Below are 121,128 nucleotides of genomic sequence, written 5' to 3' on the forward strand. Positions count from 1 at the left end.
AATCGATGCCGGAGAAATAACAGATAGAGGAATTTCAAATACCTCTAAGAAACCGTGAGTTAATATATCAGAGATATATAGGGTGTCTTTAGAGTCCTTTTACAATTTTTTAAAATTGCAAAAGATAATTTATTGATACCATATATTGTTTCGGCCCTCACAGTTGTATTGAATGAAGTAAAAATACTTGAACAATTACTGATTAAAAAACAACAAACCTGGTTAAGATATATTGAGAACTGACTTCATAACAAAATTAAAATTGTGAAAGAACTTTATGTACACCCGCATAGTTCCATTACATGATAGTAAAATAATATAACTTCAATATTCAAATTTAATTTTTTTTTAAATATTCTCCAGGTTAATTTCCTCAAGGCAACGTCAAAGAAATTCCAGATAGTGAAATTGAAAGCGATCATCAAGGTACTATAATCATTGTTTTCCAACCTATGAGTCGCGACCCAAAACTGGATCGCCTGGAGATCTTTTTTTTTTTTCATTAATTGATATCTATACTGTCGTCGCAGTTTAATTGTCAAACACCACGCTGTTTATTTTACCCGGAGTGTGATAATCGAACTCAGGATTTTCATTGTAATAAAACCAAATCAATAAAAAATATGTAAATTGATGTTGATATTCAAATTTAAAGACTTATTAACTTTTTTTCAGGTTGGTTTGAACAAAGTGACGACGGAGAACGACAGATGAGAATGAATTTCAAACAACTCTGATAAACTGTGAGTTATTATAACAGATATATATAGCTATAAAACATGATAGTAACATAATGTAACTTTGATATTAAAATTTATTTTTTTATAATATTTTCCAGATTATTTTACTCATTGCTACCATTGAGTTAAACAACCAAGTGTTTTTTCAAGTGGGTGGCGACCCAAAACTGGGTTGGTGGAGAAGTAATCCTCAACGTTTTGTGAAGTAATAATCAATCAAATATAAATAAAGCAATAATAATGACGTTGTAAATATCATCTTACATATAATATACTCTTCTGAATATATACTCTTCTGAAATTGTTACAAAATCTTCTTGTTCTTTATTTTAAAGCAAGCCTGTGTCTGTGGAATTCTCAACTTTTTCACTTTGAACAAGACCCTGAACACCAGTGTTCAGCGAATATTGACAAACTGGTTAGCGAAAAACAGAACCAACATTCACAGTTAAATATCTACGTGTACTGTACTTTATCTTCGTTTTTTTTATTGTTCTTATTGTCGAGAAAGTTTGGTGCAAGGGTTTTGTTTGTTTTTTCATTAACTTTTAGTCAGTGTAGCAAAACTAGAAAATAATTACCATGTTAGGTGGCCCGCGCAATCATTAGTAAACTAAACTTGGCCCGTCGGCCAAAAAGGTTGGCCGACCCTGGTGTACACTAACATGTGAGAAACTACAATATTTTTGAAACTTTTTCGAAACAACTCTAGAATAAATCCAATAGAAATACAGTAATATTTACGTTTTTTTTTTATCTTAATCCGATCCTGTAAAAAAATATATTTTATTAAGTAAAATTAAATTTGGTTCTCTTATTTTTTCAGGCAAGTTTATTCTAAGCGCAACTACAAATGGGAGAATTCGCATGTAACCAGTGAGAAGCTGAAAGCAATGTATTTGATATTCTTCCGTAAGAAACTCTAGTATAGTGATTGACCGAGGGCCAAAATAAGAAGCGGAAGAATATTCGCGGGCCGGTAGAGGGCGCCCGCAAGGGACCAATGCCGGAACCGGTACGTATAATTAAGATACCGATATAATTGAATTATTAGAAATATACACACGTGCTTAAACTGTAATAATGACGTAACAATTGGCGGTATTTAGACCGCAAAAGGTAAACATAAAATGCTAAAACATTTCACTCAAGTTCGGCGGGCCATATTGAATTGTCACACGGGCCATAATTGTCCGCGGGCCGCGGTTTGGGAACCACTGCTCTATTAGATAGAATTTTGTGCTCTTCATTTCAACACAAGTCTGTAGCAGCATTATTGATTAATCAAATTAACTTTAGGCGGTGGTGGGATTCAAATTTTTTGTCAGCCGGTTCCTTCACACAAGTTATATTTTCAGACGGTTCTGTTACAAACAGAACATTGACAGTAACCAGTAAAGCTAACCGGCTCGCTGATCTAATAAAATTCCGTGAGACGGTTCTATATAACCGGTGCAAACCGGTTGAATCCCACCACTGACTTTAGGTAAGTTTCCTCAAAGCATAGCCGAAGTAATTGCAGATAGAAACAAATTGCAAATATGCACGGACGTGGGGTTTGGACCCGAAATCCGTAATCTGGGATAGCAACTTAGTGGGGCTCCCGAAGTATGCGAACCAAGATGGCGGACATCGGAATGTAATATGTGTACTAGGTTAGGGTTAGGCCATAATTTTAGGTATAAATACTACGGGAGGCTCTTGGCTAGTCTTCGAACTGATAATAGGACTAAAATAGGGAAAATTGGAAAAAAATTATCGCCTAACCCTAACCTGTTACCCATGTTACGTTCCGATGTCCGCCATCTTGGTTCGCATACTTCAGGAGCACCGACTTAGTTAATTAAGTCTAACGCTCTAACATCAAGTCATCGTGCCCATGAAACTCATTAAAAATAATTAAAGGTAAATATCTCTTATTTTTCAGACAAATTTGCACAAAGAAGGACAGATAGAGGACTTGCTGAAAAACCGTGAGCTATGTATAATAGAGGTGTAAAATTTCATTACATATTCCTTTCAGATCGGATTCAAAAAAGTTAATGAATAAGAGATGGATTTTGAAAATAATTTCGCGACAATCCAGTAAAAATGTAACAAGCGATCTATTTGTATTTTTTTTATATCCAAAAACAGAGTGGTCCGAACCCAGGCCCACGAACCACATGTGGCCCGCGCTTCATTATCTGTGGCCCGCGTCACATTCGGAGAGTAATCAAAAAATCGCATTTTGTGTTGTTTTGTCATAAAATTAATCAGAAAATTTTTTTTGACATATCGTCATCACTATTGTCACTGAATTGAATAGTGTTATGGATAGCTGGGGAAACTAGCGAAGTTGAATGATGTGCTTGGCAGTCTAAATTGTTATCTGGCTTTCTAACTTTTTGGTCGGATTATATGCAAACAATATAGGCATCATAGAAAACTAAAAATCGAATGCGGATTCTATTAGCCTAGAATGGCTATGCCTGATAACTATGTGTTTGCACAATGAGGGTGTTTGTTTTGTATTGCACTGTTTACCTATTCTTGGCACTATTGTGGCCCGCAAACAATGCAAAAATAATTTTGTGGCCCGCGGAGCCGACAACCTTGGACCACCCTGTTCTAAAGCAAGCATGTATTAGTGAATTTATTTACCTGACAGGTAAATTTTAAATCTGAATATATTTTTCAGGTTAATCGGGGACATTACAGGAGATATCCTCTCTCCCCAAATTATTTCACCTTGAGTATATACAGTTATACAGTATAGATAGGCAAACAAAATGATTTTGAAGTCTAATAATAGTGGCATATTTAATATTTATTTGATTATATTTAAAAAGTATACATGTATTATCATTGTATTAAAAGATAAATAAACTATTGTACAGGTGTTACTCAGGCCTTGGGAATGTTTCATTAAACTCCCGTTTTATCAAAAAGTTTAAAAACCGCGGGTCCAGAGACTTGCTCGAAGGTATTTAAGAGAGATCACCAAATGAACGAGGCCAATCCGTTACCAAAAAGAAACCTCCATAATTTCGGGTCTAATATATTGTTGTACTACAAGTACTTCCAGTGGGCGTAGCATAACGAATTGCATATGTTATTACTAACTCCCACCTGGTTATGCCATCCAAACATTACGTCATTACGACGTCACAATCGCGTCATATAGCTTGTTAAAGTATAGCTATGATTGCCCAAAAAATGATGTAATTTTTTTGTGACGTAGTCAGGTGGGGGTTAGTTATGACATATGTAAAAATTGTTGAGCCATTTCAACTAGAAGTGCATGTGGTACTAAACTATACCAGACCCTACCATTTCAGACTGCCTACGTCAAACATGCAGTCGGTTTGGGTTGTCAGTTTTATTATAAATAAGTTCTATTTGACAGATTTAGAAATAAGAGGCCCGTAAGTATGAGGCCATTAGTTATTTGTCTTTTATCTTGCCTTCTTTTTGGCCACATAATTCGCGCTCAAGATGAAAATGGCGGCGACAGCAAGGACGCCACAAGTGACAGTGGCGTTGAAGAATCTGAGAATGGAGAAGGCGCCACGGAAAACGAAGAAAATGCCACAGAAAATGCCACTCAATATGAAGACGATGACGACTGGTACTATTATGATTACGATGTTGAAAACAGAGCAGGAAGATACAAAAATAGAAATAAAACTAAAAACAATAAAAACAGCGAATCTAATAATGACACCGAAAGTGGCGATGGTGCCACCGAAAGTGGCGCCACCGAAAGCAGTGGAGATGTCACCGAAGGTGAAGGCGAGGCCTCCGAAAGTAGTGGAGATGTCACCGAAAGTAGTGGAGGTGACGCGGAAATGAGTGTAGATGTCACCGAAAGTAGTGGAGATGTAACCGAAAGTAGTGGAGATGTCACCGAAAGCAGTGGAGATGTCACCGAAGGTGATGGGGATGTCACCGAAAGTGATGGAGACGCCACAGAGGGTGACTATGGTGACGCTGAAAGTTCGACTCAGGGCACTGAAAATGGAGACGATAATGGCGAATCTGCGAGTGAAGACGATAACGCAGAAAGTGACAGCGAAGACGATGCTGGAAGTGATGCGGGAGATAGTGCCGAAGATAGCAGCGAAGAAGCGGCCGGCGACGGTCAAAACGACGAATCTGATGCTTCAGACAGCGCTGGGAGTGATAATTCGGGCGGAGATGCCCAAAGTGCCAACGATGCCCAAAATCAATACGACGGGGCAGAAAACTATGGCGCATCGGACAGAGGCGGAGATGATTATAGATATGAAGATGGTAATGGATATACAGATGGCAGCGGTGAAGGGGAAAGAGGAGGTGAAAGTAATTTGGACGATACCGCAAGAAGTGGCGATGCTTCTTATGATAGCATGCAGTTTGAAGGCGGAGAGTATTTCGACGACCTTTCATATGATGCTGACGGGCAATGGTATGGCAGCGGTGAAGAGCAAAGAGGAAGTGAAAGTAATTTGGACGATACCGCAAGAAGTGGCGATGCTCCTCACGGTAGCAAGCACTTCAGAGGCAAAGAATATTTCGACGATCCTCTAGCTAATGTCGACGGGCAATGGTATTACGCTAGAGACGGTGATTATTACCAGAGCGATTATTATGATGAATTAGATGTGAATGAGCTATATGAATACTTTGGAGCCGGCGAACACGGCTATGCACGTATAGATTCTCCGCGTGCGCCTAAAAGCTTTCACGGGCCCGGGAGCGAGAAACAAGAAAGGCGTGAAAAGCACGACAAAGATGACAAAAAAGCTGACTTGCCAGTTGGCCCCCGTGCTGTCCCCCCACGAAGTCGAAACCAGCGCCCCAAGTCTGTAAGACCCAAGCCAGATGGTGACTCTTACGACTTTGCTTATGACTATATTGTAGCGGCTGCAAAGGCAGGATTAATTGGGAGCCAATTAGAGGCAACAGTTAAAAAAAATTTGAAAGCCGATAACTACTACCCTGTTTTTGTGAAAAATAGTGGCCAAGAAGGAAAAAGATATGATGGCAGTAGATATTATGGTGGCGATGGAAAATATGGCGATGGCGGATATGCCGGGGAGAGATCGGGTGGTGGCGGGGCGTACAATGATTACGGAGCACGGAATTACTATGGTGACAACGGGGGTTACAACAATAATGGCGGCGGCGAGAAAGGTGCTGGCAATAACTATGGCGGCTATGCCAATAATTATGGCCGTAATGCCAATAATTATGGCGGCAATGCAAATAACTATGGCGGCAATGCAAATAACTATGGCGGTGATGCTAATAACTATGGCGGTGATGCCAATAACTATGGCGGTGATGCCAATAACTATGGCGGTGATGCCAATAACTATGGCGGTGATGCCAATACCCATGGCGGCGATGCAAATGGTGAGGGTCAAAATGCAGCAAATGACGGCAATGGTGGCGGTCGAAGTGGAGAGTACGGTGCCTACGACTGGGCAGACGCAGAAAGTGACGCTGCAGACGCAGAAAGTGACGCATCAGACGGAGAAGGTGACGCAGCAGACGCAGAAAGTGACGAATCAGACGCAGAAGGTGACGCTGCAGAAGCAGAAGGTGACGCTACAGAAGCAGAAGATGACGCAGCCGAAGCAGGAGATGACGCTGAAGACGCACAAAGTGACGCGGCAGACGCAGAAGGTGACGCAGCCGACGCAGAAGATGCAGAAAATGACGTAGCAGATGATGCAAGTAACGATGGTAATGCCGAAAGCAGTGACGTGGCTGATGACGACAGCAGTGACGCAGAATACGAGGGCAGAGAAGGACAGTCAGATTCTGGTGACGACGCCACGCAATCAGACGACATTCTCGCAGCTTTAGAAGGTAAAGTACTATTCTAGCAAACTCATTTTTATTAACACTTCACCCCGTGCAGAGAAATTTAAATTTACTACAGTACACTGTAGTACTACAGTACCACAGTACACAGTACAGTACATGTATATGACGTCGTAATATACTTCGATTCTCAAATTGTTTAGCTTCCAGTCCTCAACAAAGCATGGAAATTTGTTTACAAAAGAGTTAAAATAAACGCAAAGTATTGAGTTAACTTGCGCTAATGATTTGGTTTCTGCGAGACAAACTACTTATCCTTCTTCTATGTTTTTGTGTCGGCGGATCCGTATGCATATAGTGCAAGGATGCTGTAGCAAAAGTAAAGATAACTATCCTAAGTGATTCAATAGTCTTGCTGCACACTAACACAAATGCATTTCTGTAATGTTTTGTCTGACTGGCCACACGAAATGTTACACAAATACATTCATTTGTGTTAGTGTGCAGCAAGACTCTTGAATCAAAAAACATTGAGCTAATGTCGTAATTATTAACTCAACTTGTCCTAATCCAAACAAAGAGAATCAAGAATTCTTGATGAGGTATAACATGATATCACTCAGATTGGTAAAAATTTCAATTCTATTTCTCAGGTATACAAAGTACGCTGGAACAACACAGCACAAAATTAGAAGCCCTGAGCAGCAGAATCGAAGGTAAATTTATGTAAATTGTCGCCCTGAACATATTTTTAGACATGCAAAGTATATTGATATTTTTGGCGCCACTATGTCATGAAAGTGCAATTACTATTTGGCGTTTGGCTCAATCATCTGATACACCCCGAAAAAGGCGCTCCAGAAATGTGTGTGCCAATATGGAGATACTAATTTTGTCCGCCTACTTTACATCAAGTTGTGTAAAGAGACCTATAAGCAGGGGGTATATTCACTTGGCGGTGCTCCAAAAGAATGTGCACCAAGATGACACACAACCTGAAGCCTAACCTGGTACGCATACCATGTTCAGGTTGTGCGCCATCTTTGTACACATACTTCGGGAGCACCGACTTGGCTAACAATTGATAACGATAACGATAACCCGAACCTGATAACCTAACGTCTTGGTGCACATACTTCGGGAGCATTAAAGCCTCTACTTATGCTCCTTCTCTACTTAAGGTTTTATTAAGGCGTATAATTTAGGCCTATTTTTCTATCATGTTCTAAAATTATAATATCAGTTGGCAACCAAATTTGTTACACAATGGTTGAGGTATTTTGCACAACTTTTTCTGGTTTGAACTGGTGTGAACCGGTTTAAGCTGGTATTTTTTACAGGCTCGAAACGGTATTTGACAAACAATAAAATCGCACTCGAAATCTTTAATCTATGGTGTGATAATTTATCATTATAAAATGACTGAATTTGCTTTTTTGTGTTCAGCTCTCAATGACGAATTCACCAGTCAGTATTTCAGTTTGAAGGTTGTGCTGGACATCGTGGAAGAAGAAATTGGACGTAAGTGAATTTACCAGTGTTATGGAGTCAAAAATGATTATATCCGGATCCGAATCACTTAAGAAAAACAAAAATTATGAATTAGCTATCCGCTATGGGCTTTAAACTACTCAAAACCGCCTACAGCCGCCCACGGCTTTTTAGTATAGGTTGACTTATGCATTTGAGTCCCGAGTAAGTAGTCATGTAACCTGGAATATGTTTAACGAATGATCGATTCTAACACCTGGCACGTTAGGAGTTATCGTATTCTAAGAAGTGCCGGAATGCTAACCCAATATAATTTGACTTACCAAAATTATTGCTCCCTTGGTGAGTGTTGTGAGCAATGTTTAAATCAATGTTGTAAAGAAGTCGTAAAACTTCGAGTCATGTCGAGTCATCCCGATCCTGAATTAATCCCGAACTCGTAAAAATCAACGAGCTTAGTTTCACTGCTGGTTAGTTGACGACGAGTTCGAGTCATTTCATTTAGATCAGTGGCACCCAAAGTTGATTGGCCGGGGTCCAAAATTAACAGCGCAGGGATATTCGCGGGCGGGTGAAGCGAGCGCCTTCTAGGGGCCATTACCAGTATCGTCATGTGAAAATAAAAATGCCGGTGTAATTGAATTGTTACGACTTTACACGTGCTACTGCGACGATGACGTAACAATTGGTATCTAGAACGTAACAAAAGAAAAAAGTAAAGTGTTAAACTATTTCACTATTAGTTCGGCGGGCCATATTAAATCGTTACGGAGCCGTAATTGGCCCGCGGGAAACACTGATTTAAATAATCCAAGTCATTTCGAGTCTATGATGAATAGTGACTAGTGTTCAACACGATTCGGAGCAATGACTCAAGCTTGCCTAAAACCCGCGCGATCTTAACTTAAACGTACTTTTGTGTCAGCAATGAAATAAATCCCTTTTTACTTTCAGATTTTGCGTATCCAACTGGCTGTAATTCCGTGCAATCGAATAATTTGCAAGACTTCGATGGGCGCGGAGGAATTGCCACAGTCTATGACGAACTTTTGATGGGGACCTATCAAGTGTTTTGTGACATCACAAGTGATGGAGGCGGATGGACCGTGAGCATTGAAGTTTTTATAAACGGGGTTTTCCGGTTTGGACTGGTCTAAACTGGTTATAACCGAGTACCGACTGGTTTGGCTTGGGCGAAAAACGATTTAATTTTCTTCTCTTAAAATATTTTACATACTCTCATGATGAAATATAGTTACTGATTACACCAGTGGTTCTCAAACTTTTTATTTTTAATTAGCTTCTGGCCCCCTCAAAAAATTGCCTACTCCCCTTATGTGGGGCGCACGCCAGCGTTTGAGAGCCACTGAATTAAACAAGATGAATATTACTGTTAAAACTTTTATTTCAGCAGGCTTTTCAATTAATGATAAAAACTTTCCAGGTATTCCAAAGACGTCTAGATGGCTCGGTCAATTTCACAAAATCTTGGGATGAATATGTTTCCGGATTCGGGGATTTGACGGGAGAGTTTTGGCTTGGTAAGAAGATTTATTTTATTATTTTTTTCTGGGGATAGCAAAACTCTGATCATATATGACGACCAGAGGGGGTTCGCTTGCGGGTCGCTAGCTGTTGCCGTCCAACTTGGCAGGGAGCAATCGGAATTTTCACCATTGTGTAAATACACCTTCTACAAACAAAATAAACAACAACGCAAAAATGGCATCTCAGGGTTAGGGGAGGCGCAAAAACTAATACCGGTTATCATGAAGCGACACCCAATCCAAAATTTCACCCCCCCCTCCCCCCTCTCATTGAAAATTCATGATTACGCCCCTTATGACGACTCGGATCAAATTTTGATATTTTCTTGATGACTCGAATTAGAAAACTTGACTCGAAACATACGCGGGAGATGTAAAATTTGACTCGACCATCTTTGAGAAAACTCGGATTAACTCGACTCGGATCAGACATGACGACTCGATGTTAGCCGAGTCAATTTTTCAACTTTTCAAATAACTTATTTAGTATTTCCAAAAAAATTTGCTCAAAGCAAAGTCACGCACACTCAAGGTAATTGTTCTCTGGGTGATTTATATATTTGAAATGTAGGCGACCTCAAAAGTGTCATATGCTAATAAGAGTCTGAGTTTAGTTCGATGACGAGCACTGAACATGTTTTTATTGACCCGTGTCTCGATCAAAGTGCGGGGTTTAAACCTAAGATATTAGCCTATAACACCAGTGTCACAAATCGGACCTCCTGAAGTATGCGCACCAAGATGGCGCACAACCTGAACTCAGGTAGTGTATTAGGTTAGGGTTCAGGTTGTGCGACATCTTGGTGCGCATACTTCAGGCGTACCCACAAATCTAACTATCGGTAGAGGTTGCGCGAGACCAACTCCCAATTCAAAGGTATTTATAAACAGTATGATCGTTCTTTTCTTGTCATTGTTGCAACTGTTTGTTTGAGGAAGTCTGATTTTGGTCGGACGAATCGTTACAAAAACACATTTTGTGTTAGTGTGCAGCAGGACTCTTGAATTGGATAGGACCAGCGGTGGGATTCAATTTATTTGTCAGCCGGTTCCATCACAAAAGTCATATTTTTCAGCCGGTTCTGTTACAAAAAGTCATTGAGAGTAACCAGTAATGCTAACCGGTTCGCTGATCTCATATAATTACGTGAGACGGTTAAAAAAAACGGTGCAATACGGCTGAATCCCACCACTGGATAGGACATGTCACGAAGCTGTGAATTCGGCTGCCCCATCAAGTTTCTGAACAAATCGTTTCAAAATAGCTTTATATTGCTCACAGGATTAGAAAAGCTTCATTTACTGACCGAAAACGGAGAATATGAGTTGATGGTCGAGATGTCAGATTGGAATGATACCGTTTCATATGCTTATTATGGGTAAGTCAACTCATCACTCCATGGGATGACTCGGCGTAGGGCTAATACTCCTACCGGCGAATTCGACTCGAAATTGAAATAAATAAGCAGTGAAATTTGGGTAGGCTCGACTCATTTATATCAATACCAACGACTAAAAATAGAGAAATATAGAATATGACCCGGTTTTGCTTGATTTAATTTTTGACCGAGTGAGACTTGATTTAATATTTTGTATCTACTGGTTCAATTCGACTTGGAGAATGATTTGAAGCATGTCTCGGCATGAGAGTGATTATTGATAGATTCCGCTTATTTTAGGGTAGAAAAACATGGTCCTTTTTTAAAGAATCTTCTTCGAATAAAATACAAGAACATAAATCGGAAACAAATTACTTGTTAACTATCACGATACCCGACATCGTTAACCTATTTACGATTAGTCGTTGTTACGAGTAAAACAAAAAGGATGATGCTCATTTAAACGACCATTATGCTTACTAGTTAATCCCTTGATCGTTGTGGATTAGTTCTCTGACGAGAGGCCGTGGTTTGCCACATGATTGAGCCGCTTTATCGACTCTGCTCTCTCGGGTCGAATATAAATCTCATTTTAAATTTAACTCAACTATGGACTACAGTTTCACTCTGGTTCAACCAGTATGAGTAAAATTCTATAAACTCGACGTCGAGTAATCCGGAGTCACAAAAATTTGATCCCTAAGTCAAATCAAGTCACTGCACTCTTGAGTCACAAGTCAAGTCGAGTCATAATTGGAAAGTCTAATTCCTTACTTTTTCTCGTTTTAGAATCTTCAATGTTGGATCAGAAGACGAACAATACGAGCTTCGAGTTGACGGCTACGATGGCGACGCTGGAGATTCATTGTCAACGCATAATGGAATGAAATTCACTACTTATGACGTAGACAATGATGCGAACGAAGACGATAACTGCGCTTCCTTAGTGTTTGGTGGATTCTGGTTCAGCGATTGCCAGCAAGCAAATCCCAATGGTGTTTATATTTGGGGGGGAATACCCGAGCAAGCTGGTCAAGGAGTGACGTGGGATTCGTCTGCGGAGGATTCAACATCTCTGAAGAAGATAGAAATGAAATTTAGACAAAAAAATTAATTTTGTTCGTTCATGCGGTGGCGTATTTACATTTGACATTGAGTATTCAAAAAGATAGACGACGTCATAAATGCTGATGTCACGAACATTGATCCCCTTACTAAAAAAAATTTTAAAATTTTTTGCTGTCTTTTTATTGCATTTTCAAAATTCAACCGCATCCTGGCTATTTTACTTTAATATTATGAAGCTACGATTCATTAACATTTAGAATTTATTGTCAAAAAATACATGACGTCATATATCATGACGTCACGAATCTTGAATAACCCCTTAAAAACGATAATTGAATACGTTACCGCTATATGGACTTAATATTTTACGATGACGGACTGATGGAAACGTATAGACGACGAATACTCGACGCAATTTTCAGATGCATTTTGTTACGTCACAATTTTTTGACGACCCCATTATGTGCCAAGCATTTTGAAAATTGTTCTTTTTATTTATTAAACTGCATGCATGACACTATACATTTGATTCGACTTTTCGTTTTTGGGTGGGGGTGGCGGATGGAAATATAGAGTCAGAGCCGAAATTGTTTGGGAACAATTTTTTAATAATCGTTTTCGCATTCGGTATTAATTTTTCTTCTATTTCAAAGCACTAATTAGAGTAGCACGATAGGAAAAGGTATCATTTTATCACTGAGCCTGGGGTAGATAGGCGGCGACTAGCGGTGGCCTTCATACAGAGTCTTTACGTTGCGAAGATATGCGACGCCATATAACCAAGGTAAAAGAAACAGTTCCGCCAAATATATGGAACTTTTTAGAATTCCCCGAGCTCAGAGTAGGTGCAGTTATAAGCAAACTATAATCATCAGCAAAGGTTACGCGAGACTAACTCCCAATCCTTAATGCCTTTGCGTTAGTGTACCGCAGGATCCTTCAATTGCATAGTATAAAGCGAAATGTTCGAACTAAAGCACAGTTCAAGTTACTTATAAATAAAAAAAATTAGTAACACTACGGCAAATAAAACATAAAATTCTACCCCAAGAACACCCTCCTCTCTTTCTTTCCGGTTGGGAAACGTGGGTTCAAAGTTGAAAGATTTTCGCCACATCGACCCAAAACAATTCTCTTTGTGTCGCGTATTTCAAACCAGTTGATTTCAGATTTAGCAAATATACATGAATCGTTTGACCCATTTCGTGAGTCATATTTCAATGTTAAAAACGAAAAATCATGTTTTAGGTATTTTCATATCCTTTATGACTTGCTTCTTCGGAAACAAAGAAAATTTCATGTGCCGTTCTCCGACTGGCTTTGTCAGATCATTTGTTCTTTCACTTTGGTTAGGCGTAGACAGATTTAGCCGACGGCGATTTCAAGCAAAACTTTTGATATTCTACGATACCAGATACACGGTAAAATGTTAAATGTTTATTTTTAAATATTATAGCGATTTATGGACACGGTAAAATGGTAAAATCTTTATTTTACAATATAGTGTACCATAGAAACGGTAAAATGAAAAATTGTTTATTTTTCTAAATATGGTGTTTAATAGACACGGTAAACTGTTAAAATGCTTATTTTTAAATATAATGAATTAATGGACAGCACGGTTAATCGTTGAATATTTATTTTTAAATACAATGGTTTTTAGAGACGGTAAAATGGCAAAATAATTTATAACCTTATCAAGTAACGAAACTAGGGAGAATGGACAATTATATTATAAAGAGAAAAGTGAAATCAATTTTTGCGCTCAGCATAGTGCCCCCCCCCCTCTAACTGCCATGTGGTCCTTTAGGGCGTACCTTCGCCGTACCTTCGCTCGGAGATCGTTTAAAAAAATACTAACCCGAACATAAAATTTTTTTTATTTCCAATTCCAGGCAGATTCAATATGAAGTCTCTCATAATCTTGATTTATTTCTGCCTGTTGGCGACCTTCGTTGCTTCCCAAGATGACGTAGTTGATAACGAAGATGGAGTGCCAGAGAAAGAGGATGGAACAACTGATGATGCCGCCACCGAAGAGGTAAAATATGATTTATTGGATGATATTTTGTCCTCGTAAAATGGAGAAGAGGGCCGATGCCGATGCCGATGAAAAGGCATAATAATAGGGATGCTTCCGTAGTATTCGTACCAAGATGGCGCACAACCTGAACATTGTATGTGTACCAGGTCAAGGTCAGAAGGTTGTGCGCCATCTTAGTTCGAATACTTATGAGCGCCGCCTTACGTGCCCTAGTGGGGTGATTTGATTTATCACAACCTGAAATGGCGGGAATAGGATTTGAACAAGGAATCTCTGAACTGTGGTGCCAATATCGTTAAATCAAGTACATTAACTGCTAGGCCAGCGCGCCCACTAAAATAGATCTCTTTTACAAAGCCATCGTCACTAATGCAAAAATGGGAATTTGAGAAAAACGAACCTTGTTTTAAAATACCAAATTAGTAATTATCTAGATAAGGTTCAGATTAGGAATGATTCGGAAATTTGAATTTCCAGTGCAATCTGCATTCCTAACCGTAACTGGATATTTACTATTTTTTTTTTTGAGCGGAGGTTGGGTGCTTTTTTTGGCGGAAGCTCTAAACAAAAGATTCAGGGATTTTTCCATGATTTCGTATCTCCACTCCTAAAGCACGTACAATCTCTACTCTTTCCATAATAAATATAAAAAAATTTAGGGGCTCCCGAAGTATGCGAACCAAGATGGCGGACATCGGAATGTAATATGTGTACTAGGTTAGGGTTAGGCCATAATTTTAGGTATAAATACTACGGGAGGCTCTTGGCTAGTCTTCGAACTAATAATAGGACTAAAATAAAGAAAATTGGAAAAAAATTATCGTCTAACCCTGACCTGTTACCCATGTTACGTTCCGATGTCCGCCATCTTGGTTCGCATACTTCGGGAGCACCAAAATTTATCTTATTAAATTAGATTTGTAAGTTTGTGAAAGCATATCTGAACTATGAATATAAAATCGATGGCATGTACATTAACAACAGGATACTTACTAATTGTCACAAATAAAGTTATTTCATGTGATTATACCGTGTTAACGGCATTTCTGTTGCAAAAATAAGTCTTTAATTCTCGTACTTTTATCAGCTTCCTCTCTCGGATGAGGACACAGACACAGACACCGTATTCACAAAGACAAAAGACGAACCAGAGGAGGAAGGAGGTATTTTTGAATGATATATATGTTTTTTGAATCGCAAGAAATTTACAGAATCGATGGCGCTCTAGAACATAGGTTCTCAAAGTGCTCCGTACGGAGCCCCAGGGCTCCGCGAGAGAAACCCAGGGGCTCCGCGAGCTATTCGATTGCTCTTCAAAATACTGACTCAAAATTTTGTAACTGATCAAAGAAGCAATAACAGCTTTGATAACATCTGACAACAATATAGCCTCGAAATATGGTAAAGGGCCGGAATTAAAAAATGACATTATTTATGAGCAGTAGCGCAGCCGGGATTCTTAAGAGGGAGGTGGTTCAAAATTGGAATCGGAAATTTCTGCGCAACATTTTTCGCGATTAAAAAAACGGATAACGAGATTTCTGTTGCGTAAAATATTCAATCCAAGACCGATGGAGCATTTGACGTGTCTCGTCGGTATAATGTAGTTGTGCTCATCGTTACTCACGTTTGATTCGAGATTACTATTAGGATTACTAAAATGAAAGAATACTATTCTAAGATAACATAAAATATGTGATAAACTGCCAACTATAAATAAATTGGTGTCGTATTTTTGCGATTTGTCAAACTTGATTTGTTCTTTCGCACTTGAGATTATTTTTAAGCAAGATATCGCTGTTTAAAAAATCACAATGTCTGGGGAAAATACGAACAAATGAAAATTATTTTATTGCATTCAGCTCCGTCGGTAGTTTCAGAATGAAAAAAGGTACATCGCGGATCGCGCGCACCATTGATTGCGTGCGGCTGCGTCGGTAGCTTCAGAATGAAAAAAAAAGGTAAATCGCGCGCACAATTGACTGTGTTTCGATTTCGCAGCTACTACGATGAAAACCTAACATAACACCAAATTTTGTGATTTACAATGTCTATAGAAGCGTTTTCAATCTGAGGTGAGTCTGCTGAAACCAAAGTGTGATCTTCCATTTTAAGTTTCAGTTTATAAATACTTTAGAATGCCGCTTTTCAATCAAGAAATTTGAGTTGTGGATTTACCTTTTATCGATTATTATTTTTAGCATTTCGTCGCCGATGACTATAATATGGTAACATGTTTTTCACATTGAACTCATAATTCCCCACGAGAACAAAAAAGCAATTAACGTCGTCATTGTGTAACAATACATGTATATGCCGAGGGAAATTTTTGATTTAGGGAGAATAAACAGCGGCGTAAAGATGTTTAAAACACGCCATGCTGACGGAAAAGAATCGGCGATTGTAACAAAATGAAATAGCGCACGTTACTAACGGCCTTTTAATTAAGTCTTCCAAAAATGTCAAAAAAGAAAAGATTCGATCCCTAATTTATTAATATGTTCGTCAAGTGTCAAATTTACAGCTTTAGTATAAAATTTAGATTTATTTATGACTTGTGTTAACCCTATTAAAAAAGGTTCAGCATTTAGAATAAATAAAGTACTTTTAACTTGCTCGGGAATAATAATCTGAAAGTAACAATTTTAACATTTATTTTGGGGCTCCGCGAATAATATTCAACCTTTCAAGGGCTCCGCAACACCAAAAGTTTGAGAACCCCTGCTCTAGAAGTATGTGTACCAATATGGAGGTAACTAATTCTGTTCGCCTACTTTTCATTAAGTTGTGTGAAGGGACTGAACCTAGGGGCAGGGTGTATATTCACTTGGCTAACACAGACAGTCCCCGAATAAATAATCGTAATAAAACTAAAGTAAAGAAAATCGGAATGAAATTATGGCCTAACCTGGTACACACACTACGGGAGTACCGTTTTTACAGCATAATCAAGAAGGCATTGAAAATGATAAGTTTCTCGTTATTGTTTTGTAATCGGTAGATGTATACGGAGTCTATTTTTATTCAAATCCGGAGCATGGATCCATTGAATTGTTTTTTATTCTCCACAATCTTAGAACGGTCCAATCAAACCTACAATATAGATCGTTTTGCCGAGTTGCTGTGTTGTTAGGGGAAAAAAATGATTTTTGCCTAATTCAAATTCGAATTTTCAATTCCTAAATATACAGGGTGTCTATAAAGTCTCTTTACAGTTTCAATTTTATTATGAAGTCATTTCTCAATATATCTTAACCACGTTTGATGTTTTTTAATCAGTAATTGTTCAATTATTTTTACTTCATTTAATACATCTGTGAGGGTCAAAACCATATATGGTATCGATAAATTCCCTTTGCAATTCCATATATTTTTAAAACGCCATGGTGATCATTTATAAGAAATCACTAGAAAGCTATTACTTTTATATTTTTTTCCGTATTTTTTCTTATGTAGTTTAATGAGGCCTAATGTTTCTTAAATCCCTTAATTTTGCAGTTTCCTTTTTATATTTGGGAACATTTTTTATATATTTAGGGGAACACCCCATTACGTCACATTCTCTCATCGATCTTATTAGCAAACTTGATGCTCAGTAAAGGCTTTACTAGTAACAATACTCAAACACCGTAATAGTATATTTCAGAATTTTGCTTTCGTTCGTTTTCTCGTAGATGGGCGTGCTGAACGCTAGGAACGTGCACCTTCACGGGTACTATGGGGGGGGGGGGGGTGATTATGTGCGAGAGGCTAACTGGGGGCTTGATCGTCGGTGGTTTAAACCAAAGGCGAAGTCATCAAAGGGAAGGGGAATTTTCAATTACGAAGTTAGTTAGATCGTAATAGCTAGCGAGAAAACGATGGGTTGCGAGAGTTCAGGGTCTAAGAAGCGTTCCAAGCTAAGAAAATTGCTATATATGATACAGAAAAAGGCTCTTTTTTACATTTCAAAAGGGGGCGGTCCGACTCCAAAACAGGTACGCCTCTATCCGCGGGTTTGAACCGAAAACTTCAACGTCCAATGCCTATATAAATATCTCATGGTAATCAATTTTGCATGGGTATATTATATATTAATATATTATATGTATCACAGTGTAGCTTCCATTTACCTTATCTACACGACATACCGTTGCGAAACCTTGGTGTATTTATATTTAAACATTATCTTTTTTTTTCGCAGATGACGTCACAAATTTTGATGAATCGGAGAAACACCCAAAAAACAAAAAAACACCCAAAGCTAAAAGCGATAGCAAGAAGGCCGGAGACGATACGAAAGCGCGGCATTATTTCGGTTCTGGCTCAGGGTACAGCGGTTCTGGAGACGGTCATCATCATCATAAACACCATAAGCACGACAAACATCATCACGGTCACCATTATGAGCACAATCACCATTGCAGTAGCTGTTCCTATTATGACGACCATCATTACTATGACTACCACCATAGACGTCATGGACATCGTCATCACCATCACCATCACCATGATCATGATCATTCAGGATCAGGATCTGGCTCGGAAGCACCCAGCCGATTCAGAAGGGCTGCAAACAAAGGTAATTTATTTTGGTTCTAAAAAAATTCGCCGCAGGAAATTTCAGGCGATTTTCCACGCTATCACAAATACTTGTTTTACAACAAAATGTTCTTGCGGCGATTGTTCATGCGGCGATTTTCCTATGCGGCGAAATTATCTGCGGCGAAATTTCCTGCGCGAAATTTTTGGACACTTTTCAATTTTAGTCCGCATCATTTTATGTTCAGAGTCGCAACCATTCTCATCAATCATTTCCATTTGGGCTCTCTCGTAGTATGTGAACTAAGATGGTGGACACCGAAACGTAGTTTGTGTACCAGGTTAGGGTTAGGCCATAATTTCATCCGAATTTTTCTTATTTTAGTTTTATTACGAGTTCGGAGATTCGCCGTTGTATTTGTATCTGAAATCATGACCTAACCCTAACCTGGTACCCATGCTATGTTACGGTATCCGCCATCTTGGTTCACATACTTCGAGAGTATTCTTATTTGTTTCAACTATAATCTCTAATTATATGTTTTTGTGACAGGGGCTGACAAAGGAAAGAAAGATGCAAAAAGTAAGTACGAATTATGTCTTAATAATCTCTATATATAATTCTCCTTACAGCCAGAAGTTTTTTATTGAATCTCTGGAATTGACATGGGTAAAGAACATCCAACGGGCCAAATCCGGCCCGTTTTGTAAATTGATCTGATCTGCCTGATGCTGCCACAACCAAACTAAAACCAAATTTTGATGTTTAGCTAAAAAATAGCTTAAAAAATTTGTTGAGATGGCAATGAATTTAGTTTTGTCACAAGGCTTCTGCTTTTGTAACACTGTAAATATTGTTCATAAAATGTAACTTCAACGTCATACTTACATACCAGTATAGGTGGGCAAAATTCTTGGCCCCCGGAGTTCTTGAAGTATGTGCCCCTAGATAGCGCATAACCTGAACCTATTAAGTGTACCAGGTTAGGTTTCAGGTTGTGCACCATCTTGGTGCACGTACTTCGGGAGCACCACAAAAACCTTGACCTCCTCTCCTATGCAATGGTTCTGATCCCCCAGAAAGAATAAAAAATAACGCTGAAATATTCCTCACTGACTAAAAATATGAAAAACATAATCTCTTCCCACGAAATAGTAAGTTTATTTATGAGCTTTCGTTAAATTCGCTTTATATTAAGCCATATCATGTTTTGTCTGAAGAAGTAAGAGTATGATCTAACGAAAGCTCATAAATATACTTGGTATTTCGTGGAAAGAAATTATGTTATTTATCTTTATAATACTATCTCGCTCAAGCATTCTCGTGGCTACTGACACATACGGATTCGCAATAGAAAGTAAACAAGGAGGAAGGACTTTTGCGTGGATCATTTTGACATTATCCATTTTTGCTTTTGAACCCAGGCTGCTCTGATATCGACCAAAGCACCGTCACCGGATTTGATGGAGTGGGCGGAGTCGCAGAAATCACTATTCCTAAATCAAAGGAGACGATGAATGTCTACTGCGATGTTACAACTGATAATGGAGGATGGACGGTTAGTGTTGACTTGACAGAGTTTGCGTCGCCTGAAAATTAGGATTTACATATTTATCCCGAGAAGAAGAAAGCCGATAAGACGGCTTAGCCACATGGCGAACCATGACCTCTCATCCGGTTACCATTCCATGTCGGAAATGGGATTAGTTAGCCAGGTATTTGTTTTGAAAGGATGGACTTGATGGTGGAGGAAGCCGTAACCGACCAGCGGTTACGTGAACCACCCTACGGCGGCGAGGAGTCCCGCAATCCTCTCGCACATAATCATCCTCGCATGGGATTCGAACCTGCGAACCCACGCAGAGTAATTAGAGGTGCGGTGGCGAGCGTATTCTTAACGCTTGGCACGATGAGCCACACCGCCGCGGTGGTTTTCTTGGATCGCATGTTTTTTCAGCAAACCCAAAAGTTACTGATTTTATTTTCTTATTTTATATCTGAGTTTAATTGTTTATTTTATATTTGCTATTGAAGTGTTACTCAAAAGTAGTTGTATACGTGGAAGCAACAAATTGAAAACCACGGTATCATGAAAAATGAAAATATAGCAAAATTTCGGATGATATTAATGAATGAGAACGACGATTTTTTAAACATCAACTTAATAACAAAATAAACCATAAGTTCAGTTCGTCCGTAAAAATGTGCAAACCTAGGGTGGCCAACACGTCCATCGCCAGGTCTCGGGGTAATCTACTCTATCGCATTTGATGATGAGTAGGTAGGCTTCATTAAATATCCTAAAAAATGCCCTGAATCAGTTCCATTTGATCTGAATGAAATGATTCGAATAAATCTCTAATAAAAGATGAAGATTTACTCCGGGTACATTTACGTAATCAAATTAGCAAATTAAAGAGAACATAAAAAATGTGTAAAGAAACATAAAAGATTTCAGTCGATCGCGGTCAAAAGCGGGTTGGCCACCTCTGGCATAGAGAAACAAAAACTCTCATAAAAATACAGCAGCAGTCAATTTACTTATTACCATTTCTCTTTTAGGTTTTCCAAAGACGAATGTTTAATAGCACTATGAGTTTCACCAAAACATGGAATGAATATAAGGAAGGATTCGGTGAATTTGACGAAAGTTTCTGGCTAGGTAACCTTTGACTTTTGACAGTTGACCAAAAGGTTTGCTTTGAAAAAAATAAATAAACATGCAGCGCCAGAAAAAAAAATTAACGCAACTGATCCGCCTCAACTGATTCGAATATTTAATATTCGATTCGATTCGAAATCACTCAGGGGTAAGAAGCTGTCGTGTTTCTTAGAAAACCGATAATATTATAAGTTCAAAATAACTTCCTAGATTCATAACAGTTAAATAATAGGGCTAAGAACGGCGTTTAAACTTGAGAATTTTTACTTACGACATCTACAGAATTAGGTATGACCAGTGGTGTGATTCAGCCGGTTCGCACCGGTTCTATAGAACCGTCTCCTGGAATTTTATGAGATCAGCGAACCGGTTAGCATTACTGGTTACTGTGAATGTTATGTTTGTAACAGAACCGGCTGAAAAATATGACTTTTGTGAAAGAACGTTCTGAAAAAAAATTTGAATCCCACCAATGGATATGACTATTGGTGAGGGATAGACATGTGTTTCGAAGCCTATACATTAAATCTACAACACATATTGTTAGTTTCCTCTAGACTATGATTAAAAAAAGAAAATGGAAATGGTCATCGCACACAAAAAAAACGAATCCCTCAATTAAGAGCTCATGAAATGTTTAAAACAAAAGAAAGTAATAGCGAAACTTTAACCACTGAAAATTCCAAAACAATTGGTCCATTAGTTGGTACTCCCGAAGTGTGTGTACCAGGTTAGGGTAAGACCATAATTTTATTCTGAATTTCCTTATTTTAGTTCTATTACGAGCTCGGGGACTGTCTGTGTTAGCCAAGTAAATATACCCCCTGCCCATAGGTTTCAGTCCCTTTACACAACTTGTGTAAATTAGGCGAACAAGTTAGTTACCTCCATATTGGCACACACACTTTTGGAGCACCCATTAGTGAGTGATAAAACAGATTTTTTTCATAAAACAAGAAAAAGAATTCTAACAACAAAACGATTCATTTGTACACCTCGTGTTCAATAATCATTTTTTCTTCCGTCATAGGTCTAGAAAACATGTTCAAACTGACTCGCAAGGAAAAATGCGAGTTAAGAGTCGACATGACTGATTGGGACGGTGTGAAGACATACGCCACGTACAAGTAAGTAAATGTTTGGTGTTTAACGGTTCTAGGAAAATTTGCGGCAGGAAATCTCGCCGCAGGAAATTGTGCCGCGTAGGAAAAATCGCCGCATGAAATAACCTAACTGTTTTTATTACAAATACTTCTCCTATGCGGCGAAATGTCCTACGGCGAAATTACATGTGGCGAAATGTCCTATGGCAAAATTTCCTGTGGCGAAATGTCCTACGGCGAAATTACCTGTGGCGAAATTTCCGGACACGGTTTATAGAAAGCTAGTGCTTAGTGTTGATTGCCATATTTAGGGTTTATTTCAAGCACGGAGCTAGAGTCATATCGACAGTTTGGATCTTTTGTACAAAGCCACTAATGCAAAAATGTGAGATTTGAGAGAAATACCCTCGCCACGTTTTAAAATAACAAATTAGTAATTATCCAGTTTAGGTTCGGGTAATGAATGATCTAAGAATTTGAATTTACCAGCGCAATCTGCATTCCTAACCCTAACTAGACAATTACTACTTTTCTTATTTTAAGCGTTGGCAAGAGCGTTTTTTTTTTTTTTTGGCGGACTTTATATAAAATCTCCTCCAGTTTATACCAGAACTCATTACCGTAGTCGGACGATGGTCTGGGTTAAAGTCGCATAGAAGTCGTCCTCGGTAGATTGTAGTTGAGTACCGGCAATTATTAAAGGAAGGCTGGATCTAAACTCGCTGGATCTAACTCGTCCGACTCGCTCGCTCAATGCCATTTATACAGGGGCATATTCGGGAATTTTAAAATTGAAGGGGGGGGGGGATTTCTAATTGCCATGTTAGACCGTAACTCGACTTGACCTTTGACCCCAAAATAACCAAATTTTTTGTTTCATCAAACAGGGATTTCAAAATAGGCAACGAGGACAGCAAATACCAGTTACAAATCGGAGAATACAAGGGAACGGCAGGAGACGCATTAGTCGACCAAAACGGAATGAAATTCAGCACGCATGATTCGGACAACGACCTGAGTTCCATAAATTGCGCTCAAGTTACTAACGGGGGCTTTTGGTTTAACGATTGTTTCGATTCAAACCCAAACGGTGTCTGGGTGAAAGATGGCGGCCCGCTCAACCCAGGAGAAGGCATAGTGTGGGAAGTAATTGAAGGATACGCTGAGGCGTTGAAGACTATAGAAATGAAATTTAGATTGAACAAGTAAAAAGCGTATTGTTTGCATTAAGTTTTAGGTAGAAATGTAGGACTTCCAGAAGTATGTGCACCAAGGTGGCGCACAACCTGAACATAGTTGTTGTACCAGGTTGGGGTTCAGGTTGTGCGACAATTTGGTGCGCATACTTCTGGAGCACCATTATATGTATATTTTAAATATTAGTTTTGTTATGTATTAAAAAATTTCAAATTGCAAAGGGAATTTATCGATACCATATATTGTTTTGGTCCTCACAGATGTATTATATGAAGTAAAAATACTTAAACAATTACTGATTAAAAAAAAACTGGTTAAGATATATTGAGAACTGACTTCACAACAAAATTGAAATTGTAAAGGGACTTTATATACATCCCGTATTATTATAATTATTATTTTCTCTAAATATTAGGTTTGCTTTTATATATATTTGTAGTTTATACAACTCATCTAACAGCCTGACAAGTATTACTCAAGGGTTCTTTGAACCTTTGGAATGTTTCATTAAGGTCCGCTTCACCAAGAAGATTAAAAACCACTGGCAAGGCGGGCCGAAGTCTTTACTATACCCATATGTACAAGGTGTCCATAAAGTCTCTTTACAATTTCAATTTTGTTGTGAAGTCAGTTCTCAATAAATCTTAACCAGGTTGAGGACCCTGTATATCATTTCATATTTAAATTTAAAATGGATTGAAAACAATTTATTCTGTTCTTTCTGTCTTAAAACTTAATGCTTTTAATATTCCATTGCTTATATTGATGACGGACGGTCGACAGCCACAAAGTTTATGACTTTTTCAAACACAATGTATTTATTAGTTGGTGTTTGAAATCTTTTCTATTTCTCAAATATAACCCGCATGTCAAGATGTTCTTTTGTAATGTTTTGATTGGTGAAAATAGCGGAAGACTATATATAATTTGAAGTGTTAAATAAGGGGTCAGGAAAACGGCAAGCAATAGTGTGACTAGAATAAGTATCCAGTAGGCATAGTTTAAATTTCGGCGAAGTCAAAAATACACGACACACTTGTACTTAAATCGGATTTAATGACATGTTCTGCTGTTATAGTAGGTATAGAATTGTAAGCAAATGGACTTTAAGATTTATGACAAAATCGCGGTCGCGCATCATACTTTCTTTTTTAGCGGACAAAAATATAGAATAATTCCCTTTTTATAATATTCGAGCAGGTCATAAATTGGTACTACCGTAGTATGTGTACCAGATTAGGGTTAGGCCATAATTTCATTCCGATTTTCCTTATTTTAGTTCCATTACGAGTTCGGGAACTGTCTGTGTTAGCCAAGTGAATATCCCCTTGTCCATAGGTTTCAGTCCATTTACACAACTTGATATAAAGTAGGCGAACAAAATTAGTTATCTCCATATTGGTACACATACTTCTGAAGCGCTCATAAATTTTAGGGTAACATAATATGTAAAAACTAGGTGCTCCCGAAGTATGCGAACCAAGATAGCGGACATCGGAACGTAACATGGGTAACAGGTTAGGGTTAGGCGATAATTTTTTTCCAGTTTTCCTTATTTTAGTCCTATTATAAGTTCGAAGACTAGCCAAGAGCCTCCCGTAGTATTTATACCTAAAATTATGGCCTAACCCTAACCTAGTACACATATTACATTCCGATGTCCGCCATTTTGGTTCGCATACTTCGGGAGCCCCAAAAACTATATATACAAACATATAAGACTATAACACATATAGTTTTATATACACGCACACAAACTGATAAATCAATTAGACATTTTCAATTTCAGTCGTCTCTTTAGTGTCTTTATTTTTTTTCTTCTTCTTATTTTTCTGCAATTCTTTCGCTTTTTTCCTTATTTCGAAAGTATAAGTTATTTTCGGCTTTTTCTTTTTGACGTGCCGTACTTTCTTACATTCGTATTTTTTGCAGCATGTGCATAAGCTCGTTACTGCAACTGAAATACCGATGATAGATAAGAGCGCGACCCCGAATCCTTCTGCAAATCCAGTCCTAAAAATATAATTTGAAGAAAATATTGATAGAAGAATTAAAATTGCTTTAGTTACTTAGTGCTGTTTGTGGTATACTATATTATGGCTCTCATTGTTAGATACATGAGTGGGCGTTCCCGTAGTATGTGCACCAAGATGGCGGACACCGGAACGTAGTGTTTGTATCAGGTTAGGGGTAATGCCATAATTTTATTCCGATTTCCCTTATTTTAATTATATTGCGAGTTTAGGGACTATAGCCAAAGGTATATGTGTTATGGCCGAACCCTAATCTGGTACACACACTACGTTCGGTGTCGGGCATCTTGGTTTACCTACTTCGGGAGTACTGACTAGTTTTAGAAAATTTTACTTAGGTGGTCGTGAGAATGATCGTTCAGTATTGTTTGTTGCAACCAATTACGACAGACAGTTTTACTAGCACTGATAGAAAACAATGATACTTAGCCACTGGCTACTGAAACCGACATCAGGGGATATAAATTGCTTCCCTAAAATCCTCAAAATAAAATCAATCGAGAACCATATTCTGTTCTAAAAAAGGAGCGTATTTATCTCCATTACATTTCTCCATACATTACGATAGTAGATCCATAAATATCGAAAAGGTCGAGCTAGCATGTTAATTAAGGTTTAAATAAGGATTGCAACTAACTTTAGTAGCATTTATAGCGTAGTTTTATGGTGTGTTGTTGAATTAAACAGGCGTGATATATATCGTCCATTACGATCTTTCCGTTGCCATTACGGAGCGTAGCCCGTTCGGTTGCTCGTTACGAACCCACTTCTGACCCCTGACCCCATACGAGCGCAAACACGACACAGCAGCTACGTGAACATCGGGCGGATCGAGTTAGTTTTGCAATAGGGCTGGATATTTTCGAATACATGAAAATTTGAGAATCGAATCAAATATTTTTTCTAGAAGACTCAAAAAAAAATTCAATTGTACTCCAGATGCATAAATTACTGGAAACTGGAAACAATCACTCAGGAAGTTCGCTGAGTGTTCGCACACAATAAGCACAATTGTTTCATCAATAACCAACTAAAGGAAAGAGTCATATGTCGGAATGACATTACAAAATTATTGCTTCATAACATAAAATTTGGCAGCAAAATATAAAAAAGATGGCGGCGTATCGAAATTTTTGTTTGTTAATTTACTATTCGATTCGGTTCGAATATTCAATTCGAAGTGCCAACCCCATTTTGTAATAAATTGTAATTGGAGCCAACTTCACTACTGATATAATAAAATTACTTACGCCATTGGATAAATGTGGTTATATTCAGCCAAACTGCAACAAGTGCTCCCACAATAGTACATAGGACAACTGCAATCTAAAGTGAAAATATACATTCACGTAATTTAGACTTCAATGAAACAGAAATTGGTACTCCTGTAGTATGTGAACCAAGATGGCGGACACCGGGACGTCGTATGTGTACTAGGTTAGAGTTAGGCCATAATTTTAGGTACAAATACTACGGGAGTCACTTGGCTAGTCTCCGAACTCGTAATAGATCTAAAATAAGGAAAATTGGAATGGAATTATAGCCCTAACCTGGTACGCATACTACGTTCTGGTGTCGGCCATCCTGGTTCACATACTTCGGGAGTACCCAGAAATTCAAAGGAATAGCTGCTATTGTTACAGCGCATTTACAATATTCTCATACAGATCAACCAGTGCATAGATTTAATACTTTTTTCAATCACAGGTCCATTGGAAAACTCGGTAATGATCTCTGACATACTATGAAGTCATGTCCGGGGACGTCACTTTTACCAAATTATTTTAAATTCCTTGATAATCCAAATTAATTAGTTCAGAGGGGGGGGGGGGTATTTCCGACCACTTTTGGAAACACCTCCTTAGAGAAAGGATGCTGGTTAATTATTCACGTGTACAGCACAAATGTTATTAAGTGGCACAGTCACTAGTTTGCGAAGACCTACAGTTTTTGGGAGAACCGGGACCTTTCCAGCTAGGTTTCATGTACTTTATTTATTACACTTTGGGCGAGGGGATAGCAACATATTCACTCTATATCAGCGGCTCCCAAACTTTTTTTTCGTGCGGCGCAAATTATCAGGAAAAAAGCTTACGCCGCACTTGCACGAAAAAGGAATTTGCTGCTTTTACATAAAACTCAATTTTTTTATCGTTAATGTGTATTATCGTTAATTAGTCACGTGTATAGCACCAATGTTATTAAGTGGGGTTTTCGTACAACAGTCACTAGTTTGCGAAGACCTACAATTTTTGGGAGAACTGGGACCTTTCCAGCTAGGTTTCATGTACTTTATTTATTAGACTTTGGGTGAGGGCATAAGTATCAGGTTAGCTTCAGAGATCTTTAAGATACGACACAAACACAGTTAGGTCAATGGTAGGCAAGAAGTTTCCAGACTAGCAACATATTTACTCCATATCAGCGGTTCCCAAACTCTTTGTTCGTGCGGCGCAAATTATCAGGAAAAAAGCTTACGCACTTACACGAAAAAGAAATTGCTGCTTTTAAATAAAACTCAATTTTGTGGTCGTTAATTTGTACTTTATCCCCTTTAAAGGGTGCTCCCGAAGTATGCGAACCAAGATGGCGGACATCGGAACGTAACATGGGTAACAGGTTAGGGTTAAGCGATAATTTTTTTCCAATTTTCCTTATTTTAGTCCTATTATCAGTTCGAATACTAGCAAAGAGCCTCCCGTACTATTTATACCTAAAATTATGGCCTAACCCTAACCTAGTACACATATTACATTCCGATGTCCGCCATCTTGGTTCGCATACTTCGGGAGCCCCTTTTAAAGTTTGTAAACATGCAGGCCTGAGTAATAAAGGCAAAAGGTCAACTCTCCTTCCTCATCTCTGTCTGATTTTTCTTTAAAATTTCTTGTATTCGCGCACATAAATGAGTATAATACTACTGACTGTCCGATATAACCAGTCGTATTTTTTTCTCAAAGTTGGTCTGAAAATTTTAGATCAAGTTCCAAACGCATATTAATATACTTACTTGTTGCAAAAATCGTCGGAAGAAGTAGGAAAGATAGAAGCACAATGGAGTGCGTTTTTCTCAGCATCTTTAGGCAAGCGACAGTCCGATGCTATTCATAAACGCTAAATAACTATAAAAAATAACCAAAAAAGGATGTGAGACATTTAATATGGATTTATTATTTTAATCCATGATAGATATTAGAACTAACACGAGGAAATTGCGGAAATTGTGGCCACTTGTAACTAACTCTTTGATATGTGCTATCTTTAAACTGTGACGTCATATTACAACCAGGTTATTATGTTCTGATACAAAACCCAATAACTTGTCTCAAATAGCTTTTCTACCCAGCTTGTGCGGATCTGCCAACTTTTGTATGTACACGACGTCAATAATAATATGCTAGTCATAGATTTTTAGTCACAAACGACCCGGTAATTTCCAAGCCGAAAAGAATTCTTTACCTCAGAGACCAACAGAGACAAATGAGTTCATATCACGTACGCTCAGCTACTGACAATCCAATATTTTTAATCCAAACACTAATCGAAACCGGGACTTCTCTCTTATGGAGGTACTCACAGATAGGGTTGCCACATTTTCAGCTTCAATTAGGATTTTTGTATGAGAATAGTCTGTTTTTTCGAAAGACTGTTTTGGGAATTAAGTTAAATTTTTACCCAAGATTTTAGTAATTTTCGTGTAACGGTGTTTTATGATTGAAAACGTTTAAGTTTGTCCTATATAAACAAAATTCGAAAATAAAGTCATAAAAAAAACTGGCAACGCTGGTTCTCAGCCCAAATAAATTCCGTGTTGAAGTTTGACTCATCATCGTTTGTGAGATATTTCCTCGGCGAGACGATTCTTTTGTTTCTCATTTTAATAAAAACAGGATATTTTGTTTTCACTTTATACAACTTTCTAGTCGATAAGTTCGAGTATTTAAAATAGAGAATTCAAAAATTAAATGGCATATCACAGTAACTTGTGAAGTATGTTCATTTTGGTGATGCTTACTTTATTGTTATCCGGGTGCCCATAATGTCCTAAAAAAATTTAAAATTGTAAAGGAAATTTATTGATATCATATATTGCTTTGACCCTCACAAATGTACTAAATGAAGTAAAAATACTTGAACAATTACTGATTAAAAAACAACAAATCTGATTAAGATATATTGAGTATGACTTCATAACAAAATTGGAAATGTAAACGGACTTTATGGACACCCTATATATCGATTACCCACTGTTCGGAAACTTTTCGATTTAGTATTTCAAGTTATTACATCCGCCGTGGAGTGATGTACATGCGCATTCAACGAGACTAGATCTTCAGCTTACATTGCCAACGGGGCTGGGATCGACGCTCTAACTACGGATCCTATGAAGAGGTTAGTTACGGAATTAATCAAATAATTACACAATGAATAAAAACAACTTACTTAGCAATTAATGTTTCTGATTAAATTTAAATTACTTCATTTCTTGACCCATATGCGTTTATTGCTTCTTTGGACAGTTACAAAATTAGATAATTGTCAGTATTTTAATAGGTAAACGAATTAACTCACGGAGCCCCTGGGATTCTCTCACGGAGTCAGGGGCTTGAATGCCTATGCGACTAATTAATAGATCTTCGCTTAGTAGGGACATTAAAAAGCGCTCAATTTCATACCGTCGTTAATAGCGATGATTGTAGCATTAATATGAATCAGTGGCTACCAATCTTTCAGCTCTCGTGGCCCGCTTCCGGAGGGTTTCAGCACCCATGATCCCGATGTATATTATTCCAGTTGTATTTATATTGTTATTATGATCGTATGATTCCAAATTCCATTATGTTCAAACAATTCGTGCTCAAAAATGTGAAAACTCATTGTGAAATAACCTTATAAAGCAATGAAACTGGAAAAAACGGGGAGTTAAAAGTAAATCAGTTTTGCGCCTAGCATTGAGGCCCCCTTTAAAAATGCTTTTTAGTCCCTTTGGGGGTCACGGGTCCCAGGTTGGGAACCGCTGATATAAAGCTCACAAGTTTTTTTTAACAGTATAAACCAAAGGCTAGAGTTTCTTTTCATCGTGGTGTCGAAAGAGAACACAAAGAGACTAACAATTCAGTGGTTTGGGGATTTGAACTGTGTTTGGATCGTTTTACTTCTGTCGCACAAGAATAATTCTGTTCCTTCATATCATACATGAGCAAACTACGCCCGCGGGTCAAATCCGGCCCGTTGGGTAATTCAATCTGACCCACCTGATGCTGCCACAACCAAACTAAAACCAAATTTTGATGTTTTAGCTTAAAATAACTCAAGGAATTTGTTGAAATTGCGTATGAATTTAGTTTGGACACGAGGTTTATTGTTTTCCACTTTTCATATTGTTCATAAAATGTAACTTTTAAATTCATACTTACATGGCCCGCCAGTCTAGATGGGCAAACTTTTTGGCCCCCGGTCCGGAAACTTTGCCCACCCCCACTTTATACGGTCATCTCTTGTAGAAGTAAGTACAAGATGTTTTTCACACTTTCAACAAAGATTGTACGAGCGCCACTAATACGTAGGAAGCGACGAGTTTTTAGAGGAAATGGGATTTTATAGTTTTGTATCGATTTATGACGGACTGTAAAATTAATATCAAACTTACAGGTTTTCTTAACAGCGTAAATCTATATCTGAGATACCATTTCATATGTGTATTACACGTTTCCCCAAACAGGGCTTCAGATAAGCATTCCCTGACATGGGCGTAGAGCCAGAGGACGGCTGAGCCCCTAACCCCCATTTTTCAACATTTTTTTAGATGCAATTTTGCGACATTTGCAGTGATACATAAATTATACGGGATTTTTGTTTTCCATTTTTGTAACACTGTTAGTGTTGTTCATAAAATATAACTTTTTACGACACACCACTTACATGGCCCGCCAGACTAGGTGGGCAAAATTTTTGGCCCCTGGTAAAAAAATATTGCCCATCTCTGCGGTCTAACCACTAAGGCAACGTTTACATCGCCATGTAAACAAAATTTAAAAATTATTTTATTTTATCGATAGATGCGATGACTGTAAAATTGATATAAAGTTTTCAAAACAACATACCAAAGGCTGACGTTCCTTTTCATCGTGATGTCGAAAGTGAACACAAACAGAATGACAATCCAGCGGTGTGGTGAGTAGAACCACTTCTTTCACTTCTGTCGCAAGAATAATTTTGTTCTTTCATACCAGACACGGGCAAAATACGGCCCGGTGGGTAATCTAATCTGGCCCACCTGATGCTGCCACAACCAACTAAATCCAAATTTTGATATTTTAGCTTAAAATAGCTCAAGGAATTTGTTGAAATTGCGATTAAATTTAGTTTTAGCACGAGGCTTATTGTTTCCCACCTTTGCTTTGTAACACTACAAATATTGTTCATAAAATATAATCTTGTACGTCACACTTGCATATCCCGCCGATCTAGTTTGGCAAAACTTTTGACCCCTTGTCCAGAAACATTGCCCATCCTTGCGATTCCAACCACCAAGGAGGCATCGCTTACATCGCCAAGTAAACAAAAGTTAAAAATCATTTTATTTCGTCGGTGGAAGCGATGTCTGTAAAATTTATATAAAGCTTTCTAAACATTATAAACTAAAGGCTAGCGTTCCTTTTCATCGTAATGTCAAAAGTGAACACAAACAGAATGACAATTCAGCGGTGTGGTGAGTAGAACCACTGTGTTTGAATTGTTTCACTTCTGTCGCAAGGAAACACCTGTCTATATTATTTCCTATAGCTTTCAGACGCCTAGCTGAGTTTTATTTAGTTTTTCTGTGTACACAACGAAAAAAAAAATTAGCGAAAACCAGAGCGCCGCGGGAAAGGCATGAGAAGAGTTATAAAGGCACCGGGCAATACAGCTAGAGATTTAACAACGACAATAGTTAAGATAAAAACGCAGGTCAGAAATCCGGGAAAAGGGTCAAAATGAGACATAAAAGGGCGCTCCAGAGATGTGTTTGTACTAATATGGAGGTAACTAATTTTATTCGCCTACTCTACATCAAGTTGTGTAAAGGGACTAAAGCCTGTGGGCAAGGGGTATATCCAGTTGGCTATCACAGGCAGTCCCGAACTAAAATAAGGAAAATCGAAATAAAATTATGGCCTAACCCTAACCTGGTACACATACTACGGGAGTGCCCATAAAAGCATTATGCGTGTTCTGCCAATAGTATTTAATAAATGATTACCAAAAGAAGGTGGCGAGGCCTCAACTTAAAGTGGAAAGAGGACTGATACATAAGTTGCACGCGAACACGCCAAGAGCTGTGTATGACTTATAGATAGCTGAAGCAATTTATGCCAATACGGGCCATGAAGGATAGAACTTTATATCGAAGGTCTCACGGTAAAAACAATGCGTGATTTACCATTAGGCAAGGTGGGATGAACATTATACGAGCCATGTAGAATATGATTTTAAATTGATTCCGACACATCGGCAGGCTACTTTTGCAAGCATAGGTTCCTATTAGAGGTAAGATCATGCCCAAAAATTCCAGGCCTACCCGGGCCCGTGAATATTAAACCCGACCCGAGCCCGACTAAACAACTGGATTTGCAGGCCCTAGTCCGGAGAAAACCCGAAATTTCATATTTTATTTAGGAGTTCTTCGAATTCCACACATAGATTTAGTATATATTTTTTATAAACATATATTTATTTTTAAAAAAAAGTCAGCGATAGAGAAGCCCGACCTGACCCGAACGTAATGATTGACATTTCAGAACCAAATTTCGGGTCGGGTCGGGTCGGGCTCGGCTTCGGATCTTAGTTCTAGTTCCTATATGCGCTATCAGCGGAGCATCTGAGGACCAGGTGAGACGAAGGGGGTAGCCATTATTCAAAAAGTGTATATGAGGCTGACCGTAACACGTGACGTCATGATACTCATTTAAAAAAAGGCGTGTCGCACTTCTCACCAATATCACAACAGTGAATATGAACATGATAGATATAATATGCTGCACAATGACTTTTGAATTGCATATCGTCACGCTAATAACCGAATTGCGTAAGTCATTTTTAGCAGTTTTGAGAAAAACGTGAAAAACTTCCTAATGATATTGCTATGCCATTGAGAGTCAATAATTTGCCATAGTTCAATTTTTTGAATGTAGCCGGATTTAAGTTAATTTGTATGACGCAGTCATATGACCTCATAATGGCGCAATGTGACTTAGGCAGAAATGTGATTTGGGAACATACGCATTTTGCAACTTGACTATGTGCACCAGTCCTGAAAACCAAACAATCCAAAAACGAATGTAATTCTTAGTATCTACGATGTCTAATCCTCAAAATAGCTAATCTGTTTCAATTACATTATTTTTTATGTTTAAAAATATATATTTCATCACTATACCACGCTCTGCACACCCATCGAAATAAGACTAAGATTAAATTTAAAGAATAAAACATCAATGTACCCTTATGTAGTAGCCAACCAAGGTGAATTGGACGCAGACAGTGAATATTACAAGTGCACGCCTTCCTATACTGTAGTATATATTCAAATTTATAAGCGCTAAACTAGAATCTGAGATGCAAAAACTCGAAAATCCTTCGCCGAGGTTATTTTGTCTTTGTGACGTCACAATAGTTCTGCGTTAACAATGATAATTCATTATGACGAAACAATTGAACAAATTTGCATGTCATACAAAATCTCAATTTTTATGGGTTTCGGAATTCCTAAAATAAAATCTGAGTTAACAGACAGGTGCGCAGCATTACATAAATACCTATTTTATTAAAAAATCGAAACCGACAAAAATGACTTACGCAATTCGATTATTAGCGTGACGATAAGGTGGTACGTTTATTCCTGTTACAGCATCCTTGCAATATACGCATACGTATCGAATAACGCAAAGACATTAGGGAAGGGTTGAGAGTTAGTCTCGCGTTGCCTCTACTGATAATGATAGATTTCTATGTCGAAATGATGCCATAATATATCTGCCTTTTTTCTAGATATCAGTATAAATTAGTGTTGTTAAAAGTTGTAAATTCGGTACTTACAAACGGAAGAAATTTCATTTCCATTTATGACGGAAGAGATGCAGCTCTACTCATCGACAGTAGTACTGATTTTCCTGATTACTCAAACAATATCTGGTAAGTGTAATCCTATCAAAATATCGGAATCCTATCAAAATATCGGAATCTAATGGTTTTCAACTAAATCGGAAAAGATTGGTCAATTGAACCTGTTTTGTAGTCCAAACTTCTTAAAATACCTTTGCCAGGATCTATCAAGAATAGAATACAATTTACATATTTATCCCGGGGGAGAAGAAAGCCGATAAGACGACTTTGATCGTATGGCGAACCACGGCCTCTCGTCCGGCTACCAGTCAATGCCGGGTATGGGATTAGTCAGCCAGTTACTTGTTTTCAGATGCATGGACTCGATGGCAGAGAAAGCCGCAACCGACCAGCGGTCACGTGAAACACCCTATGCCATATGGTGACGAGGAATCCAGCAATTCTCTCGCACATACCCATCCCCGCATGTGATTCGAACCTGCGAACCCACGCAAAGTAATCAGAGGTGCGGAGGCAAGCGTATTCCTGATATATATACATAACACGATGCGCCACACCGCAGAGCCTCAAGAACGTGCCTTTGGTTGAACGAGTGTGATTTTAAAATGGGCCGGATTTGTTCATTCAAAAATAAAACATGTATAGGGTGTCCATAAAGTCTTAAAATTTTACAAAATTGCAAAGGAAATTTATCGATACCATAAACTGTTTTGGCCCTCACAGATGTATTAAATAAAGTAAAAATACAATTACTGATTAAAAAACAATAAACCCGGTTAAGATAGGCAATGAGAACTGACTTCATAACAAAATTGAAATTGTAAAGGGACTTTATGGACACACACTTCTTATATATATATATATATAAGAAATGTCATAAAAAAATTTCTTTTCTGTCAATTTAGAATGATTTTAAGATAATTTTGAGGAAGCAAACATATGAGTTCCGCATTTGACCGCATGTGTCGAGTTCTTGTTTTGAGCGAATGTGTAGGACATCGTATTGAAAGACATATTTAATAAGCGGAATAAAAGTTTACTATTAAAGTCAATCAAACAGACAGAGCACATGCTCAACATATCAGACAGTTCCTTTACAGCTGAATGAACAGTATTTATACTAGTGAATATTGGGGCATGCAATGAAATAATGACATGATAATAATGATTACCGTAAACAAAAACATAAAATTCATGGAAAACTATTGAACTACTAATATACTATATATATTTTTTTTCACAGCTCATGGATGCTTCTACGACACAGATCGGGGGTGAGTTGTTCAATAATTTCAACAAATAATAAAGTATGCCTTGTAAGGTTAAGTAACTGCGACTTATTACTTATCGATTTTATTATCACTTATCGACTTTAATAAGTATGTTGATAGGTATTTGTCTGTTAGATGCACGCGATATCTCACGAAAGTGAGATTGGATCTGCTGCAAATTTTGCATGTGCATTCATCATATTTCGGACCAGAAGCATATTGATTTTTGGCGAATTATGTCGTATAGTTAGCGAGTTATTAATTAATCAATGAGGAGACACAAGGTGTCACTATAGAGTAATAGCGCTGTTTTGGGGATCACCTAACTTTTGATCGATAAGTCTTCGGCCTCTGACCGATATTCTCGTTTTATTCTTTTGATTGAAACGCATTGAAAGCGTAACTAGGTATTCTTAGAGAAAACCGGGACCTTTAAAGTTACATCAATAATCCTCTCCCATCACTAATATACGAATACTCACACTCACTAATGAAAGTATTTTGTTTATGAGTCCCATTCATCTTTATCCATACATTCACCATCATTTGTTTTTTGCTTGCTGTGTTGTTTTGGACTGCGTAAAACCCTTCGAAATTACAAATTAAAACAACTCTAACATCCAAAACAAAAAGGGTTTCGCTGATTAAAACGAACTAGTTCGCGTGAATCCGCCGAATACCACCACCTTTTTCTTCATCTTACAGACAAGGGCAGATAGGAGGTGGCTCACTTGCGCTGATCCTGACGGTCATTGCGATAATCATCGGGACTGCATACTACTACAAACAATGTTGTTTTGCTCCACCAATCAAAGTCGATCCTCATGACGTCATCACTTAAATGACGTAAAATGTAGATGACGAAGTGTGTTTAATTTTTTTCATTTTTGAGTGTACTAATCAAATATCTTGACGTCATCAGTTAAGCGACGTAATGTGTAATGACAGTGTGTTCTTTTTTTTCATTTTTGAGTATACTAATTAAAATATCATGCCGTGACGTCATAAGTAAATGACACAGTGTGAAAATTTTCTTCATTTTTTTCTTCTCTCTTAGTAATTTTGTATACTAATGAATTATCAGTTTGTTTTCAATTCCATTCTTGTTCCGTGTTTCTCCTTTCCCCCAATGAATACGAAAATCTTATTCTATCTAGCATTCGTTTATTCTAACATACCCAACGAACCCTAGATGATTTCTGGTGAAACACAATATATTTTTATATATTTATATGTATCGAACAAAAATATACAAATTATACCAAATAGTTGAAATAAGTGCCTGCTTAATATTAAAATACAAATGAAGAAATGTCAGTAAACTGGTGTGCATAAAAGTTAAGCTTTACTAGAGGGAACTTTGTATCCAAAAAATTTAGAAAAGTAATAAATGTTTAGGCTGGATAGTTAGTCACCTACACTTGGGTTTGGGTTCACTCACTGTGCTAAGAGTTAGGTATGCACTATGCCAGGGGTGGGCAGGTTTCTGGACCAGAAGACAAAAATTTTGCCCATCAAGACAGACGGGCCGTGTAAGTGTTATTTTATGAAGAATAGTTACAGTGTTACAAAAGCAAAATTGGAAAACAATGAGCCTCATGCCAAAACTAAATTTAATCGCTATTTCAATAAATCCTTGTGCTATTTTTCCAGATGAAATATTAAAATTTGGTTGTGGCTGCATCAGGCGGGCCCGATTGAGTTATCCGTAGTTTGCATATAATAAAACTATGGCTATCCATACAAAACAAAAACACCAGAGAGTTAAAATATAGTACCCAGAGGGAAGGGTGCTTAATAGTAACTCTTTTAAAAAAAAGTTAAATGTAGCGCTGTGCTAGTAGTTTGAATCCCCTGTGTGAAGTTAATATATACAAAACAATGCCACCATATCAAAAACCAAGTTCATCAGAATTCTGAACTCCATAATGCAGGTACTGAGTAAGGGGTAAGTTTTTACACTCAACCATATATGGTTATACAGGTGTCCATGAAGTCATTTTACAGTTTCAATTTTGTTATGAAGTCAGTCCTCGATATATAACCAAGGTTGAATACATCAAGGGGCCAAAACAATATATGGATAGTATTGATGTACGGTGAGTCCTCGACTTACGACGCAGTTCCGTTCCTGAGACTCGGTGTAGCCCGAATTTCAGTGTAAGTCGGAACATTATACTGTACAGTGCATGAATTATATCTCCTTTGACATTTTGAAAAATTTCAAGAATTTATGGACACCATATACAACAGAAATCTTAATATTAGAAAGAGGTAGGAAGTAACTGACAGGGGGTTGCTAATATGGTTACTATTAGGCCATTGATCACTCTGTTAGGCTGTGCAGGTCATGAGCCCCATGTTAATTATGTAAAAATCAGCAAAAAAAAATATCGGAAAAAAGAGGTTTTGCATAATATGTATAATGTGAAGGCTCAAAACTCTTACATTTAACTTTACCAATTTTATTTTGTAACACTTCGCTCGATTAACGCCAGCCATTTCAAGATTTGATGTGACTTTCCAGATTTCAGTTTTGGATAATGAATTTGAATCCGAAGCTACCGCTTCAAGGTTGAAATCACAAAATGCCTCAAACCTAATTGAAGTGTAATAATAAATGAACAGTCTCTGAGCTGAACCAGAGAGATCAAGTTGTCTAAACATTAAACAATGTTTGTCAAAAGCAGGGGTGAGCAAGGTTTTTGGATCGGGGGCCAAAAATTTCGCCCACCTAGGCTGCCGGGCTATATGTAAGTGTGTGTAAAACGTTACAATTATGAATAATATTTACATTGTTACAAAAGCATAGGTGAAAAACAATAATCCTTGTGCCAAAATGAATTTAATTGCAATCTCAACAATTTCCTTGAGGTATTTTTAGCTAAAACATCAAAATTTGATTTTAGTTTGCTTATGGCAGCATCAGGCGGGCCAGAATGAATTACCCAACAGGCCGTAGTTTGCTCATGTCAGGGTGAGAGCCTTCAAATAAAAAAATTTGAACTTGTAAAATTTTGAACTTGTACAAGTACATACATATTAAAAACAAAAACGCACAATAACGGTTTTTCACTGTTTTTAAGCGTTTTAGCAGGGTTATTGGTGTTTTTTGACGGGTTTTCACTGTTTTTAAGCGTTTTAGCAGGGTTCTTGGTGTTTTTTGACAGTTTTTCACTGTTTTTAACCGTTTTAGCAGGGTTCTTGGTGTTTTTTGACGGTTTTTCACTGTTTTTAGTCGTTTTAGCAAGGTTATTGGTGTTTTTTGAAGGTTTTTCACTGTATTTGGGCATTTTAGCAGGGTTATTGGTGTTTTTTGACGGTTTTTCACTGTTTTTAAGCGTTTTAGCGGGGTTATTGGTGTTTTTTGACGGTTTTTCACTGTTTTTAAGCGTTTTAGCAGGGTTCTTGGTGTTTTTTGACGATTTTTCACTGTTTTTGGGCGTTTTAGCAGGGTTATTGGTGTTTTTTGACGATTTTTCACTTAGCGAAGAAGGTAGTTGGCATACTACGGGTCGAATATTCCACAGACAAGGTTGGCTGGAACAGCTTTATCTGAGAAAACAAGAAAGCATTGCTTGAATAGGATAGGATTTTACATATTTATCCCGGGGGAGAGGAAAGACGATAAGACGGCTTAATCATATGGCGAACCATGGCCTCTCAGGCGGTTACCAGTCCAGGAGGGTATGAGATTAGTTCGTCAGGTATTTGTTTTCGGAAGCATGGAATATATGGGTCAAATTTCAGTATCAAATTAAAACAGCAAATTATGAAGCCTAGGTTGAAGCCTGTGAAGCTTATAAAAGTAAATCAAATGAAAGCATCTTGGTCATCTTGTGCATGTGCAACTTCGATTGCTAAGAATTATAATTCATCCTATCGGTTTGGATCCTGTAGGGCAGCAGTTCTCATCCTGGGGCCCTCGGCCCCCTAGGGGGGCCACAGAGCAGTTGGAGGGGGGGGTCACAATGCTGGGCCCAAATCTGATTCCACTTTTCATGTTACAAGAAATTTCCCTGTTCTTCCCAGTTTACTGCTCGACAAGGTTATTTCACAAGATGTTTTTCGCTTTTTCATGCGTGGATTGATTGAACATAATCTCATAATCTCTCCTTTATCCAGTAAAAATATGAAAATCTTCAGCTCAGCAGTGTGACTCATTGTGCTAAGCGTTAGGAATACGCTCGCCGCCACACCTCTGATTACCCTGCGTGGGTTCGCAGGTCCTAATCCCATGTAGGGTTAATTATGTGCGAGAGGATTGCTGGACTCCTCGCCGCCGTAGGGTGGTTCACGTAACCGCTGGTCGGTTACGGCTTCATCCACCATCAAGTCCATGCATCCGAAAACAAATAACTGGCTAACTAATCCCATACATGACATGTACTGGTAACCGAATGAGAGGCCGTGGTTCGTCATATGATTAGGCTGTTTTATCGGCTTTTCTCTCCCCCAGGATAGATTTGATACATCGACTCACCAATAAACTTGGGAGGAGAGAGATTAAGATTGTTCATTATTTCAACAAATTTTTCTTTTGTTTGTGTTAAACGTGGATTAAACTTCTTCTCTTCTTCAACTGTGGTTAACGTACGACCTGAGAAAGAGGGACATTAATTACGGTAAGTATAGATTCCAACAAAATTTGATAGTACATTGTTTTAATTACTGATTTTAACATTCCGGTCTATTTTGAGCAGTGGGTCCTAACCTTTTATGGGTAATAGTCCCTTTCTGAGACTTTTAGCTCTCATGGCCTTCCCCCCTGTTTATTATTCCAGTGGAATTTATAGAGTAATTTTGATTGGTAGATTCCAAATCCAAATATGATCAAACACTTCATGCTCAACAGAGTATGAACACATTGTGAAATCAACTTATCATGCAATGAAACTGACTAGAAACTGACTTTTCTTGTCAAGGGGAAAAGCGAAATCAGTTTTCCACCTAGCACTATGGCCCTCTTCCAACTGCTTTATGGCCCCCCATGCCCTCAGTAACCGCTGACCTAAAGGTTTTTGGAACTCCTTTTTCAGCATGAAGTCATGAAATTACCTTATAAGAATAAGACTTGAATCTAGAAGACAGAGTCAAACTCAATCCGCGGCAAGATCTGGCCCGTTGGGCAAATCAATCTGGCCCGACTAACGCTGCTACAACTGGACTAAAACCAAATTTCGATGTTTTAGCTAACAATAGCTTAAGGAATTTGTTGATATTTCGATTAAATTTAGTTTTGGCACAAGGCTTATTGTTCTCATCTTTTGCTTTTGTAACACTGTGTTCCAGGAACCCTTAGATCAGCAGTTCCCAACCGGGGCCGCCTGGGGGGCCACAAAGCAATTGGGAGAGGGCCACAGTGCTAGTGTTCATGAAATGTAACTTTTAACGTCACACTTACATGGCCCGCCAGTCTAAGTCGGCCAAATTTGGCTCCTGGTCCTAAAACTTTGTCCACTCCTCATTTAGAATATCCAAAATATACAAACAACTGTGATGATAATCACTCCCACAAAATATTATTTCAAAAATTTTACCTTTATAATCATGAGCTGTGTACAATTTGAAATTGTCTGGCATAGTGAATATTTGTGAATGGACAGAATCATACAGACGAGATGCATTTCCTGTGAAAAGGGTCAAAGGTCATTTGAACAGCTTGATTGGAAAATCGCATCATTTTGGGTTTGACAAAAATGAGCAAGTTGACTGTATTTGATTTTTATTCATTTTGATACAAATATACCGCGGAAAAACTTGGGGGGTGCCTTTCATAGCGGTTAGGAAGGCAAAAATTAGTAATTAAACAATCCATTATTGTTGAAGAAATAACAAGCAAGCGGCATCTTGCAACATAAGAAATGGTACTAGGAGTGTGATACAAAATACCTAAGCAATTGTCCAAAATATAGGTAGAGTGTAGTTTAGTACCAGTACTTACAGTGGTCAAGACATGATCATTTTTGCATATGTTATTCCTAACCCACACCTGACTACACCATTCAAAAATTAAGTCACTACAACGTCACAATAGTGTCATAAAGCTAGCCAAAATTTAGCTACAATCTGTCTAAAATGGTATTTGCGCTAACGATAACGAACTCACTAACGCCAAAGATCTCTCTCATATCGGGATCGTCACGACGAGAAATAGCTTGCTTGACTTCGATCAATCGCCTGCTCGTTTTGGACAACCATCCGTATGTATACTTTGGCGGGCTTTGTTACGTCACTGTGAGGTGGGGGTTAGGTGCAGGTTGTTGCGCCGCCCCCATTGGAAGTTATTGTGGTACGAAACTACACGAAACCCCAAAATACCTTGCTGGAAGTCAGTCCTCCCACATCCTCTAATCATGAGAGCATCCCCTGTAAAAGCCATCTCGTGTTCATAGCAAACATATGTCATACATCCGTGTGTGTGTCCAGGAGTGCTGCGGCCTTCGAGGGTCTGAGAAATGAGTATAATATAATGAGGAACAAGGGTGCCAGTATTAGTTTTCGGCGTCTCCATTCACCCTGGAATGCGATTTATTATATATCCTCCAATTTGTGTATATTATAGTTCGTATTTTAAGCATGGTGAAAAATAAATTACTGATTACTGAATATGCGTGTGTTTGAGCATGTGTGTGCCCAGTGTGAGCGTATGTATGCATGTTTATGTGTATGCATGTGAGTTTATACAAAAATGTATGTATGTATGTATTGCTTGTGTGTGTGTGTGCTTCTGCCTTTGAGAGTGTGAAAAATGGTAATCTGGGAGGTTTATACACGGAATTATGTATGTGTGAGTGTATGTATGTGTGTGGTTGTAACTTGTAAGTGTATCTATGTGTGTGTGTGTGTGGGGGGAGGGGTTTATACAGAAATGTATGTAAATATGTGTTGCTTGTGTGTGTGTGTGTTTATTTGTATGTTAGTGTATGTATGTTATGTATGTGTTTGAAAGTGTGAGTGTGTATCACTGTGTATTTATGTTTGAGAGTTTCAAGATAGGCGAAGAAAGGAATGTATCAAAAATGTGGCAAAACTATTCGAGCTATTTAGAATTTAGTCCGGTTTAGAACGGTGTGTGTATGCATATGTATTTGTGTATGTATGTGTAAGTGTTTGCATGTGTATCTATGTGTGTGTGTGTGTGTGCTTTAGCCTTTGAGTGTATGAAAAATGGCAATCCTGGGAGTTTTATACACAGATTTATGTGTGTGTGTATGTATATATATGTGTGATTGTATGAATGTGTGTGGTTGTATGTGTATCTATGTGTGTGGGTGTATGTATGTTTGAGAGTTTCAAGATAGGCGAAGAAAGGAATGTATTAAAAAATGTGACAAAACTATTCGAACTATTCCAGAATTTAGTCCGGTTTAAAACGGTGTGTGTATGCATATGTATTTGTGTATGTATGTGTAAGTGTTTGCATGTGTATCTATGTGTGTGTGTGTTTATTCAGAAATGTATGTATACATGTGTTGCTTGTGTGTGTGTGTGCTTCAGCTATTAGGTGTATGAAAAATGGTAATCCTGGGAGTGTTTTACACGGAATTATGTATGTGTGTATGTATACATATGTGTGAGTGAATGAATGTGTGTGGTTGTATGTGTATCTATGTGTGTGGGTGTATGTATGTTATTTATGTGTTTGAAAGTGTGAGTGTGTATTTATGTTTGAGAGTTTCAAGATAGGCGAAGAAAGGAATGTATTAAAAATGTGGCAAAACTATTCGAACTATTCCAGAATTTAGTCCGGTTTAGAACGGTGTGTGTATGCATATGTATTTGTGTATGTATGTGTGGATGTGAGTATATGTATGCATGTTCATATGCGTGTTTGTATGTATATCTATGTGTGCATGTGTGAGTTTATACAGAAATGGGCACTCCAGAATGCTCCAGTATGTGCACCAATATGGAGGGAACTAATTTAGCTTGACTACTTCAAATCAAGAGTTGTATAAAGGGACTGAAACCTATGGGCAGGGGTACATCCGTGTGACTAACACTTGTCAAGTAATAGAACTAAAATAGAGAAAATCGGAATAAAATTATGCCCTAACCCACTACAACAGTACCGTGTGTATGTATGTTTGTGAGTGTATGTACATAGTAAGTGCCCAATGGAGAGTTTCAAAATAGACAGAGGAAGGAATGTGTCAGAAATGTGACAAAACTATTTCAGAATTCAGTCCAAATCAAACTTTTCAAACCTGATTTCCAAATGTTAATTTATCTCCATGATCCATACAAACATCAGCTTTCCCTCCAGAATGTTTCCCAAGGACAGATTTACATCCAGGAAAGTTTTCTTTTAATTTTCCAGTTCCAGTGATATGGTCAGCATGTACATGTGTATTCACTGAAACAAGATAGAAAATGATTTATTTTCAAATATTTCATTACATATAAGTGCATATTGCAGTGAGAATAAATAAACAAACAATAGTCATAAAATATAGTCGGAAGGAGGCGAGCAATACTTCAAGGTCAAGAAGGTCAACCGCTCAAATGCTCAAATATATGAAAGTCTTCAGCAAACCCCTCACACCTAATTATCCCAAACGATACTTAGAACTGTTTATCCAAGAAGGTGTGATGAAGAGCATGTTCCTGACGCCTGGTATGATGCGAGAATCGCTGGGAAAAGATATGCATCATCCAAAAACAAGAGAGCAATTCTCAAATATACGAGCACAACAGTCGCACACTGATATGGTACTGAGAAGCCATAGAGCAGAGGCTCCCAAACTTTATTGGTCGCGGGCCAACATTTGAATCAGAGGGATGTTTGCAGGCCGGATGAGTGTAGCACACGAAAGTGCGTGACAATGACATGTCTAAGCTCTTATGGTTCATAACTAAAAAACTGCCCTTTGTAATCCGCTTTAATTGAATTGTTACGATAAACACATCTTAAAGTGTAATAATGGCGTAACACTTGGCGCTATCTAGAATGCAAAAAGGTGAAACAAAATCTGTTGCACACTATTTCACTCAAGCTAGGCGGGCCATTTTAAATTGTTATGTGGGTCGGATTGGCCCACGGGCTGCAGTTCGTGATCCCCTGCCTCAGAGCATCAAGTTTGTTGGAAAGATCACTAGACAGAGTAAAAAGGTTTCTTCTTTAATTAGGATAAAAACAGTAAAATTTTGAATAAAGTTTCAGACATGACTGTAAGCAATGTTTTATATATGTTTGAGTGAAAACTGCTGTACTTTGTAATTGTAATATACATGGCAAGTCTTAAGCAAGGAGGAAACTGCAGCAATATTATCAACCTGACTAAATAAATAATGAATTTTACTCACGCCCATATTTTAGGTTCAGATTTAGTTCTTTGATCAAGGTTGTATCTCGTTCAACCTAGAATATTAATTAGAATTAGAAGACAATGAATTGAACCTTATTTGGTTATCATGCTCTCCTTGACACTTCCATAGTATGTTTACCAGGTTAGGGTTAGGCCATAATTTTATTCCAATTTTCCTTATTTTAGTTCTATTATGAGTTCGGGGACTGTCTTTGTTAGCCAAGTGAATATACACCCATAGGTTTCAGTCCGTTTACACAACTTGTTGTAAAATAGACAAACAAAATTGGTTACTTCCATATTGGCATACACACTTCTTGAGCGCCCTGCTTCGTCAATATATATAATAGGTCACTTAGACAGATCTGTGATTTATCGCTGAAAATACGCCCTATACATAAACGAATTGGAAGAAATATAAAAAAAAAAAACGCACATCCGGGTGGAGGGAGGCGCCAATACTGATTAACGAGCAGCGGGCCCCTTGTGAAAAACTAATAGAACATGATAAATAGAATAAAATCAAACTAAAAAAATATGCTATTCGAAAAAAACAATAGGTAAGTTGAGGCTAGTTGGTATAAAGCAAGCAGTCATCGATTCAACAAAAAAGTAGACTCCTAGCACTACAGTCTATATTTAACCATGGAAACAAAATAATGATGCTTATAATAAATAAATTATAATTGAATTATTATTAAATTATTATTCCGATGAATTTGAATATTCAATCCATACATCTTTAGATAATCATAATATTATGAACCAATCTCAGAGCTCCAGAAGTATGTGTACCAAGATGGCGCATATCTTGAACATAGTATGTGTACCAGGTTAGGGTTCAGGTTGTGTGTCATCTTGGTGCACATACTTCTGGAGCGCCCCAATCTCTCACCAACTCAATCACTGGGTCAATGATCACAGCTTCTCTCGTCTCAGGACATCCCAGTAAGTAGGTGTAAGTGCATGTCTCTCTATCAAACAACTGAAAAAGAAAATATAGTTGTAAGCAGGGACGGCTGAAATCAAATAATCAATTATTCGGCATACTCTGTGTTATGATAGTTTAATACAGCGGTTCCCAACCGATCCCATGGCCCACCAAGGGGGCCACAGAGCATCTGAAGGACGCAAAACTGATTTTACTTTTCTGTTTGCAAAAAAAAAACTCCCCGTCTTCCTAGTTTTATTGCTTGATAAAATTATTTTACATTTTTTTTCACTTATTTGTGCATGAATTGTTTGAACATAATGGGATTTGGGATCTGCCAATAAAAAATAACACTATATATACCCCTGCAGTAACAAACAGAGGGACCATAAGTGCTAAAAGCCTCTGTAAGGGGGCCACAAACCATGAGAGGTTGGCATTTGGCAACCACTGGTTTAGTATATTTTTTTATATGACACTTATTCACTGCTTTCACTCCGACAAGTCCCTGTACAAGAAACCACTAATATCTCACACCAACCAATATGTAACTTTTTATAGAACTGGATTCTTCGGATTTGCCTAATGCATACCCCTTATGTTACACCCTGGTGGGGGCAATGTTCCCCCTAATTTTTGTAGTATGTGTGCGCAGAAATTTTGGTGTGCGCGCACTTTTTTGGAAATGACTAATATTTGTGCAAAAACCAATGAAGAAATTTTAATAATAATAAGTAATTTTTGTTATTCAATAAGTTTTTCTATAGATTGTAAATGCTTTTGTGAAGGCTATATGTTATCAGTAGATAACAATGAACATACATGGAAAATAGTACATTACATCGAAATACGTCTGTGCGCACTAAATCTATGCGTGTGCGCAGTCTCTGAAAGCTGTGTGCGCGCGCACACCTTAGAGGGAACACTGGATGGGGGGCATATGATTTGATCTAATCTTGGGTATAAATCCCACGACTATCACCCCACCTATGGTGTAATAAATGGACCTTTCCCCGACCTTTGACCCCCGGAAAACTCTTCCTATACTTTACCATTGCAAAATTTTCGGGGCTATTTCAAGAGTGCTTTTGCAAGTTGGCGCCTGGGAAATGGGTTATGTGTTTCAAACCATCATTATGATTCATAGCATACAACAATCTGTTTTTTAAAAAGTACCGTTAAAGAATTTTAGCCTAGTTTATCACAGCTATTTCTATACTAATTTTTATTACTGCAATTAAATTAAAACTCCTAGGAAGACAGGGTGACCATTGAATTATCTGATTTACATTTAAGTTTCCAAAACACAACTGAAAACTAACGAATAGAGTTCAAAAATGCAAAAACGAGGTACGTTTACGACCACGCTTGAAAATCTATCTGAGTGAGAAAAGTGTCTGAGCGGATGCGAAAAGGGGGCATTGTTACGTCACTTTTTGCAGTTTGCTGATTGGCCAATGTCACGAAGTAAACAAGGAAGTCGATGCTCGGGGAAAGGTCCATAGGTTGGAAATTGGCAAAACAGAAAAAATTTGACAGCTTCAGAATATCGCAGTTTTTTTTTTATCAGTGTTAACTCGTTTACATTTTGTCCAGGTGATTGTCATTCTGAGAGAACTGCGCTTCCACTCTTTAACTGACCAATGAGAGCACAGCATGATGATATGGAATTATGGGTAAATGTTATGATTAATAGCTGCTTGTACAAAGCCTTGTTTATGGGGGGAAGCATAATAAATAATGTATAAGATAATTTTTATTGTCAAGCCTTCTCAATTTGTTATGCCCTGAGTAGATTTTTGAAAATTTCATTACAGATGATATTAAAAAGAAATCATATTTGAGCAGGTGCTTTATTTATACACTTGTGTAAATAATATATAGGGTGTCTATGAAATCTTGAAAATTTTTTTAAATTGCAAAGTTAATTTATCGATACCATATATTGTTTGTGCCCTCACAGATGTATTAAGAAGTAAACATACTTGAACAATTACTGATTAAAAACAACAAACCTGGTTAAGATATATTGAGAACTGACTTCATAACAAAATTGAAATTATAAAGAGGACTTTATGGACACCCTTAGATTTTCTACATCAAAGCCTGACCCTATAATTCTGCATTGCTATTATCATATTCCTATGCTGTGCAAGGTGTTTCATATCTTTGCTCTAACCAAGGCTTCAGACAAGCTGGCAATAATATGTAAAGTTCACTATGTTTTGGTAGTAACCGGATATCCGGTTAACCGCTATCCGGATAATTCAACCCTAATACCGGTAACGCAATAGAAATAAAATTGAGCATTATGATACTCTAAATTCAGAAAATTGTACCATATATCGCGTTAAACTTAAAATAAATTTGTTGTTGACCGGTACTTGGCTAGGTTCCAACTTGTCAAACTAATTTGGACAACGATATGACAGGCTTCAGAACTGTAATACAAAGGCGCACGAAACCGTCTGTTGAACGAAAGTAACCTCGGAAATTGTATTTACAGTGGGCGTTTTGTAGGCGTTGTTCGCAAATAACAACCAATCACATCGTGAGCGCGCGATTGTCTGATATAACTCGGCCACATTTGCACTATTCCGGGAACTATTTGCCCCGCGATATTCAGAAATACAGTCCGAAGAGTACAGAATCGGGTTATATCAAACACTAATTCAAAGAAACTCGAAAATGTAACGAACGTAGTTTGAGTTTTTGGAACTAGCTATAAATCATAAACTAAGTTGATCAATTTCAATACCGTGTCATCTTTTACATCATAATAGAATCTAGTAGACGTAATGTCTACATCACAATCACGTCTAAGATGATCAATATACATAACTTACAAATGCATTTCTAGTGTAATTGAATTTAATGAGTAAAGTTTTCTCTTATTTATTCAATAAATTCAGCGTGGTTATAATTGATAATTAGTGTCACACCGTAGCTGACTTGTCGATAACCGTTCGCACCTCAGTTAAAGTGTTGCAACCTCGCTCGCCATCGCAACATTCATTACCAATCACAGAAGACACAAATTTGAATTTCAGTATTCAAAAATTCAACCCCGGAGTCCAAATGGCAGCCTAATAGCCATCTATAAAGTGGCCATTCGAATGGCGATTGGGACCATAGTCTGCTTATATATAGGCATTTGTGCTTCGCGATTGCGCCATCTTAAAAATGACGTATATTATGACGAAACAAGGATGACTTGCAAATCGCCATTTTTTGTGACGTTATGACATTTCATATATCACATACAACTTACGGTATGAAGGACATTAAACACTGACGCACAGTGACATAGCCAATTCATACTGTGCAAATATTGGCTGATCAATGAAACAGCTCTCTACAAAGTGGCCATTCGAATGACGATTGGAACCATGGGTTCGTCTGCTTATATATATGCACATGTGCTTCGCGATTGCGCCATCTTAGAAATGACGTATATTATGACGAAACAAGGATGACTTGCAAATCGCCATTTTTTGTGACGTTATGACATTTTACAACTTACGGTAATGAAGGACATTAAACACTGACGGACAGTGACATAGCCAATTCATACCATGTAAACATTGACTGGTCATTACTGTTAGAGTTCTACCGATATTATTTTGGACAATGCCGATATATAACAGTACACTTCTAATCACCGTCAATAACATTTTAGCTAGATGAAAATGTTACTATGTTGTCACAAAACGTTACTATCCATCATCTTTGTATTATGACATAACAATAGGTTTCGTTTTTATTTGAAGCGCAACCATTTACAAAGTGCACAAACGAAGAGGATAGGGGGAGTTCCAAGCGACAATCATTGAATCAATATTATGTACCATATTCCCAGTAGTCCCAGTATCGCAATCGTGAGGAATACCGAGTGAAGACGCAACATCAAATAGAATAATGTCCAATCACTAATCCTCTGTTTTATTTGCTTTTGTTCAGGTTGGCTTATGAAAAGTTACATTACCAAAAGTATTACCCATAGGATCCTACTTTGAATATAATTTTAAGAAAGTTTAAACAACATAAGATAAACAGATGGAGGTTGGGAAATAATTTAACCTAACCTGAATGAAGTCAAGGAAAACTAGTTGCATAAAGAGGGCACTCGCTAAATTTGCTCTTTTCGATGGCAACTTATCAATTTCTAGTTACTGCCAGATATAGTAGGTCACGTTCGTGCGGAGAATTATATTTTTGCCGCCATTGTGAACGCGGCGGCAATCATGTGTGCCTCCTTACGTATATTGTTAAGTCACAATGACTTCGCACTAACGGACTTCCGAAAGTATTGGGTATCGACAAGGGCTGGGCATTTGAAATCGAATGTTGAATTATTCAAATCGGCTCGTTCAGACGAAAATTTCGAATCGCCGCCGTCTTTTTTTTTTGTCCGTCATCGGTCGAGGTGAAAATTCCTAAATTTTTTTTTCTTGAAGCCATATTTTTAATATGAAATCCTAATATATGTCTCTTTTCGTCTGAGTTTTCAACGAAACATATTTTTAGTGTGTGTGAACAATCAGCAAACGGTACGACTACGAGTATCTGTATCTAAATTACCACAAATTTTCGTACTTTTTGCTTTAATTGAAAATGTGTACTACACCGATACAAATGATCCCAGATCTTCTGTTTTCAAGATGGACTGTTCGAAAAAAATCATGCGTTCCCAAAGCATGCTAGTTGTCCACCTTCAAAACAGTACTGTTTATACCGCATTGTTACATCGTTATTGTGAAAATAGTATCTCAGACGGGAACTGAATGCTTATGCCCAGGACTGTCACTACGATTTAATAACAAGACAGCACTGTTCAAATATATGGACCTAGAAGGTTCTAGGGAAAATTTGCCGCAGGAAATTTCGCCGCATAGGAAATATCGCCGCATGAAAAAACCCCGCAAGATAAAAACAGTTGGCTTTTTGAAGCAACTTTTTATTTAAAAAAAGATTCGGTATTTAAAAGCATACCCAAACCCTATGAACCTAACGGTTTTTATCACAAATACTTGTTTTACATCAAAATGCTCTTGCGGCGAGATTTCCTACGGCGAATTTTCCGGCCACGGACTTAAAAAGTTATTTTTAATCAATATGCCCCCCTTCCTCCCGTATTTTAACCCTCTTTCGACGACCAAGAACCTTAACCCTTTAACACACATGAGCCAGCGGTAAGTTGTTCGGTTTTATTGAACGCACTGTATATCAATAATATTTGGGCAATGGTGAATGGTATTGTTGCATGGCACAATATGCACTATATACATATATACCAAATATATTATACAAGAAAACATTTTTACTTTACGAAATTCCAAACTTGTTACGAAATAACTCATTTATTGTTTTTATTTAAAATTAAACTCAGATGACGTCACTTCGTTATCAATTACCACACAAAATCTGAAATTTTTCTCTCGGCCACAATGCATATGTGATTTTGGTCAAAACTAACACGCTATTTTGGTGTAACAATTACCAAATTGATGACGTCATATAGTGTTGTTAGAAAGTATATATATGTAAGTAATGTCTCAGTTGGTAGAGGTTGTAAATACGAGACAACATGTTTGCCCAATAGCAAAATGGCAGATTCCTACTACTAGCAAAAACAGAAGATTAACTAAAAAAACGAAGAAATTCACAAAAAATGAAAAGTCGGCAGATAATATTAGATACATATATATTACACCCATGGATTTTCAAATATCCAATTTATTACAAAATATAGTTAGGACATTTTATCATGAGTAATCTATGAGCATTCTTCTGTGGATGTAATTTATGTGAAAGAACGGCTAGAAATACATGAAATGGCGGGAAAGCGTTCACAAAATGCAAAAAAATTATATTAATTTCATTATTTTATTACGTCATAATTATATTGTTCAATTTGATTATTATCATACAAAGGCCTTCATTGTTATGTATAATTTCTTTGTGATGTAACAAAAACATACAATTCAAAATCACACTCAAAATATTGTGTAGTTGAGTATTTACAACTGAATAAAGTGAAACTTAAAAATAAAAAAAATACGGGGAAGTACCTGTGGTTACGGGAAACCCCCCGGGGAAGTACCTTAAACCGTAATTAAAATATACAGTCTAATAACAGGATTTGTATATGCAGTTAACTTCATGGTTTGTACATGGTACACTCTCTTTTAAAATAGTGGCGGGAGGGAGGATTGACCCATATTACAACGGTTTGATATCGCAATTCAAAAATATAACATTAGGCCATTGAAGTTAAATTTATCATACTGTGAGGTCACAATATAGAACTATGATATCATAATGCAGAAAATAAAATATCATAACACACTTTTAGTGTATTATACATTGTGAGTGGAATAGTTCAAAAATCCCAATTGCATAAACGTTAACGCTTTAAACTAGATTGTAAATTCTAAATTACGGCAAATTTTCGTATTTTTTTGCCTTAAAAAATCACACTGCACTCCAGAAATCACAGACCTTCATTATTGGCGAATGACAAATTTTTATGGCGTGAAGAATAGGACTTTATATTTAATCCGAAAGGAGATGAAAGCTAAGCATGCCTGTGAGTAACTTTAGTAATGTTTACTAAGAATAGGATTTGCATATTTATCCCGAGAAGAAAGCCGAAAAGCCTACTCAATCACACCACAAACCACGGACTCTTGTCCGGTTACTATTCTGGGTCTGGTATGGAAAGCTAGGCATGTCGGTAAGTACCTTTGGTAATGTTTAATAAGGATCATAGTGGTCTTTTGTACAAGACGACACAAGAGTCTTATACCAAATATTTCCAATCTGCTCGCACAGAGTTTTTCATACAGTACACAAGGCAATACCTCATAAGTAAAACAATTAAACACCCAATTTTATGCCATTCGCCATCTTTTGTCCATTCTCATTCCACATATGTGCCATTTATTGTCCAAAACACAACATTTCATCATGCATCCCAGGTATTGTTATTTAATAGAATGTTATAAAATAATAATAAAAATATCATAAAAAAATGTCCGTATAAGACTTATTACAGAATTCGTGTGCCATACTGAAGGATAATAATGTCCCCTCAAAGAAATATCATAAAAACTAGAAAACTCACTTGAATTTTACAATAGTGTAAGATTGATTTGGATTCGGGGCGATATTTCTAAATATCTTAGGAGAGAGTTAAAATTTTTAACTCTTATGGCCGGGTTTACATTTCCTGACCAAGTTGACCAGATCGAATATTTAAACCAAATCAAAAGATGCCAAGACTAGCAGCGTGCGAGGATCAAAGAGATTGCTTTTATTTTTTTTTTCCATTTTTATTACTTTTTCTCTAAAAAGCTTGCAAACGCATACTTTTTCGTACTCATTTTGCCTCGTTGGAGACCCCGCGTGTCTCTACTATTTAATTTGATGAATTCAAAATTTTGTCATTTCCTAGAGATAACCCCAAAAGTATAACAGACTATTAAAAACATCATTGAGCAGAACTCAACAAAATATGACTTGCAACCCGATTTTACAACACTGTACATTCAAGAGAACCTCACTTATGCTTGGCACTCATCTTTTTCAACTGTAGAATCATTATTATAAAATCCAGGTGAATTTACAGTATTTTTTTACACTACAGAAATATTGTGTTGTACCGTGAAATCGCAAGAAATAAAAGCACCGTGGTAATATACACTCAAAGAAAGAAATTGGGGTTGAAATATAGTTGACAGAGATGCTAGGATAAAAGGGTTAATTTCAGCCAATAAAGGGTTAAAGTTTACTTATTTACGAAGGCTTTACTTGGGTTTAGGGATGGAAAATCAATTTAAAATCTGGGAAATAAAGATGAAGCGCCCAAAGAATTTCAGAAGTATAGAAAAATGCTGGCGGAGGATGCTGATTTGTGATTGGGATAATACTGCAAATATGCATTCGAATGATTACGACATTATAGCAGTTCAAGTAAAAGCGGAAAAAACCTGTTTAAACCGGTCAAAACAGGATTGCATTTTAAAAATTGCTAGTAAACTGATAGCAGTGGCCGGATTTGGGCATGAAGGATAGTTTTAGACTCCCAGCACCTCTAAAAACTATATTTTAAATAAAAAAGCAAGTTTGGGGCGGAAATGAATCTGGGAAAAGTGATTGTTATAATAAGTAAGTTATAATAATAATAGAGTAACATTAATAAAAAAGCAAAATAGGATAAAATATGGTTTGATTCATTATTGGTAGCATATGGGACTTGCAAGAGTACCCATAATTTTAGATCTAAGACAGTTAGGTCTTGAGGAAAGGGTTAATTGGGGGGTAAAGAGGCAAAAAAAAAAGCTGTATGACGTCATGTATTGGTTTCGCTTATTAAATAAATAAGTTTCAGCATTTTTATGAAAACATATCTTTTATATATCATGCTGCATTTTGTATAAAAGACCGAATTAAAGATTTTTGTATTTATCCCGTCGATAGAAAAGCTGATATAACGATGACTTAATCATATGACGAAACACAGCATACGATATCCGGCTACCAGTCTATGCTGGGTATGCGAATAGTTAACCAGTTATTTGTTTCATACATAAATGGAAAGTTTTTGTTTTAAAATTAAGAAAACAGGGATGGGTTAGGTTTAAATATATAAAATGTATTCCAAACTGCAGGTCATATACTACCAAGAATGAAATCAAAAATAAAGGAATCAAATTGATAGGCTCATGGTATACATAGCAAAGTATCACAGCTGAAATTGTGCTCAGGAGAATAAAGCTTGGCATATCCCGTGAATCTTTAGAATTACAATTTAGGCTGAATTTGAGTGTTTTGAGCAGAAATATAGTCCAAACGTCAACAAAAAATCATTTCTGAATTCTGTAATTTAGGTTTCTCCTGAGCACAATTTGGACTGTTTCCCAATTTCACAATTTTTTGGGAATAAATAAACTAAATTTACAACCAAATTTATTTAAAAACGAGAAAATTTCATAATATTTCCCAGTTTTATGACAAAAAAGCAAAATTTTCTTAGTGAACATATAAAATTTTGTGTGTTAATGCTGTCAAAAAATACATAAAATTGACTTGGAAAAAATTGTGACCAAATAGATTAAAAACTCAAGTTAATTTTACATAATTTTTAAAATGATACATAAAAATTGAGCAATTTGTAAAAATAGTTAGTGATAAATTCGGCTCATTTTCTCAATATTTAGGAGTTTTTTTTCTTTTTTGGGGGGTAAATACGACTCCCCATTAGTTCTTGATTGTGTTAACATGGTGGCATTGGAATGCTGAAGCTGCTATTGCTTGCCTTTTGTTCTCTGAAATCAAGAAGATAAAATAGTTTGTTATGATAGAATTTACATATTTATGTCGGGGGAAAAGAAAGTCGATAAGAAGTCTTAATCATATGGTGAACTACACCTCTCGTTCGGTTTCCAGTTCATATCAGGTATGGGATTATTCAGTCAGTTATTATTCCAACACAGATCCTACAGCCACCCATTTGCCTATATAATAGAAGGGTGTACAATAAATTTCACAGCCCCCCAATGAAATGAAAAAAAAAGTCTACTAAAAACTAAGACAACCCATTTCCCCCTTGCCTAAAAAAGCGTATTGCAAGCAAGATGTGCCACACCGCCGAGTTGAGGTTACATTAATCAGTGGTTTTAAAATGCTCATGTCTACAATAGACAAACAGACACTTCTATATTAATCTACCTATGAACCTACCTAATCACTGTTTTCTCTGTTCATTAATTTCTCTTCTTCATTGGCTTCAATAGTTTCTTCACCAGCAGCTCCTGCTGTTGCTGTACCATTTCCTGAAAAAGTCAAAGGTCAAAGTTTAACTCCAAAGAGACTCCAAAGAGTCCTGATCAATCTATATTCAATGCAAAGGACTGAATACTTACCGGCTTCTACATCACCATCGCCATTGTTGATTTCAACAGCGATATCTCCTTCTGCTGACTCTTCGCCTTTCTCTCCTTTTTTGCCTGTGAAAAACAGAAAATTATGAAAATATTATATTTGGACTTCGGGAGAAATGGAGCCAATAGAAAGGAGTAATCAAATGGCAAAATTAGCTCTTTTTAAAAAACAATTTCGTCAAAGCCTGATCCTGTGCACTCATGCAAATATGACTCATCTTTGAGTAGAGTTATGAAATCACAGAAAATCACAGAAATCACAAAACAGGAATAAAACAATATTTTCGAAGGCCATGACTTTAAGCTTGAATCAAGGCCTCAAGAATCGAATAATTTGTTTTAAACTCTGCCATGATACAAAAAAATATAGAAGTGCTAACGGTTACATATGAATTGTTACTCCCGTATTATGTATCAGGTTAGGGCGAGGGCATAATTTTATTCCAACTTTCATTTTTTTACAGATCTACTACGATTTCGGAACTGTCAGTGTTAGCCAAGTGAATATACCCCCTCCTGCCCATAGGTTTCCGTCTATTTACACAACTTGATGTAAAATAGGCGAACAAAATTAGTTAATTCCATAATGGTACACACTCCTGGAGCACTTATGAATTTGCTATTGATAATTGGAAGCCAGTACATAACGATAGGGAGTTGTAAGTGTATGTATCAGGTTGGGGTGAGGGCATAATTTTATTCCGATTTTCCTTATTTTAGTTCTATTACGATTCCGGAACTGTCTGTGTTAGCCAAGTGAATATACCCCCTCTTGCCGATAGGTTCCAGTACCTTTACACAACTTGATGTTAAGTAGGTGAACAAAATTAGTTAATTCCATAATGGTACACATACTTCTGGAGTGCCTATGAATTTACAGGTACTATTGATAATTGGAAGCCAGTACATAACGATTAGGGCCTCTGTCAGGAAATAAAACTTACATATAATTCCCTTGTTATACAAAACAGCAAGTATGATGGCGACAATCAACAGAATAACAAGGATTGCAATGATGATTCCTGCAGTTGTTCCAGAAGAGTCGGAGATCACTAAAAATAAGAAAAAAGGATTTATTTTGTGTTCGGAGGAAATTTCCGGGGAGGGAAAATTTGTATTCGCCAGAAAGGGGTAAGTATATAAATATTTATTGAAATAATAAAACAGGATTTATTTAGGTTTGGGAGAGAAGATTTATATATTATTTGTCAGCAGGGAGGGGAAAGTACCAGTATTTTGTTATTCATTACTTCAGCTTATAATAATAGAGGTGTTGAGTCAGTTTAAGCGGACATATTTATCAAAGGGGGAGGAAACAGTTTCTATATTCTATTATTCAAATGCTTAAAAATACAAAATATAAATTAAATTAAATGAAATTGAACGATTGAATTAGTATAAGTGGGCAAAAAGGGCAATATTTTGGTATTGGAGTGCGCATTGCAAGGCATAGAAAAACTATTGGACTATAAATGTTTATGTTGATGCGAGAAGAATATGAATACAAAATATTTCTTTTTTACTAGTGGACGGGAACCCACAAGGAAATAAAACTGCAAATTTGGCAGTGACATTCTAGATTTTACTAAATATACAATTAAAATAATATTTGGAAAATTCTGTAAAACTGTAAATATCACACATGGAATTATTGTGAATCTCAATGAAAACATAAAAACTTTTTATCAAAATAAAATGAAATTATACAATCAAAAAACGTGCAAATGACATGAATTTTCGAGCAACGAAAAGTTGCAAAAACAAACAAAACAAATACAAAATGTTCTCAAACTTTATTTCAAGACACAGAATTCAGATTTCTTGGGTTTGAATCCATCGGTGAGTATTAATAATTGGTTAGACTAGGTTGAATTGGAAAGACCATGGTTATCCTGAACAGTGAATTCCCCCCCCCTCCCGCCCCATAGGGGATGAACAGACTCTCTGAAATTTTGAAAACGACCCCCTAATTTTGAGGTGTTTAATTACTAACTTGAATATAATTGTATTTGAATATCCAAAGGGTGGCCAGCCAAATACATAACACATTTTTGGGGGTCACAAATAGTTTTATCAGTAATAGGAAAACATCCACCCCTCCCTAAATTTGGAAATAACCCCTCTAAAATGAAAAGCTGGGAAGGATACTCCTCCTGAACATAATCACTACTTTTCTAGAGTCTTGTTTAGAGAAATAGTATGAAATATCAATAAATCGATTCGTAAACAAATTACAATTTTAATTAATCATTTATATCTTCTAATATTGCAAATTAATTACCACACGGTGGCTTTAATTAGGCAATATACTCGGGTCTCAAGATGCTTAAAATAATTAAATTCACATTTCTAAATCAATCATAAAACTATGTTTAATTGAAAACATTTTTTGAAGAATTTAATTAAAAATCATTTAAAGATATACATTGTAACGAAATGTTTTCCCAAGTTTTCTCGAAAGCCTTAATCAGGCCGTCCATCGAGAGCAAATTAGTGCAACATTTTTTGTCATTGGGTCACAAACCAACTTCAGACGTCTAGCCAGGCCACACAAAAATTTACAGCCTTGGAGTGATAAAGGCACCAGACAAGGGGTGGGAGGTTTAATGCAGAGACAAGAGCAAATAAATATTATGTATTTCTACCCATGTGAGCGAATTTTTAAATATAAACTGTCGGATTTGGATTTTACATTTGATGAGGAAATCTGATTATTGACACGGGCTGTGGGCCCCCTGTTGCAAACTCTTGAATTCACTTCATTCAAACATCCTTTTGACAAAAGTTAATTATAGTTTTTTTTTTTTATTACCCATAACATCATTTCGTTTTCATATCCCCCTACTCCCCCCACCCCAATAAAATACATAATAATTATGAACAAACAATGCAATAATTAACATGCATTGATGAGAAAAAGTGAAATATAAAATAAAACGTGGACAAAAACAATTTCATGCAGAAATATCAAACCTCCTGCGCTGGCAACATCTCCTTTGATTTCTGATTCAGATTGTTAGATAAAAAGATAAAAGTTAGATAAGAAAGACTAGATATAGATAAGAATGTCTAACATATTAGTAGAAATATCCAAATTTCATTCAATCAAAATGTAAAACATTACTAATTTGAAAAGTATGACGCCCAAGTATGGAGTCTTTGTTCTCACATTTTTCTGGTTCAAAATTTATAGATAAAAAGATAACAGTTATATAAGAGAGATAAGAGTTAGATAAGAAAAGCTTTTATTATTAGCAGAGATGTATGAAAATACTATAATTTACAAAGGTCTCTATATTACGAATAAAGATAATCCAAATTTCTGTATTTTATGTAAATTTTCACAATTTTTGCATTGGAATCACGCAATCATCAAGTTTTTAAGAGAAATATCACATTTTGTTGCAAAAATCTTCTTTAAATATTTTAAAACGAATTTAATTGAAGATGATTCTATTGATATTAGAGTCAGGTTCAAATTTTTTCTAAACCTGCAGTTGGTTTAGAAATTTTTGGCAACTGGAAAGGTATTTTAAATGTTTTTAAATTTTAAATATTTGGAGTCCTAGTGGAATGGGTAATTGTTTCCGACTCAGTAGTCCCGAAGTATGTGAACCAAGATGGCGGACATCGAAAGGTAGTATGTGTACCAGGTTAAAGTTGGGCCAAATTTTATTCCAATTTTCCTTATTTTAGTTCTATTATAAATTCGGGGACTAGCCAAGTGACTCTCGTAGTAATTTTACCTGGATTTATGGCATAACCCTGACCTGGTACACATACTAAGTTGCGGTGTCCGTCATATTGGTTCACATACTTCGGGAGTACTTCCGACTTCACATCCCTGGAGCAAATTCCAGTTTACAGAACATCAAAAATGACGCACAACCTTTTGTGTTTTACTGAATGCATGTGTGTGTGAGATTACTAGGCACTCTCCAAGTATGTGAACCAAGATGACGCACAACCTGAACCCCAACCTGGTACACATACTAAGTTCAGGTTGTGCACCATCTTGGTGCACATATTTTGGGAGCTCCGATTACTAAATGTGAGATTATAATTACCTGGTAACTTGAATGTCTTTGTCACTGTTGCCCCATCTTCGTTTTCTGCAGTACAGGTGTAAGTCTTCTCAGATAATTCAGTCGTTAAAGTTTCAATAACTAATGTGCTTGTGAACAAATACCCAACTCTGGTTGTGGTGCTCGCAACTGAACAAAATTAAATCATTTTTGAAACAAAACTGAAGTGAATTTTTTGTAACAAAATAATATAAGAGATCTGCTGCACGTTAACACAAATATATTTCTGTAACGTTTCGCCCGACCAAAGGACTTTGAATGTTACAGAAATAGATTTGTGCTGAATTGCATAGAATAGTATGTTTATTCCTGCTACATCATCCCTATACACATACGGATCCCGGATTCGCTACCTTAGAAGTATTGAAGGAGGATTGGGAGTTAGTCTCAATGATAATTATGAAAACTGAGGTGAATTGAATTTTTTGCATGAAAGAAAATATAAGATAGAATTTTTTATATCTATCCCAGAGGGCACTAGGATAGTATTTACAAATTCCTTCTGGGAAAATGGAAAGCCGATAAGACAACTTAACCATATGGCGCAAACCACGGTCTCTCGTCTGGTTACCAGTCCATGCCGGGTATGGGATTAGTTGGCCAGTTTTTTCGCAAGTATTGACTTGATGGTGGCAGAAACCGTAACCGGAGCCAAATTCCATTCCCACCACCTCACTCAGGGTGTAATAAATTGGGCAGGCAAGTCCGACCATGAAAAATTCAGCCCTTCCGAAAAATAGTAGCATAATTCTATCAGGAGCCTTATTCAGGGCGAGAGGCACGAATAAGCGCCATAAAAAAGTGTCAACTAAATGATAAAAAAAATAATTACCATCTTCATCGCTCCATTTGAATTCGGCTGCTGGGTTTGAGTTAACAGAGCACTCTAGTGTTACACTTTCATCTTTTTTGCCTTCAACGTTTATTTCAGCTTCTCCCTCCAATATTATACCTGGGATAAGAAGAAAGAATATTAACTGAAGATAGGATTTTACAAATTTATCCCGGGGAAGAGAGAAAAAACTGATAAGACGGCTTAGTCATATGGCAAACCAAGGCCTCTCGTCTGGTTACCAGTCCATGTCTGGTATGGGATTAGTACAGAAAGAGTACAATGCGGGGCAAACTAACTCCGATATCTCATTAATCTTTTAATTCATAAGAAATTTTAAAATGTGGGAGGTTTTTTTCACCTAACCCTGTATAAGCTATACTGTACTCGAATCCAATCAAAAGGTGTTGTGGAGCCTTGGAGCAAAAGTACAAATAGTACCACAAGAAGTACAAATAGAACCACAAAAAGTACAAATAGAACCACAAGAAGTACAAATAGAACCACAAACTTACCTCTGACGCTCAAGTTGAAAGTTTTATATTTTCTTAACTGTTTGTGACCATTGTCAGCACGGCATGTGTATTCAGCTGAGTTTTCAAATATGGCGTTTTCAAAGCTAAGTGTTCCTGAAAGGAGTAAAAGGGTTATTTTTAGATTGAAAACAAGATTAAGATAGATTGGGTATCGAGGTGGGTGAAACGTTGATAAGACTGCCCAATTATATGCTGAACCATGGCCTATCATCTGGCTAATTGTGTAAACAGGAATAATATGGATTATACTACTATGTTAGGATTTATTTATTCATAAATACTAAAATCTAATATATTTGACTCAGAAAATAGTAAACTAACTTAAATTAAATTTGCTAGTTTTCACAATGCCCTCCATCTTTATATTGAAAGTTCAAAGAGGATAAGATTTACATATTTTTCAAGGGGAGAGAAAAGGGAATAAGATGGCTTAACCAATGGTGAACCACATTCTCGCGTCCGCATTGTTTTAGAGGAGTTGGTGAAAAAAAAAAAGTCTATTATGTGACTACCGATACTTCACATTCACATATGAACAGTCAATTATTGTAGTCATTGCAAATGGTACGTTGCCCATGGCCCTAAAATAACTGTTCTGTGGCCCCGTAGAGAGGGGAGAATTCTGGTTTATATAAAAGGCATAAGAATACTAGATATACTAGAAATGTTCCCTCTAAAGTGTGCACGTGTGCGCGCACACAGCTTTCAGATGCTGCGCACACGCATAGATTTACTGCGCTCAGACGTATTTCAATGTAATGTAACAATGTTCTCAGTAGGCAGGTTGAGAAAGTTTGTTGTTGGCCCACCCATTACCCGGTTAGAACGCCAAAATTTCTTCATTGGTTTTTGCACAAATATTAGTCATTTCCAAAAAAGTGCGCACACACCAAAATTTCTGCGCACACATACTACAAAAAATTAGAGGGAACATTGACCGTAAGTCACTGCTAATGTATAGCAAAAATATAAATAAAATTTTTCGCTTACCATCATCTGATACTTTTGTGTCTTCTTTGTACCATGCAACAGATGGAGGTGGGACTCCTTCAGCATTGCAAGTGACAGAGACTGGTTTTCCATATTGTATTTGGTCTTTGCCTACAACGACTGGTTCTTTGAGACCTGAAATGGAAGATGTTTTGTTAATGAAATTGTAGAGAATAGAAAATGGTGTACATTTATAACAAATTAAAAATATATATTCGACTTTCTCCATTTGCAAGACGGCATATGGTGAACCACGACGCCTCATCCGGTTACCAGTCCATGTTGGGTATGAGGTTAGTTGGCCAGTAATTTGTTTTTACTGTCCATCGGTTAGGTAAAACACCCTACAACAATGAGGAGTCCAGCAATACTCTTGCACATAATTACTTCACATAGAATTCAAACTTGCGAACCCATGCAGGGTAAGCAAAGTTGCAGGCAAGCGTATTCCTAACACTTATCACGATGAACCACATCGCCAAGCTATAGTGCAATATGTACAAATACGCAATGAACAAACTTAAAATATATACAAGATTCCATCGTAATAGAACTAAAATAAGGAAAATCGGAATAAAATCACGGCCTAACCTTAATCTGGTACACACACTACGGGAGTAACGAACCGAGATTAACTTACTGTAAACTTTAACGGTGTAGACAGATGATTGTACAGCGTTGTCTTGTTGTCTGTTATACGCAGTGCATTGGTAGGTACTGCCATCCATATCAGCAGTTACTTCAATAGTTTTTTCACTGACCTCTTCGCCATTCAACCTAAAGTTAAATGTTTGAGCAATTGAGAATGAGTAAAAAAAGATAGAGATTTCTTGAATGAATATGAATATCACTATTAGATTATTCAGTGAAATTTTATTAAAGAAATAGTGTACGCCATCTAAACATCATTTTTATAAGTTAGTACGCAATATAGAAGAAAAATTCTGGACTTAAAAAGCTGATAAAATAACCACCCCGAAATTTTTTTGACTATTCATATCTATGAATTAATCAAAACGAATGGTATGCTATGTTATCCTCCAAAAGGATTGAGCCCGTAAACTATAGCAGAGTAAGCAGAGTAGCCTATGGGTTATGTATGAAAAACAAAATATTAATTTCATCTGTGCTTTTAAAAAGAGACCTATCGGAAGTTTTATAAGAAGAAAACATTAAATGTTAAAACATTAAACAGTAGAGAAGACAGCTTAATCATATTGCGCACCCCAATCTCTCGTTAAGTTACCAGTCTATGTCGGGTATAAGATTAAAGTTAACCACTTTTCAGTTTTATATGCATGGACTTGATGTGGGAGCAGGGTGTCACCAACCAGCAGTTTTGTGATAGCACAGTGTTTCTCCCACATAATTGAAAGTATACGATTATGTGAGCCAACATACAATGGCAAGGTGTCTGCAATTCTCTGAAAATTATTTTTTCTTTCCTGATTTGACTCGAGAAAACATTTGATTTTCAATCGACGAACACTTACATAATAGTAGGCTCAGGGAATCCGTTGCCAACACATTTCAGAGTTATGGTTTCACCAAGGATTGCAATCGGTTCATCTTCGAAAGATACAGAGTTAGTTTCGTCTGAAAATGAAACTTGACATTAGAAAAATGCTTCTCAATAGTGTTTAATGCATCTCAGGAGCATTAAAGATGATAAGATGGCTTAATCATATAGAGCAGGGCTACTCAACTATTTTTACCGAAGAGTCGCATACAAAACTTCAAAACTATTTGGGTCCGGTGTTTCCTTCCAGAAATTATATTTCGGCTTCCTTAAACACGTATTCCTCGACCGGCTAATGATTATTAGCTAATCAATATTGTTTATAATGGTGTTACAGTTCTTTTCATATACCGGTATATTCAGAACTATAAAAGTTATTTTTTGAAAGGAAACTTCAAAAACGGGGCTAATGATCCAAAATAAAGAACAAGGTGCGGTCCAAATCCAATACTTGAAAGGGTGGGATTCAGACAGCGGTCTGCCAGTTGAGTAGCCCTGATATAGAGCACAAAAAGTTGTTCCCCATTATCACACAGATAAAGGCTGTGAGTCGTTAACTTAGCATAGATTTTTTAGATTTACATCCACACAAGCATCATTATAAAACTGTACGGATACAGATATTTGAAAACTGAACTAAAATTATTTTAACGTAAGTAAAAGTGGTGGGACAGCTTGTGACATCAAAACATCTCAAGTTGGACTCAAGTTCAGCATTTATCAATGACTCGAAAAACTCGAGTTATCAAAATAAAATGACTCAAGACTCGTACACACAACTAATTGCCAGCGAGAATCAGTGATTGATATTTTGGTGGAATCTTCAAACATTTGACAATGCTAATAAGGCTAAGAATTAAAGTCCAAAATGCCACTTTCACTGATCCCCTGTGTCCTTTTCTTTTTTGATTAAATATAAATTTTGTGAAAAGTATTTTTTATTTCAATGATAAAGAAGTTAGTTATATTACTAAGTTTCAATAACTTCTTAGTTTGGTTACAAATTTTCGCCATGTTGTTTGAAACGCATGATCCGCTGTATATATATATATATTTTTTTTGTTTACATAAAGAATTATTTATTATAGTTTAAAGCCGACTGATATTATTAGTGCAACTAAGTTTCCAACTATATCTCATGTTGACATCATTTTTCACCTTGTTATTCTTACCCGTTCAGGTTATATCGTGTTTATTTTGAGTCCCAATTCATTATTGGGTATAATCTGTTTACATTTATATTATTTTTTGTTCCTAAAGTTTGTAAAAATATTACTGGTTTAACTTTTTCATTAAGTCATCTCAAAATTTGAATCTTATTCATACAAGAGAAATAGGTGGGAGTTGACCTCGATGACCGCATGGTCGTATCGCTCCCTCCTGTCCATACCAAAACAATTATTGTTGCTACTTTTTTACTGTATTGATGACTGCAATTTTTTTGGTTTGCAAATTAATAAATCTCTCTCTCTCTCTCTCTTTGATTGACCAGACTGAGACCCGTAAATTGACTTGACTCACGACTTCAGGATTTCGGGACTCCAAAAGGGTACTGATAATTTATAGTTGAATATTCAATCAACTCACAGTTAACATTGAACTTGGGCATGGTGTAGTTCTTCTCATAGACTTTCATCTCTCCTTCCATTTCATAAGATATTTTCACCTGTACAGATAGAAATTGTTGAAAAAATTTTAAGAATTATTCTGCAGAAGGTAAAGATATTTTTTTAGGAGAATATATATAAGAATATTTTTACTTGTTTAGAAATACATTATAGAATATTAAAACTCTATGAATGCCAGAGTCCCAGTTTCCCAGAAGAAAGGAAGAACCACTGGTTCAATAATCAAAACATATAACTTACATTGCAAACAAACTCAGCCTGGTGATCTGTTTCATCCAAACTTTTCATCAAATCCTTTTTAGTGATCATCTGTAAATAAAAACCATGCAATGAAATAATTTCAAAACTTTGTAAATTTTAATTTATCCTAATGAAGTTAAATTTTATGTCCAATTTTTTTCACCCCCTAGGTTGCAAGTTGGGTAAATATTTTGAATCAAGATGGTGGTCAGGATTGTAGACCTAGCCAAGACTTACTAAAAAATCATGGAATTAGGGGGCAAACAGTGACATGTCTAGAGGGGGGCCAAAGGGCCAGCCACACTAGTCAGCATGTTATAGGGGTGAATTTGTTGCTTAGTTTGTTGATTTAATTGATAATATGAACATTTCACTCTTACTTAACCTTCAATTTATTCATTCTCATGTATAACAACATCTATGAGTTATTAATCCCCCAAATTATTTTTGAAGTTAGGTATCAGAAAAGTTTGGCACGCCACTGGGGTCAAAGGTGAGTTATATCAATAGGATTTAGAAAGAAACTTACGGTTCCTGCGACAGATCCTTTATCAAAAGTTGTTGTGTCCAACAGTCCAGTTAAAGCATCGACTGCAGCCACGGTTTCAAGGGATTTCCCATCTGTCAGTGCAAGGTTTTGATAAAGTTTAGCCAATAGGTTCCTAGTAGAATAGGTAGGGCCTTCAATTTGTTTTTATTTTTTACTGATCAAAAATATTTACATGACAAATTGACTTGAATAATGCCAAAACAAAAAGAGAAGAGGACTTTTTAAAATAAATTGAAAATGTATAAGTGTTATATCTGATACCCCACTTTTTTTTGAGAATCAAATTTAGGATAGGATAAACCTTTTCATATTTACTCAGGGGGGAACGAATAAAATGGCATGATCAAATGACAAACTGAAGTCGAACGCAATTTATTGACTTTGTAACGATAAAAAAATATTTCGAACAAATGTAGAATATTGGCATTTAGTGCTTTTTTATTTTGTGAATATTGAAGAAAAAAATTTATAAAATTAGTTGAAATTTCTAAGCATTGAGTGAAATTAGCATGCAAAATGAATCCCTCCACATAAAGATGATCAACTGTATGAACAAGAATACGATTTACAGGATTTAGAGGAAAACCGACGGAACGACTTAATTATATGACGAAGCACTGCCTCTCGTCCGGTTACCAGTCAACGTCGGGTATAGGATGATTAGTTAACTTGTTATTTGTTCTTGGAAGCTAGGGAATGGAAAACTAGATGAAAATCTTTCCAGTACATAGGAGTGTTCGATAGAACTATGAAAAAGGAAATTGATTGATTGAAATTGGTAGATTATACACTCCAACCAATATTTCATACAGTTGATCAGTCTTTCTGTGAAGATTTGTGAATGAGTTATCTTAAACAGGGTAACTTTGAACAAAATGGTCATTGGTGGAGTCATATACATTAGTGGAGTGTTTTAAAAAGTTTTCAGCTCCCTTCTTCCTTTTTATATTTTAGAACTTTGTGAAATAAAATTTCTTGTGTTTATCCCAGGAAGACGAAAGCTGATTAGTTGAGAAAACCTCATGGTAAATTACTAGTCCAATTTTTTGGGGGACAGGTAGCCAGATATGATAAGAAAGGATTCCAATATCCCATGCAAGAAGTGAGCTGATAAAATTGCCTAATCATATGGCGTACCAAGGCCTGTCATCCTTTTGATGGCATTTATATAGTACTGTTTGATCGAAGTACGAAAACAAAATCTGATCATATTTTAGATAAAGTTTGGAAAAACCTTTGACCCCTTTTGTTCAAAATCACCCCGTTTCATTCTAGAAACATCTACAAACCATAGTTCTTACCTCCAAGTTCTAATGCAGGCACAAAGCAGGCAGGAAGCAGATTTTAGAGAAAAAAAAGAAGAATAACCAAGCATGATTAGAAAGTGTTAGTGGCAATTTTTAAAAGTGTAGTGCGTAAAAAATTTAACTGAAAATTTATTCGTTGAAGAGAAATTTAAACAACAATCATTTTGTTATCGTTATCCAAGCAGAATATTTATAAGCAAAACTAATAGAAAATTGCTGTCATTTCAATCTTAACAAAAAATGAAATTTGCACTTCGAAGAACAGATAAATTAATAGTGTTTAAGTTGGGTAAAGTATAAATTAAGTATAGTTAGTTGAGATTTTCAGAAATTGAAAGGAATCTACATTCTATACTACGGTAGATATTTATCTACAAAAAGCCCAGACAAGTAGAATTGTGGATTAAGCAATGTGACAGAATACAATCACTGAATATGTGCAGCATAAGCCATGTGAAACATCACTTATACATATGAAATTATTTTTTGTGTTGTGGGAAATTTTAAATTGTGCTGGCAGAATCACAAGTTATACATTCACAATCACAAGCTTAGCATCCACAGAACTACGTTTGAGAATCTATAAATTCTAATGTTTTAGTAAAAAGTATCAGATTAAGTGAACACCGCTACGAGATCACATCAATTTCAAAATTGCCTGCCTGAGTTTTTTTTTTAGATATCAGGTTTTTATAATTTCCAAAAAACCTCTTGCATGAAGCAATTTTTTTTAATAAAAATATCACAAATTTATTCACTCCGAGACACTTTTCAAGGTCTCTAACAGAAAATATACAATTTTTTTTGTTGCTGATTTTTTAAGCATTTTGCCCAAAGCAAGGTTATGAGAACCCTATAAATTATAGTGTGGGAATGCCCATTAGTAAATACTTATTAATTGTTATCAATTAAAATTTGTTGCTTCAATAGGTTTCCTTGCTAAAGGAATACCCAGGTCATCCAGGTCCAGAAAAACATAATTACAGCAAAACTTTTTTCAATTCTTTTAAACTTCAACAATTTTGGAATTGACGTGATCATTATTCAAAGCTTAGCATGAAGAATTATATCAGAATTAGCAAAAAAATATCTACATTAATTCACCATAACTAGAAATCTAAAAGAACAAAAAAAAAATGTTGCCTGAGCTGTAAGGGTTTGACTCATTTGAGAAGTTTACAAACGAAAATGAACTTAATCATTCCAAGAGATCAATAAAATTTTAATTCAAACGACTCGCCTTTATGCTAATCGTAATTTCGAATTAATTTTGAATTGCTGCTTTCTGAGAGAGGAAAGCTGATAAAATGGTTTCATCGTTTAATAATTTGTCAGAGTCTCAGGTCCAGTTACCATGTCAGGTATGGGAATAGCTAAGTAGAAAATCATTTCAGTTTCAAGGGAATTTACATTCTAAGGTAAAGAAGCCAAATTCCAACAGCGCAGTAAAATCTATACATACTTTTGAAATAGGTGATTTTAGCTTCTGGAAAAGATGCTGCTGTTTCGCAAGATCCAATAGATGTTTTAAACGGAGTCATTTCGAAACCTTCTTGGCCATCTTGGTATGCGTACAAAGCTGTCTTAGCATCTTGTTGCGGCAAATCTGAAAGAAGATGAAAATGAAGGATAGCTTGGGTAGAGAAAAGCCCATAAGACGAACATTTAATATTAGAATTTACATAACCCGGGAAAAAGGCTGAAATATCGACTGAACAATATGGCGGACCACAGCTTTTCGTCCAGTTACCAGTCCATGTCAATATAGAAGGAGTTTTGTACGCAAGAGTGAAGGTAGGTATAGTGAGGATTTTGCAAACTATTATCTGAAAACGCCTTATGCCTGTTCAGAAAGGGATATTTTTGGAATCATCCTGGGGGAGAGAAAAGCCCATAATTTATCCTCTGTTTCAAATATCCTCAAAAAAAGTAATTTCTTTAACAAAAAAGGTATGACTTACAAACAACGAGAAATTTCAAGTCGCTTTCTTCGACTGCAGCTCTTCCGAATTGTACTCTACATCTGAGCTTTGGCATGATGTCGTTATCTTCGGTTTTCGCTTCTGGAACCTTAAAAGAAAAAGGGATTACCGGTATGTCATTTTTCTTCCGGGGGAAAAGAAGGTTAATGAGTTGGTATAAGTACACAGCCGACCATGGCCCATTGTGTTGGTGCGTGGGGGCATAGTGAAATATAAATTGTTCCAGTTAGTGTCCAGTTAACATGGTTAGTGAATGAAGCCAAAACTTCTCATTGCTTTCATGGACAGAAGAATCATGTGACAGCAGGAGTTTAGATTTGGATAGGATTTATATTTTTATCTCGAGGGAGAGGAGAGCCGACTTAATTATATGGTGAACCAGGGCCTCTTGTTCAATTACCAGTCCATGTCATATATGAGATGAGTTATTTGTTTTCTGATGCATTTATGTGGATGTGAAAGAAGCCGTTACAAAAACCATCCTACAGCAGCGAAGAGCCCAGCAATCCTCTCGCACAAAAGTATCTCCCACAGGATTTTAACTCAACCAGAGTAATCAGAGGTGTCTTTGTCAGTTAAATTCTTGTGTTGTTTTGGTTAGAATACCAAGATAAAATGATTGATATTAAAAAAATTGTCTTACTATAAGAGAACCATCATCACGGTTGATTTGTAATCCAGCTCTGTTTGAATCTGAATCGACAAAGGTGTTTCGTGGATTATTCTTCTGGAACATCCAAAGTCTTTGGGTAACTTCTTGACCGCCTTGTTCTCTCACAGAGTACCATGTAATGGTCGTGTTAATGTCTGAAAGAGAAAATTTCATCGATTGACTCTTCATGAGTTGCTCATAAAGCTTCTAAAGATTTTCATATATTTATCCCCGGGGAGAGTGAACCAATAATACGGCTTAATCATATAGTAAACCACAGCCTTTCACTCAGTTAGCAGTTCATATCGGGTATGAAATTAGTTAGCTGGTTATTTGTTTTAGATGCATGGACTTGATGGTGGAGCAAGTCTTAACTGACCAGCAGTTAGGTGAACCACCTTACGGCGGCGAGGAATCCAGCAATCCTCCACATAAAATGATCTCCCACAAGATTCAAACCTGCGAATTCGTTCAAGGTAATGGTGCGTGCAGTGGCAAGTGTATGCCTACTGCTTACTACAAGGCTTCACACCGATGAGCCAGGCTTTACAGGCTAAACTTTTTTACTCAAAGTTAGTAAGTTGTGCAAAAAATAAAAAACATCCACACAATTTACATTCGTACATTGTGAAAAAATTCAATGACTGTGCAAATGACTGTACCATGGATGAAAACATATAAAGTGATATTTTGTGTGAAATATGCAATGTTTTTTAAACATGTGTTAGTTTCTTAATACTTGTTTTCAACAAATTTGCATGTAAGGGGCTAAGATACTTGATGGATTCGATGACCAACATTTGCAAAATGAATTGGAAAATTGATTCTATGAGTCAAATTTAATGCTCTTCTTACAATTGCTTTGGTGCCAGTTCATGGCTAAGAAATATTGGGAATCACAATGTCATTGGGTCTGGATTCCGCAGACTTAGATTTAGTAATTTTTTTGTTTTCGAGGAAAAGATTTTAACATCAAATTATTGTGAAAAATTACAAATGTTTAATGGTTGTATATTTTATGAAGAAAAGCCAAAAAAATGTCTGTTCAAAATGAAGATAAAATATTGATGGATGAAATTCAATCTCATTGTTGTTTAATAAAACAAAACTGTGACTTCAAAATTCCATGCATAATGAATAACAAATAAAAACAATAAAAAATATTGTGAAGTAAAATTAAATATGAAAATGCCATTTCATATTGAATTGAAATAATAAAAATAAGAACTCGAAAATGCAACGGATATGATCGTAATTTAATATTTATTCTACAAGAGGAGAAAGCCAATACTACGGCCTAATCATATTGTGAACAATTTCTAAATCTGAATAAATGTCACATTCAAAGAAAAAACACTCACACTAAATCTAATCATATTTTAAGGAAAAGATTTTTGAATATCAAAATAAATCAGAACATAGCTAAATTTAAAGTAAGAAATCAACTTTTTAGATAATTCGAGATATGTCCTACCAAATAAGTATTACTACACTAATAAGCTACATCTGGAAAGTTTTGGAGTCATGGAAAAGCAAGCAATTGGATAAAAAAAGTTTTGCTTATGTCTAAATGAAGGCCCCAGCAGAGATTTGCCCAAGGCTACAACATTTAGCCTATAAAATTCTGACTATGCTCAAATATTGAACTACGGTGAATTCTAAGAAAATTTCCCTTATTATTTTGAATAGGTAGTCAAAAAATCTCGCTAAATATAAGACTAATCTATATAATACATATACTATATCTACATATAATATCAATAAATATAGTACAACCAGCAGGCATTTCAATAATAAATGGTGCATATGATTCAAGTAAAACCACATTTTCCACAAATAAATGAATGCAACTCAAATAATAATGGGAGAACATAAATAATGTAAAATAATATTATTCATGCATGTTTCCAACTAACTTACCGAGGTTGGTTCCGTTAGTAGTTAAGTTGGAAGCTTTAGATTAGAAGATTGGTATTAGGACTTTGAATTTATTTATCCCAAAAAGGAGAGGAAATCCGATAATATGACATCCTTCCAAAATTATATTTTTGGGTCAAGTGTGAGAATATCTATCCAGTTTAGAATTGGTACATCAAACTGTTCGCTTAATATCTGAGTATTGCAACACAGCTTACAAAATAGTTTAAAGTTGAAAAATAGTAAAGTACTGAAGATGAAATAATTTTTGCTGTGTAAAGTGCTCTTTTAGGTATCATAATAATAATAATGGATTTTCATATTAATAGCCGAATAAGGAATGTCATAAAATTGCCTGATGATGTGGCAGACCTAAGTTATGCAAAGTAATGCGGTTGCGATTCCTATGAACAAATTTCATTGAGATCACAATTTCGCTTTCGGGAAATTTGTGAATAGTGAATATTTCTAATATATATTGGTATTTTTCTTCTATTTTGTCCTTCCCAGTCTAGATTACCACCATATCTGATTGATAAAGCATGAATATACTAGTAAGGGAACTTACTGCCAGTGTCATCCGGGACCTCATAGGTGCAAGGAACAACAGCTTCATCGCCATCCATCACAGTAACATCGTTGACGACGACTTTATATTCTTGAGCAAAACAACCTGAAAAAAATGAAAGTTCGGTTTAGAAAAAGAGTTATAACTCGGAAGATATTTGTTTACTTGTTCGATCAAATCGCACAAGATACAGAGCAAATTCCGGGGAAGTTCAATAAACTAAAAACTGGCCTAACAGTCATCAATAAAGTACAGTTGTTTGATATGATTACATGAATATTACAGCAGTACAATACCCACGAAATCGGTTTTTCGAGTGGCAAGCATACTTATCTCGTAACTTCAAAGGTATGACGACGCCATTTTAAAGATAAAACTTGTCTATTTTGAGAGATAAGACCCGATGATAATCGACTAAGCTTGAGTTACGAATGAAGCATCTCAAAATCCTTTATTTCCACGAATTATACTCGTTTAAATAATACGAAAAGCAAATGACGTACAAGTAGATGACAAGTTGGAGAAGCAATTGTGACGCGACAAAGGTGACGCAATTAAGTGTCGTCTGTCTTGCCTGTGAGCGGAAGACGGTTTCTGAGTTGGATTAGGTACTGGATAATTTAACATTGGCCAGTCGCGTATAGTATTCTATCCTATACAAGTGTCGCGACTTGTCAAATATCGGTGAATAAGTAATAAAGTAATCAAAAATCGTCTGGGTTTACACGACTTGTCGTATAATTACAATTTCTTCACCCTCAGCGTAAAGGAGAAAGGGTTTCAGCACTGTCTGATGACTATTTAAGTGATTACGACGAAATAAAACCCTAGGATATTTCCAAATAAGGAAATATTGAGAGCAAAATCTACACTAAGTGGAATTATAAAACGTAAATCGTTATAGACATGTTTATAGAGGTCAAGAAGAAACGAAAGTGAATCGGAATACTTGGAAAACATGGAACGTAAATTCGTCTTATTTCATTCAATGTCAACAAGACATAATCAAATCATTTTGCTGAGATTTGTTGAATCAAAGCATGTTGACATGGTTTGCTAAACAGTAAATTTCAATGCCCTACTCGTCTGGCGCCTTTCTCAAAACGAAAGCGCAAACATAGCATGAAAACCACATTTTTGCATTTGTATAAGACAAATGCCTTTCTTGCGCATTAAAATGTTTTGCCGTTACGCCAGAGAAAGCACAAAACTAGTATTCGAATACAAAACTGTCAAATTTCACGCTGAAAGCTGTTTCGACTATACATTTCGTGGAAATCGTGCCTGAATACTTCTATGTAGTAAGAAACAGAGAATACGAGGCTTTGACAAGAATTAGAGTGGGCTGTGACGCATCGTATATCAGTGTCAATCGACGACTATCTTGTCTCCCAAGATAATCTCCCTTGAAGCATTTGAGTTCGATTTTTAAATTCATTTACAATGTTTGCACCAAACATGGTTTCGCGGAGTTACTGTGCTTCAGCAGGTTTATCGTTAGCACAAGTATGATAAAGAGAAAACCCATAATGTAAATCTGAAGTTTTATAAATATAGATAGTGAAACGTTTTTTGTTCAAGAGGATCGAATTTCACTTAAAATTTAAGTATGAATGATTTTTCGGTTGGATGATTTGGCGGGTTGTCTGCGTTTGTTTGTGTGGGACAAGCCATGTGAAACGAACAGTGAAGTAGAGTTGTGGTAAGTGATACGCCCTGTCGAGTGAAAATTTGAAGCAAATTTTTTCCAAATCTTGTGGATTTACAATGATTCTCGTTCGCTTTATGAATATAGGTATACGATAATTTTCCGTACCGCGCTTTTATAACGCCTTACGCTCCAAACAAAGGCATTGCCTACTCAAGTTATTACATCCTGCGTGAGGCCGTGGTCATGCGATACGAAATATCTGATATTGTCCAAGCTGTTATCAATATGACGATTGACGACACTTTGTGGGAATCTGTTACGTCATAAACAATGGCAGACGACACTTGGATCAATAGTTTCGCGGTTATTTTACAAATTCAATTGTGACAAAACAAATCGTAAATCCTGCGAACGACAGATGTCATTGTTACCACTAAATAGTTGTCAGTTAGATCGATTTTTGCTTCATTTGAAGATGACTAGAAATTCAAGACTTTTTTTCTGTGTGCCGTTACTTCGGATCAAACAGAAGTAATTGCAGCAAAATGGCCCAAACATATTTCGAGACCATTCTTCTGACTCAATTAATCGGCTTTCACAGCGGGGCGTACCCATTGGCGTTTTATTTGTAAATTAAAACTGGTATGACACAACCAATCGCATCCAGTTCATGAACCAGTGACCGAAAACACCCAAATTAGTTATGTGTTTCGTGGCATATTTACAATAATTACTCAAGAGACTTATGTCACCAAATGTTATCTGCTAATTATAATCCAATTATGACGTAACAAACAGAATTTTTATTATACAATGGCGTAACAATGAGTACCATATGTGGAAGAGAGGAACTATAGAAATTGGCCATCGATCTTTACAAATGAATGGACACGCTTACTAATCTAATTATGAATGAGTTTGCCTGATTATTTCAAAGTAAGATGTCAAAAAATATAAAAATCGTAATTGACCTAGAAATTCTATTGAAATTGAAGGTTCGAAACACAACGAGACCAAATTAAGTAATGTGTTACGGTAGGCATTGTTAAGATGAAACTAGGATCACATATTTAAGCACCCTCGTTTATTGCAAATTCCCGACAACAGCAAATATTTGAAATAAACCATTGTGAAGTGTGTAACAACTAGATGTCAATATTTAAATTGTCGCTTTTTAGGGTGAGCAAACAAATACCCCCTGCTGCTGTACTGTATAGCAGGAGAAATAGTTTAATATTAATTTAAGTAGGTTGTTTGATAGATATTCTGTGCCATGTAATTTTTTGTATATTTAAACGTTTTTTAGACCCTCAAAGACTCTTGAAAACCCATTTTTTCCCGGTCAGAAAATTACAGCTTCGAGTGTTTGAAACATAATCGTGAAAAATATTTCGATTGACTATTTATAATGACAAATGTTGAAAAGTGATTAAATCAAAAACAACACCGTTCCGTACACCAAATAAATAAGCATACAAGCATTTAATTAATCTCTATCTATTACTTGCAATATCCTCTCTGTGATTCATAATTACATTCAGGATATTTGACGACATTGTTGTCAGCTATGCATGGAATGTTCTAACAAATGCATTGTGACTTAACAGAAAGTCATTTTAATGGGATGCCAAGGTCAAAGGTTAAAATTGGAATGTTTATGTTAAAATTAGTTAACAGGAATCCGAATAATTATTTGTCTATTGCTTTGCAAAGTCTCGAAGAAGCCAAGTTTAGAGGCCTAGCTGGGATGTGAAGCTAGATATATATGCTATGTATATATAGAAGTCATGTTAGACATTAAGCAGTTCCGTCTCTTTGAAAATCCTTTGTACTCTCGGATGTAGTCTGCAATTTCGGTAAAGAGAATTTGCTTGTTGACCTAACGGACAACGTAACTGCTGAAATTTACTAATGAATAATGTATGGAAACTGCATTGAAAGCAGAAAGACACAGGGCACGATACGGTCAAATCACAGTTTGAAGCGTTTAAAAAATGAAGATATTGGGAAAAGAGTTTTTTCAAATTATATATTATTGAAACTGTCATTTTCACATTTGGCCGCTTTTACAGTAAAAACATGATATATATATGTTTAATTCGGGAAATTCTAGTATACCATTATTTATCAGGTGAAGTGATCAATTTAAATATTAAAACTAGTGGTCGCGCTTATACTTTCGCTATTGGGCTTGGGTAAACAGAAAGTAAACCCGCTCACATCATCATGAAATGACCAAGTATTTCAACAATTTACATTTGATAAGCTTGAGACAAGTAGTCGTTATACTTTTCACATTTCTACAACAGTAACAAGCATTTATTTGAAGGTTGATGATTCCATAATGTTTATAACTCTGAAAACATCAGTTCAAGAGTTGTGAGGCACATTTGAACAAATCAATTTAAAAGTTTATTCCAACTAAGACTTATAAAATTCACCACGGAAACCTTTAGTCTGATTTAAAATAGTTGTAGACTAAACAGTCTTGTTACTGTGAGCCCAGTTTTTTAAAGGGAGAGTTTTTTGGAGTTTGAAATAATAATATCAATAATAAACTCCGCCACCCAGCGCGTATTTATGTTTGTTTAATTCTCCTGTGAAATGCCTGAAAGTGCAGTTCTTTGAAAACTGGAAACCGTTCATCGTATACGACAAGTTTATTTGAATCAGATAAAAATCCATCCTAACACGGATTGAAAAACTTTCGCATAGGAATATTTTTGGTACTCCCGTAGTGTGTGTACCAGGTTAAGGTTAGGCCATAATTTATTCCGAATTTCCTTATTCTAGTTCTATTGCTAGTTCGGGGACTGTCTATGTTAGCCAAGTGGATATAGCCCTGCCCACAGGTTTCAGTCCCTGTACACAACTTGATGTTAAGTAGGCGAACAAAATAGTTACCTCCATATTGATACACATACTTCTGGATCGCCAAAATTTCTACAGTAAAAAAAGGCGTATTGGTAATAAATTCCATATTTTTATCAATACACTTATTCAAATAAATACGATAAAATTATGTGAAAACGGAAGTTGGATCTTATCCACCTAATAAATTTAATAACGATTATGTGGTCAGGTGGTCTCGTGTTTGCCTTCAAATATTAGGAAAGACTTTATCATTCGTTGTTAGCTACCTAATAAAGACTTGAACTCATTGTGTCAACATAATAAGTCACAATTGTGTTGGTTTTGTCTGGATAAGTGTTTGATAGTGTGATGTAATAATGTCAAAAATTTTAAATAATGGATTACAAAATATATTAAATATGATGTCAAAGATGTTTTTCATTTCCTATTCGTCGAATCCCTGTCTACTTTGTTGTTTTTGACAATTGGATATTCATCTGCGGGTTGAAGACGCCGAAAAAGACTTGGAAAAATTCAAAAACATTGCCCGTTACCCAATGATGACACGACGAAAGAATGCACTCTCAATGTTAATGCAACAAAAATCCTCCAGTTTAAACAGAACAAACGCCTCCAGGCAGAATTTTTGCGATTGTAAACTACAGAAAGTTATTTATGCGCGTGTAAGAAGTATGACGGAATTCTGCCCAAAGGCTTTTAAAGTATGATATCAGATGCCGAATTATGGTCACAAACAGTTTCATGTGGTAATAATAACTTCAATGATAAGATTGACACAAACATATTGGACAATGCGACTTTAGCGAAGCTTCTGATAGTATTTTGTTGTTATTGCCCGCCAGTTATTTTCTGATCTATTCTTATCGATTCTGGTTAGGTTAGGTTATTGTTCGACCCATCTCTGTACCTATTAAGGTTTGTTTACATCAAGTGTATGTTCATTTTGGTGAAAAATTAACTACTGACTGACTGTTTGGGCAATAACTTGACTTTTAGTGGTAGGGAAATAATTGCATATTAACAAACTTTTTGAGATCAAATTGAGATCACCAGCATCAAAGTAGCATTATACTCCTAATATACGAACATACTAACTCAATTTATATGGAATGGTTGCTATTCATACTAAGCAAATGTAAAACTGTTTAAATGAACGATATATGTTTGATTCGGTTTAAAAATCATAATTGCTTGAATGAGGATACTGAAAAAGTTAGACCATTAGGGTGACGACATAGAAAATGAATTTCTTCATAAAAAGAATCAACACCCTCGACGACCAATAAATAGTCTGACATCCTATTTAATAAATGCCGCGATACTCGTATCCCGCTCAGCGCCCACGGTTGATGTTAAAACCCACGCGAACTAAATCGAACGAGATCGCCCATTCAAGTGGTCCCACGCTGTGTTTGTTCATAACAGACAAGTAACAGTGCTTCAGTTTTCAAGTAGACGACGAATATGTAATCGTCTGGTCTTTTGATATGTTAATACTGTTAAGTGGGACCGTGTATATGCTTTGGAATATATTGCTACATCATAAAATATTCTCAAATTCAATGCATGTATTAAGCCCTCCATAAAAAGATCATGATACCCGAATGATACCCTATATCCATCCTTATTCCAACATCTATTTATGCGGGATGTTATTCAAATAGAGATTGGGGACAATATAACCATTCCTATACCTAACCAATGTATAGCAAATTTTGGGTTTAGAGAACACGCTTATACGTTGTGTCTTGGTAGTGTTCCATTTAACGTGGATGTTTGTCTGACATGAGCCAGCTAGCTCAAAGGCATAGGAAAACGATATGTAGTTATTTTCAAATATTCCCGATTGATAGTTTACTTTATGGCCAAATTGGTCGTTCTTACTTCTCACAACGATATAAGGCGCGCTTTTGCTCCAAATACCCTGGCGACAACAGATAATTACCAATTAACCAACGAATGCTTCGATAACGTTATCTTTGTAATCATGATTTCGTACAACATACATATGTATGATTTCAAACAACCTAATGTAATAATTAGAGAGAACGAAATTTACAATTACGAAAAATCAATCCCTAAGTGTTAGAATGTAGATATTTCCCATTGGGATTTATAGCGAGGAAAGATTAAGTGAATTGAAACACGACTAAGTCCATGTTATTTCGTTCATTTAATCGTCAACCTGCTTTGGACGGAAGTCTTGTTTATTTAAGAAGCTTAATCTGACTTCTGAGGAATGTAACAACTACAAAACAAATATAAGTAATCCAAGCCTATCCTTTTGCTTACAGATTAAAATATTTCCAATCCTTTCAACTCAATATAAAAGTCTAGGTATTTGGAGATTGATTAATAGACTTAACTTTTCCGACTTGAATTGGTTTGATTTGATTTAAGAATTAAATTAAATTGAATATAGATATATTTGATACTACATGTTGTTGTTTTTTACCACGATTTACTTTCTTTGGCTAACTAAGGAATATAGCATTAGCTTTGGTCGCAAATCCAATTGGATAAGGAAAGTGAAACCCAGAATATTATATGTTTCTTTGTTTTAACTCCAAATATTATAGCCTTCGCAGAGTACGGGCCCAAGCTCGTCCAGTACGGGCCCAAGAAAATCATGTGGTCACAAGGAAGGGTTTCTAGCGGAATCAGAAGGCACTAATCCCATCGACTATTGAAACCCAATCATCACGACTAAGAAGATTTTTCACAGTAGGTATAGATTCAACAAATCGAAAAAATTATATTTTCTGGAAACAAGTCGAATATATATCACTAAAACAAAAAGGAAATTTCAATTTGTTAATTCCAAACCGCACGTCACACTAAGGAAACCAAAACATATGACGTAATCTGCCTTCTCTATCTTGAAAGCAACGTGAACCACCTAAGCGCGTCAATGAGGTTACCCAAGCATTACTTGAGTCGGGCCAAAACAGTATTTACGATAATGTGCCCTTAGCTTATTACCAGTATCAGTATCAGTATCAGTAGTTTATTTTTACACATGCCAAAAATACACATCATACGAATAGGATTAAGTAAAAAAATAAAAAAATGCATTTTAGTGTGAAGGAAGACGCGATAAACCAGTAATGGTTATCGAGCAGCGTCACCTACAAGGAAGTCTAACATCAAATTTTATAAAGGAATAAAAAGACGAACATTAAATACTAAGAGAATACGGAAATAGAATATATTCAGGCGACCCGAATATCCGAGTCTCGTTCATAACGAAGGAAGCAAGCGACTCCAGTCACAACAGGCGGGGTAACCATGTCAACCGCGTTTTATTAGATATCAGAGTGATAAACCATAGCATTATGAGGTACGGTAACTATGGATAAACGGGCTAAGAAACCTCGCTTGTCAGCTGCAGTAAGGGCCATTGTTTTTTTGGGTAGTACCTCATTCGGAAGACATTAATAGCAAACAATATTATTGGAATCAGGTTCCGAAAGGGGTTTTTAAATCTATACGGTACCGTACCGGTACTCATGGAACTCTACAGTGGCCTGATGACTGGGTGCTGGTGGCAAATTCATACATGAACAGAAAAAGAGATCAACTTAAAAAGGTAAACAAAATTCTGGTAAATACTAGATTATCGTTGAACCAAACATAAATTAGATCTAGCAGAAATCCACAAACAGACTGCACAGATATTATTAAAATAGGCTACTGAAGGCAATTACAATGCAATAAGAGATCTGAAATATAACTTATAATTTTAGATCATGAACCACATGGCTATTGTGGTATAATTTCAACAAAAGTGAGAGCACTTATGTTTGACTGCAGGTAACAAATGCAAAAAAAGATATTGGTTAATTCAAAACATGAAACCTCGAGTGTGACTGCACTTCCACAGATATCTGTGGATTACAGGAAGAATAGAAACAAACTCATGTGCAAAATAAAAAGTATAATGAATATAAGACATGACTATTCATTTCTCTGCATATAATTAAACAGTCCTTGTAGAATTCAAAAAAAGTAAGCATGGAGATTCATTTCACTGTGCAATATATGAAGTAAATTAAGAAATAGACAGAAATAACCATGAATATCCATTCCACTGTGCAGTATCAAAGGTGCAGAACGAATTCAACAAGAATAAGCATGAAAATTTATTTCACTGTGCAGTATATAAAGTAGGCAACAACAAAAGAGTGAATATTCATTCCACTGGGCAATATATAAAGTACGACAAAAGTGTGACATAGAAAAATAAGCATGAAAATTTATTCCACTGTGGAATATATGAAGTAATAACAGGAATCTAATAAAAACAAACATGATTGTTTCTTCCACAGTGCAGAAAATTGATTATTAAAAGTATCAAGTCAATCAATTCGAGAGGCTGTGGATCAGATCAAGCAATCCTGGCAATGACAAAGAGGAAAGCTGACAGCACATCAACTCTAGGTGCTGGCAGGTGACAGGTAAGAAGAGAGCATGAATTTTTTAAATTTAAATTTAAAGATGTCATAAGTGGAGTCACGTAGACTGAGGGGAATACTGTTCCAAATTAGTACACCTTTGTATTTTAGGGAATTATTACGTATCGTAAGATATCATTGGGTACTTGTATAAAGCCTTGTTCGAAGCGAAAGACGTCAATAATCGTCGAATTAAAAGACCGCAACTTCTTGCATATCGTTTGCTATCAAATGTGTTTATTTCAGGCTTTGCAAAAGGCGTGGTATAAAAATATACTATATATAGAGTCTCCATAAATTCTTGAAATTTTTTAAAACTGCTAAGGGAATTTATCGATACCATATATTGTTGTGGCCCTCACAGATGTAATAAATGAAATAAATATAATTTGAACAATTACTGATTAAAAAATAACAAACCTGGTCGAGATATATTGAGAACTGACTTCATAACAAAATTGAAATTGTAAACGGACTTTATGGACACACTGTATAAATATGAAAACATCGCCCCATTTTTGCATTGAAGTGATTTGAAATTGTCGATAGGTTGGTTGCTGAATGCTAACACTTATTATAGACAAGTGCACGTTTGAACCTGCTAACCCAAGAAGTTTCAAAAGCTTATTTTTATGAAATCGAAGGTATACTTAGGATTATTACAGATCTCCATTCGCGTCAATGGAGCTTAACCAGGCAAATAGCCTGTCGACAACAATATCACGTTTCCCACCTATCTTGTAAATGCCAAATGAGTTTGCCGCTCTAAAAGACGTTGAAACAAAGTATTGTAGACGACAATAAACACTCTATTACAATACTCTTGACAACACAACAGTATCATATATCACATACAATACATATTCTCTACTAAGATTTTTTTTTAAAGTATAGTTTAAAAGCCTTTCAAGTCTCGCTTTAACCGGTGCCTACTAATATATTTGAGGTAACATAAAATTCCAGTCAAAATTCGGGTTTTTTCACAAATGTTTTTAAAAGGAATTCAGATGTTTTAGGTTTTATCAGATATATATGGTTATAGAATATATTCCATCGCACAGAGCTTTTTCCTGGCAGTGCAGACCTACACTGTTTCAAGTTCCGTTTCAATTGGTTTCTACTAATATATTTGCAGTTACAGTGAATTCACATGAAGTGGGGAGTGCAAAAGGTTTGAAGAAAAGTCGAAAATCGGGTTGTTCGACAAACGTTTTAAGGGAAATTCAGATTTTTCCAATCTATCAGTGGATTTGAAACAGGTAATACGCGCATACACTTTTAGGTAAAATTGCGAAAATACCTATCTTTTTATCATGTACAAATTCATTGAATAATCCACGGAAACGGTATTTGTCAGATTTCAACACCGACTGGCATTCTCGCGCGATGATGTATAGCAATGAAGTCAACTCAATAACAAAGGAATTTTAGTAATCTATGGTTAAAAGTCTAATTCTCCTGCGTTATTTAACGACACCGAACTGCAAATAATTTAGTTATCGGTGAACCCGCCCACCTATTTCGTAATTAGCCTTTTTGAAGCGCTCAATTCCGTTTGAACACAATTGAGCATGACTCACAAATATCAGTAAATACAAGTGATTCTAATGGCGGTCATTTCGTGTTTTATGTGTTGTTTTTTAGCGTGTGTTTGCGGTATTTTATTCCCAAATATGAAATGTCCGATATGCCTTAGGGCAAGTGCGAAATCGCCGAGGTAATTTTATTAAACGCGCGTACCGAGTTACTATGAAGCAATGAATTTTCTACACTGTTATTGGTCAAAATTCCGGAAAGAATTGCGGAACATGCAAGTGGTAATAGTAATACCGATTGAAAATTTCTTTGTCTTTGTTTATTGATAGTCTTTATCGTGCTTGTAGTTCTCATTTATCGTACAAGAAAAATTCTTTAAATTTACAATTGTTATTTCTATAAAATGGGGCGAAATTGTTAATTGGCATTACTATAAAAAAAGGCGAAACTTTTTGCACACAGTGTATAAAACTAGAAGAATCTACGGTACCAAAACGTAAAAAATGCTTTGATTTACCATGAACAAGCCCGGTATCGACTATTCCAGGTTAGGATTAGGCCATAATTTTATGTACAAATACTACGGGAGTCACTTGGCTAGTGCCTGAACTGATAATAGAATTAAAATACGAAAATTTGGAATAAAATTATGGTCTAACCCTAACCTGGTACACATGCTACGTTCCGGTGTCCTCCATCTTGGTTCACATACTTCGGGAGTATTCGGAATTAATAACATCATTGTTGAAATTTCACACAATCAAAACCAAAAATAATAACAATTGATATTGTGATAAAATAATGCATACCATAGCTATATTATGTCGTCAAATTCCAATATTGAAACGCAACAATACCCAATTCAACAAAAGCGAGAAATATTTTTTGTTTACATATTATTTTAAATATTATTAGTATGAAATGGTGATTTTAAACATGGCGTCTAGAAAGACCACGTGCTGAACGCGTGATACAAGCATGATTCGTGCATGGTTCCCAACTTTATTGTTCAATATCATTCATCACCTAACTGTTCCCAATAGACCATGGTTGCGGATAATAAATAAGTCATCTGTCAGTAAGGTCTATTCAAGCGAGACGTTGGCACGTAGGAAATAAGATAAACAGTTGAAATATTCCGCATTTGGCCAAACTGCTTCTACACATAAAGACTTTCGAATATACTCCACAAACGGCCGAAAATAAGCCGGTAACTGATATTTGGATTATATTTTAATACAACTTTATAACATTTTATCCCGAGCTCAAATTTCTCACAAATGCACACATTTTTTCATTTTTATAAATTCAATTAATTATTGCTTTATTATCATATTTAAAACAATACATTGTTAATATGGGGTGTACTAGGGTATTGTGTATTGAACTGCAGGTCCTTCCTCCTTGTTTACTTCCTATTCCGGATCCGTATGTGGCTGTTGCCACAAGGATGCGTGACTGAGATAGTATTATGAAGATAAATAAAATAACATAACCAACCAATATATAATGTATTTCTAGGATTTTTATCTTACAATTTTTAACTAATTACTGATCTTTATAATTTGCAGCCATATCTTGTTTTATCTGAAGAAGTTAGGTTAGACTATGATCTAACGAAAGCTCATAAACAGTGTTAACTCTAAGCAAATTATGAGTGCGAAAGTGCTTCGCAGTCCAAAAAAAAAGTGCGAAAGTGCTTTTGCGGATTTTAACAAGTTAGGTGCCCTAGCCTTTCATATAACTCATTTAAAACGGCATAGATACTCGAAAAAGCGCTCCTCCGGTTAATATTATGATTCAAAGAGAAGCCTTTTCGTTAACCGAGTTCCCTTCAAGCGAATTCATGTTTAATTAAAACAAGCGAATTCATCGGCAACGAAATGACATCTGCTAACACCTGCCGCGGACAAAACTTTCATGCAATGTTTCATGGTGTCAGTTGCTTACTCGCGTAAACAGCAAAGACTTTCACATTTGTTACTCCTTCCATCTAACAGACACGAGGCCAGCTGGAAACCATATTAGTTACAGGGTGGATCGTTTGTACAAATCCGGTGCAAAATAATCCCCCTCCCCCCAAATATAAATAGCAATCAACTAATTAGGGTTAGGTGCGCTGGAAATTCAACTTTTCGATTCATCCCTAAACCTAATCTGATAATATTTAATTTGTGATTTTGAACCACTTTGAAAGTCGCCACCCGCTGTTTTAAAAGATAGGTTAACTCCGAAATATTATGCAGGATACTCCCCTGTTTTAGGAGATAGGTTGACCTACTTTCCTTTCAAACTTTTTTCTCCGAAATATTACACAAGATCACTTTGAAAATCCTCCCGTTTCGTGAGCTATAGCGTGACCTAATTTCTCATTTATATTATACTATTTCAGAGCTTACCCAAAGACAAGTAATTTTTAAATGTCCACATGCCTTGGTTTACGTGCGAGTTAGTTTAAATCGGGCAGAAAACATCATATATTGGCAAAATGTTTAGTAATCTCATGTACTTTCAGCATTCATAAATAGCACTCTTTGTAATGCTGCTGACCTAGTATCAAATATTCGCATCACAACGCCACTTGCCCGAGGTTTCCATATATTTCAATTACACTAATAGGAACAATGACATCAAAGAGTTTACTTTGCGAAGGTACACTAAATATAACGAGGGTGATTCTTGAGAAAAACATGAATATAAAAAATAAACGAATGATATGATAATGGATCCCAAATAATTTTGAGAGTGTCTCGAAATACCAATCCATTTGATAAATAATTTTTATTCGACCACATGAACGCTGATATGTTTTTTAAGCAGAATGTAAAAAAATTTATAATTAATAAACGGGAGTTACGACGCCCTTTACACATCGTGTGTATTAAACTTCCCTGGTAGGTACTTTGGTAAGTACTATTATTATTGTACCTATACACCTGTTGAAGTATTTCGGACAATTTCGAATTTAAAATAAATGAAAACCAGACATATATATAATAAGGAGGCAAAAGTAAAATGAACATTTATTGAAAAAGTTATCATTTAAGAAAGACAACATGATCGTACAATTCCGCCAAAACCTCGATGTTCGCAAGTGAGATGATAAATGAATACTTCCCTGTATTCGATCAATTAACTTTAGCGTATCGTTGTTCTGCCAACAAACAGCCGGGTGCAAAATATTTCCGTTCTGTGATATGCTCACACATATTCTCAATATTAATATCATACCCTCGCGTACGTACTTTCTATTAGCTCTTCAGTGATCCCTTCCATCCTTGGCCAAGTCATGTTTCGAATATGTGAACATTTTATTCGACCATACATGGCCGGCGGGATGTTAAAATTGTAAACAAGAGAGAGGTAAAATCAATCGCGAATTTGGTTATAACGGCTCGTTTACGAATTGTTGCGCCTGTTATCGTCGAAAATGATTACATTTGTTGTATTTTGAGGCATTTAAGCAGTAATAATTAGGGCATGACATCATCAAAATCGTCAAGTGAGATCTTGAAATTGCAAATTCCGTAAATAAAATTGCGAATTACTCGGTAACGAATTCAGCTTTAATGACCGTCGGGGTATTGTTTTGTTGAAAATTATTATTAATTTGAGAGCGCCAAAAACATACAGTCCATACCGATGCGACTGCAATTTATATGGTCGCAATTGGTGTGGCGCGTTTATTAATAGTGTAAAATAAATTAAACGAATATCAATTATAACCAAGCCTGTCAGCGTGTTTATTTTCTGTGGGCAGGAATCGTAAAATACCATCTTGAGACAAATTCACTTCTATTATAAAATCTTAATTTTCAGTTATTATGGTTATACAAATAACGTGTGGCAACTTTTTAATTTATCGTCGATCAAAAAACCGCCCCACACTCGTCCAAACGTGTGTCGAGCTTGAACGACAGGAACAGATTCATCGACGACCTTAATTAGGGAAAATATGTATTTTATTGGGAATGCAAAATAAATGTAACAAAACGCATTTTTTGTGATATAACTTTGTATTTTCGGAAACGGGTTACCGTGAAAAGTAAAATTTGATCTAAATTAATTGCAAAAATGTTTTATTTTAAATGTAACAAAACACATTTTTCGAGATACAACTGTATTTTCCGATACCGGGTGTCATGGAGAGTAAAATGTGATCTGAATTCACCGTAAATAATGTTTCATTCCAAATGTATTACAACGCATTTTTTTGAGATATAACTTTGTATTTTCGAAAACGGGGCGTCACGAAAATTATTAATTTAATGTTTTATCTATCGTCTAACTAACGTCTGGAACACATCATTTTCGGGGAGAACTCTAGCCCGCGAAACGTCATTTAATTTAAAATAGAGAATGTTTCACGCATTTCAAAACGGAAAATCACCAGTAAGTGGACAGGGATTCAACCCTCCGGATTCAGTATTCTATATCCCCCCTGTCAGAACTTTCTGAAGAATGGAACAAAGAACCCGTTAAACCGCCGCGGAAGAAGAGGAGTATTTTTTTGCACTAATAATTAGGGCGTGACAATATCAAAATCGTCAAGAAACTGGTGAATTTGCAAATTCCATAAATAAAATTGTGAATTGCTCGGTAACATTTTAGCTATAATTATCGCCGGGGTATTGTTTTGTTGAAAACACGTTGAAACTTGAGGGAATTAGTTACAATTAGCGCCTGACCTCTATTAGGCACTCGAGCACTCGAAAAAAAGCACTCGAGCCCAATCTTTTTAGCAATAAGTCGCATACGTGAAATATCCTGTAAAAGAAGTGCTGTTCATTAACGTCATCTCGTCTTATGACCACGCAGAAATGCCTTTATAGCCGAATTATTCAATCACTATTTCAAATCAACATTCAGGATTGGCACAATTTCAGATTTGCGAAGTTTATCACCATAGAAATACATGAGAAAGTTAATTATCGTCTTAATAAATATCTGCATCACGGTATGGACAATAATATTACCATTCGCATAAAATTGGGACGGTAAATTTACAAATCTTGATAGGTAATATTAAAGCCAGCGCAAATGTTAATTTGAGTCCTCAATGTCTTCAACAGCTGTTGCCGATGTGAACGAACGGGTAAACCCGAAATATAAAACTTCGATGTCCTCCGACCCACAAGAATTCATATTTGTAAAAAAGAGAGGACGGGAATATAGATTACCCAAAACCTGGATATCGCCGCCAAAACGATCGGTGACAAGAACAATTAGCGATTACAACGGAATTAACCAGTAAAAAGGCTTTGTTGCCGATTTTGTAATGTTTCCACCACGTTTATTCGGTACTCCTTAAAAATATTCGATTTAAAAAAATATTGAATTTTGCCCACCCCTCCTCGCATATCAATGAGAAATAGTTGTGTAAATATCGCAAAAATCCGGAAAATGCCACGTCCTTTCAACATTGTGATTACAATAAAATGGCATTTAATGGTATTTTGTGAATTTGTTGATTTTGCAAATCTGTGACATGCTGCTAAAAGTTTCGTCTGATTTGAAAATCGTGCAGTTTGGTCACAATTCATCCAAAGTGACTATAACAGGTTACTAACACTTTTTATAGTCATTTTGAATTCATCGATATCATTGATAGTCACATGACCACTCTCGTTTAAAGAAACCCCCGGGAGCGTTTTTTGCAGGAGAAGCGGAATCCGTGTGCTTGTATAATAATCATATTGTAAACAAGAATTTTGCCGTTAATGCAAAAGCTTTATCTCCTATGTCTGCATCTCATAGGTTAGAATTCCGGTAAATATCGTTATGATATGCAGAATTGAGTTACAAAAGTACCAGTATGTTACTTATTTGTCAACTTAATACTCGGAAATATTTGTTAACTTTGAATTTTTATTTCATTCAAAATCGGAAAAAAGTGCTATTTCTCTTCAAAATCGGAAAAAAGTGCTATTTCGCAGTCCCTAAAAAAAGTTGCGAAAGTGTTTCGCAATTTTCGCAAAAAAGTGCGCTAATAGTGAACACTGCTCATAAATATACTTGATATTTCGTGGAAAGAGATTGTGTTATTTTTATTTAATACATTGTTACTTATATTAATAACATCATACCATATTATAGGAACTAAAGTTCAAATTCAAACCTAAAGGTAAAATTATAAATTATATTTAGCTACATTTACCCCAGCTGAATAAACGATTTGGTTCACTGACCTTCTAATACAGAGTTTATTTGTGTTAACGTTTCATTATGTATTTATTTATATTAGTAAAGAGTTATGAATTTAAAAAACTTGAAAACTATTGTCACCCAATAAGCATATCCATACGAAGAGCTATAATTCAATCACATGGGCTTAAAATTTTCTTTGTCATACATAATTTATATTTCCAATAACTATGAATTCTACACGCGTTTGTCTGAAGCCCGTGAGTCATTACGTCATACTATCGATTTTAAAGAAAAAAATTTGGATCCTTTCAATTCGGCCATAAACGTGTGAACTTGAGTTGTCTTTCATAATTTGATTTGAAATTGAGAATATACACAACCACTAGCAATGTTTATTATTCCCTTTATAATTTCATTAAAACTTAAAATTCGGTACTCTCGTAGTATGTGAACCAAGATGGCGAACATCGGAGCGTAGTAAGTGTACCAGCTTAGGGTTAAGCCATACATTTAGGTACATATACTACAGGAGTCACTTGGCTAGTCCCTGAGATCGTAATATACCTAAAAGAAAAATTGGAATGACCTCATGGCCTAACCCTAACCTGGTACACATACTACGTTCCGGTGTCCGCCATCTTGGTTCGCATACTACACGAGTACCTAGAATTCTAGCTATTTGAATATCGGAGCCCTAGTTGTTAAAGAAATGACCACTTCTATTTCGGAAGAAAATTAAAACAATTGGTCAAAATTGAGCATCAACAATATCTTTCGCTTTTTACTGATTGTGTATGTTTCACTGTTTCACTATACGAGTAAGCTTGTTTTAATTATATAAGTCTAAATTACCTTTTGTTAAACATTCATCCGTTTGAACGGGTTAATACCACAAAAAAGCTAAAAATTTGCGAGGAAACTAATAGAATGTGTCATCGGTATCAGGGGACGAAATATAACTTGATGATTCAACCGCTAACCAAGTCTATGTAATCTGTCTATGTGATCTATTACAACTCCGTGTAAAACATGAATTCTTTTGAGAATTGGGGTAAATAGACCGATAGGAATGTACATTGCGACACACATTAATTTGGCAATGACGTAAAACTATTTGCCAGTACTACTTACTGATCGTGAAAACATTAGACAGCAATAAATTGGATTTAAGTAGAGAATTCGAATCGGAATAAATTGCAAATAACAATTCTGGAACCTTCGAATCATTCAAATACAATGTAACAACGCTTCGTGGAAACAAAAACTCGTGAAAAACTTTGCTTCTCCCTTATTGTATCACTACGTCCATTTCATTAAAACGTTTGCTCTAACGAGTATAGAATATTACATAGATAGTTTAGAAATAGATAAGTGTTTAAAGGGCTATTCAAGAAGCTCGTCTTTGTCCTGAAAAACTCACTAATCTATGTTATATAAGCTAGTTGCTGAACTGGCGCAATTTCACATCTTATTTCTATACAAAGTCATAAAAAGAAACATAGACTCACCAGAAACGGCCAACAAGCAGAATAATATAGAAATCTTCATATTGGATGAGATCCTTTCGTGGTCACAATCAGATTTCGAATGAGAGATGTATAGAGGACAACTCCTATTTAGCTATAGCTAACAACAAACTGTGAAAATGTGAGCAAATATTAAACACTTTCCAAAGAATGGGATGTAAATCTTCACGCCTATTTTTTATCGTCCTAAATGACTTAATTAAACAAAGAGAAGAATTACACGCTGCGTCTGATCGTACGCAACTTTCCTTCAAGAAATAGGTCGTCTGCTAAAATCAGTTTTACTATGCAACATCACTGTCTCCCATTGTTTCACGTCTCTCTACATTTCTACTCTTGTATTGTGAAAAAATTGACACACTTATAAATTAACTTTCTGTTCGCGTTACCCGAGGCTTACTACCTAACCTTTCTCCATGCATCTGAGCTGTTGAATTCCTTCAGAAAATAATGCAAGCGTGTTCTAGCAAGAATTGAGATGACTAATTTAGATGATTTAATTAACCCAAAAGTTCATTCAAGTCTTGCTTGACACTTTCACAAGTTTATTTTCTAAAACCTAAAATCTTTTTTGGATGGACATGAGGGGTGGGGTAGTCAAGATAAGTAAATACGTCGGCAAGAAACAAGCTTGGGTTTTATCACTGAAATTCAATTTTTATTTCGTTTTTATGATTGGTCTTGTTCGCAGAAAATGACTGCAATGTAACTTAAATTCCCAATCCATTCGGGATTTAGTAAAATGAGATTACGCTTTTGTTTCTTTTCTGTGATGTAATCGCTGTGAATACGTAAAGTAAAACCACCTGAAAATTCAGGTGTGAAACTTTGTAATTAAATCGTGCTACAGTTTGTCTTCTCTGAGAGGGAAAGAACTAAAGATTCAAATATAAAATACTGGCAAATCAGATACATCCAAATATCTATCCCTGGAAGTCACTGTTTATTAAACAATCATCCGGCGAAATACAAATGTTGACGTCAGTATACTTGGTCTATGTCTCTACGTGAAGGCGCGAAAGTTTGAACGAATCATATTGGCAACCTTGTGCACTCATTCAATTACAGTGTGGACGCTAGAAAAACAGAAAATTTGTTAAACAGCTTGCTATTGCTTTTTACAGAGAATAACTTTTCCAGTTTTTTAAAAGCATATGTTATGTTACACTCATAGATGATCATAATGTCGTCCGTGTACTTCAGAGCAGTGTCTTAACGTAGAAGTCAAGCTTGTGTGGCGTTTTGAAGGTTAACTAGTGGGGTATCGTTCAAACGGGGCTCCGGAAGTATGCGAACCTAGATGGCGGACATCGGAATGTAATATGTGTACTAGGTTAGGGTTAGGCCATAATTTTAGGTACAAATACTACGACAGGCACTTGGCTAGTCTTCGAACTCATAGTAGGACTAAACTTAGAGAAATTGGAATAAAATTATGGCCTAACCCTAACCTGTTACCCCTTGTACGTTTCGATGTCCGCCATCTTGGTTCGCATACTTCAGGAGCACCGTTCAAACTATACCTATATGCATTTTATTCGCGAATAACCGCGATCTCATTTGATCTCCAAATTTTAAGCTTTTCCAGCGACCACCCTACACTAATAAGACGTTGACTATAATAATGAGACGCTCAAAGTTTGGATACATTTTTTCAAAACAACGTAGCGTGAAATTGATTAGTGATTTGCAACTGTAATTCCCTTTATCTCATTAAAATTCAGTGAACAAATGTTCACTATGAGCTCATTAAAATTATATGACAGAAGTTTTATTTTAATTCACTAAGTATGCCCGTGTCAGATTCTCAAACTAACTGTTCTGAAGACCTCACGTTTCATCTACACTCAATGGTTCTCAAACGATCACAATTTTTGAGGGTTCGTGACGCTAATTGAGAATAAAAATATTTGTTATATTTGATCTTGCCCGCCTTATGTCGGATATTTACATTTCTTTATTTTAGATACTTACGTTCCATTTACGTATTTTCAACGTTCTTTTTGCATAAAACATTCTTTCGCCCTTCTATCTGTTATATGAGCTTATCGTCAGCTCGCGAAAAATTCTTAACGGGGGGGCGCGGCTTGAAAAGTTTGAGAATCACTGATTTACATGTAGCAAAAGGGCATAAACGATGTATTTCGAGTTGTGGTTTGGTCTGTATTTTCGAGACGGTTTCAAATCAGTGCAGAACTTATTTCTAGATCATTATAATATATCATTATAACATTCAATTTCAACATAACATTCAAAGTTTTAAATAAATAATATTTGCTCGGCACCGGGTGAACTGTCACACAAAACTTGGCTTTTCGTCACAGTGGGTCTACTACAGTCTCTTCCAGTACTATGACTCGCAAACATTCGCAAGCACTGTTAGATTATTACGTTATCCTTACTTAGTCAGTAGAATAGTAGAAACCTTACTCAGTCAGTAGAATAAGTCAGTCATATTATGTAAGAGCCTACATACTCAACCTGGAGTTCACCTGAAACGCTATCGCCGTACCTGATACTGTCGTCTCCCCTCGCGATAATTTGAATATACAAAGAATCCAAACAGCAGAACTTGTAAACTTTCTGTCAGCAAATTGGATTTATGTTCAATTTCATAGTGCATTCATGCGATGTGCGTCAATATTGAAAGTACAAGTTAAACATTCCATGCTATTACAGATGTGTAGAGAAACTCAAATTCAAACAAGACTTGGCATATTTGGAAATCTATAAATCTGTGTGATTCACGTAGGATTGACTTTGACATAATAATATAGCCTATATAAGTAATATCACAGACTTATTTGTAACGTCCTATACTAAAATAAATGCTAACCGAAGTCTTTTGCGATTCTAAAACGATGATTGATTTTGTCATGGATCTTACTTCTTACATCTTACTCACTCAATTTTCACATCCATCCCAACTCACAACTAACTACTGAACCTCATTCACTCCACATTCAGATCAAAGAAGATTAAAGCCGAGTTAGCGTTGTTCACAAAAATCATAAATTTTATTCAGAACCCCATTTCATATGTTTACTTGAATCTTTTTATATCAACCCAAACACGAAACAAACTATGGATCCCCATTCACTTTAAATTTAACGCAAAACGACCAAGGTATTCCACAATAAAGGGATGATTTCTTGAAAACTCCTACACAGAATGATTTCATCTGACCGAAATGGATGATTTATTATTTCGGATTCTTATTCGAGCCGTTTTCTTCTGAAATGTCACTAAGTTTGAACTCAACTGAGAATGTCTCAACACTCTAACAAAAATGGATAATTTAAATGCCATTACATGAATTAAATGACCTTCCCCATGCGAAGAAGGGGCGCTCCAGAAGTGTTTGAACTATTATAGAGATAACTAATTTTGTTAGCCTACTTTACATCCTATGCCTATTGGCAGGGGGTATATACACTTGAATAACACAGACAATCCCCGAACTCGTAATAGAACTAAAATAAAAATTAATGTAAATTATGTCCTAACCCAAACATGGTACAGGGAATACCGAAGAAGGCAAGTGATTCTACTGCTTTGTATGAGATTGTTGTTTGAGAAATTCGGTTTTAAAATGACATCAAGTTTGATATCAACTGCGAATGACTAAATACGCTAAGAATCAAATTCAAAAGGCATTCCTCATAATGATAAGGAATCGCGTTTAATCGGTGACTCACTTATCTGCCTGGTTTCTATACTCGAAAAAGTAAAAAATTCCGCTGCTTTTTGGAGTTTGTTATTTGGCCAATTTGGTTCCAAAATGTCATGTTCCTTGAATTCAGTGACTCGATATGCTTAGAAAAAGAATGACTGCAAACCGTTATGAATCAGATTGCTTTCTATAGTGGTTTATATTTAAGAAGGTAAATGTTTCTGTTGCTTTTGCTGTAGCAGACTGGAAATATAGCTTATCAATAATCGGACTAAATTTCGCCTCGGGTAAATCGAAAAGAGAGATTTCGTAATCACTTGAAAAATGTAAAATAATTTATCCCATATTTTATTGCCGACAATGTGAATAATGTCCTTGCTAATACAAACTTCGATAGAGACAACTATATTTAATATTGTGCATTTTGTTCACCCAAATCACAAACGAAAAACCATGCTCTCCAAAACGATATATGAAACCATGACAGATAGCAATAGAAATTAGGTAATAATTAGACTAAGGTTACGAATTGACGTGACTGATTCACCACTAATTTTCTTATTTATTCTCTTTCATTCTGTTTATCTTATGCTAGTTTGACCTAATCTTTTGGTATACCCAACTTATCCTAACTTAAGACAAACGGAAAGAATCGGTGGTGGCGAATGGCGAAAGAATAGTAAAGTACCAAAATATCTGGCTTACGAGATTAACGCCCTGCTTACAATACTAACAAAAATATCTCTCCTTCTTTAACACGTCACCTTCTGCTACCTGGACTGCATCTATCTGTTGGACTCAGCTATTCACCTTGCTGACTTAACTTGCGTTTTGCTCGTTTTTTAGATACCCAGAATTGTTTTTCAGCGTCTGATTTCACCCTGAATTACGATTTTTTTATTTTTTCAATTTGTATACGGCATGCATAATTCGATTTTTCAGTACTGTATGATAAAGAAATAAATTACTGATTATTACTGACACTTCAGCTACCTGTACTAAGTCTGTCTGAATTGTACTTAGTTATTCACCTTGCTATACCCAACGTACTTTGACATTCACGCAGTGGTTTCCTTCATAACCGTTTAACTTTCAGCGTAAAATAACCAGATAATCTATATACGATTAAACTAACTCCAGCGTAAATCATTCATAGGATGCAAGATTTCATCCCCCGCGGCGATGTACCAATTTAGAACGCTCGTATTTTTAAGCCTTCAAGTCTACGCCATATGGTAATAATTACTTCTATCTATTCTTAACAATGCAAACTCAACGGGACGATTAGAAACATGCGATACGATCCTTAGTTATTATAATGCGACAATTATACGGCGAATTAATTACCGGGTCAGCCTATATGCTCATGTTATTTCATTGAAATATTTAAGAGAAAATCTCGCACATGTTGTAAGTTCATTATTTCAGGTGTATTCGAGCCGGTTTGAGTAATTACTGGCAAAATGCAAAGAAAATGTAATCCGAACAAAGAGGAAGCTGTAATCTAAGAACCTGTTTAGTCGTCTTTTCGTAGAAATTTACTTGATTTCAGAACCATAGCCAACCTAATCTAGACGATTGATAACGCAAATAAAGGTTGAAAGCTTGTAGAAAGTTTTTTCTATACCCGTCTACTACATTACTCATTTACTAAGCAAAATGCACCATTTTGTCCAGATTTTGTGCTGTTCGCTACGAAGATCCCACTCGAATTCTATATTCCATCTAGTGTAGTTTCAATGCCCATTTCTTACAAACTCAAGCATTCACTTCTTAAATATATACTAACGTCGATTTCATACAACCTTCACCGAATATCCCAGTTGCAGCCGAAAAATGATGAATTCTGTGAACCTGCTAAGTGTTAGTAATTAAGATTTATTTGACTTCAGTACACATGTACTATTATCTATCAATCAGTTATCAATGAAGATTAAATATGGCATATTTCCACGGCCGTCACACTTTCACAAATTGAATTCTAGAGCGTTTCGTTTAAAAGAGCATGAATTTCTCGGCCATGAAAAAGGTGATCGATGCAGAATTAAATTTGTTTAGCGATGAATGAAATGAGCAGAACTTTAAATTCAGATGTTTGGCAATTGGTAACAAGTATTTCAACGACGGGTTACTTTGCACCTTGTTTTTTGCAGCAATGCATGCTAAACTAGCAAGAAGCATTTCTTCGACGAAGCCTGTCTGTATATAGACACTCGAAACGTTAGCTTAATTATATTATAGGGTGTCCATGAAGTCTGAACTTTTTTCAATATTGTAAATGGAATTTATCAATACCATATATTGTTTTGGCCCTCACAGATGTATTAATAAATGAAGTAAAAAATACTTGAAAAATTACTGATTTAAAAACAACAAACCTGGTTAGGATATATTGAGAACTGACTTCATAACAAAATTGAAATTGTAAAGGGACTTTATGGGCACGCCGTAGTTCAGGGATAGGCTACTTACAGCCATGCTAATTCATAGTTTTGCATGCTGGTATAACAGGAATTGGGCTGACGAAGTTGGTCTGCATATATACAGTCAAAACGTCAGTTTAACTATTTAGTTTGTTCCTCACCAGTTATGCACGTATAGCCTGGAGAAGTACTTTGTTCTCCGTAATTCAATCGAGCAGATATTTTACGAGTATTTTTATGTTTCATTCCGAGCATAAAAATACAAAGCAATAAATTTTAAACCGAAGAGATTTCAAATGTCGCAAATTCACATAAAATTAATGCAGAAGTTGAAAAGAGCTATAAATTTTATTGCATGAGCGAATAAAAGATGTCACGAGTTATTAAATTGTCTTTGTATGTTGAATGTGGATTCAAAACAACAATAAACATATTCAATGAACTATATATAGAAGCCGATGAGGTAGAAATTACGAGAATTGTATTATTTTATTCACCATCCTTAGGGGGCTGTTAGACTATGTCATCTCTATATCAGGGAATTATTGCAACGACACGTCATGTACGATGACGTCAGTTTTTTATCATAACGCCATATTATCGTCAGTGTGACGGTACGACATAAGGCTTCGTGATTTTCATAAAAATGCCAGGTAAGAAATGCCTGCACTTCCTGCATTCTATGTACACGAATGGCCGATATAATTTGAGCGTTGCTTGCTAATTTATATAATCCACAATACTGATGCCTAACTTATAGCAGATAAAGAATATTTAAAAATCCAATCCGTCATTATAAAACGATAGTCATGACTCACGAAGCCTCAGAATTAGATATGAAGCAGTAATGAATGGAACCCCATGTTATTTTTTCAGTCACCTATCAAATACAGCTCGCTCATACATAGTCCGACAGAATCAGAACCGAACCTCGTTTTGAGACATAACGTTTTTACTTATCGATTTGAATCGGTAAGTAAGTTGATATGTCTGTCTGTTTGTCTGTTAGATGCACGCGATATCTCACGAAAACGTTCATCTTATCTCGGACCAGAAGCCTATTGATTTTGGGCGAATTATGTCGTATAATTAGCGAGTTATTAATTAATTAGTGATGGGACACAAGGTGTCACTATGGAGTAAGAGCGCTGTTTTGGGGGATCCCCTAACTTTCGATCGATAAGTCTTCGGTCTCTGACCGATATTCTCGTTTTATTGTTTAGGTAGAATCTTGATAAAATAAATAACGATACTCCGGTGGGTGCGGAGCTTATAATGTTGAGCCATTTTTTTTCTAAATAGATTTTCATTTGCATACATTGGCAAAAAGTCAACCCCCCAAAAAAATCTGCAGCAACAGTAAGCTTACCACATATTTTGTTACCCAAATCAAGCGATCTTGGTAGGTCCCGTGCGTCACATCTCACATGCAATCTGTGTTTGATCAACGTTCCGACTGCAACAGATCAGCGTGAGAGATTACGCATTCTGCTTATCTCATCCCTAATTTATCCCAAGATGTTGTATATCTCGGACTCTTTATTTTGAACTTTTGACTTTTCAAATTTGCTTAATTATGCCCTAGATACGAACTTGGAACGAAATAACGGAAAGAAGTTTATTCCTTGGGCCATAATATTATTCCGTTTTTCCTTTTAGTTTTATCACGAGTTCGGGTACTGTTTGTGTTAGCCAAGTGCAGAAGTGAATATCCCCCTGCCCATAGGTTTCAGTCCCTTTACACACCTTGATGTAAAATAGGCGAACAAAATTAGTTACCTTCATATTGGTACACACACTTCTGGAGCGCCCAGAGGTGAACCCCAATGAAACGTAATATAATCCACTCACGCAAATGCGCAGCGCGAGGAAAGGTAGTTAAGTTAGTCTCGCCTAAACCCAACTGATATAATGTATTGCTGATTTTCCTCTCTTGCGCGCAGAAACCCAGGGTTCCTGTCGAATGTACCTATTTGTTGACAATGAAAGCGCATAAATATAAACATCACTTGGCTCGCGGGACTTGCTACACAACGTTTAACTAATAATCATTCAATCGTCCACCGACGATTTTTTAATGTTGATAAACACCCTTTACATAGAGCCGACTTTTCATACATAAATTGAAAGCACTAATAAATTATAATGAAAGGCAATATTCATGGAATATTCCCGGATGAAAACTACCATTATAAAGAGCTATTTCTGCAACGTTTCAACAAACTAACCTTAAATTATGTGAAGTTATTTCTTTACGAATGCAGGCCCGTGAGAACCAATACTAATAAGGCTAAAATGCTACATACTCCCACTTTTTAACTTGATTCCCGCTCATAGAGTACAATTTCCAACTGTCATTGCTACATAAGACAGATGTCTTCGTAACAGCTAATCAAACACGTTGTTTCACATGCTTCATACAACTATCTCATACATAATTGAAACCCCCTTTTCTAAACCACGTGATAAAACCGGCGCGTAATTACACAACTTGAATTGATTAGAAACACATGCTATATCAGTTAACCACAGAACCCTCAGTGGTAGAGCCGAACAATATATTCATGGCACTACCACGCCTAGATGAAAAATACCTGTCCGGCAAACAACCGCGTCGAAGAAGGTCGTCATTTAACTCGAACGCGAGTATTAAACAGGCATGATACGAAAGAAAATTATAGTCAAAAGCTTATGTCTGGCTTGAGTCGTACATATTACATAATGAAATGAAGACATAAATATGAATCCGATTCGGTATCTCTCCTATTTTCACAAAAAGGAGAGAGAAAAAATTTAAAACCTGGACACGCATGAATGCGTTTTGTTTCTTTCAAAAATTTACAAAAATATCGCCCTTTTCTCAACCGCGCTTCAACAAAATTGTAGCTTTTAGACCGTTTTGACTCAGTGATTACTTTCCTCTCTCGACGGTTTAGACAACATTATATATCGGTAGATCTCTCAGTATTGTCTGGATTTAAAAGGTTTTACCCAAAGATAAGCTCAAGAAAAAGCATCTCGTGTTACGAATTGCGGAAAATTCCCTTTGAAACTACAAGAATTGGATCAGTTAAAATAATTCAATCCTGAAATCTAAATGAAAGAACGACAGCAACAAAGCTACAGAATTATAAAGCTTTTGCTATAACCTATCAGCAGTTTTAGAAATTTTTATGTGAATGCTCTGATAAATCTTCATCTAAAATAGGGTATATAGTCATAATGAACGTTAGTGATAATTTCATTAGAGGCATTGAAATCTCACAAATTAAATAATATTTATCAACTGATGACCGACACATTCTTGAGAATGCATTCATAGGCTTGTCATCGCATTCTTTGGCGCTGTTGAAATATGCTTATTTGAAGAAATCTGATTTCGGTCATACAAATCGTTATAGAAATACTCTGTGTTACTGTGCAGCAATACTATCGAACCACTTAAAACAATCAACTTCACTTTTACAGCATCTTTGCATGATTCGCATATGGATCCCCCATCGGAAAAATAGGAAACACTTTGGTAATTTTGTTATTGTCATAAACTGTGGTTACGATTACCAACCAGTTAATACAAATGCGCAGTTTCAGACGACTTTGCTCGAATGAACTTTTCTAAAAGCCCATTTGCCAGTTATGTAAATAAAACACACAAATCAATTTGAGTTTTTGAAAGTTATGTTCTGTTTTGGACCAAATTTACGAGTTTTGGGCGATTTAAAAATTGTGGAAATACTTTTAGAATTTGATAAAGTATCGCGGTCCCACTCATTACCAGGTGACGTAATATTAAGTAATCACAGCTGGTAAATGGGGTCACTTCACATTATCGTCAAGTACTCAATTTCCCACTGTCCGTACTGCTAGAGAAATTATCAAAACATGCGAGAGATTTGCAAACAAATGCCTATATGAAACTCGTAAAGATGACGAAGCGAGGCCCCAGAAAATATTTTTTCTGGCAGTGTTGCAATGCTTCTCATACGGTGTTTGGTATCTGCGGTTAAAATAAAAGACATAAAAATACTATTGTTAAAAATAATGTGAACCTATTACCAGAGGCGTAGGGAAGAATTTTCAGAGACGCGGGTGGGGGTATGAAATTTCTAATTGCCAAGTTGAACCGTAAAAGCTATCGAGTCCGGGTTTTCAATAGTCGTCAGCGTTCCAAGCTGCACAAATTTGTTCTGTACAGGAAATTGTATTTTTCACATTTCAAATCGCCGAATGTAAAACTTTTTTAGCATTTTCTATATTTTCAACTCCCTATGTCTTCACTACGCGATTGCGAAGATGGATCCGTATGTGCACAATGCATGGAGGCTGTAGAAATAACAAAGGCGATTATTTTATGTTATGTCAAGGGTTTTGCTGCACACTGCTCTTAAAATTTGCATAGTCGAAACTGCGATATTGCTTTTAAATCCGCTTTTGAAAAAGACGCTTCTCAATTATCTGAGTCAATTTAATAAGAATGATTTCTTTAAAATTGTATAAAATTACTTTCATCTTTATGAACCATTTTTAAAACTTGCCAAGCGAACGTCACCGTCTCAGGTTCGACTCAACTTTGCACACACAGGGCGGGGCAGAAGTGGTAGGGTATACGGTTATTTGTCGGTGATAACTGTAAGTATGACATGAGCAAACGAGATGAATTTTTATTTATACGTGCGAAAAATCAATGAATATTACAGTAAATTTATTAAAATTCAATTCAACATTTACCTCACAAAATACTATTACGAAATATACCTCAAACTAAGGCGCAACATGGTTTCCTATTTTTTTTTTTCATTTTTGTTAGTCAAATACTAATTTTAACATCAGTAAACACCTTTATACATAAGACTACTTTCGGCTCAATGTCTTATCGAGTGGTACATTAATCAACACGAGACCAGCTGAGAGTATGTATCAACAGCCGGTAATTCAAAATATTCAGAAGTACATACACTCATTATCTCAAATAAGATTCCATCGCAATCAATTATTCTATTCAATAGAAGTAAGCAATACTAGATTAGTTATGTTTATTAGCGCAATTCTAAATCGATATAATGATTGTATTGTTTAATTTGTATTTCAATACAATTCGTTAAAAAATAATCGAAAGCGATTTATTGAAGCACACCATAGACGTCACCCATAAGCCATGATTTTTTTTTTTAAATTTGTTCACAAGCTAGGCAGGCGACTGGCAGACATTTTTTATCCCAAGTTACAGTTACTCTATCATTTGTGTGCGTTTGCTGCAATCCTACTTTCGGCTCACCCTTTATTAAAAAGCAACCTTTTTAACCCTTCTATTATTACTCTCTCCGATCCTAGTTGAGGGACCTTGCAATTATTTTTTTTAATTGAATATGTATGAGAAAAATCAATGCAACAAAAGTAATATAGTAAAATAACAAATAAGATTATTTCCACCGTGATCAATTATTCTATTCAAAACATGTCAGCATTACTAGATTGGTTGTGTTTATTAGCGTAATTGTAAATCGATATTCCGTATTGTCTAATTTGTATTTCAATACCATTTGTAAATAAATAATCGAAAGTGATGATTGATTTTTAAACCCGATCATAAACATACAATTCTATAATCTGAATAGATTTAAACTGTGCCAGTATATAATTCAATTTAGAGCAAATGTCAAACCGAGGTGAAAACTGAAGACTGCGCTTTTTTAATATATTCAACATGAACAAGGTTTTAAAAAAAATTTATTATACACACGGCGATGTTTTGCTTTAGAAAACCGAAATTTTAACTTCGGGTAAGGTAGGGGGCATGGGGTGTGAATTAAGTTTAGTTGACCTTCAATACCAACATAGATAGGTCCAACGGGATAAATAGGGCACCCCCAAAAAGTGGGGTAAAGGGTTTAGGCCAGTGGTCGGCAGCCTTTTTTCGGCGATAGACCGGTAAGGCTTGACCAAAATTTTTGGCGTACCACCTTGTACAGACGGAATAAGCTCATGTATATAATAAATTATATATGTTAGGATAGATATTAAAAAATATATCAAAAATGAATGTGATGCTATTCAAGTAATGTGTTTTTTACGTTCAGCCTACTGCGATTTTGTAGTTGTCAATTTTAAAAACCCGACTTCACATAAATGTAAAAATGCATGTAAAGCTTTTCTGCAATGCTGGGGTATTCAGTTAGTAGTATTGCCCAAACGACTGCCGAAGTACCCTATGAATCGCAAATACTCTTTTCAACTAATTATCAATCAACTAAACATTTTATTAGGACATTGTCCGTTTTTTGTGTCACGTTTCTGCGGACCGGTAGTAACAGCCCGGTGGTTGTCGACCACTGGTTTAGGTCATGATAATCCCTTCTTTATCTTTTTTACATTATTTATCATACCTGCGCGCTATCAGGCTTATGCCTCAGAAACATTACTAGGTCCACAAATATATTAATTGTTAGACTTGATAAATTAGTTAAATTGGATTGTATTAAAAATAAATGATAATGCTGTTTTTTGCTATGAATGGTAATTCTCATTTTGATTTTTAAATTGGAAAGGCCTATCTTTGCAAAAAGATTTTATTTTTGTAGTTTTTTCCTTGCATATGAAAGTAATTGGGCCACAGATTTTTTAGGCAACGAAAGTGAGCCACTAAAAATGAAAGTTGAAGAACTTCTGGTCTATACAGACAAACGTCATCAAAAAAATGAATAGAAACTAAATAACTTATACTAAGTCATTCGCTCCTTACCCCTTGTGTAAAATTCAATATCTTAGCACTAATTTTAAATTTAAAAACGATTTATATTCTCACAGCTGTTCAAAGCGAATAGCAATATAGGAACAATGTAATAATAAAGTACAAATCAGATAGATTATTTACACCTAATAATAATAATCGATGTAATCAAAGAGACGCAAATATGTACTCATCAATCTTTTATTTGATTAAAAATTATAAATTATAATAAGCTTATTTATTCGTAGATTAAATTTTATTTATTTGATTTTCAATTGACAAATAAAATAAATCTTCTTTGATAAATGAGTAAATTATATTCTAGGAATCAATGATTAAATCGTACCACCTCGTGGAAATGCGTAATCATCAATAAAACAAGAGAGATATGCTCAAATATATGGACACGCCACAAGGTGTCGCTATTTTTCCTTCTGATACATAAAAAACTAATTTCTTGGAAGTCCACACATTTTTGAAATAATTTAAAGTAATAGCCTTCTGGCAAAAAAAAAATCGATTTTTAACCACTGAAAATTTCAAAGCAATTGGTCCGGAGAGAGAAGCGATTTTATCACGACGAAGGAGAAGGAAGACAAGAACAACAACATACTATTGAAACGATCGTTATGTACATTGACGTGTCCAATAATAGTTCAAATTACTGCGCTTCAGAAATATGTGTACCAATATGGAGGTAACTAATTTTGTTCGCCTACTTTACATCAAGTTGTGTAAAAGGACTGAAACCTATGGGCAGGGGGTATATTCACTTGGCGAACACAGACAATCTCCGAACTCGTAATAGAACTAAAATAAAGAAAATCGAAATAAAATTATAGCCTAACCTGGTACATACACTAGGGGAGTACCGAACATTCCACGAGAACAAAACGTTATTTTACTCGAATAAAGGTAGCTAGAAACAAATATTTGCGAAGAGTTAATATTTCTAAATGGAATTGATTCTCTGGTCAGTGTACATGACACTTTACAGGGCGTAACCCCACAGTTTGTCGCTGAACTGTGACAGACTTGCACAATATTTAACAGAAATTATATAGACATTTGGGTGCTCCAGAAGTGTGTGTACCAATATGGAGGTAACTAATTTAGTTCGCCTATTTTACACCACGTTGTGTAAAAGGACTGAAACCTATGGGCAGGGGGTATATTCACTTAGCTAACACAGACAGTCCCAAACTCGTAATGAAACTAAAATAAGGAAAATCAGAATAAAGTATGGCCTAACCCTAACCTACACATATAACGGCTACGGGAATACCAAATGAAGTACATGGACTTCTACAAGTAAACGATGTGCTGAAACCGCTGTTCTACACTGCTTATTAACAAAGTGTGTACTTATTATACCAGAAGTGTGCAACATTTTTTGTCGGCGGGCCACATAACCAACTTCAGACATCTAACCGGGCCACACAAAAAGTTTATCCATGCGGGAAAAGGCAAAAGACGAGAATGCGGCTATTGTTTGCTTAGCCTTGAAGTCATAAAGACACCGGGCAAAACGACCAAAGATTTGAAGCAGCGACAAGAGCAAAAAACAATATGCATTTTTACTCACGTGAGGGACTTTTTACACATAAATTCTCGGATTAGGATATTGCGCTTGATGGGGAAATCGTAATGTTGACAAGGGCAACACTAAATGGCCGGGATATGGCCCGTGGGCGCCTGTTGCACAACATTCTTTCTTTTTAATTTAGATAAACACTCGAATATTCTATTGTATATCACAAAATTTCACCATTTTTCACGTAATACAAATAAATTTAAACGAACGTCTGTAGGTAAACGCTACTTAAATCGCTATTCTAATCTGCTTACTAACTAGGTGTGTATTTGTACTTTATTTCTGATTTAGATAACGCACTGGACTATTCTAATAAATATCATAAAATTTAACCAGATTTTTTGCACGTAAAACAAATAAATTCACAAGTCATAAATCAATTTCAAAGTCGCCGCAAAGTCGCTTAAATCTTGAAAACCAAACACTGAAGTCATTCATAAAATAGTAACTACGGGATTCCGAAGTTAAATAGTTAACCAAAGTTACCTTACTGAAAGGCGTATTTGTATCTTTTGGATAATGACTAATAATAAGTAATAAGGTTCTGTTAATAGTTAAAGTAGGGTCTTCCGATGTATAGACTTACCGAAATCCTTCTGGCTCGGCAGCTCACCCAATTTTAACGCGAATAATAATTTATGTCGATGCTTACAAAGTTTGATATCTATTCTAGCCCAGAAGATAACTTGAACCTACACACACTGTTCGGTACTCACGAAGTATGTGAACCTAGATGGCGGAAACCGGAACGTAGTTTAAGTACCAGGTTAGGGTTAGAAGACCATACGTTCAAGTACAAATACTACGGGAGTCGCTTGGCTTAGTCCCCGAACTCGTAATAGAACTAAAATAAGGAAAAATTAGAATAAAGTTATGACCAAACCCTAACCGGGTACACATATTACGATCCGGTGTCCGCCATCTTGGTTCACATACTTCGGGAGTACCCACTGTTTTACATCAGCCCGCGCACAGATACATCCTTCTTTGTCATTCCATGTACGTAATTCACTAACCACTGTCTGCACTCCAGAATTCTAGCTTCTCATCGCAAATATTATAATTTTTTAACTAATGCAGAACGCTAGTACCACGATTGAATTGTCAATAGGGCTGTTACTAACCAGTTTTGCAGCAAACTTGCATACTTATAACATGTAGTCTTACGTACGGACTGTTCCTAAACATTCACTCCAAACAAGTATCTAAACAAGCACCCACTTACAGCTTACTGTAAGAGTAAATAGGCCCTCATAAAAAGATGAATTTGTGTCTATAAAAAAATCAAATTCCCATTTCTCCAATAACACGAAAACATCGAATGAATGTACTTAACGATTTTAACTGATCGAAATAGTAAATATTAAGCACATGTGTAACATTCGCTCGTACTTAAAGCAAACACAGAAAGTAAATAAAGTTAGTATCGGACATTTGATGGAATATTAAACGACTAAATAATAAAAGACGAGGGAAAGTTGTATTGAGAATTGGATGGAAACCAGTAGATATTAGTAAATCGTGCTAAGCACTAATCATATACCCTAGGTCAGGGGTGTACAACCTTTTTTCTATAGACGACCGCATTACGTTTTTGTTAAGTCTACGACCACCAGTGGGTCTTTTATAAAATATATTTGATTAAAAAAATTGGTTTTCATTGATATATCTCCTTCACTTGCGTCAACAACGTTAATAAAAAGGTAAAATTTACTGAGTAAAAGTTTCCGACTATTTTCGTCGAATCAAATGACTTGAATACGAGATATTCGGAGTTTAATGGAAGCAGTAGGAAGAGAGTCGACACTTACATCCACTGAAAATTACTCCAAGGCCAGAGAGGTTATTAACAGCGCCGCAACGTATTTCACTTTGTTAATCGCGTTTGAATTTCTGTTATTTTTTGCTGCGCCCTAGGCCCTGCCCTAGGTACAGATATATTCTGAATAACAATGGTTTTATTTTTAGGAAGATGGTTTGCATTATCGTTCAGAACAGTTATCAACCTATAAATTGAACACAACTTGTGGTTTTTAAGAACCGTAATTTTTGATCAACTAAACACGAATCGTAGTAAGTAGGGTTGTCTTTGTTCAAATGTAAATATTTCAAATATTTTGGGATTTAGATAGATTAATTTCGACCTGGTATAATTTAAAGTGAATATAGGCGCCATTCTTAAAACGTATTATAGAGAATATTATTTTCACCGAAATGTTTACATTTTTAATAAATCCTATGAAATCTCGAAAGACATATCAACGAATTGCAAATGAAGTTTTCAACCCAGCGAGAAAAAATAAACCTTTTTGGTACTCCCGAAGTCTGTGTACCAGGTTAGGGTTGAGACATAATTTAATTCCGAATTTCCCTATTTTAGTTCTGTTACGAGTTCGGGGACTGTCTGTGTTAGCCAAGTGAATATCCCCTCTGCCATAGCCATAGGCTTCAGTCCCTTAACACAACTTGATGTAAAATAGGCGAAAAAATAAATTACTTACCTCCCTATTGGAGGTACACTTCTGGAGCGCCATTTTTTCAGTTAGATTGTTCGCATTATCGCTTGGAAGCGGGCTACAGACGGTTTTTTTAAACACGGATCGAACAAGTCATTCAAATCATTCTGGGATTTCATGTAAATTAATTTCGACCTTGAATAATACGTAAATCTGACATGAAGTTTTCGATTCATTCAAGCCATTTATCATTCAGGTCACCCATACGTCTCTAATTTTAAACAATAAAACCACAGAACCTCCACAGATTTACGTCATACATTTGCATTTATATTGAATTCCGTGTTGTTTATATTACTGAATATATCATTTAAAATGGTTATGACCGTACGTACTCTATGACTATGATCATAGCATTTTCAAGAATTCAAAGACAGGAAACGACAATTCAGAATTAATCGGGGCTTTTTAAAAATTAACTCCTTTTGAGTGTCAGTGACCGATTATTTAGAACAAGGCATTGCGAATCGCTAACCCACTGGTCACAAAGAGATCTGTCACGTTTCCGGCGGCCTATCCAATCACGAATTATTGCAAAACAGACGTACTGCAATACATATGCCTTATTCCAATGTATCTAGTAAACTAATTGGGTGCTCCCGAAGTATGCGAACCAGGATGGCGGACATCGGAACGTAAACATGGGTAACAGGTTAGGGTTAGGCGATAATTTTTTTCCAGTTTTCCTTATTTTAGTCCTATTATCAGTTCGAAGACTAGCCAAGAGCCTCCCGTAGTATTTATACCTAAAATTATGGCCTAACCCTAACCTAGTACACATATTACATTCTGATGTCCGCCATCTTGGTTCGCATACTTCGGGAGTCCCACTAATTGTATATAGTAATTGTATATCTGCATCTACCAGCAACAATACCAACTGAAATAACTTGCAAAAAATATGAAACAGCAAGTTCATTAATGATTAAAGAATGGCCAAGTATAAAAGTAAAAATGTCTTGTTCGAACTCCAGTTATGAAAATATTTCATAAAAACTATCCAAACAATCTAAATCAAATCACCAAACCCATTAAATGAAACTAAAAAATTACAGCATAAGGCAATTAATAAAAACTCTGGGTGCTCCCGAAATATGCGAACCAAGATGGCGGACATCGGAACGTAACATGGGTAACAGGTTAGGGTTAGGCGTTAATTTTTTTCCAATTTTCCTTATTTTAGTCCTATTATCAGTTCGAAGACTAGCCAAGAGCCTCCCGTAGTATTTATACCTAAAATTATAGCCTAACCCTAACCTAGTACACGTATTACATTCCGATGTCCGCCATCTTGGTTCGCATACTTCGGGAGCCCCAAACTCTGACTATACAGATATATCCTTATCCAAAATACACGATAAAAAGTCAATCTGAAATAGGTATTAAGTGATAACTTTATCATATCGATAAAAAGCATGAATATAGCTTCGAATAAAGTAATATTATTCTCTTTAAAATTAAATCGTCATACTAAATTTTTCTCAGCATTGTATATGAGTCACCTAAATAATTAAAGCAAATAATTCACCAAATTCGGTCATCGTTTTTCACTATTCAGAAATTAAATATTACTCCATATCATGGTTCTTATCGGTGACAACATTATTAAATTTTAATTTATAAGTAGGCAGAGGCATTACGTGACTTCACAATATCATACCATAAAATTAATGAACATATTTCAGAGAATGACCATATTAATTGTTTCGTCACAAATCATATTATTTGAACTGGTATGACGTAAACAATTCATATTTACACACGTGTTACTCAGCAACGTTCGTAAAGTAAGAAGTCCGTTTCTCTGGGACCTTTAAAATTCCAAAGTTTATATTTTATTATAAAGGTTTTAACGATTATTCGACATGGAAAACAATTTATTATTCAAACTAGCTCTATGACTGTTAGATGTAGATCTCCGAGTTTTTAATTTTATAGTTTTATCAAATTGAATTAATGATTTAACTATGGATACACAATACACAAAAACTACAAGCATAAAATTTAACAGAGCGAAGTGACAAAACGTCTGCGACAACACGCAGGGAATTTCACGCGGCTGCCCTTTGATTATTTCTCCGTCATTAGGCGCGAACCGTCAAATACCATTAATGAAAAGAAACCGCGAAACAGTTAGTCCCCGGGGAGTCATTATATTTCATAAATCGTTTATTGCGGCCAGTTGTGGTGCAGTAATCGGAACTTCCTTCTGCCAGCATTGTTTATTCCGTAATGCATTATATACTATAATAGTGTTTAAATAACCAAAGAATACCAAGATATATCGGTCATCTATATTCTATATAATTCATAATGTATACCTCCGATTCATGTCAGTAATCGCAACTTCATTTCGCCAGTCTTCTCACAATGCAAATATTCATATACAAATTTCTTAAATCCGAGAAAAGGACAATTTAATACTGATATCTATGTTCTTGCCAATGCATACATGCTCCTGCACAGCGACATAGCCAAGAATTTTCTATGTGGGCTAAAATTTATAATTGCCAACATAGACCGTAACAGCCTGAGAGTTGGAGGAAATGTGGGTTTCTTGAGCAGTGGTCAGCAACCTTCTTTAAGTAACGGACCGGAAAAGCCTGGCCAAAATTTTCGCGGACCACTCTTATACAAACGAACTAAGCCTATGTAAAAAATATGACGTGTTGGATAATTTATGTTGGAAATATATTCCAAAACAAAGGTGATGCTATGTAATCTATTTTAATGCTGTTCAATGCGAGATTCGCATTTGTCGTAAGGTTTGTGGTTGTTAGATTGTAGAGGTGTTATTTGGGCCTTGTCCGTTTTTGTGTCACTCTTCTGCGGACTGGTAGTAACCTTTCCGCGACCCGGCGGTTGCCGACCACTGGTCTTGAGGGTCTGGAAAGAGCTTCATGCTACGAAAAATTGCTATGAATGATACAAAAAAGTGCATTTTTTACATTTCCAGAACTCCCGACTCTCGATTCCCATGGCCACGTTCCTGTTCCTGCGGTTGAAGTCTGAAGTCTATTTTTAATCCCGAGTCGAAATTGTTTGTTAACCCCGAGATTACTTTTCGTCGAACTATGTATGTTTATTTGCCTCAAAAATAGAACAGTATTTGCATAATAATTAAACGGTATAACTGAGACGGGATACATATTCAATACCTTGCTGGCCTAAGATACAGATGTGCGACATGAACCCCTAACAAGTATAGCTGTAGTTTAGGACATCTGTCAAATAGTAGGACAACAGACATAAAATATACAAACAAAACTCTAGTACAATACACACAAGACAAAGAGGTACTGCACAACGACGAATGATAGTTAGTCTCGTGCAACTCCAACAAATAGCTACGTCACAGTTTATTCGAAATCAGGCTATTTGAAACGAAATTAGATTATAAAACCGCGCAAACATTCGGAGGCAAACTAATGTCCCCAACCTGGCGAAGTCCTCAGCAAGAATGAAAGTAACGAGACTGGAAAACATTACATAAATGCATTTGCGTTAGCGTGCAGCAAGAAACTTGAATCACTTAAAATAGTCGCTGTGTTCTTGCTACAACATCCTCGCATTCGAATCTACCAATACAAAAGCATACAGGGGGCGGAATAGGTAGCTACTTTAGCTTATCCCACTCAATAAGTTCCATCATTTGGTTTCAAATTCGACTAATTGAAAACTAATTTAAGGCAATAACAAGACTAACTTCTAAGTAAGATAGGCAACGCTGCTAAATAACCATGACTGGTTTATCGCGTCTCACTTCACGCTGAAATACATTATATTTTCTATTTTACCTTACTGTTTATATATTTTCGGTATGTGAAAAAATATACTACCGACTGACTGAGTTCTAGAACGCAATTTTCTATTAGGAGACGCAACTTTAAGTCCTCAGCCTAGCGAGTCCTCAGCAAGAATGAAAGTAATATACAACAATCTCCTAACGTTCTTTTTATCGGCGTGATACATGTTCTCGCCACCTCAATCTCTCTCCATCAGACAGCTGCCTGAACACACGACTGCCAACAGAATAAATTTACGATATCTGGGTCGCGAATAATTTATACGCCTTTATGGTTTTTCGCGGAATAACAATATAACCTTCTTCCATGTGTGGCGCAGTAATAAATAGCGTCCAGTAATACGATTAAGTAACGCCCATGTTTGGTATATGTTATTTTGTGGTTGTAATAATGTTCAGACTCCTTTCCGAGCCTACATACAGGCGCCAAAATCTAAACAATAAAATTCAATGAATCAGCGCGATCGTGAATTTCTGATGAACCCGTGTTTTGCGTTGCATAAAACGATACTTGGAATTTGGGTCTTTGAAGGTGAAGTTTTATTTGAGATAAACAGGGCTCTAAGCTACGTAATTCTTCTTACGATAAAGCAGAAGCATAAATATAATTGGGAAGTGCCAGGAACAAAATTTGAAAGTCAATAGTACTTGTGTTCTTTACCCCGAATTATGGATTGGTTTATGAAAATATTCAAGTTTTCAATATTCAATTTTTTCAGGTTTTCAATATTCAAACAACGCAATACAATTGCAAACAAAGTGATTAGTGAATTAACTAATGCACAGTTGTACAAAGAAAGGGAACCCGCGAAAACCAAATCTAAAAGCGGCGACATCGAAGCTCCGATCTATCCAATCTGGCTAAAAGCTTTAGAAATTTAGTTTAAAAATGTAATAATTCAACCATCAGCAAAATTAATTCTCATATCAGGATTATATTTTCAATCCTCAGTAATAAATCTATTCTCAATTGCATCGATATCACCAGGATTTGAAACCTTATAAATCTAATGAAGTTATTGAGCCAATTGAATTTACTTCGATCGCGAAACCGGACAAGTAATTCAGGAAGAGCCATGATGCAGAGCTTTCATGAGATATTCTCGAAGATTTAATGCAAGCAAAATTTTGGAAAGCAGCCACCGGCATGCAAGAAAGTAGTGTCGTAAGAAATTGGTATTTTTTGTTTCGCCATTGCCAACTCAATTTTCGGTACTCTCGAAGTATGTGAACCAAGATGGCGGACACCGGAATCTGGTATGCGTACCATGTTAGGGTTAGGCCATAATTTTATTCCCATTTTCCTTTTTTTAGTTATATTACGAGTTCGGGCTCTACCCAAGTGACTCCCGTAGTATTTGTACCTGTAATTATGGCCTAACCCTAACCCGGTACACATACTAAGTTCCGGTGTCCGCCATCTTGGCTCACATACTTCGGGAGTACCCAATTTTCTACATTCTGGGTGAGGTGGTGACAGTTCTTAAAATAATTCATATATTAGCGCTTAAACCCGAGAATACAATCCCGACCACAAGTTCAAATCTCTACATGCGAATGCTACATTATTATAATCACCGCCACAGGGAGGATCAACGATACTACGACTCGTGTTTGCGGACAAATTGCAAATATTCGGTTTTCTAAAGACAATGAAGCTAGACTTACTATTTCGATCCGATAAGACATCGTAAAGGGGCGTTCCTGCTAAAATTGCAAATTCCATTTCCGGGAACGATAACTTGGGCATAAACATTTACATAATAACAGATATTGTGAATAAAACTATAAGATCGATTGTTCAGGCTAAGACCACGGGAATCCAATACCAAGATTTATTCCGCCTTGTTTCAACGCCAACACTTGGAATATAGGCTCTGTGGTTCAATGGCAATTTGGTTATGTTGGATCTGGCAAAACGTATATTCTGGCACGAAGTCAACTATTTTTTGTCAATGGGTTTACTAATCATCAGCATTAAATATACAATAACAAACTAACTAACCATGTAACTGAGGTATTTTTATGCCGCATATTTTATACCGAACTGAAACATCAGCATGGCCGAATAGACGCTTGGTTAGGTCTACCTTGCTTTCCCCAAAATAAGAGTCTGAACTTTGAAAATGATTTTAATATGAGCCCTTCCCTAAAACCTAGTCAATAGCGCGAACTTTTTTTTACATGGTCGATAGCAAGAAATCTCTCCTACACGTTTAAATGATTAAACTAAGACGTGTGAGAGAGGAAAAAGTTATTTATAAGTAAATGGATATCGGTTTTCAACTTTTGTATATTTGAAAATCTCGTAATTTTCTACTTTATAATTTTGTTTTTGATGAATGAAAGGCTCCCCCCGGAAATAAGCACTAGTGTTATTTTTCGGGAGAAAATTTATATAAAATCATAAAACCCATTCACATTTTCGGGGAAACACCATATAGAGTTTCACTTTAATGTCTACAGAAGCCTATGCTCTCCCGGTGCAAGTCATCCATGCAAATGTACAGTTGTTTATTGATGAGCATGACATTTTATTAGACTTTTGAAAACCGATTCAATTATAATGCAAATCTTTTATACACCACGCTGAATCCCTACGGATTTCACGACGGAAGTCGGAAACGTCTCTGCGGACATTTTGCTGTTTCGCTATTAAAGCAGGAAATAACAATCAAAACAGGTGAATAAATGAAGCATATTCGACTGAATTAATTTAATATATAAACAAATATTTGTGACCCCAATGACAGTAGCGATCTAGAATATGACAACCATAGCGTGTGGTTTGGGGCGAAAATAGGTAAAAAGTTTCAATCGTAAAATGTTTCGATAAAATAATTTCAAATTTGATATAATGGAAGCTCATATTTTCACTTAAATAATAACGGAGAAGTATCTTATTCTCAGTAGTTCTCAGTAAACGAGCAAGAGGGCGCATTTTCAAACTTTGCCACGGGCGACATTTTACACAGATACGCCACTGCCACATCTAGGATCCCTTGCGTACATTAGCTTGTGTAGCAACACCAATAACAAAGGCTGACAATGACGGTAATCATCGCCACCAGAGTGGGGGATGTAAACGCCCCCAATGCTATTTCGAATGCTCAATATTGAGGGGTAATAAAAGTTAGCTGGCCTCCGCCAAGCGATCTGCTCATACATATATATAGCCCGCTCTCTCTACAAAGGAGTGGCAATCAATTACGACTATGTATCCACCACCTTTTTTCCTAACTGACTTGTCAAAAATCGTTCGTTCGTAATTACGATTTTTTTGTTTGCAACCCGGAATCCGGAACGAGAACGGCCTCATCGGATGCGGAAATTTAGTGTCCATGACACCCATGGCATAACGTGACTGCAAATGCAACAAATTTTATGGTTATAGCGAGGTCAGGCACTAAATACCAAAATAAACCAGACTAAGACATTTGTGCAAAGTTTCTTACGGCACCCTGCAACGACGAGATTAGGCATATCGCACTCTAGTTTAACCTGTAACAATATTATTCTGGCGAGCTACTTATGAATTCTGCTTTGCTAAACGACAAAAACATTCCATAAACACTGGCACTGAGGCCAAGTCTGTCTAAACAACTATTCAGATTTAGAAACAGCGCGAACGGGCACTTCAAATGCTCGACTGAACGTATTCAAAGCCTCTCAACCGAACAAATGGATTTCTAAAGCACGTGCCATCGATTATGACAAACCAATGATTTTTCTAAACATGTCATTATTATCGAATATAGCCATCACTTTCACGACGACGACCTTAATTTCGTGGACTAGAGTTTGTTTTTAGCACACAGTTACAATTATTACACCAGCAAGCAATAATCAACGAATTCAGAGCTTTATGCAGTGTGAAGTCGGAAGAATCGTAAAATCGACTCCGACTGTGAGTTGAATGAAGTTTTGATTCTGTTGTCTCAAGGTTGAAGAAAATTTAGTCTTCGAGCTTCCAAATGAATCAAATTTTGATAATAACACCTTGCCCCAATGAAAGCCTTTGTTAGCGAACTGTTATTAATACTTGATCAAATTTTGGAAGAGAGTGCAATGCCCAAATACATTGAGACCGAGGTCACGCGGCTGGCCACAAGATCGATAACCTATGGAGTTTATACTGAATCCCATTATCGGATCAAAATCCTCAAATCAAAATTACACCGCCGTAACAAATCATATCGGTAGCTGGGCAGAAAGCACCTGCTTTGTCGGGAAGATAAAGGGACAAGTCTGACAAGAATTTAGCGTCCAAAGAATGCAACTATTAGCAAACACTAACACCACAACAGACCACTTTAATTTTTTCTACTTTCGCGATTCTTTTGCCCGTGATCAAAGTTTCATACACGTGCTATTATTATTAAAATATCCATTTCATTGATTTTTTTAGAGAATTTCTCACTCTCGCTCACCATTTTTGTTTCTTTATAAACCACAGTGCCGTGCGACACTGAGAACCACTGCTCTATATGAATTCATTATTTATGATAAAAATTACATGGTATGCAATTCTATTTTAACAGGCATATTGCATACAGACTTGATATATTTTCGGGTTTCTGCAGAGAATATTGGTTTCTATTATCAGCATTGAAAATTTGAAAATTCTGACTGCTGCAATTTCAAAGTTCGACACCAGCACCGGGGAGAAGAAATAACAATGAAATCAGTCAATAATGCCAAAAAATATTACAATTCAGTGAAATATTGAAAATATATCCTCAATACTGTACTACTGTACAATCGAGATGACCGTGCACGTGCTGGGTGACAATTTTTACTTGTTGTTTCTTTAATAAAAATCCCACTCTCGGTGCATCGAGCACTTCTGTTTCTTTATTATCCACTATACCGTGCAACACGCTTACTGTTCCCGGAGGATAAATGTTATATTATTTAATTTAAAGTAAAGTACGCGTAGCGAGGTGATTTTGCGCTCAGGTACGCCGATAGGTTACGTTAACCATGACATAACCTCGGAAGAATGCTAAATATTCAGGAATTTGACTTACGCATCACGGCAGGTTTAACCTATAGTCCGTGAGATGATAATCCGTATAATTTCTGTTAGGTTTTACATCGTGATCGCCTTATGTAGTTACTTGCTCTCGACTTCTGAATATTAAAAATCAGAGTAGATTAGTCTATTACAAAACTTGAAACAAAAAACTCATTTTGCCGGGAGGAAAAAAGAAACATATTAATTATTATCATGGATAAAAATCTTTGGGGTGGTACATTGGGCAACAACATTCACATTTTAGGCTGCGAATGTAATGGGTTATGGCACGTTTAAAAGCCGGTAAAGCGTTTTTCGTAGCTTGAAAATTACTTTAGTTTAGTAGACCTCAAAACTCTGGAACCGCTGGTTGATTCGGTCTAACTTGACAATTGGAAATTTCAGACCCCGCCGATACCCTCTCCAGCCACGACAAAAATACCGATCCCATCTCCGCATTGCTTGCGTAAGGTCGGCTCCGTTTAGTGATATCAATTCCCGCAAAGATACTATTACTTGCATTGTGCATTTACGAGCTCTGTCACAAGAAAATGACTATGTGCCGAACTTACATAAAAACAACTGTAATCTGTGATATCGGCAACACAGTTACCTCTCCGCCCCCAGTTATTACTCATCGTCTGTAGCGGTTTCACGCAATTACTAAGTTTGCAAAAATGTGATTCTTAATGCCTCAGGAAAAGTGAATTTGTGAAAAAATATTTGCCGGTGTCAAAATACACGAAGAACCAGTAAACGAGAATATCGGTCAGAGACCGAAGACTTATCGATCGAAAGTTAGGGGATCCCCCAAAACAGAAACTGCAGTTTCGATTCGAAAAATTCTGCAAACCCGAACTAGATTGTTTTGATTAGTTTTCAGCCAATATCAGAAATGTAGGAAACAATAGCCAACTCCCCATGTCGTCGAAATACTACTCGAGGAAATACTTTTATGAAGAATTCTGCAAATCCGAACTGGATTGTTTCGATTAGTTTCCAGCCAATAGCCTATTTCTGTATTTACCAATCCTATAGTTTGTGTCAAATACAACGGCGCTAACCCAGGTTGCGACGGCTATTCAAACACAGCCTAGCGATATTTTGGTGAGGAATTCTGCAACCCCGAACCTGATTTAGGGATATGGACATTGCTTAAACTTTAAGGAGTAATTATAAGTAACGAGATACGATCTCGCGGCGTGTATCCTTCGCTCTGACTCAATAGTGTGGAAAATTTCTCGAAGGAAACTTGCGCATTGCGACGACGTCAAAGTTACAAGAGAGATATGGACAAGGCTCAAAGATTAATCATGAGATACGATCTAGCGGTGTGTATCCTTCGCTCTGACTCACTAGCGTGAAAACTTGCGCATCTGATACGCACACACACATTCAGCGCGTCTCGAAAATCTCTCGATTTGTGAAAATCCAGATCTCTTCATCACTAATTAATTAATAACTCGCTAATTATACGACATAATTCATCCATAGGCTTTCAATAGGCTTTTGGTCCGAGATATGATGAATGCACATGCAAAATTTGGAGCAGATTCAACCACGCCTTCGTGAGATATCGCGTGCATCTAACAGACACACAGACAGACAGACATACATACAGACAAATACCTATCAATATACTTACCGATCTTAAGATCGATAAGTAATAACTACTAATCTACCACCATTGGCAAAAGCTGGAATATCATTACTCAATTGGTTCTCGGCATATTTCGTTGAATGACGGAAACGTGGAGAATTTGAAAAAAAAATAACATGAAAAATATTAATCTAATTGTTTCCAACTTTTCTCGTATTCACCTCTTCGCATAATTCGGAACTCTTTATTCCTCACTATTCACAAAAAAAACACTGTAAATGAAGAATAATAAAAAAACTGAAAAATACTGGTAATACTACAGCAAGTATAAAGCAAAATCGCTCCCCAAGAGGATTATAATTTCTCTCTGGTTGGGAAACATATGATTATTCATATCTATTCTGGGGAAAAGAATGCCGATAAGATGGCCTAAAGCTAAGTTAACAATTCAGGTATGGTATGGCTAACCAGTTTCATAACTTGGCCTTCAATCAGGGTTACCATATCGTGGTTATTTCTAAGATTTGTGCCTTTTTTCTAGCCCGCGTCTTATAAATAAAGTAACTATGTGCTTATTTCTAAGAAAAGTGCTTATTTTTGAGTTGAGTGCTTATTTTGTCTTAGAAACATGAATGACTCGTTTGTGTTTTGGGTACAAAGCTTCCGTGGAAACTAGAGATGTACTGATACCACTTTTGTCGCCGATACCGATCCGATACTATGTAATTATTACTTAATTAGGTATGCTGTGTAGGGAAGACGGGTTAAAACAATGGTCTTTGAGCGTTGTTCATAGTACACATCATTTCAGATCGGAAAAAAATATATATCACATAATATGAAATTAATGTTTGGTATCCATATGCTTTAACTGATTAAGATACATTGTACAGTAACGCTAGTAATCTCGGTGTTCAATTGGAAAACTCATAAGCCGGGATGTCCAATTTGAATTTAATGTTTATATCGCGAGCTTCGAATATCGTTATTCGTGTTTAAAAGAATATCGAATATCACCCACACATTCTAGCGCCGCCGTCCTACGTTCAAATTAAAAGCATTTTACAAATATTTTATTTAGTGGCTAATCGTAATCGCCGACGCAACAAGTCGTAAATAAATATATTTTGAGACAGTCTAGGCCCTAGGCGGTCAAGTCAATATATTTATAAAGAAATCGTGTAGTTAAGCAGAATTAAAATTAATATCTGTGTAGTGGGATAATTGTGTCGGAATTTAGTTTATCGATGTCGACGGACTAAATGACACTCGTACTTGACGACAACCAGTCAGAATTTATACCCGTGCCAAAAGTTCATGTGCCGTTAATAAGGAAAGACCCCAATTCCATTGTATGATTTAAAACTGGGCGCCTAGTTGCTTTTTGTTATGTGCTGTGTTGATATATTTCTTCATAAAAACTATGTAATATTTAAAATGTCAATATAAAAATTTGACAGCGAAAATAGCCAAATTAGTTTAGCTAGTTTAGCTGATAAATAGCTAAAAACACGTGAATCCTATTCTCTCGCGGGGGTGGGGACATGTATGGCTCATAGCTCACGATCTCTCCAGACAAAAATAAATTAAAAGTTTGTAAACATTCTAGACCATATCAAAAAGGTAAATATATCGGGAATATCGGCCTTAATCTAACCGATACCGATACATGGCCGATACCAAAAAAATGGCCGATATTGCCGATACATCGGTACATCTCTAGTGGAAACGAGGGATGATACTTATTATTATAGGAAATGCGTATTCACGGCACACTTCGCTGTGTTATTATTGTGACGTTTCAATTATCCATCACCAAGGATTGCTGGAGCAAATTGTTGATGGCGATAAATATAAATGATTTGACCTATGTTTGGACTCAGTAAAGTAGTTAAGATTTGAAATTATGTGTTTATGTTATTAAATAATTAATATGTTTGCACATTTGGGGGTAGATGCGTTTCTGTCGTTGTTAAGTACCCCCCCCCCCCCCCCAAAAAAAATAACTTTTTGACACCCGTGCTTATTCTTGGCTCTAGGTAGATGGTAACCCTGCCTTAAATACTGAAAACATATTTACAGTATTCAAATAACATGGAACACTCGTTTCACTATTATTAATATTTATATATAGGCAGTGATGAGCTGGAAAAATCGTAACAACCGGAACGCATCTAATTCGCAAAAATGTAATATATTCACAACACGACGCGGACGTTCACAGAACTGCAATGAACTGTGAAGAAATTATATGAAATGTGTTTGTGTAAAATTACAAGAGTATTCATAGCAATTCAATACAAATCATATTAATGAAAAGGTATAGAATGAATATTCATGGGGTTAAAGGTCGGGGAAACATCTAATACACGTAACTGCTGTACTAATTATTTGCGTGATGTGACGTAAAAAGACCTAATATGATGTAACAAAACATAAATTAATAACTAAGTATACCAGAGAAACTAGACTTTTTGTACCATAATTTTATTTCAACAAAAGGAACGCAAATGCAGTAAAATGTCCAACAACCGGAACGACGTTCCGGCTACAGCTCATAACTGTATATGGGGCACCGAAGTCTTGAGCGCTTAGCCTTAGGTAGGCTTACCATACGTCCTGCTTTAGGCGGGACAGT

General features: G+C 36.2%; 5 protein-coding genes and 2 long non-coding RNA genes across 10 annotated transcripts; 4 read left to right on the plus strand and 3 right to left on the minus strand.

Annotated features, from left to right (window-relative positions):
* The first annotated feature begins 299 nt into the window (after positions 1 to 299).
* On the plus strand, positions 300 to 1,795 carry LOC144421971 (uncharacterized). The gene is made up of 3 exons (XR_013475073.1): positions 300 to 426; positions 676 to 743; positions 1,567 to 1,795. It is a non-coding gene; the product is annotated as an uncharacterized LOC144421971 (long non-coding RNA).
* A 2,315-nt stretch (positions 1,796 to 4,110) lies between these two features.
* Positions 4,111 to 12,540, plus strand: LOC120326878 (uncharacterized). Of its 2 annotated transcripts, XM_078111735.1 has the most exons (8): positions 4,111 to 6,295; positions 6,410 to 6,578; positions 7,187 to 7,249; positions 7,980 to 8,054; positions 8,979 to 9,130; positions 9,469 to 9,565; positions 10,854 to 10,950; positions 11,740 to 12,540. In XM_078111735.1, exons 1-8 carry the CDS (start codon positions 4,154 to 4,156, stop codon positions 12,062 to 12,064), a joined length of 3,120 nt encoding a protein of 1,039 aa, XP_077967861.1. In that variant the 5' UTR covers positions 4,111 to 4,153; the 3' UTR covers positions 12,065 to 12,540. The 2 variants fall into 2 exon arrangements, with proteins under 2 accessions (XP_077967861.1, XP_039249168.2); XM_039393234.2 differs by having other exon boundaries at positions 4,112 to 6,578.
* Positions 12,541 to 13,280: 740 nt separating this feature from the next.
* On the plus strand, positions 13,281 to 24,421 carry LOC120326892 (fibrinogen-like protein 1). The gene is made up of 9 exons (XM_078112053.1): positions 13,281 to 13,439; positions 13,914 to 14,059; positions 15,150 to 15,225; positions 18,246 to 18,623; positions 19,137 to 19,166; positions 20,009 to 20,142; positions 21,147 to 21,246; positions 22,277 to 22,373; positions 23,237 to 24,421. Exons 2-9 carry the CDS (start codon positions 13,925 to 13,927, stop codon positions 23,556 to 23,558), a joined length of 1,272 nt encoding a protein of 423 aa, XP_077968179.1. The 5' UTR covers positions 13,281 to 13,439; positions 13,914 to 13,924; the 3' UTR covers positions 23,559 to 24,421.
* A 91-nt stretch (positions 24,422 to 24,512) lies between these two features.
* Positions 24,513 to 28,709, minus strand: LOC120326991 (uncharacterized). Its single transcript, XM_039393357.2, has 3 exons — positions 28,590 to 28,709; positions 26,830 to 26,905; positions 24,513 to 25,559 (listed from the first exon to the last, which is right to left on the minus strand). The coding sequence occupies exons 1-3, from the start codon at positions 28,654 to 28,656 to the stop codon at positions 25,316 to 25,318; spliced, it is 387 nt and encodes a 128-aa protein (XP_039249291.2). The 5' UTR covers positions 28,657 to 28,709; the 3' UTR covers positions 24,513 to 25,315.
* Positions 28,710 to 34,613: 5,904 nt separating this feature from the next.
* On the plus strand, positions 34,614 to 37,086 carry LOC144421926 (uncharacterized). Its single transcript, XR_013475050.1, has 3 exons — positions 34,614 to 34,753; positions 35,928 to 35,958; positions 36,661 to 37,086. It is a non-coding gene; the product is annotated as an uncharacterized LOC144421926 (long non-coding RNA).
* Positions 37,087 to 37,163: 77 nt separating this feature from the next.
* LOC120327117 (persulfide dioxygenase ETHE1, mitochondrial-like) lies at positions 37,164 to 45,313 on the minus strand. Its single transcript, XM_078111521.1, has 6 exons — positions 45,265 to 45,313; positions 44,166 to 44,314; positions 42,277 to 42,406; positions 41,496 to 41,585; positions 40,439 to 40,555; positions 37,164 to 39,510 (listed from the first exon to the last, which is right to left on the minus strand). Exons 2-6 carry the CDS (start codon positions 44,199 to 44,201, stop codon positions 39,464 to 39,466), a joined length of 420 nt encoding a protein of 139 aa, XP_077967647.1. The 5' UTR covers positions 44,202 to 44,314; positions 45,265 to 45,313; the 3' UTR covers positions 37,164 to 39,463.
* A 7,860-nt stretch (positions 45,314 to 53,173) lies between these two features.
* On the minus strand, positions 53,174 to 91,272 carry LOC120327197 (basal cell adhesion molecule-like). Of its 3 annotated transcripts, XM_078111517.1 has the most exons (20): positions 91,118 to 91,272; positions 72,948 to 73,052; positions 72,383 to 72,415; positions 70,454 to 70,617; positions 69,790 to 69,898; positions 69,291 to 69,434; positions 66,501 to 66,592; positions 65,972 to 66,040; positions 65,691 to 65,769; positions 64,078 to 64,180; positions 63,225 to 63,361; positions 62,585 to 62,719; positions 61,574 to 61,687; positions 61,059 to 61,178; positions 60,209 to 60,355; positions 59,115 to 59,144; positions 57,086 to 57,193; positions 56,124 to 56,207; positions 55,942 to 56,033; positions 53,174 to 55,526 (listed from the first exon to the last, which is right to left on the minus strand). In XM_078111517.1, exons 1-19 carry the CDS (start codon positions 91,155 to 91,157, stop codon positions 55,942 to 55,944), a joined length of 1,905 nt encoding a protein of 634 aa, XP_077967643.1. In that variant the 5' UTR covers positions 91,158 to 91,272; the 3' UTR covers positions 53,174 to 55,526. The 3 variants fall into 3 exon arrangements, with proteins under 3 accessions (XP_077967643.1, XP_077967645.1, XP_077967644.1); XM_078111519.1 differs by lacking the exon at positions 72,383 to 72,415; XM_078111518.1 differs by lacking the exon at positions 59,115 to 59,144.
* Between the last annotated feature and the right edge of the window lie 29,856 nt (positions 91,273 to 121,128).

This window comes from Styela clava, chromosome 4 (assembly GCF_964204865.1).
Source record: "Styela clava chromosome 4, kaStyClav1.hap1.2, whole genome shotgun sequence".
In the NCBI taxonomy this organism is placed as follows: domain Eukaryota; kingdom Metazoa; phylum Chordata; class Ascidiacea; order Stolidobranchia; family Styelidae; genus Styela; species Styela clava.

Bases quoted from the DNA above. Each gene is read 5' to 3' on its own strand.
- LOC120326892 (XM_078112053.1), top strand. From the start codon at position 13,925: ATGAAGTCTCTCATAATCTTGATTTATTTCTGCCTGTTGGCGACCTTC. The intron at 18,624-19,136 runs GTAATTTATTTT...TTTTTGTGACAG, and splicing joins CAGAAGGGCTGCAAACAAAG to GGGCTGACAAAGGAAAGAAA. The intron at 19,167-20,008 runs GTAAGTACGAAT...TTTTGAACCCAG, and splicing joins AGGAAAGAAAGATGCAAAAA to GCTGCTCTGATATCGACCAA.
- LOC120326878 (XM_039393234.2), top strand. From the start codon at position 4,154: ATGAGGCCATTAGTTATTTGTCTTTTATCTTGCCTTCTTTTTGGCCAC. The intron at 9,131-9,468 runs GTGAGCATTGAA...AAAACTTTCCAG, and splicing joins GTGATGGAGGCGGATGGACC to GTATTCCAAAGACGTCTAGA. The intron at 10,951-11,739 runs GTAAGTCAACTC...TTCTCGTTTTAG, and splicing joins GTTTCATATGCTTATTATGG to AATCTTCAATGTTGGATCAG.
- LOC120327117 (XM_078111521.1), bottom strand. From the start codon at position 44,201: ATGGATCATGGAGATAAATTAACATTTGGAAATCAG. The intron at 41,586-42,276 runs GTATTTTGGGGT...CCCTTTTCACAG, and splicing joins GAGGACTGACTTCCAGCAAG to GAAATGCATCTCGTCTGTAT. The intron at 39,511-40,438 runs GTGAGTCGATGT...TTGTTTTCTCAG, and splicing joins CTCTCCTCCCAAGTTTATTG to ATAAAGCTGTTCCAGCCAAC.
- LOC120326991 (XM_039393357.2), bottom strand. From the start codon at position 28,656: ATGCTGAGAAAAACGCACTCCATTGTGCTTCTATCTTTCCTACTTCTT. The intron at 26,906-28,589 runs GTAAGTATATTA...TTTTCACTTTAG, and splicing joins TCCGACGATTTTTGCAACAA to ATTGCAGTTGTCCTATGTAC. The intron at 25,560-26,829 runs GTAAGTAATTTT...TTATATTTTTAG, and splicing joins AACCACATTTATCCAATGGC to GACTGGATTTGCAGAAGGAT.
- LOC120327197 (XM_078111517.1), bottom strand. From the start codon at position 91,157: ATGAAGATTTCTATATTATTCTGCTTGTTGGCCGTTTCTG. The intron at 69,899-70,453 runs GTAAGACAATTT...TTTTCTTTTAAG, and splicing joins GTGATGATGGTTCTCTTATA to GTTCCAGAAGCGAAAACCGA. The intron at 62,720-63,224 runs GTAAGTTAATCT...CTTCCATTTCAG, and splicing joins CTACACCGTTAAAGTTTACA to GTCTCAAAGAACCAGTCGTT.